The sequence below is a fragment of the Molothrus aeneus genome, chromosome 16, assembly GCF_037042795.1.
Source record: "Molothrus aeneus isolate 106 chromosome 16, BPBGC_Maene_1.0, whole genome shotgun sequence".
In the NCBI taxonomy this organism is placed as follows: Eukaryota; Metazoa; Chordata; class Aves; order Passeriformes; family Icteridae; genus Molothrus; species Molothrus aeneus.
In genome coordinates, this window is record NC_089661.1 from 2157608 (window position 1) to 2292015 (window position 134408).

Genomic DNA, 134408 nt, shown 5'->3' on the forward strand with positions numbered 1-134408 from the left:
GCTGGTTCAGAGAGGTGCTCCTGGCTTAGACAATGCAGGATCCAAGTCCAGGCAGTAGCAGATGCTGGAGTTGCTCCAGGTGTGAGCAGGTTTGTGTCCATGGGATGTCTGCACTGCTCCCACTGAGGGAGGAGCAGCATCCTGCACCCCTCCTGGGAGCATTCTCTCCATGGCATTTTGAACTGTCCTATTCCATCAGCTCTCCTTATCTGACATCTTGATTCTCTTTTCTATTCAGAATCTCTCTCAGTTTTGTCTTCTTTTAGCAGCTCCCTGCAGCTTTCTCCTTTTTGAGGTAGCAATTCCCAATTTTACACTTTTTGTTGAGCCTTCTACAGAGTAAAATTGCAGATAAACTCAAGAGTCATTTGTAGGCTGGGCAAAAATGGGGTTCTGTTGTCACCTAAGGATGTCAGGTGTAATCAACCCCAATTTTCTATCATTTAGTGTTGCATGAATTAGAGCAAAAGTCTCCAAAGCCTGAAGACAGATCTATCCAGAAATCTTTTCATTCCATCTCCACTTCCTGTGTTACCAGCAACTGCTGCATAGAGGCCACTGGTTTTTATATAAAGACATAAAATCCTTTTAGTGATTTGCCTTGATACAACAGGGGGGTTTTGGTGAGGTGTGGATGAGTTAGGCAGCATTTTCCTACCACTAACTCAGCTCAAACTGTGTGGGACAACAGGGACCTGTCATCTTTTGTGCTTTGGGAAGTAGAAAAAAAGAGGTTTGCCAGGGTATATTTTAAAGCTGCCTTGTTTTCATGCTAAAAACAGCACAGATTGGATTGTTCTGGATTGGAACAATCCATATTTGGCATGGAGGAAGCTGGTGATGTCAGGAAATGAACAATTGGTGAGATGGGATGGACACAGCAGGGCTGGAAATAGAATCCAGTGTTGAGGGGGTTCTGTGGCTGCAGCAGCAGGGCTGAGTCACCCAGGCAGCCCCAGGAGCTTCTCCCTGCTCCCAGCTCTGCTCTCCCCATTCCCAAGCCTTCCCTCCCAGCAAAGGACCCCTGCCAGCATTTCCCATGGCCTCTGGGGAGCTAAAAGCAGCCAAGCAGGCACAGTGTGTGCTCCTCTCTCTGTGAGCTCCCTGCAGAGCCCCACCTCCCTCTCCAGCCTCATCAAACTCCCATCAGGAAATTCTTGAGGTTTGCCTGGGTTTCCTGTGAGATTCAGTCCATCCTGGAATATCAGAAAGGGTCTGAGCTCTCTAAAGGAAAAAGGGTTCATTCAGCACATGGAAAAACAGGCTTTTGTTCTCTGTGTACCAAAGCAGAGGAAGAAATGTGTCAGTTCATGGATTTTTTTGGGTTGGAAGGGCCTCTCAAGATGATCTAGAGCAGCCTCTCTGCTCTAACAGGAGGTTTGAGCTGCTTATCCAGGACCACATCCAGTTTGGGTTTGAGTATCTCCATGGATGGAGACTCCTAAACTCCTCTTAGCAGCCTTGTTCCAGGGTTTGACTGCCCCCACATAATAAAAGGTTTCTTGGTTAGATAGAATTTCCTGATTCTTAATGTGTCCCTTGCCTCTTGTCCTGCCAGAACCATCCTGCTGGAATGAGGTAGCTGTGGAAATAGCAGAAATAGTCCCTGACTGGAACTAGAATCACAGAATCATTCATGTTGGAGAAAAACTCCAAGATCATTGAGTCCAGTGTTAATTACTGTCAGCTTTACCCCTCTTACCCTCTCCTGGTGATGCATGGATTGGATCTCATCTTCTCCTGAGGGATGAACCCTGAGCTTTACCCTTCCTCCTCCCTCCCTGTACTTCCAGCCAGGTTTAATGGGGATTCTCTTTGCTCCTGTGACTCCAGCCAGGTTTGATGGGGTTCTCTTTGCTCCTGTGACTCCAGCCAGGTTTGATGGGATTCTCTTTGCTCCTGTGACTCCAGCCAGGTTTGATGGGGTTCTCTTTGCTCCTGTGACTCCAGCCAGGTTTGATGGGATTCTCTTTGCTCCTGTGACTCCAGCCAGGTTTGAGGGGATTCTCTTTGCTCCTGTGACCATGAGCCAGGTTTGAGGGGGTTCTCTTTGCTCCTGTGACTCCAGCCAGGTTTGAGGGGGTTCTCTTTGCTCCTGTGACCATGAGCCAGGTTTGAGGGGATTCTCTTTGCTCCTGTGACTCCAGCCAGGTTTGAGGGGGTTCTCTTTGCTCCTGTGACTCCAGCCAGGTTTGAGGGGGTTCTCTTTGCTCCTGTGACTCCAGCCAGGTTTGAGGGGGTTCTCTTTGCTCCTGTGACTCCAGCCAGGTTTGATGGGATTCTCTTTGCTCCTGTGACCATGAGCCAGGTTTGAGGGGATTCTCTTTGCTCCTGTGACTCCAGCCAGGTTTGATGGGATTCTCTTTGCTCCTGCAGGAAGAGTTGGCACACGGATCGTGGGATCAATGCAAGGTGGAGACACGGAGGAGGATGTGAGTAACCATCTCATGTGTCTGCAGAGCTTCTCTGACAGGGCTTTAGATGCCAGCCCTCTCCTCAGCTGGAGAGACACCTTTCTACCTGCTGAATCCTCACACCCCAGGCCTGCTTTTCCCCTCCTTTCCAATGGCTCACTCCTCTCCTTGGCATAGACTCATATTTCCTTATTTTTCCTTTGTTCTTGGAGTCTGTGTGCTCCATGTGCTTTCACCCCATCCTGCAGTGCAGAACTAGTGGCACACAGGCTGCAGGAATGCTCTTGTGAGCTGTGGGGCAGATTTCTGGGAAGAGGGACCAGTACAGTGCAGCTGGAGTTAAGACATGGACCTAAATCCCCTTCATTGCTCTCAAGTCACTCCTTGGAGCCCTGTTCTGGCAGCATCAGTGCCCTGGAGGATGGGCAGGGATGAGAGCAGGACTGTGAGCTGTGCCCTTGGGATTCCTGCTGCCCCAGGGCTCCTGGCCTTGCCCTTGGGTGTGGTTTCCATGTGAGTGGGCAGTGTAAAAGGCACACACAGCTTTGCACAGGAGGCACTTGCTCTGTGTCTGTGCCCAGCCTTTGGCACCCATGGGCAGCCTGTCTGTGCCTCTGGGCACACCTGAGTGGCCACATCTGCAGCAGGAAGCTGAAGCCAGCTGCTGGGATGTGGTTGGCATTTGCAGTTAGCTCTCCCACCATCCCAAAGCTGCTGCCCTGCCAGGAGCAGTGGGGCTGTTCTCTCCAGGTGATGCTGGAACACTGTTTTGGGGAGGGTGAGGAACTAGCACAGCTGTGGTGACTGTGGGATTGTGTTTGAGCCTGTGCTGCTGTTAATTCCCAGTGTGGGTGGAACCTTTCTGTCTCAATCCAGCAGAAACCCCTCAAGGAGAGGAGTTCAAACATTTCTGGGAATCCCAGAACAGTTTGAGGTGGAAGGGACCTTAAAACCCATCTTGTTCCACCCAGAGACCAATTCCACTAGACCAGGTTGCTCCAAGCCCCATCCAGCCTGACTTAAAACAATTCAGGGATAGGGCAGCCACAGCTTTTGGGTCTTGGAGAGAACTTGCAGCCCTTGCTCTGCTCTTTGCTCCTGACAGAGTGGGCTGTTGCCTCCTGCACATCCAGCCCCATTTCTGGGAAGGGCAGAGTGCTGTGCTGTGGGTGAAGATGTTGTCACTTTAGTCCCAGTGCTGCCTGATTGTCCTTGGCCACGTTAGTGACAGATGGGGATGGTCACCCTCTGTGATTTCTGTTCCTTTAGCCTCCCTGCTGGCAGCTCTCTCCCTGCTGGCACAGCCCCAGCACATCCAGGGCTGGAAAGCCAAGGCCTTCAGTCTGTGACTTCCCTCAGCTGCAGCCTCTGCAGTTGTCTCATGGCTCTGCCCTCTGCCTGCAGCTTCTCAGGGATCTTTGCAGGCCTCTGCTGCTGTGTCCCAGCTCAGGGATTGAAGCCAGTGAGGCTGCTTTGAGCCCCTCCAGGAACTCATGGAATCAGGAAGAGCCAGTGCTGTGTGCCCAGCCTGGTGTGATACCTGAGCTGTGCCTGCCTTTGCTGCCTTCTCCCCTGCTCCAGCCTGGGTACTTTCTGTTTTATGTTCTTGTACTTTGTTTTTCCCTGCTCTGCCTCTGGTGTTCCTCCACTCTGGCTCTCCAGGGGACCCCAGCCCCGGCACGGCCAGGCCGGCGCAAGGCTCAGGTGGGTTCCTCTCCTGGGCTTCATTCTCTTCCACTTCCCTCCACTCTGCGGGCTCACAGCAGCTGTCACCTCAATGTTAAACAGCCCAGAGCCTGCAGAAGTCAAGGAATTTGTGTTCCTCAGCCCCGTGGGTGGGGAAGGAGGTTTGCAATCCATTGGGAGTGCAGGGGAAGCCAGCACTGCCATCCCTCATGTGGGGCTGGCAGAGAGGCCAGGGCAGAGCTGAGCTGGTCATGGACTCCTGTTCCCTGTCCTGCAGGATGACTCAGGGGATAGTGAGATTGACCTGGATGAAGATGAAGATGAGGAGGAGGAGGATGATCTGGAAGATGACAGCATGGAAATCTCCCCAGGCAAATCCAGTCTCCGAGCCAGGAAGCCAGAGCCACTGGAGCAAAGTGATAATGACTTCTGACCCTTCAGGAGCAGGAGGCCTCTTGAAGCACAGATTTGGGAGAGGCCAGGAGCTAATACCCTGCTGTCTGAAAAGTGTGTGTCAGTGTGAACTCAGGAGTTGGTAAATAATGTTCATTAAACCTGAAAATTAAACTTGGATTGCCAGGTTTGTGAATCTCAAAGCATGAGCAGTTTATCCATAATGAGAATCACAGTAATGTGCACTTATTTCCATAATTGCACTAAACTGGCTCTTGTGCACTGCAGTGCCAGAAGCCTCACTCCAGTGAGCATCATGTGCCTGATTTCCCTGCATTTTATTATGTCCAAATAGATTTCTTTGGCTTAATAAAACTGGATGAAAAGCTGCTCTGGGAATGCATCTCAATTGGTTTTAAATCTGGCTTAAATCCATTTATCCTAAACATGTCCTTTACTTGATCAAGGGCTTGTCTGCACAAAGAGCAGCACCAGGGAGACTGAAGAAGTGGAGTTAAAACTGGAGAAGTCTCCAGGGAGACCTTCCAGGCCTAAAGGGGCTCCAGGAGAGCTGGAGAGGGACTGGGGACAAGGGATAGAGGGACAGGACACAGGGAATGGCTCCCACTGCCAGAGGGCAGGGCTGGATGGGATATTGGGAATTAGGAATTGTTCCCTGTGAGGTTGGGCAGGCCCTGGCACAGGGTGCCCAGAGCAGCTGTGGCTGCCCCTGGATCCCTGGCAGTGCCCAAGGCCAGGCTGGGCAGGGTTAGGAGGAATAGTGGAAGGTGTCCCTGCCATGCCATGGCTGGGAATTGATGAACTTTGAGATTCCTTCCAACCCAAACCATTCTGTGATGATCTGACCCCTGAGAGCAGGGCTGCAGTTTGAGTCACAGTTTTCTATTTCCTGCACTGTAGGCCCAGATGGAAAAGTGACTCCACACCTGGTGTGCACAGAGCCAGAGCCTCTCTCCCCAGGCAGCAGTGCCACCTAGCCCCCAGCACAGCCAGCAGGCAGGTGGCAGAGCCCTGCTGGTATTGCAGCTGCTGGGGCCAGGCAGCAGCAGCAGCAGCCCCTGTGCCAGAGAACTGAGCTCTCAGCCCAGGGCAGGGGAGCACAGCCCATCCCACATGTCCTGCAGTGCAGGAGCAAGGCTGCACGAGGCATCTTCTCATCCAGGAATGAATTTATTCCCAAGCATTTACATCTCCAGGGCTCAGCCCAGTGTCTGTGGGATCAGCCCCCAGGGACCCAGCCACTGGCTGCCTTGAGTGTGGCAGAGTGTCCTGGGCTGGGGACAGGGGACAGTGGCTTCAGGGGCCTCTGAGGGTTCACAGTTTGGCTGCTGGGTCACCTGCAAACCTGGCACCTCTGGGGAGTCCCTGGGTCCCTGCCACACACACAAAGGCACCACCTCTGCTCTCCTGGTCAAAAGGTGACCTGCAAGGGACAGACCCTGCAGCTGGGACATTGGAAGGACGTATCCCAAGGTCACAGACATTGGAAGGACGTATCCCAAGGTCACAGAACACCGTGAGAGCAGCAGGAGATCCAAGAGCTCCAGCCTGAAGCTGAGAGGCAGCAGTTGGAGCTGAGGCAGTCCTGTTGTAGCACCAAGAGGTACTGGAGACATCCCACCCTCAGGCAGTGCAGTTCTTCTTACATTCCCCTTCTTACTCCTCCATTTTCCTGAGGACTCTTTATTTTCCAAGATCTTTCTAGATGGTTCCACTCCTGTGCCTTGGGTTACCTTTCTCTTGTTAAGAGAACAGCTCTGCCAAACAGAGCTGGTGGTGTTTCCTGGCTGGTCTCTCTGGCCAGCACCAGCCAAGACCTGCTGGAAGTGCCAGGTCCACAGCATCACTCCCATCTGAGCAAGGCAGCAGCAAATCTCTGTGTCCAGCTGGGATTTCAGGGGACCCTGCTGGACTGGGCTGTTTCTAGCCAGGGGTGACAAAGCACAGGAGGAGTTGCTGCCACCAGCAGATAAATCCCCCACTAAAACAAGGTCTGGCATGTGGCATCTGCCCCTCCTCACTCCTTTTTGCATTTCCCCCATTCCCTGAAGCTCCCCCAGGGCCTGGATGAACACAGACATGGGCACACACATCCCTCAGCTTTCAACGCGAGTCTTGACCCTCCTGCGCTCCTGCTCCAACACCCTCAGTCCTCCTGGGCCGTGCCAGCAGCTCAGGAGCTGTCCTTGCCCCATTTCTCATCCCTGAGATGGGCACTCTGCAGCCACCCAGGGCAGGGGGACCCCAGTCCCCCCTCTGCAGCCAGGGTCCCTCACACGTCCACGACGCAGTCGGGCGCGTGGGTCCGGATGGTGTCCGCGATCATCCTGGCTCCCGAGTGCCCGATGAGGTTCCCCTGCAGGCTGGGGGGAGAGAGAGAGCTCAGCCTGGGGCACGAGGCACAGCAGGATCCTTGGGGGAGACAGCAGGTGCTGCCCAGCTTTGCACCAGCATCTGCTGTCACCCTGAGTTTTTAAGTTTTTCTAAGCCTTCTGATGTTTATGTTCTTGTAATGAACTTTCTCACACATTTTCTGTAAATAACTTATTGGTTTGCATTCTTTTATGGAGGAGGAGAAAATTTGATGGATTGTTGGTTTGTCCAGTGTCATTGGAGAGGTGGCACTGTCACCCTCCAATCCACTGTCACTTTTGGAAATCTATAAATGTTGGAGTCAGAAAAGAAACTTCCCTTGTTCACCTTGAGAACAGCAGTGTGTGCACGTTGTGTTGTTTCATGTCCTCTGGTGACAATCTGGCATCACCTGTGCCCACCCCACTCTGTGCAGGACCCTGCTCAAGGGCACTGTGGGTATGAGAGCCCTGAGGCAGCTAAGGGAGGAGCCGGACACAGCCCTGGGCAGCTGGAGGGGCTGAGCCACTTCTCCCCTGGTTTTGGAGAGGATTTCTCTTTTGAGGTGGTTCTTTGGCCCAGAGGCATCCCTGGAGGGGAGCTGAGGGTCTGGAGCTGTGTGGGCGGTGGTTTCACACTGGCAGGAGCACGGGATGCCCCTGCCCTGTGGGGCAGCCAGGAGTGGGCAGGGCTGGCAGTGAGAAGGTCCCTGCATGGTTCCCATGGTCTCCCCCATCCCTGCCTTTCCCACCCCCTGCTGCCGCCCTTACTTGACATAGGTGAGGCCGTGGTTGCCCTTGAGGGCCGTGGCGATGCAGATGGCTCCGTCCATGCCCAGGGAGTTTTCCTGCAGGCTGCGGGAGGCAGGAGGGTCAGACAGCACCAGCACGTGTGGCCACCGGGAGGGAATGCATGCCCTGGGCCACCTGCTCAGGGTTTGCCCTTCGGAGAGCGCTGCCTTGGCCATCCCCGCGCTGTTCCCGAGGGAATGTCGGGCCGGGCTCTTCTGGGGGTGCGATACTCACTTGAGCCAGCGGAGGCTGCGGTTCACCTTGAGCGCGTTGGCCACGGCCTTGGCCCCCGCCGGGCCCAGGGAGTTCCCCCGCAGGCTGCAAAGAAAGGAGCGGTCAGGAAGGACAGCCCCAGGCTGCAAACAAGGGAGCAGTGAGGAAAGGACAGCCCCAGGCTGCGAACAAGGGAGCAGTGAGAAAGGACAGCCCCAGGCTGCAAACAAGGGAAAGGTGTGGAAAGGACAGCCCCAGGCTGCGAACAAGGGAAAGGTGAGGAAGGACAGCCCCAGGCTGCAAACAAGGGAGCAGTGAGGAAAGGACAGCCCCAGGCTGCAAAGAAAGGAGAGGTGAGGAAGGACAGCCCGACAGCCCGGGGGGACAGACGGGAGGAGAGGGAGAAGTGACCGCACCCAGGGACAGCTCTGGGAGATCACGGAGGGCAGGAGCAGAGCTGAGCCAGGGGCCAGGCTCTCAGACACCCTAGGGACCCGTGGCACAGCCCTGGGCACCACAGAGCCAGCACTTACTCCAGGATCTGCAGGCTCTTGTTGACCATCAAGGCTTCTGCCAGGGCTTGGGCACCGGCCGCGCCAACTGAAGCCACCTGCAGGCTGCAAGGGAACAGGGACCCTTCAGCACCTGTCCTGAGGTGGCCATGGTGTGGTAATGAGGGTAACTGGGCTGTGACACCAGGGCCCTGCTGCAGCCTGGGTACTCACTGGAGATCGGCCAGGGTGGTGTTGACCTTCAGTGCAGCGGAGAGCGCGGCCATCCCCTCGTCTCCGATGGCGTTCTCCTGCAGGCTGTGACAGAGGGGCTGGGTGTGCCCGTGGCCTGGGAACCAGGGCAGGGACAGGGACAGGGCCAGCACAGGGCCCAGCATCCCCAAATGGCTTGGGAGAGCTCCTGGAGCACAAGGCATTGAGAGCATCCCCAGCCAGGGAACACAGCAGATTTACAGGGCCTAAAGGGACTCCAGGAGAGCTGGAGATGGACTTGGGACAAGGGTTTGCAGAGATTCATTCCAAGATGTGGCTGAATGAATATTGTCCCAAAGGGAGAAAGATAAAGACACAGAGAAGCTCCTCACAGCTGGAGGGGGGACCAAAGCTGCTTTCAGCATCTCAGAGCACTTGTGGAAACAACCAGGCACAAGGACAGGGGTTTGCAGCACAAGAGGGAATGGCATCCCACTGCCAGAGGGCAGGGTTAGATGGGATAGTGGGAAGAAAGGTGGGGAGGCTCTGGCACAGGGTGGAGAGCAGCTGTGGCTGCCCCTGGATCCCTGGCAGTGCCCCAGGCCAGGCTGGGCAAGGCTTGGAGCAGCCTGGGACAGTGGAAGGTGTCCCTGCCCATGGCAGGGGTGGCACTGGATGAGCTATCAATGGGACCCAGGACCCATCCACCCGTGTCCCCGCTTACTCGAGGCTGACCAGGCTGCTGTTGGACTGTAGTGCTTGTGCCAGGGCCGTGGCTGTTCTGGCCTGGATGAAGTTCCATTGCAAGCTGCAAACAGGAGAAAACGAGAGGTGAAGCCTTGGGCTGTGAGCGTGCCCTGATCCAGCCAGGCTCCACAGCCATCCAGGGATGTGCAGAACCCCGTGGGCCCATCCAGGATGTCCCAGCAAACTTCCCAGGGGTGCCATGCCCCAGCCTGGAGGGGCTGAGGGCCAGGAGCAGTGTCCCTGGCCATGTGCATGCCAGGGTTTGAGGGCCCAGGGACACTCACTGGAGGGAGGTGAGAGCCTGGTTCTCTCTGATGGCCCAGGCGATGGCCTGGCCCCCGTCGTCGTGCAGCAGGTTGGCCGCCAGGCTGCAGGGACACAGGACTCAGGTCACACAGGAGAAGTTGAGGACAGCTCCAGGGACAGCACGGGGTGGTCTGGGTGCCCTCCTGGGGCCCCCATGGGACTTACTCCAGCTTCCTGAGGGTGCTGTTGCTGCACAGGGCACGGGCGATGGCAGGGCCCCCCTCCCTGCTGATGGAGTTCTCCCTGAGGCTGGGGAGAGACACAGGGCTGGGGAGGGGCAGCCAAGGCAGGGCTGGGGCTGCTGCTCCCCCAGAGCCCCTTCCCCTCCTGCTCTGGGGCTGAGGCCATGGACTGAGCAGAGCAGTTGGTCTGAGACCACCCCCATCAGCTCCTGCAGCTCCATTCCCTGTGTTCCCTGTGGGCACTGGTGGCCCATCAGGGTTTTTGCCAGCCTCCCATCCCTGCTGCCATCCTGTCATTCCAAGATGTGGCTGAATGAATATTGTCCCAAAGGGAGAAAGATGAAGATAGAGAGAAGTTCCTCACAGGTGGAGGAGGGACCAAAGCTGCTTTCAGCACCTCAGAGCTGGAGACAACCAGGCACAAGCCCAGGCTGCTGAGAAGCTCCCAGGTCTCAGCACAGCCTTTGGCCAGGGTGGCTGCAGGGACTGTCACTCACTTGAGGCTGAGGAGTCCCTTGTTGGAGCAGAGAGCTGCTGTCAGCGCCGTCACCCCTGCACTGCTGATGGAGTTGCTCTGGAGACTGAGACAAACAGGGGAGGTGTGAGGATGGGCCAGTCCTGGCATCACAGCTGGGCTGCAGGGCCATGTCTGGAGTGGACAGTGCCCATTTCACCAAGAAAAGGGCATCTCCCAGCCACAGGGAATGGGGCGGCCAAGGCAGAAGGAGCAGCCCTGGGAGCATCCAGGGTGGGATCAGCCATTCCTGCTGGCCAAAGCAGCACCAGCCCCAGCAAGCAGAGGCAACAGGGCTTGCAGCACTTTGGGGCACCCTTGTCCCCACCTGTCTGTCACTGTGGCTGCTGGCTCAGCCAGGCATGAGGCTCCCATGGGTTTGGGATCCTGGTCACAGGGACAGCACCAGGCCACAGCCACTCATCAGCAGGAGCCATCAGCCCTCCTGTCCAGGGGCTGTTCCCATGGGGAGTGAAGGTGGCACCATTCCAGCCTGACTCTGCCAGGCCCCAGCCAATCCTGTCACTTTTGAGAGAGAGGACACCCAAAGCTACTGATTTCCTCCAGGCCAGAATAAAAAGTCATCACTGGGTTTTAGGATTGATTCTGTCAGTGCCCCTTGGTGCAGGCAGGGCCAGCCTGGCTGCTACTGGAGCTGCCACATCGTGTCCAGCCTGCACATCCAGGGAATGTGCAGTGGGACAGACATGGGGAGGGCCTGAGGGCTTCAGGGGCGGCAGATTTTGCTGGAAGGAGGAGGCTGGGCTCTGTTGTCAAGGAGTCCAGGCATGGAGGGGGAACTTACTCCAGGCTTTGCAGGCTGTGGTTCACCCTCAGAGCTTCAGCCAGGGCAATGGAGCCGTTGTCTCCCACCGAGTTGCTTGAGAGTCTGAGACAGAAGAGAGAGCTTGGAGCTGCCAGCCAGGAATTCACCTCCCCCAGGCCCTTCCTGCTGCAGCAACCAGCATGAACTCGCTGCCACCTCATTCCCCACCTACACACACCTCTGTTCTCGGGGCTGGTTTGAGCTGGAATAGCTTTTAACATTTTCTCAGGGCCTGCAGCCCTGCTGCTTCCCTCTGCCAGAGGGGACACAGCTTCTCCTTCCTTCATGTGGCTCCTGCATGCCTGGAGGTGCAGAGAGCATCCCCACAGGGCCGCTCCCAGGGCCCTGCTCTCTTTATCCACAGCAGCCCCGCTGGGCAGAGCCAGCAGTGTCCCTCCTGCCTGGCACATGGGCCTGCCCCTTTCCTGCCCTTCCTGCCCACAGCTCCCAGGGGATGTGGCCCTGGCAGTGCCATCCCTGCCCCTCATGCCCTGCTCACATCAGCTCCCTCAGGCTGCGGTTCTGCTTCAGCGCCTCGGCCACGTTCCGGGCGCCCTGGGCTCCCAGGGCGTTCTTCTGCAGGCTGCAAAGGCAGGGAGGCACCTGAGAATGGCACAGCCACATCCCCATGGGTGGCAGCCACCCTGCTGGGGGGCTGGAGGGGGGGACACCCCGTCTGGGTCACTCACTGCAGGGTCAGCAGCCGCTGGTTGGTCAGCAGAGCCTCGGCCAGGAAGGCGGCGCCGTCCTCCTTGATGGAGTTGTGCTGGAGGCTGTGGGACACAGCAGTGAGGCCAGGCATGGGTGCTCCCACAGCAGAGCCAGGTGCTGTGGCCACCTGCTCTGGGGTTTGCTTGCCCTTGTCCCTGGCTTGAGAAAGGGGTCTGGCCCCCGAGCATTCCTGACCAGGAGTCTCCTTCCCTCCTCTCCCATGGGATTTTCCTTCTTCCACCAAACAGCACCTGGGAGCTCCCATGCACAGAAAGGACCTCGACCTGGACTGCAGCCCCAACCCCTCCCTTCACTGCCCCAAGAGGCAGGAGAATCCCAAATTTCTGGCCCAGGGCTGCCCCAGTCCCTGAGGCTGTGCCAGCTGCACTCGTGTTTGCCCAGGCTGTCCCCATGTGCTGCCCTTGGAGCTTGGGAAAACCCCAGGGGGACAGAAGAGGCCTGGAAGGGGGCCTGCCCTGGGGATCTGCTCAGGAGATGCTCCACAGGTTGAGACTTACTTCAGGGAGAGCAGGATTTGGTTTTTTTTCAGGGCATCAGCCAAGGCTTTGGCTCCGCTGGGGCCGATGGAGTTGCTCCGCAGGCTGGGGCGGGACAGCAGAAAAGCCAAGGTTAGCAAAGCTAGACTGGCACAGGTTCAGTTTAAGCCAGATGCCTCCACATGGCACTGCTGGGGTGGCACATCAAGCCAGCAGCTCGTGGTGGTGGCTTTAGGGGCTGGAGACCCTCCCCAGCTCAGTGAGGCTGGGTGGGATCCAGCCCAGCCATGGGCAGGGAATGGTTCCCACTGGGAATGGGGCACCACAGGAGCTGGGCAGGGGGACACTTACTCCAGCACCATCAGGCTCCTGTTCACCAGCAGTGACCTGGCCAGAGCTTTGGCTCCCTTGTTGCTGATCTGATTTTCTGCCAAGCTGCCCAGAAAAAGGAAAATTGGGTGTTTTTCCAGAGGAGAAAGAGACTGGCACAGAGCCTGGCATGTCCCAGCCTGCAGCTGGGATGGGTGAGCAGGGAAGAGCCATGGGGAGCATTTGGTACAACCAAAGTGATGGATGTTCTCCAGGGGTGGACACCAGGCAGGGACTGCAAGGACACCATTTCTGGACATAAAATTCATTTGTGTCCCGTGAAGGAGCATGGGGGACTCTGTGCAGCCTTGAGGAAGAGGAGGAGGTGGGGAAAGTGGGAGCCCATCTGTCTGGGATGAGGCACCTCCCTGCACAGGGGTCAGGAGCCTGTCCCCTCCCTGCAGCAGGTGCTCCATGCAGAGCCTCGAGTGTCCAGGGATCTGCTGTGACCTTGGGAAGTGGTTTGTTAGGATAACCCACGGATTTACTGGCTTTTTAGGAACAGTGAGGAGGCAGCAGTTCCAGGAAGACTGGGCAGGACAGCCTTGGGGTAAGGTCACTGTGCCTGGGTTCAGGGGATCACGTGGGGCTGTCCTTGTCATTGGGCACCCTGGGGATCCAGGGGCAGACACATTCCTGGGGGACCCTCACCCTGGTTTTGCGGTGCCCCCAGCTCCACGCTGCATCCCCAGGACATCCCAGGATGTCCTGGCCAGGTCCTACCTGAGCCTCTGGATCTGGCAGTCCTTCCCACTCAGCACACTGCCCAGCAGCTCCATCACATCGTCCTTAAACTGGTTATTGTCCAGCCTGCAGGACACACAAGGAAAGAGCCAGAGCAAGGGTTTGGAGAACAAAGAGAAGAAAGGATGATCCTCCCATGACATCTGCCTGTCCCAGGTGGAGAAGCTCAAGGACAGAAGCGGAATTGACCCAGTGCCACCCCCAGGGCAGCTCTCTGCAGGTGGACAACATTTGGTGGACCCAAGTCTCCAATGAAACCTGGGATTGTGAGTCACAGGGCATAGAGAACTCATTGCAGCCTCCAATACTTAGAGGAGACTTACAACAGGGAACAGGTTTAAACTAAAAGAGGAGAGATTTGGATTAGAATTTAGGATTAAATTGTTCCCTGTGAAGGTGGGGAGGCCCTGGCACAGGGCCCCTGGATCCCTGGAAGTGTCCAGGGTCCCTGTCCAAGGCCAGGCTGGACAGGGCTTGGAGCAGCCTGGGACAGTGGAAGGTGTCCCTGCCCATGGAACTGACGGGCTTTAAGTTCCCTTCCAACCCAACCCAATCCGTGACTCCACAGTCACAGCCTGGCGTCTCTCCTCACTCTGCTCCTCCCAGTGCAATCCCAGCAGGACTCACCTGAGGCTGTGGCAGAAGAGGAGCTGGGAGAGCAGCCTCTTACACACATTGTAGGTGAGGCAGTTGGAGAGGTTCGTCTCCTCCAGGCAGACGTCAGACACCTGCAGGAGATAAGCCAGGGCAGAGCAGTTGGTGGGGGTGAGCATGCCGGCCAAGGTGCCGCTCCTCATGGCCTCCTCCACGGCCTGGGCGGTGTCGGTGTGCTGCAGCTCGTGCAGGCAGCGCATGGCGTTGACGGCGCGCCAGGACACGGCGTGCTCGGCCTGCAGGCAGCCCTGCAGAGCATCCACGGCCTGGCTGTGCCACCCGCCGTGCTCGTCCTTCAGCAGCAGCCACCCCGAGAGCAGCCGGTTCACCGGCGGGGACAGCAGCCCCGAGAGGAAGCGCATGAAGATGTCCAGCTGTCCGTCCTCGGCCTGCAGCGCCCTCTGCACGGCGCTCCTGAAGTGGCTGAGGAAGCCCAGCTTGGGCCAGGACACGCCGCTCTCCACAAAGAGGTCGAAGATGGCCCGCTTGGCCGCCGTGTAGTAATAGAGAGCTGCCAGGAACTCCTGGATGGTCAAGTGGGAGAAGTAGTAGGCTGTGGAGGCCGGCATGTCCTCCTTGAGCAGGAGGCGGGTGGAGAGGCAGCTGTGCAGCAGGGAGAGGTCGATGCCGTAGGCCTTCATGTCCTGCTCGTAGAACACGTGCTTCCTCCGCAGCAGCCCGTAGAAGGCCAGCCTGCCCAGGCTGCCCACCAGCTTCTTGCTGGTGTTCACAGCCTGCTCGATCTTGAGGGCTTCTCTCGGCTTTTCCAGCCAGTCACCACTCAGAGCCATTTTAAAATAATAGGAGTAGATTTCTGACAGGGTCCTGGGGACCACGGTCGCTTCTTGGGATTGATCGTTGCTGTGTTTGAGGAAATAAGCGATTGAGGAGGCAGAAATCTTGCAAAAACCAGGAATGGTGCACAGGACTTGGAGTGACCTGTTAGCCCTGATGTGCTGCAGGACTTGGCTGGACAGATCTCTGTTGTCCAGGAACATCTGCTCCAAGAAGTCCTTCATCTCTGCAGCCCCAAGCCCTCGGATTTCCGTCATGCGGTCCACCAGCCCGCTGGGGATCTGCCCGGCCGCCGCCGGCCGCGACGTGACCCACACGGAGGCCTCCTGCAGCAGGTTCCCCCTTATGATGTTGGTGATCAGGTTGTCCACTTGGATCTCCTTCTTGGGATCGGTGCAAACCACTGCGTTGGAAAAATCCAAGGGGGTCTTGAACTCATCCAGGCCGTCGAGGATGAGCAGGGTGCGGGCGGCCCCGGCCGGGACAGAGCCGGGCGCAGTGGTGTGGGGGCAGGCCAAGCACAGCAGGCACTCAGCAGAGAGCTTCTCGTGCGTGTTGAGCTCCTTAAAGGTGAGGGGCAGCACGAGCAGGATGTCCCTGCTGATCTCCCCCTTTGCCCAGCTGCACACAAACAGCTTCACCAGAGTGCTCTTGCCAATCCCGGCCACGCCGACGGTGACGGAGATCCGAGGGGGGATGCTGACCTTGGAGAGAGGCAGGAACAGCTTCTCCAGGGGGATGCTCTTGGATGTGCTTGGCAGGCCCTTGGTGGTCTCCACCTGCAGGATGTCGTGCTCCTTCTGCTGGAGGTCGGTCAGGCCTTCCACCAGCAGCAAGTTGGTGAGGCGCTGCAGGGCTCCTGTCTCCAGGCCATTCCCACAGGAGCTCTGGAGGCTCTCCAGGTGCTTCTGCACCATGGGTTCTGCACAGAGGAATGAAACAGGGGTGAGGAGGAAGAGGAGGAAGCATAAAGGCAAATGACAGAAGCTGCTTCATTTTCTGCCATGCCCATGCAGAGGGAAACCTCACGGAGCCCTGACATGCTGGTGGGAAGGATGGCAGAGCTCAGAGGGCACCAACAGGCCTAAAGAGCCCTGGTCAGCCTCACAGTCAGTCCAGGAGCCCATTTAAGCTCAGCCCTGGCCTTCAGCCTCAGCTAACACTGTGTTGTAGGAGCTAGATCTTGGACCTCATTGCTTGCCCTTGCCTGGTGGCCCCTGGGCTGTGTCTGAACCTGGCTGCCCTTGCTGGGCCTGATCCTGACCTCTCGATTGAGTTCCCACCTTGACTTCATCCCTGCCTCGTTGCCATGGACTCTCTGATGAACTGGACTCTTGGAGGAACCTGGTGGCCACCTCTGGCCCTGTCCTGCTCACCTGGCTCAGATATCACAGTGAAATTAAACCCCCCAGTAAAGGCTGGACAGGCAGGGGATGATGCTGTGAGAGATTCAGGGCTGAGGTTGGAGCCTTCCAGCCAGGAGGGAAACCAGGGAACGCTCTCCTGGCAAGGGCTGCAGAGAGAGCCCAAAGCTGGGGCAGCCACCAGTGCATGGGGTCAGGGTCAGCCATCCTTTCCTGTTCCCAGCCTGGAGCTGGGACTGGCTGGTGTGACCTGGACATTGAGGACATGAAAAACTCCTCAGAGGTGTGCAGAGGGCAGTGAGGGGCCCGCAGGAAGGTCCCTCAGACCTGGCAGAGAGCCCTTGTCACCCCTGGCTGTGTCCTTGCCCAGCAGAGCCCCCGGGATGGCACCATCACTGTCACAGGGGGTGCCAGAGCTGCCAGCACCCCCAGCTCTGTGCACCCCCAGCTCTGTGCACCCCCAGGGAGCTGCTGCCAGCACCAGGCCACGGGTGCAGCCCCCCCGGCTGGGGTGCCCACCATGGACAGCGATGAGCGGGTGGAGCTGCGGGTCCCCATGGGGCTCTGCGGGCACTGCGAGGTGTGGCTGTCCCTGCCAGCCAGGACAGCCCCCACAGCCCTCACCTGCTCGGGCAGGTGCTCCTGGGCAGCCTCCTGGACCCTCAGCAGCTCCAGCCTGAGCAGGTGGGGGACGATGTCCTGCAGGAACCGTGGGGAGATGCAGCTCACCAGCTGCCTGCTGTACTGCTTGATCCAGGCCCCTGTGGGACAGGACAGAGGGACAGGTGGGTGCTGGGGCAGCCCTGGGAATGTGGGTGACAGGAAAGGCAGCAGGGCAGAATTGCCTCTGACTCTGCAAGGACACAGCCAGGGGTGACAAGGGCTCTCTGCCAGGTCTGAGGGACCTTCCTGCGGGCCCCTCACTGCCCTCTGCACACCTCTGAGGAGTTTTTCATGTCCTCAAGGTCCAGGTCACACCAGCCAGTCCCATCTCCAGGCTGGGAACAGGAAAAGATGGCTGACCCTGACCCCATGCACTGGTGGCTGCCCCAGCTTTGGGCTCTCTCTGCAGCCCTTGCCAGGAGAGCGTTCCCTGGTTTCCCTCCTGGCTGGAAGGCTCCAACCTCAGCCCTGAATCTCTCACAGCATCATCCCCTGCCTGTCCAGCCTTTACTGGGGGGTTTAATTTCACTGTGATATCTGAGCCAGGTGAGCAGGACAGGGCCAGAGGTGGCCACCAGGTTCCTCCAAGAGTCCAGTTCATCAGAGAGTCCATGGCAACGAGGCAGGGATGAAGTCAAGGTGGGAACTCAATCGAGAGGTCAGGATCAGGCCCAGCTGGAGCCCCCCAGAGTGCCCTGCCCAACCCCTCCTTGTGATGATGCCATCCCAAAGCCCTGGCAGGAGGCTTTGTTAGGAGCTGCTGGGTGAGGGCAGCAGCTCCTGAAACTGGAGCCAAAGAGCCTGAAGAGCATAATCATGAAGTGGTGTTTCCTCCTGGGATCCAAACCCATGCACAGAAAAACGTCTGAGCAAGATCATTTCTCTCCAACACAGCTGTTCCTCAGTGCCAGTGCAGCACTGCCTTGGATCTGCCCACACCCTGGTGCCCCCCTCAGCCATTTCTGAGCCCAGCACTCCCCCAGGGTGACAGATCTGCCCAAGCACCACTCACCTTCCATCAGAGGCCTCCTGTGACATGGGTGTTCCCTGGGCGAGGAGCGCTGTGGTGGCAGCAGTGTCCCATGGGCCACCCCGTGTGCCCCTGGCAGCTCACAGCCCCACCCAGGGCTCCTCAGCCCCTGTCCATGGCCCTGGCGGAGGAAGAGGAGAAGATCAGGAGCAGTGTGGGAGGGAGCCTGCTCTGAGCTGGCTGTGGGTGAGCCAGGGGTTCCCTCATCAGCTTTTGGCTGGCACTGGGTCCCCTTCAGTGGCAGGGGCACAGCTGGGCCCAGACCTCCAGTGCCACACACGTGGTGCCTTCACCACCAGCACTTACAGCACCACCTTCTTCAAGCACAGAGGGGCAGGAACTGCCCTGGCAGTGCCCCTGTGCCCTCTGTGGGTCACCTGAGTGTCACCACTGCCACCAGGGCTGGGAGCTGCTTGCACCTTCTCCTCTGTCTTGTGAAGGAAGTTGTGGGGCAGTGATGAAGGGCCTGCTTTGGTTTCAAACCCACCTTGGCCCCATCCAGAGCCTCTGTCAGGGTTTGCTGAGCGGGGCCAGCACCACATCCTGTGCAGAGCTCTGAGGATGCTCTGAATCATCAGCAGAGAAGGAGCAGCTACTGCTCCCTCCCCCTCAGCTGCTGCCACTCCACGCTCAGGGGTTGGTAGTTATTTTTAAGAGGTGTATCTGCTCAGAGCCCTGTTGCTCTTCAAGCAGAGGCAGAGAAGGACAATCTCCATGCCTGAGATGCTCCCAGCTCCAGCTGTGCTGGAGGCACTGTGCTGTGGCCTCACCTCCAGGCTCCGGCCATGGCCAGGTGGGAGCTCCTGAGCCCCAGGGGATGTCTGATCACAGGAGCAATGCACACACAGTGTCTCAAGGCCTGAGTCTGGCATCTTTCCTCCCCTCCATGTGCCCTGCAGGGTGTTCTGGATCCATGTGAACACCTCCCTGCTGGTCAGAGGCTCTGCAATGGGGTCTCTCCCCACAGACAGCCTTGCCTTTGCCAAGCCCACCCCTGAGGGGGACGTGGGCACTGCGGGGGCTCTGATGCAGCCACACCAACAGGTAACACTCCTACCTTGGTCAAAACTCTCGGGACAAAGCACAGATGCAGCTGGACCAGCCAAACCTGGCAGGGTTTCTGGTCCATGGTGCAAGGCCAAGGTGCTTGGAACTTCTCCTGTTCCTGCTCCCTCCCAGGGGTCCGTGTGGGGTTTGTGTCTCCCACCAGAAGCACAAGACTGCAGGAGGGACCTGGCAGTGTCCCCAGGGCTGGGTCCCTCACACACCTGGGTCTTCCCCAGAGACAAGGGGCATGTCCCACAGAGAGGGGGAAGTGGCAGAAGGTGACAAAGCACCAGCCCCGTCCCACCTGCCCAGGTGGCTCCTGAGGAGCCCCTGCAGGGCTGGGAGGTGCTGCTGGAGCAGGGGCTGAGCCCACTGCCCTTCCCTTCAGGATGGAAGCCTGGCTGAGCCCCTGTGCCAGTGGTGCCAGAGCTCCAGGAGCCCGGGCAGGGGTGGTGATCCCACAGATCCCAAAGCCCTTTCCTCCACACTGGGAGCTGCAGCAGCTCTTACTCATCACCCCCAGGCAGTGGCCTGGTCAATGAAGCCGCCATCAATTAAAGGAGCTCAGTGAGCAATTCACAGCTAAATGTTCACCCTTTGATGTGCTCTCATCTCTAACTGGCCTGGAAGGTTCAATTGAGCCTTTGCAGTCCCAGGGTGTGTCTCTGGTCCTTGCTGCACTGCCAGGATGGAAGGGGCTCCTGCTGCAGGTGCTCCCTGCGGGGATGGAAGGGGTTTTGCTGCAGGTGCTCCCTGCGGGGATGGAAGGGGTTTTGCTGCAGGTGATCCCTGCAGGGATGGAAGGGGTTTTGCTGTAGGTGTTCCCTGCAGGGATGGAAGGGGCTCCTGCTGCAGGTGCTCCCTGCGGGGATGGAAGGGGTTTTGCTGTAGGTGTTCCCTGCAGACCTGCCTCTGAAACGGGGCCCTTTGGTGGGGGAAACCGGCTCCAACACCAGAGAGGGTTTGATTGTCCTCTGCTGCTCCTTCACAAAGCAGCAGCTCGTGCAGAGGCACCTCAGCAGGAGAATAAAGCAGCAGAAGGATAATGCAGGGAGGGCTGTGAGTTTTTTTCTGGTTCCAGGAGCTCCAGGGGCAGCTCTAGGAGTCCAGGGGGCTGCTGGAGGCTGTCCTGGGGCTGGGGAGTTCCCAGCTCTCACAGGAGCTGTCTGAAGGGTAAGAGCTGGCCAAAGCCAAGCTCCATGACCCCTACAGACACCCAGGTGTGTCCAGGATGGGACCCAGCTCATTCCAGGGCTGCCATGAGCCCTGCCTGAGGTGTCCATCCTGCACATCCCAGCTTTGCCCAGCCAGGATCCAGCAGGGACAATGTCCCACTGGCAGCCAGAGGAGCAGGGAGGCAGCTTTGCCAGTGTCCTCAGGGAAATGGGAATAAGGGGCAGGAGGGTGGGAGGCTGCCCAGCCAAACTGTGAATGGCACCTGCAAGCCCCAGGGAGGGAAAAGGGGATTTTCTTGGCAAAAATTTGGCGTTAACACTTTGGATTTTTGCTTAGTGCGGTCCAAAGGTCCAGCCCAGGAGAAAATCCTTTCCTCTAAGGATGTTCAGACAACACTGAGGTGTTCATCCAGCTGGAAGCAGCATCCCCACATCCCACCTGAATGTCCCTGCCAAAACCCATCGGTGCTGGGAGCCACAAGGGCTGTGCTGGCAGGTCCCCACCATCACAGCTGCTGTGCTTTCACTGTGTCTGTTCCAGGATTCCTGACTCCAAGCCCACAGAACACAGGCCTGGATGTAGCTCCTGCTCATCTCTGCCTCTAATTATGTGCAGCCTCTAATTATGCACGTGCAGTGTCACCCCTGGCAGTCCAACACCACCAGAGCAGTGTCCAGAGAATCTGGGATGGAGGGACAGCCCTGAGGTAGCCACAGCAGGGAGCATTTACTGCCTCCAGACCTTCCTGCTGCCCCAGACAGACCCACCCACCCCGCTGTGCCTCAGGAACCTGCTGAGCCCCAGGCCAGGAGCTGTCCCAGCAGCACCAGGACTGCATCAGGGCACGCCCAGCAGCTGGAATCTGTGTGTGTCCCCTGCAGGGCTCCTGGGCAGATTCAGCAGCGTGGAGGGAGGGACGGAGGGGGTGGCTGGCACCTCCAGTGGGATTTCCCAGGTCCCAGCAGAGCCCTGGGGACCCGACCTGCTGCCAGGGCTGGGCTGAGGTTACACAGGCACCAAAGGGCTGGGCAAGAGCTCCTGCATGGCTGCAGGCACTCACAGATGGAAAACATGGAAAAATGATCTACAGCATTTAGATAAGGTGAAAAGCTTCTTACATGACCTTTGCATGGTCCCACAGCACCTGCAGGAGATGGGAGGTGCCAGCCCAGCTCACTCCATGCCCCAAACACACCAAAACCTCAGCCTGGCCATCTCCATGTCCGTGTGCCACCATGGGAATGAAAACATTTCCCAGGCCAGCAGCTCCAGCTGTTCCCTGAGCTGAGCAAATCCCGAAGCCAGGATGCAGGCTGCCACCTTTTGGCAGAATGGAAGAGACTTAACATCGTTAATTTCTGCTAATTAAACGAGGCAATAAAATACCTTCTGCATTATTACTCAGTTATTAGGCTTGCAGACTGGCAAGTAACTCAGTTATCTAAGTTTACATATGACTTAAAATTTTTGGTCTGCGTTTAATACCAGCAAAATTGATTGCCAAATTAAATGTGTTTTATGTCAAATTTAATCTCTTCCAGGTTTGAGTTTTGGTTTTTTGTTTCCTTGAGCCCCAACCCCTATAACAGGTCCCAGACACAGAAGGGGTTAAATACAAGGTGAGGGAACATGAGGGCCCCTGGGCTGGATGCCAGCAGTGCCAATCCCAAATCTCACCAGAAAAAAAGGAAAAATCGATCTAGGGGTGATTCCAAACAGCTAAAACTGAAGCTAATTTTGGAGAGGAGGTCCCTTGCAGGGCACTGCTGCACCTCACAAGCTGCAGAGTGAAGGCTGATGCATTTCCTCAGCTGGCCATGGCCTGAGGATGCTTCACCACAGCTGAGCAAGCAGCTGATTGAACAGCAGATGCTCCCAGCAAGCAGCTCCTGCCCTTCCCACCAACGGGATCTCAGGATATCAGCAGGAAAACTGGGCAGGGGCTGCTGCCAGCCCGTCCCTGTGCCACCCACAGCCCCAGGGATGCTGACAGATGTGGTACCCACCCAGCCTTCCTGGGCTTGCAGAGCACCCCAAAGAGCAGCTGCAAGTTCTCCAGGAAGAATTTTTTGTGCAACATGAACCCCGCGGGTGGGAGGCATCCCCTGGCTCCCAATGGGGCCTGTCTAGCTTTGGATAACTCTTCCATGTGGTGGCCAAACCCTGAGTGAGGGTGACAGCAGCCAGCCTGTCCCCAGCAGTCCCACATTTATGGCTACACAGTGCCCATAAGTGCCTAAATAACCCCAGGATGGAGCCTGATGCCCTGAGGCAGCCCAGGGTGCTCGGTGCCCACCTGGGTGCAGGGCTGAGCTCCAGCCCCCACCCTGCTCCTGGGACACCCCAGGGCCCTGCCCCACTCTCTGGTGCAGTTTTGCAGCGTGCCACAGGTGAGTGTGTCACTAATCTCTTCCTTTTCTATTGGAGGTACATCTTGGGGTTTATTTTGGATTATTTTGAGGTGAATTAGTTCAGCAGATGACATTAAGGGGGGAAAGCTGCTGCACAAGGCTCTGGGCAGGCAGGACAGCCTGGCTGAGGCTCCTTTGTGCCCAGAGCAGGCAAGGGGACAGGATTTGTGACATGTGCCAGGCGCCCTGTGGGGTGCCACGCTCATCTCCATCACTCTGGGCTCCACCCCCTCCTGCCAGCCTGATGGCCGTGCTGTGCCGTGCCATGCTGTGCCATGCTGTGCCATGCTGTGCCATACCGTGCCATGCTGTGCCATACTGTGCCATGCTGTGCCATGCTGTGCCATGCCGTGCCATGCCGTGCCATGCTGTGCCATACCGTGCCAGGGACCTCTGCCTGTCAGCTCCCAGCCCTGCCTTGTGTCACTGCCTTGGTCCAGTGACTCCATTTCACGTGGCCATCACAGCACGAGCTCTGCAGCAGTTTGTCCCCACTCGGGAGAGCCAAGGGACACCTCCCCTTCTCCCCTTCTCCCCTTCTCCCCTTCTCCCCTTCTCCCCTTCTCCCCTTTTCCCCTTCTCCCCTTCTCCCCACACCCCTCCAAGCCCCCTCAAGCCCCTACCTTGGCCTCGGGCCCCTTGCCCAGGTCGCTGTGTCAGCAGGGCAGTGGTGAGAGCATCCTCATGGCCCGGGCGGATGCAGCCCCTCCGAGTCCCGCTCAGCTCCGTATCCCCAGGGCTTTCTCCTCCTGGGCGCTGCTCCAGTTGGAGGCAGAAGCCACCCCTGCCGCTGGTGTCCCCTGATGCCACCTGGGGCAGGGCGATGCTCGGGCAGCACCTGGGCAAGGTGGGTCCGCCTTCCCCCCGCCGCTTCCAGCGCGGTGGTTTCTGTCTCTTTCCGTTCTCTCCGCGCCCCTTCCTGCCCTGGGTCTCGCAGATCTTCCTTCCTGTCAGCGTGGGGTTCTGGCTATGCAAATCGGGCTGAGGGATCCGCCAAAAACCCGCCCGAGCCCCGCAGCGACAGCCGGGGCTGCCCCGCTGGGATGCTCCGTGCAGGGACGCTTCCCCCACCGCGGGCTCTTTCTCCCAAAAGCCACAAACCCGTCCCCAACAGCGCCCAGAGTGCTGCGAATTCACTTGGAGCACAACCATGAGCTCACCCCGGCCTGGGAGAGCCGAAGGTTTTGCTGCACACCCCCAGCCCTGCCAGGAGAGCTGGGAATATCCCATGGGAGAGGCTGGACTGGCAACAGCTCTGCCCTTCGAAATAATTCCAGGAGTAAATGAATGTTGTGTTTGGAAAGAGTGGGATAAAAGGGTAGGAAGAGCCTCCCTTTCCTCCAAAGCCATTCTCCTGCCCTTGCCAAATGCTTCCTGAATTAGGATTTGTCTCCAAAGAGCTGGATCCCATCCCAGCCAGGAGCCAGAGCTACCAGAGCAGCAGCACCGGTGGGATCTCCCTTCCCCATTCTCCACTCCCCATCTTCCAGGTTGGCTTGGTCATTATTTTCCAGTTTTGTTTGACAAAACCCTCCATTTGTAAATCCTACAAAAATTTCACCAGCATTCAGGCCAGTGGTGGTTGATGGAGCTGGTGGGGTCGGTGGGCTCGTGGCCATTGACTGTGTTTGGGGAGGAGAGGTGGGGACAAGCAGGAGTTGGGAGCTCCAGCCACCACTTTGGACCATGTCTCCCCCAGCCTCGCTCTCTACCCACCCCAGGCTGTGCCCAGTACGGGGTTAAAACCTTTTCTCTGGTCTGTTGGTAATTTCCCCGTCTGGAGGAGGGTTTCAAGAGGAGCTGGCACCTGGGAATTCCCAGCAGCCAATCTGTAGCTGAAATCCCTCACATCCAAAATGACTGTGCAGAAACCCCGGTCAGAGCTGTACCTCCTCCTGCTTTCACAATTCATCTTTGATCTGAATTAACACATCTGAAATATTTCTTTGCCACTGTGTATTACACATGCTTCACGGATTTTCTGGGTCATTTACCAGACTCAACCCCAAATTTCTCAATGTATTTATTTACTAAACCCAACCTACAGAGTTCCTGGCAGTGTGGGTTTGCCCGCAGCCCCTCCAGAGCTGGCAGGAGAGGAGAGAAAAGGTCCAGGGTGACTCTGTTTGTTGTCTCGAGTGGTTGCTTGGCAGGAGGGTGCTCGGGGACAGCTCCTCAGCTCACACCTGCACAGTCACCTGCCTGGGGACAGCGAAACTGGGGATAACGAACGGCCCCAGCTCCAGAGGGAGCAGCAGGACCAGCCTGGGGAACAGCCTGGCTTCCACACCAAGGAAACCTTACCAGTCTGGGATGTTGGGGGGTCCCCGGGGAGGAAGGGGCACAACACCCCGCCACCTCACAGAAGGTTACGTGGTGGCTTTTGGGTTTTAAACAGCTTTTCTGAGCAAGGAGCAGGCAGCTGGGCCAAGGGATGGGATGGGATTGGGGATGGGATGGGCCAAGGGATGGGATTGGAGAAGGGATTTAGAATGGGACATGATTGGGGATGGGATATGATTGGGGATGGGATGGCGTTGGGGATAGGATTGGGGATGGGATGGGGGCGGAGCCTTATGCCGGCTGTGGGCGTGGCCTAGTGCTGGTGGGTGGGGCCTGACATGGATGGACATCTGAGCCCCTCCCGGATGGGCGTGGCCGAGCGCAGTCGGGTGAAGCCGAACACAATCGGGTCACGCCGAACAGACGAACGCACGCAGCTCCAGCTCAGCCGAACCGAGCCGAACGGAGCCGGGAGGAGCCGACTGGACCCGAACCGAGCCGGGCACAGCCGATTGGAGCCGATTGGAGCCGATTGGAGTCGATTGGAGCCGAGGTGAGGAGCCGTGTGAGGGAAGATGCGCCCGGTGGCCCGGGACTCGCGATGGCCCCGCAGCCGCTCCGCTCCCTCCCCGCCCGCTGCCCCCCGGGACCCGCGATGGCCCCGCAGCCGCCCCGCTCCCTGCCCTCCTCCCTCCCGGGACCCGTGCGACCTCGCTGCTTCTCGCCCTGCCAGAGCCCCGGGACCGCCCGCGCTGCTGCATGGCCGGGAAGAAGCTGATCGTGGTGTTCGGGGCCACCGGTGAGTGCGCGGGGAGAGACCCGGGCTGTGCCTGCGGCCGGCGAGGGGCGGAGGCCTCGGTGATGCCCGAGCGGCCGGGGGGTGAGGAGGGTGAGCGGTGCGGGCAGCGAGCGGGGCTCGGCGCTTGTGGCGGTCGGGCCGCTCCGTCCCGCGGCCCCAGCGCGTCCCGGGGCCCCGGGGCCCGTCCTGACCGGCTGCTCCCGCAGGGGCCCAGGGCGGCGCCGTGGCCCGGGCGCTGCTGGACGATGGGAGCTTCAAGGTGCGCGCCGTGACCCGGAGCCCCAGGAAGAAGGAGGCGGAGGAGCTGAGGCGCAGGGGAGCCGAGCTGGTGAAGGCAGATCAGGACGATGAGGCATCGCTGGAGCAGGCCTTGGCCGGTGCCTACGGAGCCTTTATTGTCACCAACTTCTGGGAACACTGCAGCAAGGAGAAGGAAATCGAGCAGGTACCTGTCCTGACATTAACTGGGACCATGTGCGGAATGATCTGGCAGCAGGGACAAAGTGGGGACAGCTCTTGGAGCATCTGTGGCAGCCTTGATGGTTTGAGTAGCTAGTCCAGAAGACCCCAAGGCCTCACAAACACCAGGTCCCAGTTCTTGCAAAGCCAGGACTTGTTCTCTGTTCCCTCATAGTGGCATGGCTCCAGGGTCTGATGCCTTCAGGAATTGATAAATTTGTTACAGAGAGCCCTTCCCAGGAGCTGGAGTAGCAGGAGTGGAAACACTTGGCTCCTCAGAGCCTTCCCAGGGCAGAGCTGAGACAGTCACTACCTGCAGACCTGTAGCTCTCTGTGCTTGCAACTTTGGGGCCAAAACCCTGCAGTATCAGAGATTCCAAGGGTGGTGCTCACGCCAGTACAGATACTGCAAGGTGGCAGTTGCCACGCCTGGATGGCAACAAACAAAAAAGATAGTTCAGGGCAGGTATGTTAGCCAGGCAGGTTTTTTGCATGTTTGGTGGAGCAGCAAGCTCCAAAGCTGGAGGGTGTGTGGTCTTTCTGAAGTAGGACGGAGTAAGGAGAGAATTCAGCTCCACCTGGACAACTCACTGTGCTCCCAGCTGAGGGCTGGTGGGGGTTGGATCCTCCCCAGAGGGAAGGGGGTTGTGGGGATGATGGGGGTGTCCCATTCTCCTCTTCATGGCTGGTTTCCCCCTTGGCTCAGGGACGGCGCCTGGCTGATCTGTCCAAGCGCCAGGGCCTGCACCATGTGGTGTTCAGCGGCCTGGAGAACGTGCAGCAGCTGACAGGGGGGCAGCTGGAGGTGCTGCACTTCGATGGCAAAGGCGTGGTGGAGGAGCACTTGCAGAAAATCAGGGTTCCCACCACCATCATCCGCCTGCCCTTCTACTTTGAGAACTTCCTCTCCATCTTCAAGCCGCAGAAGGCCCTGCAGGGAGACGCCTTTGTGCTGGGTAAGGAGGAGCTCTGCTCTGTGGGTCACTCTGCTGTGACTGTCCCACTGTGCCTGGGACAGACTGCCAGGGCTCTGGGCTGGTAGTGTGAAGAGGCCTCTCCCAGCTTGACCACAGCAAGCTGCATGATGGTCTTCAGGCCTGTTTGGTGGCCTGCAGGAAATCCCCAGGATGCTGGGCCTGTTTGTGGTGCTGAGGGCTGTTCTGCAGATCCTAGAGCAGCTCTGGACACCCCAAGTGCCTGCATTTGGGATGGTGGAGCTCTGGACACCCCAAGTCCCTGCATTTGGGATGGTGGAGGTTGTGGGGCTACAGGTGACTCACAGTGTTGCTCTGCTGTCAAGGTCTCTCAGCTCAGCCCTTGCTCTCCTGCCTTGCCATGCTGATGGGTGCTCTCATCCCTCTCTCACCTCATGTCCAGAGACTGAAAACTCTGCTGTACCTGTTTAGAGCTGGGCTGCACTGCAGCTGGGATCAATCTCTCCATACAGAGCTGCCCATGGGGGACACCCCCATGGATGGGATGGCTGTGGAGGACCTTGGGCCTGTTGTACTTTCCCTGCTGAAGTCCCCAGGGGAGTACATTGGCCAGGTGATAGGACTCAGCACGGGCAAGCTCACCGAGGCAGAGTACGCTGCCATCCTCTCCCAGCAGACGGGCAAGACTGTGACAGCCAGCAAGGTAGGAAGTGTCCCTTGGTGTAGGTGATGCTCCTGAGGGACTCACAGCTCTTTTTGGTACAGCCCAGCAGCGACACTGCCCTGTTGGTATTGTCACTGAGCTCGTGCCTGTGGAGCACACAGCTGTACCTGGGCAGGTCTGGGCCTGGCTCTGAGGGATAACTGAGCTGGGAGGTCTCCAGCAGAGCCAGGGATGGGCACCTACCCAACAGGTTTCCGCTGGGTGCCCTTGCCTTCAGCAGGGCTTCCCCCAGGGCTTTGCTGTGTCACCATTACAACAGACCTGGCCTCTGTGCAGTGTCACTGTTAACAACACCCCTGAGCACTCCCTGCTCTTTGTGACTTCTTTTTAATCTTTGTTTGCAGTTCACTTGTGCCTCAGGCAGCCAGTCCAATGGATGAGGGGTATGGTAAAGTGCATTTCATTAGAAACAACGCCCCTGGGTTGCTCTCTGCAGGTTCTGCCCTCTCAGAAGTGCAGTGAACCAAACCCTTTGATTCAGGCAGGGATGTTTTGGGGTGCCTCCTGGACCACCCAGTTTCTAGACCCCCTCAGCCATAGCTCTGGTGTGAGGAAGGGCTCCCTCATAGCTGCTCCAGCCCCTGGCCAGCTGTGCCAGAGCTGGGGGTGGCCCTAGGCTGGCTGGGCTGTTCCTTTGCCCAACCCCAGAAGTGCCCTGCAGAGCCCTCCGCACCAGTGGCCATGCTGTGACAGGCTGCTCTACCAGAGCCCTCATCCCATCCCCTCAGAGGCTGAGGGGGAAGCCCAGCAGGCTCTGAAAGAGTTTTCCCCCAATTCTGTTGGCAGATGTCCCCTGAGGAGTACGAGAAGCGGGACTTCCCTGGGGCCCAGGAGTTGGCTGCCATGTTCCGTTTCTACGCCCTGAAGCCAGACCGCAACGTGGCCCTGACCATGAAGCTGAACCCCAAGGCCCGCACCTTCCAGCAGTGGGTGGGGGACAACAAGCATGCCTTCTGAGCCTCCCCTCCCTCCTCTGCCTCCCTGCTTTCTGCAGCAGGTAGGGGCACCTGGCTGAGGAGGTGAGGAGCCCTGGGCCGTTCTGCCTTCCCAGCAGTGCCTCAGGGAGAGGCTGATCTGCCCCAGCTGGGGAGAGCTCAGCCCACTTGCTGGTCCATGTGTGTGCTCCTGCAGCGTGGTTGGGACTATTTAGGCAGCTAGAACAAGAGGAAGGGCTGGACAGTACAGGCAGAGGGGTGGCAGAAGTGCTGCCTTTGCACTCTGTCCTAAGGGAGGTGTTGCTTTAGTCACTGTGGGTGTTTTAGGGTGGTGGGGCCTTGTTTTCCCGGGATCATTTCCTTTCCCAGGCAGCTCTGAGCATATGGCAGCACGTGGGAGGCTGAAGGTGTGTACTCCAAAGGCAGTGCCTCTGGGGCAGGTATCCATGGCCAGGGCTGCCACAGGCTCCTAAGCAAACACAACACAGGGATTTCTCCATGGATCTGGTTTGGGCCCTGCAGGTGAGCCACTGGAGAGATGGAGGCTTTGTGTCACCCCAGTAAGCAGGGACTGCAGTGACTTCCTGTGAGTCTAACACAAAAGCTGAGCCTGATTCCTCATCATACAGCTCTGGCCCTGGTCCTTGGGCTCCTGGGCTAATTTCAGTCACTGTCCCAAGGAGCTGAGATAAAACTCAACTTCTTCTAGACTGTCCAAGGTTCAGTGGAAAAGCCCCTTCCCCCTCATGTGCCTAAAGTACTGCTCAGATAGGGCAGCTTTGTGTTTAAAGTCAATCCCAGCCCCTAGCAATGCTTGAGCCATCCAAACCTGTCCCCTCCTTGTCCCAGAGACCTTCATCATTCCTGTTAGGAGGGGAGGGAAAGGGGCTGACAGAGCAGGTGGAAGAGTAGACAAGGCAGCAAGGCACAGCACGTGTTAAATATCTTTATGAAGTCCATCTTATTTACATGGGTACAGAATCACTTTACAGAAGTTTAATCAGGAGGCAACGCGTGCTTTATTTCAGCAAATTAAGAAGGGCAAGACTACAGCACGTCCCTGTTGAACTGGTGTTGAACTGATTAGTATGGGGGCTGATGGTACCTGCACAGTATCACAAACACAGCAGGCTACAGTAACCATGGAATACTCACTGCAAGAGCTCAGCTCCATCTGGAAGGAGTGATCCACCTCACTTGCACTCTCACACAAGTAAAACAACGATGCTCTGACCAATCCTTTACGCTACGGGTGTTGCACTAAAGTAATAAAAGATTTTTGTCCCCAACTGGCAAAGGGCTCAGTGATCGACTTGTACCAGTCCAGAAGCAACAGCAGTTGTGTGGTAACTTTAGTTATTTGGGGGATAAACTTGAGGCAAAGTGCAGATTCCATCACTGCTCTGTGCAGGCAATCAGCAGGATAGAGAAAGCCCAGGGCTGTGAGGGAGCCAGGCCAGCTGGGCTCAGACAACACCCAGCCACAGGGAGATTCCACTTGGAGCTGTGCAGGGCAGCAGGGCTGTCATGAAGACAAGGTTAGACCTTCCTAATCCACCAAGTCTCCTGGAGAGTTCACCAAGCACACCTGGCATTCCAAAGGGCACCTGAGTGAGCAGCTGGTGGGCTTGGCCTCCATACAGCAAACTGCTGCTCTGTGCTGGGCTATTTATTTCACATTTCCTCTGGTTTGGATTCTAAATAATACTTCAACTTTAGCTTTTACCAAATAAGCTTCCAGCAGCAGTAGGGTTGTGGAGCAGCCTCCAGAGAGCCACACTTCTGCTAAGCTGTTTTTTTCCTTCACTGCCATTTATTAGGACAGTGGGTGGGGTTGGTGTTGGTGCCTCGGTGGTCCTTGGCCTCTCCAGCTGGGATTCTTGCTGTGCTGCTGACTGACATCCTGTGTTCTCCAGAGCCTGGCTGCCAGAAAGATTCACCCCCAACTGCACGGATGACCTGCTGCTGCTGGCTCCTAGTTCCCAGTAGAACGCTTTCCTGCAGTTGGAGTGAGAGGAAGGTTACAATTTCCTGGCTGTATCAGCAGCACACAGCACACAGCTCACTTTGGGAGCACCTCCCCTCCTGACCTGCTGTCACACTGTCACCCCTACAGCACAGCCAGATTTGAAGCCTACAAAGATGCAAAGCTGAGCCCCTGGAATCCCAGACTCTGTGTCTGCTACAGATGATTCCAAATCTTGGTGCTCCCTCATGACAGGTCAGCACCAGCTGAAGCACCTGGGTTGCACTGCAGTGATGCATGGTGGGCTTTGCTGTGCTCTGTGACAAAGGCTGGCTCCTCCCTGGTGCTGTAAGCCCATGGCAGGGGTGAATCCAGCCCGAGAGTGCCAGCACCAGTGGCTCTGCAGCCCAGGATTTGTGTGGCAGAACCCGGTCCCAGTGGGACCAGCTGATGGGAACACGCTCAGTGCTTGGAACTGGGCACGGCTCCAGCAGCAGAGCTGCAGGGGAGGCCAGCCACCTCCCCAAGGGAGCACCCAGCATCTGTGCTGCTCTTTGCTGCAGCAACAATGCACTTTAATCCCTGGTTTGTTGCTCCAGGTCCCAGGGGACAGCTAGGGCTGGAAGGCCTGAGGCTAAGTGAGAAGCAACGCTGTGCTATTGTGCTTCCACCTCCCAAGAAGTGCTCAGTGTGGGGGAAAGACAACAGTGAAACACAAGAGACCTCCTACCTCGGATGGGGTGTCAGGAGGTAAACATTTTCTTAAGTTTGGAAAGGAATCCCTCCTTGTTCTCCTGAGCCTCAGGCCTATCCCCGCCTGCGTCAGCGCTAGCCGTGGCCCTGCCACCTGGACACAAACAGCAAAGGGCTGCAGTCAGACACATCTCCCACCAGGACCAGAGGGCTGCTTGGGACAGGGAATGGCCAGGAGAAAGCAGCTGGTTGTGCTGCTCCCTCGTGTCCAGGGCTGCACCTGGCAGCGAGCCACAGGACTGGACCCCTTGCAGTGGAAGCACTGGAGAGCCTGGATCCCAGGAGTGGAAAAGCCAACCATGAGCTCAGGTGCTGAGCTGTTCCCTTCCCCTCTCCCCAGCCCTCCAACTGGCAAGGGAATTCTTGTGCTGCACAATTGAGTCAGGCACCCCACAGGCTTTGGAAACAAGTACTTGGAACTGAGAGTCTGCCATTAAAAACAAATGGTGAACTCAATCACAGCCAGCCAGGACTTTTACAGGGTTAAAAGGTCTATGCTGGTGGTCTCTGAAACAGGTTCTGCCTGTTTCAAGGTTGTGTCCTTGCAAAGCAGTGCAAAACCACACCAGGAGCCTGATTTGTGTCACTGCAAGCAATGCTCTCACAGTATCACGCAGAAAATTAACTCATGTAGAATGAAAAAGGCTGCAAGTATTTCAGACTGACTGTCTAGATAAGGAATGTTAAAATTGCCCTGTATTAACAGGTCCTGAGAATTTGTTTGTCCCTCTGAAGTGGCTATTACAAGAACAAAGGAGACCTGTTTGCTAATCTGCTTTTTTCTACAGTAAAACCATCAACAACAAGATGCCAAATGCCCCCTTGAGCTTTCTTTGTGCACAGAGAACTCGGAGTCTGGTGCTCCCCAGCCTCCCCGGGCTGAGTCTGGGCTCGGACTGATGCAATGGGATGAAATCCCGAGGCAGGACACGCCTCCCTCAGCACAGCCTGTCTCTACACTGCAACCTACTGGCCTTGTTTTAACTCACCTTGCTGCTTCATCATGGTAAAAACTGGCAGGTTTGCTTTTTAAAAAAATTCGTTTGAAGAGGTTATTTTTCCTCTTTGGCACACAAATGCCTTTAAAAAAGCTGGAATGCAAATTCAGTGCTCAGAGCTCTGCCCTTCCCCCAAGGCTGACTGTAATATAGGAAAGACATATTTTCTGTATGTATAATTACTATAAAACAGAACACTGGGAAGTATTTGGCAGATCCTGCACTTAAGCCTATACTCCTCACAGGAGAGCAGATCCTGGGATCATTCAACAGCTCCAAAAGGCTCTCACCTTTGCCTAGTCACAAATGCCCTGTTTGGTTTCAAACCAAAACCAAAATCCAATGGGCTTTAAGAAGTTCATTGTTTCAATTAAGCAAAGAAAAAACTACTTTCCAGTAGTGAGACACAGAGCTCCTTCCTTACTATGTTACCACGTTGTGCCTTTAGCTGCTGCCTCTTCAAGCACCTCATCCCTGAAACTTAGGACACAATTGCTGAATCTCAATTTTCCATCTGGAGCTGGAGAGCAGCTCCACAAAGCTCCCAGCTGCCTTCACTCCTCCACCATGCTGGACACTGTCCACTGACCAGAGCTGTCACTGCCACCAGTGGACACTCCTAGCCCAGGTTTCCCCACTCACCCAGAACTCAGCCCCAGCAGAAACCCCTGTCAGCATTCCAGGAGGAGCAGCCCTGCTGTGCTCAGAAGCACACTGGACTGGGATCCAGCACACAGGAAATTGGCCTGAAGCACATCTGCTTTCCTGCCTCAAGGCAAGTCCTGGCACAGGGGAAGCAGGGAGCAGGAGGCATTCATCAGCACAGCTTGTCTGCACCCTGGAGTACTCAGAGCCTGCTCTCTGTTCACACATTTGCCCAGTAAGTACAGCAATAGAGCTTCCTGGGAAGAGGCTGCCTCCCTGCTGAGTGCTACAGCCTGTTAATACCACAGCAGAACTACTTCTGTTAACCAGGCTGTGCTGCCACAGACCTGACGGTGCCCCTGGCTCACCCTGCTCCCCAGGAGTGCTCAGGGAACACTCTGCACTCCCACAGCAGCTGCCCAGGGAAGGGGCAGCAGTGTCCCTGCTCACCTGAGGCTGTGTTGGTGACCCCGTTCACGGTGCCCTCCACGTCGGTCTCGTCCTCGGCGTAGCTCATCATTAAGGCTCGCTGGCGATCCGTCAGCCTCCTGTGGCACCAGGACACGGGCTCAGGGGTGGCCTGGGCTCCCACAGCCTCCCAAACCTCCCCCAGCAGCACCGACAGTACATTGTGTAGGAATACACCAGGAATCCATGTGCTCTTTAAATGAGCCATCTATGAGGAACGATCTCCAGTGGAAGAGGGGACATAGGACTCACTGCATTTCACCTCATAGAATTTTCACAACTTTTAAACAACATTTTTTGTGAAAAGTTCTTAAGATTTCACAGGAACTTGTTTTAGCTCTACTTACTGAGGAACTTTTATCTTTATGTGGATGTAGTGGTCTCCGTAGCCATAGCTGTTGACCTTGGGAATGCCTTTCCCACTCATTCGAATTCTCTGGTCTGGCTGAATACCAGGGGGTATCTATAAACACAAAGGTGTCACATTTATTACTCTAATTAAACATTTAGATAATAATTACACAGCTATAAAAATTATCTGCTTCTCTAACAAGCTCTAAAATAGGATGGGAGAGCTCTTGTATGCTCATGCATTGGACACATCCCAAAGCTAAGCCAGTAAGGATGGAAAAGCTTTTGAAGGAATCAGTAAAGAACCTGACACAGCCTGTAGCCCTGTAGTTTGGGGTTTGTCTAGCAATCCCTTTCTTTCCCTGTCCCTACACAGCAACAGGAAAGAAGCTGTGACCAGGCAGGTCACAAACTACCCAAGGCTCAATCCTGAAGGAGTCTGAAACGGAATACTGGCAGACTTGGGAGATTTTGCCCACCTTTGCAGCTAAGGAGAAGCCTTTGCTGTGCCCCAGTGATTCATGCCCAGAACAGTGGCACTCACCGTGATGTTGATTGTCTCATACAAGCCTTGACAGCGGGCAGTGCCTCCCAGCACAGCCTGAGCTATGGAGATGGGGAGATCCGAGTGGATATCGGCTCCGTTTCGTCGGAACACAGAGCTCTTCTGAACCTGCAGGGCAGCAAAGTGCCAGAGAGCAGTGAGCACACCATGTTCTCCTGCTACACTGCTCCCAAGGGTCTCAGGAAAAAATATACCATCCCCAAACTGCATGGCTAAGAACTGTGAGTTAATATTTGGTGTCCCAGTGAAACACAGATATCAACATAACTGAATTAGCTAAAGGATTGGAAGGATCCCTGCTTCCTGCCTCAGGAATTCCCTCCCCTATTCCTGCTGTTAGTTCATCCATGTCACTCTGGTTCTGCAGAGACAGCAGAGCCTTGTCCAGCACTCTGAACAGGGGCAAGCCAAAAGTGAGAAGGAAATAAAGCACCTTTGCAGTGGCCTCACAAGCTGGAACAAAATTAAACCCTCCTGCACCATGAAAGAGATGCTGAAAAAAATTTTCTCCTTGACAGGGATGTGTGTGGCAGGAGAAGACACCCAGCAACAGCACAGGTGCACAGCAGCCCTGAAGGTGGATCTGCAGAAGGACACTTCACCAGGCAGCCTCCTGCAGCACCTCCCACAGCTCTCCTCAGCTCTGCCACCCCTGCCAGCAGGAAGCTTCCTCACATTTCCAAGTCAAAAATTGGAGGCATGAAAAGCCTATTCTGCATTTTGATTCACGCTAGCCTAAGGGCCTGGTCCTGGAACAAGCAGGGATTCTTCATGAACAGATTCAAAGTTACCCTCCTTGCTACAATGCAGATCTCCTGCTGTCTCACAAAGTTCACAGGGATCATGTTACCTCAGCTGTTCCAAAGGATCACTGGCTCTTCCTCCTCTGCCCATTCTGCAGTCCTTTCCCAGGCAGTTGAGAAGGGAACAACCAACTTACATCATAAACCAGCTTGGGATACATACCCTGAACGTAATGAAAATTTCTTTCTTCCCCACAGGCATCCGAACTGTCTGCCCGTCCTCAACACCTGCAATCAGAACAGGAGGGAAGGTGACCTTGGGTTAGAACCCACGTGTGACATGGATGCCAACAACTCTTACCAATCCCAAGAGCTGGCCACCACAGCCCAAAGGAGGAGGGGTCAGCACATGTTTATACCTCTGAATTGATCCCTATGCCCCCAACACGTTTTTTACTTCAATATCTACAGAATTTTTTACAGAAATGCATTGGATTAAGGAACACTGCAGCCTCCACAAGCTGCAGGAAAATTACAGGCTGCTCACCCAGGGTGGTCTCAAAGAAGCAAGTCTTACTCCCACCACTGAATTCTCCCCTCTGGTGAGGAAGGCAATCAGCACACCCCTCTGAGCCAAGCCAAGGCTTTCAGGATTCCCACTCCCTCCCCAGGAGGGAGGACAAATGAAAGACCCATGGCAAATGTCAAGGGTCTTGAAAGAAGGGGGTCTGAAAGGGTCTGAAAGACCTTGACGAATGTCAAGAACAAATGAAAGACCTAAGGCAACAAAACTTTTGGAGATTCACTCTTCAGAACCTGCCTAGGATTACCCAGGCAAGAACCAAAGCTCAGGAAGGGCAGAGCAAACATATCCATGGCCAGAGGACAGACATATCCTGTTCCATTGCCAAACTCTCAATCTGCTTTGTTTTAAAGACCATTTCTCTGCAGCAAAACGTCTTACACTGCTCCCCCATTTGCACCTAATAGTGGCAGTAAATAACTACAGCTCTTTAAGAGAGAGCAGCAGATAGATACAGCACTGACCAGCTGGCACAGGAACCATCACTGTCTTCTTCTGTTTGGTCTGCCCCGTGCCCCGGCACATGACACAGGGCGTGGTGATGATGGAGCCGCGGCCGCCGCAGCGCCGGCACGTGGAGCGCATCACGAACGGGCCCGTGTTCATCGTCTCCTGGAGGGAACAAACACACCTTGGGAAATGATGAGTACTCACATGGGGCTTCTCACACAGCACCTTGGAGCTCTGATCACACACACACACCCTGTCAGGACACAGATTCCCTTCAGACACTGGCTCTGAAATCCACTCGCCATCCCATGCCGATTGCCACTGAACACCACCAGTACTACAAGTGTCAGGTGGTGAGGGCAAGGCAAACACACCACCCTCAAAGTCTAGGCTTTAATGTACAAGGAGGAACAAAGCTCCTTACAGTGCTACAAATGCCTATGTTCTGATGAATCCAAGGACAATCCATTTACATGGATTACTGCCAGTGTCCAAGGAAACCTTATGGTGACTAAGCCCTGGACTGAACCACTGAAGCACATAAGGAATCCAATGCATGGAAACCCAAAGCCTGCAGCTCCATCATCACCTGCATCTTCTTATTTTATGATTACCCTTGGGTTTTCACCACCTTCCTCCACCCCCCAAGTCAAAAATACCCATTTATTGCCCGAGGAATTTCAGAGCTATGTTAAATTCATTCATTCATATACATTACATTCAGAGTACATACATATACATTACATTCAGAGTTACATTATATTCATATGGTTTGTGGGATGTGCAGCAGCAGAGGATCCAGCCTGAAGGCTCATGCTTTCAGCTGGGCACAGCACTTTAACACAAAGAAAATCTTCCTAGTGCTTATTAGCATCAAGCTGACATTAACTCAGCTTTGCCTGAGATAAGCTGATGAGTGTGGTGAGAATTTTTCACCATGGAATGAAGTGATTCTCCCCAGGAAGGGGAAGCACAGACCTGATGTCCTGCTCAGCACTTACCATGCCCGTGCCATTGCAGTAGTGACAGCGCTGAGCTTTGGTGCCAGGTTCGTGTCCTTTGCCATCACAGCGCACACAGGAGTCCTGGATGTTCACCACAATCTCCTTGTTGACACCTTTTGCAGCTTGGGTGAATGTCAAATCCATGATATACTGCACAGGAAACATGGGTATAGAGCCATGACTGAGGTGTGGCAGGGTCTTAAGCAGACTGAGAACAGTCCAGGCTAAACATCAAACATTTAAATGCTTAAAACAGAAATTCTCAGTAAAGATGACTGATCAAAAGAGGAATTTCTCCTTATATGAAAAGTGTAATTTTTAGTAAAACCAGGAGTACCAAACACCAAACATTTCTGAAGACAACACATGAACCATCAACATTTAAAGGAGCATTTAGCTGCAGCACAAAGAACAGATTTTATTATGGGCCTCACTGCAACATGAAGCTAATTAAGTTGCAAAATTAAGCCAATTAAGCAGCCAAACATATTGCTGGAAGGCCTGGTTTATAGTTACAAGGTGTTTTGTGGGTTTTAGCATTACAGATCAAAGCAGGCATAGGTAAATCAAGCTGCAGCAGAAACTGTACCTCTCTAGCAACGGAACTGCTCGGCAGTACTGGGTGGTGTCAGCAAACACCAGAGAAGTAGCTCAAGCCCAGACAAAATATCCTGTCTGGAAGTGTGGGGTGTGTTCCTGCACAGCTGAGCAGAACTATGAGACTCTGCCCATGCCATGGGACACTCACACACTGCCATCCCCAGAAGTAACTCCTTGCTGCAGCTCCCACAGCGCTCTGTGACAGAAGCTGGGGAGAGACACTGCTTTGACTTTCTCATTCCTAAATAAAGGCACCTCTTACCTCCTGTGGCTGGTCAAAAACACTCTGAAAATCGCCGAAAGAGGATCCTGAGAACTCCCCAAAGATCTTCCTGAAGAGCTCCTCGGGGTCGATGGAGGGGCCGCTGCTCCAGTACTGCCGCCCTGCACCAGCCCCGGCCCCGGCTGCGCCGGCCTCGAAGCTCGCCGTGCCGTAGGCATCGTACTGCTTCCTCTTCACCTCGTCACTCAGCACCTGGGGGCAAGAACGGGCACTGCAGGAGCCAGGAGAATCCCTGGCTCTGGGCTCACACCTTCCATCAAGGTCTCACCCAGCTCTCAGCACCACAGGAGTTAGGGACAAGCTGCTGCTTCCCTGGTGATTCTTGGCTCATCACCCGAAAAATGACAAGATATTGCTAATTTATAAAAAGCAGATATAACTTATATTAAACAGCTGATCATTGTTATATCAGCTGGAATCAAAAAACAGGGCTGGGGGAGCACAGTGAAAGTCCCTCTGCCTCAAAAACCTGCTGACAGGTTTTTTGTTTGATTATTTAAACTGACAATAATTCCATGGGACTGATATCCATGCCAGTCACTGCTAAGGAAGGGGAAAACTGAAAAAGCCCAAAGCAGCTTAATCAGATACTTGGACCAAGGAATTTCTTGGGACAGATGTGCCCCAGATTGAAGTGCATCAAAAACCAGCCATGGTTTTACAGGAAATGTTTGCCCTCATCTACCTTCTAGTCTTTCCTCCTTCTCATCACAACAAAATCCTGCTATTACCTCGTAGGCTTCTGCCAGCTGAGAGAACTTCTCCTTCGCTTTGGGGTCGTCCTTGTTTGTGTCAGGGTGGTATTTCTTTGCCAACTAAAAAAACAAAAACCAACTCTTAGGGACAGGCAGGAGTTATTTACTTAAGCATATCTCACATGCCAGGAAAAACACATCAGGCAGAGCCTGACATTCACTAGATGCATTCCCGGGAACTAAAACCCTTAATTTCCTTTATCAACCCAAAATCAGGAACTACAGGAGCTGCTGCTGATTTTCTCATCAATCCCAGATCCTTCTGGAAGGAGACGAGCGATGACAGCACAGGCAGACCATGCTTTGGAAGCGATCCCCAAGGCCATGTGCTGAGCTTCCCCACTGCCTCCTCCCCTTGTCTGCAGCGGTTCCGAACACGGGGATGGATTTGTTCCCTGCCCCAGCGGAGGGGCAGCGCTGGGGCCCGGCGGGTCCCGCCGCACCTGGTAATAGGCCTTCTTGATCTCCTTCTGCGTGGCGGTGCGGGGCACCCCCAGCACCTGGTAATAATCCTCCTTGGAGCGGGCCGCGCTGCTGTGGAAGGCGGCGGAGGCAACGGCGGCAGCGTGTTTCGTCCCTGCGGGAGAGGAGGAAAAGGAGCCGCCGTGAGGGCCGGGCCGGGCCGGGCCGGCTGGAGGAAGGGACACGGCCGGGGAAACAGACTCGCGCCCCACCGTCCCGTCCCGGCCCGCCCGGCCCCGGCACGCTCACCGGCGGCGCAGAGCCCGGCACGGAGCAGCAGGAGGCGGCGCGGGGCGCGGGCGGGCGGGGCGCGGAGCCCGCGGAGCAGCAGCAGCAGCGGCGGCCGCGCGTTCCCCGCCCCGCGCCCCGCGGCCGCCCCGACCCAGCGCGACGCGCTCCCGGCCGCCATCTTGGCCCGCGCGCGGCGCTGCGCCTGCGCACCCTTCGGCGGGGACGGGCCGCGCATGCGCACGGCGCCGCGGCCGTGGCTGCGCGATGGTTACGCATGCGCGGTGCTCGGCAGGGTCGCGGGGATGGCGGCGGGCGGGGGGAGCTGAGCGGTGGCGGGGCCCGGGCAGGGAGTGCGCGAGGATACGGCTGGGACAACCGGGCACTGCCCCCGTGACAGCCTCGTGCGGCAAGGTGCGAGCCCTGCCCTCTGCTCAGCCCTTCAGGGCCGCTCTTCCTCTCCCCTAGCGGGTAACATATCTCCCAGGATGGAATAAAGGCTCTGAAAGCGCAGCGGGTGCAGTGCCAAACGCCCACACTCCCACGGCACAGCAGCCTGGCACGGCACCCACGGCCAGGCAGCACAGCAGCTTTCCTCTGCAGAGGGGGAGGACGATTCGTGCCAAACTTGTCTCTCTCCCGCCCTCGGCACCGGGGCTGGCGCCTCCGAGCGCTCCTCAGGCAGGCTCGGGCCCGCGGCGCGGGGGTGGCTCCGCCGGGCTGAGCGGGGACGGGGCCGTGCCGCTCCCGCTGCGCACAGGCCGCTGTCCCAGCCCGGGTGAAAGCAGGGCAGGAGGCCTGGCCTCCAGCGGCGTGGGTGACAGCCGGGCTCCACCGCGTCCAGAGGGCTCAGATCCAGCGCGCCCTCCTCCTCCTCCCTCCCCGCAGCAGTGAGCACACGAAGGTCTCTGTTCACCGCCGGCTGCCGGCCGAGGAGGAGGCGATCACGCCGAGCCCACTGCACTGCAAACCTCCCGCTGGCCCCGTCCTCCTGGCCAGAGCCCGACGGAACCGCTGCCCTTGCGCGGGAGGAGAGCTGGGTGCCAGCCGGGGGCACAGCGCGGGGTGACCACGAGCCTCGGGGGAAGGGGCCGGGATCCCCGGGACCGCCGGTCAGTCACCCCACGGCTGGCTCCGGTGCCGGGGCTGGAGGCTCTGTCGGGGGTCCGAGGAGCCGGGGCTGGGGTTCTGTGCCCCGCTCGCGGTGACAGCGGGGACGCGGAACACACGGGACACACGTGAGGGGGTCCGGCGGGGCCGGGCCAGGGCCGGGGCGGGGCTCGGGGTGGGCGGAGCGGCCGGGCCGGGCCGGGCCGGGCAGGGCTGGGCACGGCTCGGAGCGGTACAGCCGGAGCACCATGAACCGCTTCAAGGCGTCCAAGTTCCGGCACACCGAGGCCCGGCTGCCCCGCAGGGAGGTGAGCGCTGCGGGACCGGCCGGTACCGGGGGATCGCGGGGGCGGCGGGGCCGGGGCTGCCGGCGGGCAGGGACAGGGACGGGCACGGGTACAGGGCAGGGCCGGCCCCGCCCCGCGGCACCGGCAGGGCGCGGCTCCGGGCCCCGCGGCATCGCCGGTGCGGCGGGGCCGTGCCCGGGTCTCCCGGCCGTGGTGCGGGTGCGTTGCCCGGGCGGCCCCTCCTTGGCACCCGGTGCTGCTCATCCCGGTGTCGGCGGAGGATCCCGGCCCCGGGGCGCTCCGCAGGTGGGGCTGCGAGGGAACCCCAGCCCTCTCTGGCCGGTGCAGCCCCCCTGGCAGGCATGGGGTACCCGTCCCGCGGTGCCTGCTCCCCTCCTGCCTCTGGGCACGGCTGGCACACGCCGTGCATCCCCGGTCCTTGCTGCTCGCTGCCGTTCGGTATCTCGCCGTCCTGGTCTGTGCCAGCCAGGGCACCACGCACTGAGTGTGAAAGGCTGGGCCTTGCTCCTGCCACCCTGCTCTGCCACCCCGCTTCCGCAGGCACGGGGGAAGGGCTGGGCCCCACGGGTGCTCCCGAGCCCCACCACCCTGGCCATGAGCTGTGGAGCTCGGCACCGCTGCGGCCAGGCAGCTCTGGGAGTCTCGTGGGCAGTACAGAGCCATGTGGTGCCCTCTCTGGCCTCTGCTCCATGAATAACCAGCCCCAGTCATGCCAAGTGTCACAATCCATCCTGGCACGGTGCTGGCAGTGGGTAGCCCTGCCCCGCTGTGCCCCAAACCACAGAGCTGGGCCAGGGCAATCTCCCAGGTCCCTGTCCCTACAGATTTGGCAGGGCAGGGGCAGAGATGCAGGGGCAGGACTGAGTGAGTCACATGGGGGGTGTTACCAGGACACACAGCCCTTTTGGGGGCTCCCCGAGCTGGGTACCCTGCACCCAGCACCTCCTCAGCACCGTGGCCATGAGTGAGGCTGCTGCTGCTCCCAGCCCTTGGGTGTGCACACACTCCTTCTCTGTAACTTCCCAGCCAAGCTGTCCTTGCACGCACCCATGGCCTGTGCTCACACGCCTCTGCAAATCCAGCAAGCACCCAAAACATCCTCTGAGCTTCAGCTGTGGGACAGGACACGGTGCCCCCGTGCCCATGGCGTGCCAGCCTCAGTGTGGCTCAGGTCACCGAAATCTCTGTGGGATGAATGTTTGGCTGTGAATCCCAGGGTCCAGATCAGTCACTGGCAGTGGGGAGTGTGGGTGCTGGGACACCTGGCTGTGCAGGACATGGCATCCTACAGGCAGGGACATCCCATCACTACTGTCCTGGTGCTGGTTCCATGGTGGGGGAGCTCTGAGGGGCAGCATGCCCTTGCTGTGTGCAGGATCTGCTGTGCAAGGCCCTTCCAAAAGGCTTTTCCCATTCAGGCATGAAACATATCCTTGGAAGTGAGGCCACGCACTCCCCATAGGGCAGCAGGTGGAGAAGGAAGTCTTGTCACCAAGCCCATCTCAGGTGTCACAGCAGGAAGCTCTGCTGTGTCCCCAGCTGAGCAGCTGTTTATGGAGGCACAAGCAGACACCCGACCTGGCTGGATCGGGAAGCGCAGTGTAAACATCAGGGATCACATCTGATGATGCTCTTCAGGCAGCATCTGCAGGGCTCTGCTGCCAGATGGCCCTTGAGAGCTCACAGTTTGTCCTAGGGATGTAGCCAGGATGGCTGCATGTGCTTTCCTGGCCATGCTGCCACGCTGCAGGGAGGATCACTGCCTTGAGGGCTGCTGCCTGTGTCTGGGGAAACTGTGGGGTCAGGATGGACCAGCTCTGTGAAACCTCACTGCAGGGATCCTGCTGGCACCCCTGGCTGCTGGGGGCTGGATGTGGCTGGTGTCACATCTGGGGACCCAGTGCAGGGTGATGGGATGCAGATAGTGGGGCTCTTATTCCAGGGTCCTGCCCATGCTCCTGGCCTGTTCCCCATGCCCAGTGCAGCCCCCTGCCCGCGTGCTGGGTGTGGGGACAGAAACCTGCCTTTGGCAGGAGAAGGGTTAACAGCTCTGCACAGCTGTGAAGGGAGGAAGTGCTGCAGGAACCCGTGCTCCCTGTCAGGCCTCAAACGGAAGTTGTGCAAGGAGAGAAAACCTGGGGCTCTGGGTTTCCCTTCCCTACCCAGGTATCTGCTCAGTTTGTGGGGTATCCACTGCTCCTGACACCCACTGCAGCTCTGGGCTGCTGTGGGCACACAGACCTGGTGCCAGCCATAAAACACCTGCCATTGCCACTGTCAAGGGTTGGACTTGGCCCTGGGAGTGCCAGGGAGCTTGTGGCCCTGGTGGCCCCTTGAGGTGGGGTGTCTGTGTCGCCTGGAGTGGGGCTGGCTGATGGACACTGTCCCAGGGCCCCACAAGTGCAGTGCTCAGCCCTGGGAAACACTGCAGAGTGGGAGTTTGGTTATGGGGCTGCAATGCAGCTCCTTGGCTGTATGTCCATGTGGGAAGTGTGCTGCTGGAGGTGTTTATTGGCCTCAGTCAGCCACAGCTTGACCCTGTGGTGCTTCACAGCCCAAGAACTTTTGTCACATCCAGATTCTCTGGCACCAGTTTATTGCAAAGACCTCTGAGCGCTTCCCACGGTGAGACAGCCAGAGATGGCACAGTCTGGGAGCTGGGATGCTCCTGTGTCCCACCCTCCAGCCCCTGTGAGGGGCTGTGCTTTGTGGCAGGAGCAGGAGCAGCCACATGGCCCCGGGACACCCCAGAGGTCGGGATAATCCCTCTGGCATCACCAGTCTCCAGCTCTCCATGGGCATGGCAGCTCCTCTGGGGCTGGGGCCTCTGGCCATGCTGTGCCAATGGTCCTGCAGCCCTGCCATAACAAGACAGCCCCTGATAAGTTTTTTCCCTCTGTTTCCCAGGCCTGGATCAGTGGTATCCGAGCAGGCTCTGTCCCCTCCTGTGGCAGCCATGTCAAGGCCAGCTGCTGCTGGATCGCCTTCAGCGCCGAGGCCACCGGTGAGGCACAGCTTGGGGGGTGGGATGGGTTTGTCCCAGGGGTCCCTGTGGGGCTGGGTGGTGGGTGAATCCCCCCAGCCCCAGGGGCACCAGGGTGAGTGGAGGAGGCTTTCCCTGAGATCCCCCAAAGTGCTGGCAGTCCCACACCTCTTGGCTTGCATTGCAAAGCTGGGTGCCCCTCGTGTGTCCCAGGCTGGGGGGATTCCTGACCTGCTCCTGTGCCCTTTCCTGCAGGTGTGCTGGGCATTGTGCCCCTGGAGTGTGAGGATGGGGGCAAGAGGACCATATCCCAGCTCTGCTGCCACTCAGGTGGGTGTCAGGTGCCACCTCCCACCTCTACAGGACATGTTTGGCCCCAGGGGCTGAGTCCAAGCCTGGCAGGCTGTGGTGGGCTGTCTGCCAGGCAAGGGATGTGGGGACCTGCCAGGGACCGTCACCTGAGGGCAGGGTGACACCAGGAGGGGCTCTGCCAGGCTGGAATCAATCCATGCTCCTTCATCTCTCAGGCTGCAGGTAGCTCTTCCTCTCACCCTTCCAGCACAGCCTTTCCACATTACTCATAGCATGCCCTGAAATTCCCAGTACACCCAGTGCCAGGCTGGAGCTGGCATCACTGAGGCATCACTGCCTTCAGTGGCAGGAGGAACAGGCTGGACCAGCAGCTCTGATGTGGGCAGTGAGTGTGGCAGGGAAGAGGCAGTGGCAGCATCACTGTGGCAGAGAAGCAGGGCTCTGCCCTGCCCAGGCACAAGGAGGGGTGGTGCCCACCTCAGGGTGCCCCTCTCCTGGTGTTGGTGCAGCAGTGGCAGCCTGAGGGGCACTGAGCACCCATTTCCCCAAAATTACACCAGAGCAGCAAGATGGGGGCTGGTTCCAGAGCTGCCTCCCTGCGTGTGTGCCCTGGCAGGGCTGCGCAGGGTGCCCAGCCTGTGCCACCTCAGCCCCTGGCACCAGGAGCTTCCTCGGGTTGGAAAAGCAGGCAGGGAGTTCTTCTGCTCCCTGGGGAGCGCCAGAGGGGTGCACAGGAGCCAGCGCCATCCCACGGCTCCCTAATGGGATCAGCAGGAGTCCTTTGAAGCCGGCTGTGGCGGAGCAACGCCTCCGTGGCAGGAATGGATTTTCCCTCCTCCCGGGTGGATGCAGCCGAGCGAGCTGCCTGCTCTTCGTGCCTCCGGGGCCTGTCTCCTGGAAGCAGAAAAGTACACAGTGACCTACTTTTCTGAGCGTGCCAAATGCATCCGAGGGGCTGCTGCTGCTGGTGCCAGCCTTCCTCCCGCCGGGCCCTGCCGCCGGGAGCATCCCTGCCGCTGGCATGCCAGCCCGGGGGTTACAAAGGAGCCTTGTCACCAGCGTGGCTCCAGCAGGACACGGCACAGACACCCTGGGGCTGTCCCTGCTGTTCCCTGTGCCCTGTGGGGGTGTCGGTGCATGGATCAGACAGGGGGATGCCCCTCCAGGGTTCCTACCCCTGCCAAAGGGGTGCAAGTTCCTGAGGGACAGAGTGGAGGGGCTCAGGCACTCACAGCAAAGCTGAGCTGCTCCAAAACACCTTGATGGGGCTGAAACTGCCCCCCACTGCTGAGTGGGTAGGGAAGGAATTGGGCTGGGAAGAGCAAGGGGAAGACACACTGTCTGCAGGGGAAGGTGGGGACAAACTTCTGCCCTTCTCCTTCCAGATGTGGTCACAGACTTTGACTTCTCCCCCTTTGATCAGCTCCTGCTGGCCACAGGCTCTGCTGATGAGACGGTGAGTGCTCAGTGACAGGGGTCCCCCCCAAGGGGACACCTCGTGACCCCCAGGGCGTCTCTGGGAGTCCCTGCAGGGCTGGAGTGATGGGAGTGAGAGGAGCATGGGGTGGAGGGTGCCAGCTTTGGGAGAGCAGAGTGGGACATCCCCAAGGGGACAGAGCACATGGTCAGGGATCAGCCTCCTCCCATGTGGGACCTGATCCCACCGAGCTGCAGTGAGGGATCACCTGGGAATGCTCAGGGACCAAACCCTGGGAAAGCAGCGAGCCCAGGTGGGGCACTGCCAGCACCCAGCAGGGTCCTACTCACCTGCCCTGGCACTGACCCCCCTCTCTCCTGGGGCTGCAGGTGAAGGTGTGGCGCCTCCCCGAGGGTGGCCAGGACATTCCTGGTGGCTCAGGGCTGACCCTGGGGCCCGGGGGGGCCCCGGTGGACACTCTGCAGTTCCACCCCACGGCAGACGCTGTCCTGGCCAGTGGGGCAGGGAAGAGAGTCACTGTGTGGGACCTGGGCCAGCAGCACCCCCTGACAGGTAAGCAGAGCTGTGGCTGCCCATGACACGTGTTCTCCTGTGTGTCTCTCCATGTGTCCTCCCCATGTGTCTGTTCCATGTGTCCTCACTGTGCCAGTGCCTGGGCTCAAGGCCTGACCTCAGTGTCACCAAACAGGCAGCTCAGGTGGCTTTTTTTGGGCAGGGCACCACAGCCCCTTGTGCCTGTGCTGCCCTGCACTCTGATGCAATGGTGTGAAACACCCTGGTACTGCCCTGGGTGTCTGCAGGAGCTCAGCTGGGGATCCCCTGGGTGACAGGTCCCTCTCTCTGCATGCCCAGGGCATGGGTGGATGTGGGTGCTTCCTGACCAGCCTTGCCCAGGCTTCAGCCACCCTGAGGGGGAGAGGAGATGGGTGGCAGCATGGGTCTGTGGCTTTCCCAGGGCTCCTGATCTTTGTATCCAGCTGCCAGCAGCACAGGAACGCTCCCTGCACAGACACAGCAGTGTCCCAGTGCATCCTGCTGCCCCCAGCCCTTTGGAAAGGCCAGGTCATTTCTCCTGGGAAATATTCTGGGTGAGAGAGTGATGGTTCCTGCCCTGTCTGCAGGAGGGACCCTGCTTGATCCTGGCCCTGACTGTGCTTTATCCCCACAGTCCTGGATTCCCACGGGGACCAGCTGCAGAGTCTGACCTGGAAGCGAGATGGGCACCTCCTGGGCACCTCCTGCAAGGTGAGCAGTGCCAGGGGGCACCTCGGGGTGGCACGGCAGGGATGGGCTGGATGCATCCTGATCCTGGGGGGCACCCGTTTCACAGAATCCCAGAATGGTTTGGGTTGGGAGGGACCTTAGAGCTCGTCTCGTTCCACCCTCTGCCATGGGCAGGGACACCTTACCTTAGCCCGGGGTGCTCAGAGCTCCATCCAGTCTGGCCTGGAACACTTCCAGGCATGGGGAGCGTGGAGGGACGGGAAGTTTTGGGGTGGAGAAGGGCAGGAGCGGGGTCAGCGAGCCCGCGGGGAGGCGGGACGGGAGCAGCGCTAGATGGCGCCGGCCGCTCGCTGCGGGACGCGCCGGGAACGCGCGGGGGCCGCGCCCCACGGCGGGGCGAGCGTGCAAAGGAGCGTGCGAGGGGAGTGTGCAAGGGAGTGTGCGAGGGGAGCGTGCAAAGGAGCGTGCAAAGGAGCGTGCAAGGGAGTGTGCGAGGGGAGCGTGCGAGGGGAGCGTGCAAAGGAGTGTGCGAGGGAAGTGTGCAAGGGAGTGTGCGAGGGGAGCGTGCAAAGGAGCGTGCAAAGGGAGTGTGCAAGGGGAGCGTGCAAGGGAGTGTGCGAGGGGAGTGTGCAAGGGGAGCGTGCAAAGGAGCGTGCAAGGGAGTGTGCGAGGGGAGCGTGCGAGGGGAGCGTGCGAGGGGAGCGTGCAAAGGAGCATGCAAGGGGAGCGTGCAAGCCACGAGCCCCCCAGGCCGTGCCGGAGGCCCGGCAGGCAGCTCTGAGCGCACAGCCCCAGCCCCAGGGAGAGCGAAGGGTTCGCGGGGGAGCCCTGGGGGGAGCCCGGAGCCCGGCCCGGCGTGCAGGGATGAGGCAGAGTCCCAGCGCATGGATGGAGCCCCGTGCCCAGCGTGCGAGCCGGGCTCGGGGGTACGAGCCCAAGCCATGCTGGTTGGGGTGTGGATCTGCCCCTGTGCCCTGTGGCTCTGGCTGGGGTGTGGATCTGCCCCCGTGCCCTGTGGCTCTGGCTGGGGTGTGGATCTGCCCCCGTGCCCTGTGGCTCTGGCTGGCACAATGCATGCTCCCCAAACAGCACCCTGGCAGCAGGGCTGGCACCCGGGCACCCCCTTGCTGCCTCTGTGCCCTGCCAGCCATGCCCCCTTTGGCGGAGGGGTGCCAGGCAGGAAGGGGCTCATTCTGCAGCACTGTCAGGATGGCATCTGAGGGTCAGGCTCCAGTCCTGGCCCTACTTGGGAGCCTCCCTCCTTTTCTGGGAGCAGATTTGAATGTGTCAGGGTCCTGGTGGGGTGCTGAGGGTGCCCCCTGCCCACAATGTGGGAGGACACAGTGCAAGCCATCCATAGGGATAGGCATTGCAGGCAGGACAGTCATGGGCAGGAAGGGGAGGGCTGCTCACTCCAGCCTTCTGCCTTTTGCATCCTGACATCCCACTGGCCCCAAGGTCCTTAACCCTCCTCTGTTTTCTTTTATCTCACCAGGACAAGAAACTGCGGATCTTTGACCCCCGAGCAGGCCCAGCTGCCTCCCAGGTATGTCCCCTCTTAGATGTGCTGCAGGCAGCCCTGCCCAGGCTGCAGGGGGGTGAGCTTTGGTCCCCCAAACCATCCCAGCCCTGGCTGGGAGATGCCAGGAGCTGAGGGCAGGGGGAATAGGGCTGTCCTCTTAACCCTGGTGGGGTTCAGCAGGGAACCCTGCCCTCCCACCAGGCCAGGGAGCTCCCCCAGTGCAGTGGCACATGCCAGGAGAGCCCTGTGCGTGTGAGGGCTCTGGGCTCCTGGCTCTGCCCTGCCCTGTGGGAGCTGGACCAAAGGCTCTTGGGCATGAGGACCCAGCAAGGGCAAGGGCTGGGCAGCTGGATCTGCACAACTCAGCAAATAACAGTGATTAGGAAATAAGGAGAGAATTTAAGCCCTGACGTCAAGTTCAAACAGCCTCTTATTAGAGGTTTCCTGTGGCTTGGGGGCTCTGGCTGCAGAAGGGGCTGGAAGCCCTTGGGAAGGGAGGGATGCAGTGGAGAGCAGGGTGAGAGGGCTGCAGTGGACTCTGTCATTCCTGCTGGTGCATCTCCTGCTGCCTGTGAAGCCAATGGCCTCTGGTGACAGTGCCCAGGCACAGTGATGGAAGGGAGCCAGAGCTCCAGGCCTGCACCAGGACTTTCCACCTGCTCCTGCACATAACCCAGGTGCTGAGCTCCCCAAAGGCCCCTGGGTGCTTCCTGCAGTACAAATGATGCCCTGACCCTTCAGGCAGCCTTATAAACACCCCACCACAAAAAATAAACACAAACCCAGCGGTGACACGTGCGGACGAGCCGGGGCAGAGTGCTCCCAGCACTCCAGCGGCCGCCACAATCCTGTCCCGCTCCAGTTGCCTCAGCATGGCTGGAAGATCCCATTCTCTACTCCAAAATTTATCCACTGCTGGCCTCAGTGTTCCCCTCCCCTCCTGGCCCCCCTCCTCCCCCTGCCAGACCTGTCGGCTTGTCTGATGGCGGAGCTGTGAGTGCGATGGGCTCGAGCCAAGTCTCCTGGGGAGGGTGGACTCTGTCTCGCTGAGCTATTAAAAATAACGTGTGAATGATGGTGGCTGTTCAAAGCAGGCAGTTCACTTCCCTCCACTGCTGTCTGATCCAGCCTGGGGCCAGCACTCTGTGTTTGCCAAGAGAAATATGCACCTTCACTGCCGCGGCCCTGCCCGGCCAGCTCGCAGTGCATGGAGATGTTTAGTCTTGGAGAAGTGCTCTGCTGAAGGGGAAAACTTTAAAATGCCATAAATCCTCTGGAAGTTTGCGCAGGGCTTGCTTAGCCAAGAAGAATAACACTCCTGGGTTTTGTTCTTTTCTTTTTTCCCCATTGCTGGAGGGCTGGGTTGGTTGGAAAGTCTCCTTCTCCCCCTGGTTACAGACCCGGGTGATGCTGGGGCCGCCGTGCGATGCCAGCACCTCGCAGGCTCCTGGCTTTGAAGTTGCCTGTTTTTTTTGCAGAGGTGAGCTGCAGGATGGGTTTCCCAGCTGTGCTGGCCCCTGCAGCAGCGTGGGCTGGGTTTCCTCACAGCCAGCACAGGGTCCTGCTCCCGGCTCACCCTGGGCCCTGTGGGGAGCCGAGAGCCAGCCTCAGGCTGCTCCTCCGGCTGGATTTCTTAATTTGCCAAGCCTGCCTCATTAAACATTCCTTTGTTTAGAGCAGGGGAAAAGAATGAGAAGGAGCTAAAATAAGAAGCTCAGGGAGGAGTGGTTGCTCCTCCTCATACCTGATGCTCTCTCAGGTACCATGTGGCACACCCGCTGAGGGTGGGTGACAAGGAGGGTGACTGGCAGGCTGCCCACACCCTGTGGCCGTATCCCCGCCAGGTCCTGACCCCCCAATCCCGGCCACGCCCATAGCAGCTATTTTGAGCATATCCCAGCAGCGGGCAGACGAGTGTGACGCAGCATGGCCGGGGTCTGGCTGACCCCGTGGGGTGCCTGGTATGTACCCGGGGCCATGATTTCCCTTGGGAGAGCATGGCCTCATCCTGCTGGATCCCCATCCCTTTGCTGCAGCCCCTCTGTGAGCATCAGGGCTGTGCTCACACCCTATGGCTGCTCTCAGTGCCCTAAACTGGCAGTGGATAGGCCTGGGCTGCCCTGGGTCCTGCCTTGCCACCCCGTGGGGCCACGCTACTGCTGCTGACTGAGTCCAGGTCCAAGCACCACTGTCCTTCCAGAGAGTTCTGTGAGTTCTGTGCTCTGCCTTATCCCCTCCCAAGGCCACGCTGCCCTGTCCTCCCCTCCCACAGGGCGGTGGTCGCCCTCCTCGCCTGACCCTCCCCCGGAAGCGAGTCATGTCCTCTCCCTTGGCTGTGGCCCTGCCGGGGCTCAGTGTCGCTGGTCCTGCCCTCACCCTCCTGCAATCCCCGTGCAAATCCCTCCAAAGGTCCCTCCCGTGTCCCCCCGGGTCCTGCCCGTGGTGGCACAGGGGACACAAGGCTGGGCAGGGAAGCTCCATACCCATACCTACCCATACCTACCCATACTCATGCCTCAGTGGGTCTCCAGCAGTGTAGGGCAATGATTCAGATATGCCCTGGGCTACTAAGGCAGCATCTCCGTTTGCCCACACCCTCCCCTGGGTACAGAGCCCATGGGCCACGTCCTGCTGCCCCCAGGCTGCTGCGAGGGGCTGTGTGTGCATCTGGCCAGCACCTGGGACAGGCCTGGGACAGGCGCCGTCCGTGTGGAGCTGCGGGGCAGCCGCTGAGTGGGATGAGAGGAGCCGGCTCCGTTCTCACGAGAAACTTCCTCCGCCGGCGTTTGGGCAGGGCCGGGGGCGAGGGAACGGCCCCGCTGCGCACCGGGCCAGCGCCGCCCCGCTCGCCTCGGAATGAGCTGCGCTAATGAGCGGGGCCAGGGCTGAGGGCGCCCGGGGACAGCTGGGACAGTGTCCCTGGGGGCTGGCCCCGCCGGGGGTTTGTCCCCCCGGCTCGCAGACTGTGCCGGGGGCTGAGTTCAGTGATGGGCAGCAGCTCAATCACAGCCCAAGCACAGCCGGGGATGTCCCAGCCCTGCTCAAGGTTCCGGGGGCAAGAGGGACTCCAGCCCCTGTCCCAGACCATGGCCACCATCCCATGGAGTGCATCAGCTGTGCCCCAGTGGGAGATAACGCCATGGAGAGGGTTCCTGGGGGCAGCGTGGCCGTGGTGGCAGGGTGATGCTGTGGCGGGGTGGAGATCCAGGTTTGGGGTGATCTGGCCCACAGCCAGAACTCTAAGAACATGTCACCTCTGCCCAGGATCCAGCTGTCAGCCCAGGGCTGGCTGGGGACCCCTTGTCATCATCAGGGAGGTGTATCAGGACGTAGAGAGACTCCAGCCTTCCTCCCACTGCCCCATCATCACAGCATCCCACGCTGGGGTCACCCCGGGGGTACCTGACTCCCAGCCTCGGCAGCAGCTTCCTCCGGGCTGGGGGAAGGTCCACAGCATCCCACATTCCCAAGGAGACCGTGGGAAGCTATGAAAAAGTTGGCCTGACTCTGGGCAGCCTATTTATAGCAGCGCACGCTCGGCGCTCTCATGCTTCTGTTCCCCAGCGTGGCTGCACGGGACTGTTTATATTTCCTCTGCTCCACTTCCCCCTCGGCCGTCCTTCCCAGGAATGCTGCTTGGTATGGCAGACATGGGGAAGTTGAGGAGGATCTGGAACGAGCCAGAAGCATCTCAGGGGATGTGGGTGTGTGGTGGCACTGGCTCGCCCTGGCCTTGGTGCCCATCCCTCCCACTGGGAATGGCAGCTGAGGCCCACACAGGTTGGCATCTCCATTACTGGGGCTCCTCAAGGTATTTCAGACCTGGGACTCCTGGCTGAGGCTGCTCTCCAGAGGGCAGAGGTGTTTTGGGATTTGATGGCGTCATAGCAGGGCTTGTGGGGCTGGTCGCTGCAGGAAGAGGGGAGAGGCAGCAGAAGAGGGCTGGCTGCTGGCTGCTGGCTGCTGGCTGCTGCAGCCTGCCCACCCCCTGGCCAGCGAGTTCCCCTCTCCTGCCTGGGGAGGGAGGTCCTGCTCCCATCCCAGCCTCGTGGGGTCTGTGCTCACTGGGAGCCCACCCACCTTCCTGCCCTTGCTGGGCCCACAGCATCCTCTGGGACATGGCCTTGGCCTCACCAAGGATGGAGCTGGTGGTGGGGGGAGAGGCAGAGCCTGGTGGTGCCCAGTTCCCCAGGGCACAGGGGCCTCGCGGCAATGCTGCCCTGGCCAGTGGGATTGGGCAGCAGGGGACTTGTCCTGGTCCCTGCCCAGTGTGACACATACAGCACACACCTGGCAGAGAGCAGGCCCAGTGCTGGCAGTGTGATGGCTGCTGGAGCAACCCCACAGCTCTGTGGGATCCCTGCACTCCCCTGGGGCAGGTGACAGCTCCTGGTCTCCTTGAGCTCCGGGCAGGGACCAGGAGTGGGGCTGGCCTGGGAGAGGCTGCTCTGTTCTCCTGGTTACCTCTGGAGTAACTGGGATTTGGCAAGGGAAGGAGATCACTCACATTCTTGTTCGGAGAGGAGGATTCGGTGCGTGGTTAACCCTTTCAGCTCCCGGGAAGCCATTCCTCCTGCTGCCCACAGCCTCGTGGGTGTGCAAGGAGCAGCAGCTTCCCCAAGTGCATGGACCTGGGTGTCTGTCCCCAGAGTCCCCCACAGCGCCCTGGCCAGGGGAGACCCCTCCTGCCCTGGCACCCCCGGGCAAAGGGGCAGCTCAGCCTGGCACTGGTGCCTCCTGTGCCCACGCAGATCCCAGATCCCGCTGCTGGGGTTGCTTCCCACGGGGATCAGATGTCCAAGCTCATGGGCTGTTAGCCACGGGCAGGGCTGAGCTGTCCCAGCCCTGCCAGCCACGGGGGCTCTGCCAAGAGCAGAGCTTTGACCCCCCCCCGGCCACCTCCCGCCCGTCCAGCCCCAAGGCTCTGCCCCAGGCTCCCATCTCCGGCTCTCCCTGCCCTGCATCCGGCTCAGGGTGACGGCTCCCGGGGAAACAGGGATCGCCTGGGAGCCGGAGCAGCCTTGGCTTTGTGTGGGGCTCTCCCAGGCAGCCGCGGAGCCGGAGCGGCCGCTCCCTGCGGGCAGCTGTTCCCAGCTCCCCGACCCCGCGCATCGCTGCCAACAGCTGCGTCCGACACGCCGGCCCTGGGCCCCCGCAGCCCGGGGCTGCACCGGGGGAAGAGCTGGGGACCCCCACGGAAACCAGCACCTCACCCCAGCCTGCCTAGGAGGGATCGGTTGAGACTGGGAGAGGGACGGTGCTGGAAACTCTCCCCATGCAGCCGATCTGGCTCCGAGGAGGGGGCACAGGCTCCCCCCAGCCTGGGCTGCCCAAAACCGGCAGGGCTGGATCCGTGCAATGAGCGGGAGGAGTCTGGGCACTGGCAGGGAGCTGGGAGGCTTCCTTGGATCCCCGCTGGCCCAGAGCTGGTGGGCTCCTTGCAGCCTCCCAGGGGGACAAGGCACAGGAGGGACACCCGTCCCTTGGGCTGTGGCTGTTCCCTGCTCCAGGGGCTCCAGCATCACTCCGGGAACGGTGCCAGGGTCTCTGCCCAGCTCTGCCAGCCCCAGGGGTCCACAGCAGCCCCACGGGTGCCCCAGGGCTGAGCCACAGCAGCGTCCACTCTCAGTGCCAGGTCACACCGCCCCGTCCCTGCCAAGACCCTCTGCACCGGGGGAGCTGCTGTCCGCACACTCACCTCTGGCAACATCTGCACAGGCTGAGCACGGAGCAGCCCAGCCTCCCGCATACTTGCTGCCATACGTACAGCTCAGCCGGGATGGAACTAATGCAGAAAACATGGCCCTGCAGCCGGGGGGCTGGGAGCACCCTGCCCTCCCCGGCCCTGCCTCCGCCAGAGGCTGCCACCACCGCCAGGGGCTCCGGGGCACCCGCGGGACCCGCGGAGCCGGCGACGTCAGTCGGTTATGGGATCTGCAGATGTTGAGCCGCACGGCTCAGGTGCAGAAGTGCTCTCCTGGCTGACGCGCGGGCTGGCCCCAGCTCCTGGAGTTTCCATCCCTCTTGGCAGCGATCCTGGGACACGTTCCCTTCTCCAGGTCCTTTCCCTGCTGGGTCCATTGCCAGCGTGCTGGCGCTGGGGGCCAGGCCCCTCCTGCCCCACATCCTGGCCCTGCGGCTGGGAGCTCCGGGCTGGGCTCGGCCAGCGCTGCCTCTTCCAAGGGAGCCGTGTTTGTGCTGGCAGGGCAGCTGCCGTGATGGAGCCAGGGCACGACGGGCTTGGCACCGTGTGCGTGCTCCCATCCTGGCTCTCTCCAGAGAGTGGCATCTCTGTGGGGCTGGAGGCTGCTCCAGCAGAGCTTCTCCAGTGAGGTGTGACCCCTCCATGGCCCCTCTCTGGCTGCTGCGGTGGCAGAGCCTCGCTGCTGGTCACAGTGTGGTCGTGGCCAGTGGTCACAGTGCTCACACCAAGGGGGACACAGCTCATGGCTCCTCCCCACCCCTCCTGCCCCCACGCCTGGTGCCCGTGCCCTGTGCAGAGGTCCCGGAAGCGCTGTGCCAGGTTTGGCTCTGGCAGAGCCCTGCACTTTCCCTGCCAGCTCCAAACTCGTTAGCAGCCAGTTCTTGGCGCTGCTCAATGAGAGCGAGGGGCTGTGAGTGCTGCCTGTGCTGCGGGCCAGGGCTGCCTGCAGCTCCCACTGGGGTGCCTGAACCACAGGGCCCATCTGGGCACCACATGGGAGCTGGGAAACACCCACTGACAGCCCCTCCCATCCTCAGCAGGACCAGGATGGGGACAGGATGGGGACAGGATGTGGGCTGGGGGTCCCACCCCCACAGGGAGCCAGGGGAGAGGTGAATCAGGGTGCAGGGGATCAGAGCAGTGTGGTGAATGTGGCCAGGCTCAGTTTGCCATATTTCAGTAGCATCCGGGCACACACGGGGCACCCAGCTCCAGGAGCCAGGATTCAGCATGGATAAAGAGCCCGGGGATGCAGCCAGGGAAGTAAGTCCCTCTGTCATCATCGCCATGGCAGAGCCTCCTCTTGTGTCTGTGGCACGGAGCAGCTTCCTCGCAGCACTCTGTCCCCCTCACCCAGCTGACCTGGTGTGGGGAGAGCCCTGGGGACACCGGAGCCATCATCACACTCACCTTACCTGCTCCCACCCTCCACTCCTGGCTGGGAGCTGGGCCAGCTGCTCCACAAGGCAACCACGCTGGCATGGGGGGCAGTCAGGGCTGTCACTGCTTGCAGGCTGTCCCCACTGCACTGTCCCCAGGGCAGCTCTCAGCAGAGCCAGCACTCGCTCCACGTGCTCAGCCCCAGGGCAGTTCACAAGCACGGCTGGTGAAGCACACGTCCCCTCGGCGTGTCCAGCAAGGCTGGCAGCAGTTCTGACAGCCCTGTCTCCTGTGCCTTGCAGAGTGTCCTGGGACACGACAACAACAAGGACTCCCGGCTGCTCTGGATGGGCTCCAGCGATTGCCTCATCTCCGTGGGGTTCAGCCAGGTACAGTCCCTGCCAGGAAGGTGGCCCTGGCACCTCTGGGATGCTCCAGCCCTACTCCCTGTGGCTGCTGTGCCAAAGCACCCCAGGTGCTTTTTGGGTGGCCTGTCCCCTGTGAGAGCAGGAGGTCCCCTCGCCAGGTGCCCTGGCCCTCGCTGGGATGGTGGAAGGTGGCTGGGGAAGGTGGTGGCTCCATGGAGCCATCCAGGCAGCCCCAGCGCCCACTGATGCTGTGTCTGTGTCCCTGCAGATACGGGAGCGGGAGGTGAAGCTGTGGGACACGCGGAGGCTCAGCGGGGCGACGCTCACCATGGCACTGGACACCTCACCTGGGTAGGGATGGGGACTCAGCATGGGCTGGGAGGGTGAGCAGTGCAAATGTCCTGGTCAGGGACTCATTAGGAGTGTGGTGGTGGAGCAGGAGCTGCCAGAGAGCTCTTGGAACCAGCAGCACTCAGCCACACAAGGCTGGGGACAAAGCCGGTGACCGTGCAGCTGCATTCTCATCACCATTTGGGGGAGATGAGAGGCAGAGGCAGGGCTGGCGAGGGCACAGAGGTGTTCTGTAGTGCCGTGGTGGGTGGTGGCGCTGCTGGGGACAGTGTCTGAGGTGGCTGCTGGCCGGGTGGGCTTGTGCTCTGGGGCAGCACCACAAGATGCTGCAGACGAGTGCATCCCTTTGGCGCTGCTGGAGCGGCTCAGCCCTGGCCTCCCGCTCCTGCCGTGCTTTGTGCCGCGGTGCCTGCCCAGCCGTGGCCAGCCCCGCTCACCGGGCAGCCCCGGGAAGTGGAGAAGGAGCCTTGGCTGTGTAAGGGGTCAGCGCCCCCTGTCACGGGGAGCTGCCAAGGATGGGAAGCCTCCAGCTAGAGCCGGCCTGGCCTCTCCCACGCTGCCCAGTGAGCTGGCCTGGCGTCACCATGGGGCAAGGAAATGGGAGGAGGAGGAGGCTGTGCCTTCAGGGTGATGGGGCTGGCGGCACAGTTGTTGGGGTGCACTGGAGGCCACCAGCTCTTCCCAGGGCTGCAGGCAAAGCCCTGGGACCCTCTCTGTGTGCCCAGCTGGCTCCATGACGGGCGGGATGCTGGGGCAGGCTGGGGGGTCAGGGCCAATCCAGGGCCTCTGTGAGGGGCTGAGTGTGCTGTGACAGCCCCTTGGCTGCCCTGCCAGCATTCCCACAGCGCTGTCAGCTCCAGGGCACTGCTGGGGGCAGCCAGGACAGACAGGAGGGGAGAGGAGAGGACCTGCCCTGGGCACGGTGGGGTGAGGTTGGTGTGGAGAGGCTGCCTGAGCATCCCTCAGCCTCCTGCCAGCTGCTGGGGGAGCAGCTCCCAGCTCTCCTGCTCAGCAGCTCTGCCAGTTCAGTGAGCAAAGGCCATCATCATCATCATCATCAGTGTCCAGTGAACGCTCTCAGGGGAGGCTGGGGCTGCTGCAGGGGGACGCCTTGGGGTCCATTATTGCTCTTGGCGGAGAATCCAGTGGGAATTACCCCGAATCCTCGCCGGGCCGGGGCGAGCCAGCCGGGTAAATGGGATGCAGGCGCTGCTGTGCTCGGCCCCCTCAGCACAGGCTGCAGTTATTTTGGCTGCCGGGTTTATCGGCTCAGGAATGCGGCTGGCGGGCGCTGCCTGCGCGTCACGCCGGGGCCCTCCGGCCCGCGGCTGCGTGCGGGGCCAGCCGAGAGGGGCTGGGGGCGGCGGGGGCGAGCGGAGACCCCCCCTTGGTGCTGGGGAGGTGCTGCTTTTAGGCAGCCGCGCCGGGGCCACCGCGCTTCCAGCCCCAAGCGCTGCCGCCTGTAAATCTGGCGGGGATGACAAATGGCGGAGGGGGATTTGGGCTGGCTCCCGGCGGAGGTGCCGAGCGGGGGCCGTGCTCCCCCTCCGGCAGAGCCATCCCGAGCACGGCCGCGACACTGCGGAGCCGCGGCAGGGGCACGGGGTGGATGCTCTTGGGGTCACCAGATCACCAGATGTGCTTGGGGCAGAATTGGAACTGGGGGGCAGGGACTGAGCCCCGGGGATGGCGGAGCAGCAGCGGGGCTGGCTGTTGTGATATGTGTTAGATCATTTATAACACTGTGGATCTCCGTGGTGCCCAGTGCGGGGCACGGACACTGCTGGGCAGTGCAGCGGTGCCGGCCGGGCCGGGAGCGGGGCGTGGGGAGCTGCAGCAGCAGCAGCAGCAGCTCGTTGAAGCTCTTTGAGGAAGCAATCAGTGGGCGGGCAGGAAACTCATACCACTCATTACTGACGCCAGGCCGGCAGGAAGGGGAGTCCGCATCCCCACCGCATCCCCACCGCGCCCGCCGAGCCGGCACCGCGCGTCCCCATGGCACCCCAAAGCAGGGCCACGGCGTGCCCCACGGTGGGGGACACCCCCAGTGTGCTCATGCCAACACCCCCGGTGTGCCCACAACAACACCAAACCCTTCAGGCTGATTGTGGCCTATCCAGCATCCCTGAAAGAGGGCAGAGAGTGGGAGGCACCGGCCCCATGGACGTCCACATCAGCATGTGCCTTTTGGGGGTTCTCTTTCCCAAATCCTGAGCAGGTGAGATATTTCTGACCACACAAATATCATTTTCAAAGCATGTCAGGGCCATGCTTAAGAGCTGACCCCACCAATTCCCAGACCCTGAGGGAACAGGAGGTGAGAAGTGTGGGTGGCCATGGCCCCTCTCCACATCCTGGTCCTCAATGTGCCACCCTTGGGTACCTGCTGTTCCTTCAGCTCGGGTTTTGTCCCTGCCTGGCCCCCTTTAATTAGATCAAGGAGCAGCAGGGCAGGAGCCAGGAAGGGGCCTCTCAATAGGTTATTGTTGCCCTAAATTGTAACCAGCACCAGCGGGGTTGGGTTACCAGCTCCAACTTGGGGTCACCGACCAGACCCTGCTGCCGCACGCCTGGCAGGCAGCACAGCACTGCCTGGGGATGGTGCTGTCACCACCATGGTGACAGGAGAACAGCGCCTTCCTCGCATCACTGCTTCTTTCAATGTCCTGAAAACATCTCCAGGGAGGCTGGGGTGCCACGGCCGGCTCAGGGCTAGGGCTGGATCAGTAGGGATGAGATCTGGGGTCAGCAGAGGTCCCCGTGGTGTGTTCCAGCAGTGGGCATGTCCCTGCAGGGCAGGATGGTGGTGGGGCTGAGGGATGGGGACAGCTGGATCCCCACCACACTTCATGGTGCAAAGTCTGACAGAGCTGGGAGGTGCCGGAGCCGGGACCTGTCTGCAGCAGGCAGTTGGCACAGCAGGATGTTTGTGGAGGGATTTGGGGCTGTTTGGCTCCCCAGGGCTGGAGCAGGACATGGAGGGGCCCAGGTGGTTCCCTGAGGGCACTGTCCAGGGGGAGCTCAGTCCCTAACACCCACTCTCTGCCAAAGCCTGTGGCTGAGCCAGCTCCTGGGGCTAGGCTTGCAGCCCTGGCATCTCCCAGCACCAGGGCACCCAACCCCACCGAGGCACATGTTTCCACTGTCACCCTGCCACCTCTCCCCAGATACCAGCTGGAATGGGACCTGCTCTTGTCCTGCCTGGCACCCTCCGCACTGCTCTTTCCTGGGGCTTAGAAGCCATTTTGGGTCATGGTAGGTGAAAAAACCCACCCCAGCAGGAAGAACCCTGAGCAGGACAGGTCCATTGCTGTCCCCATCCCCCTGCAGATCCCAGAGATGCCTGGGTTGACACGTGCTTGCCATCAGTGGGAAAGGAGTTTGTCCTGCCCTAGCTTGGCTGCCACCCTCAGACACAAGGAAGGGGAGAGGCCACCCCACCCCATCAGGTGTCACCCCAGTGGGACCCATCCCCACGGGCAGCCACATGAAGGGGTTAAGGCAGGGCAACCACCCAGCCCATGTGGCCTGTCCCGTAATTCCACTGGGTAAAAATAGCCCAGCGCTGGGGCGGGATGGCAGCGCCCAAATCACTCCCAGATGAGCCACAGCCTCAGTGGCCACACGGTGCTCCTGGCCTCCCCAGCTCTGCAGGAGGATGATGAGCTCCAAAGCTCTCCCTGGCAGCACTGGGCTCTGTGTGATGGGCACACGCCTGTCCTCCCCCCAGAGATTGGGCATCCAGACCCCTGGCACTGAGCCATGACCCCTTGGGGCTCTGCTCCAGACCTGGGGACCTCGGGGACCCAGGGGACCTCTCTTTGGTATCCGTGGGGCCATGCCTGGGACTAGGGGTGATTTTTGGGAGACCAGAGCCCTCCAGCCCTGCCACGTCAGGGTGCAGGCAGGATCTGCCCCGGTGAAGCTGGCGGCTCCTCCCGTTGTGGCTCCCTGCCGAGCCCCCATCCTGCCGGTGGCTCTGGCCGGGGCTGTTGCTCACCGGCCCCGCCGGATCGCACAGAGAGAGAGATTTTTTTTGGGTCCATTTCAGGGGGTTTTGCAATCCTTGTCGGCGCTGATTCAGCTCGCAGGAATTAGCAGCACCGCACGATGTGCCGCTCTTGGAGCGGCTCTTGGCGCGCGACGGGGCTGGCAGTGGCCAGGGGAATTTTGTGCTGGGATTCAGGAAGCCACAGGGGCTGGACAGCCCCACTTTGGGCACTGCTGCTCTCCCGCAGGGCTGCCCGGGTGCAGACGTGGGTGTGGGCCAAGCCCCATCCTGGCTGCAGTGTCCCCATCACCTCCGAGCCCTGCTGTCCCCCTTGTGCAGCTGGCACCCCAAAATCTTAGTCTCAGGGTGTCCGAGGGGTGCTGCACCTGCCAAAGCTGAACCCTAACTTTGCTTCTGCCCCCCTGGCATCTCCACTGGAGCTCCCTCACTCTGGAGGTGCTGGAAACCCCTCCAGAGCAATGGGATCAGCTGAGGAGCCAAGGGGTCCCCAGCACACGCTTGGTATTGGGGGGGCTCCCCTGCAAACCTTTGGCTACTAGGTTTGCTACTAGCTACTTGCAAGTGGGGAAATCGGCTTCGTTAGGGGAAGGGCACATCATGGAGGCAAAGGAGGGGGGAAGTGAGGGGCCAGGAGGGGTGGAGGGCTCCCGAGGCCGGGGACACGCCAGGGGCTGTGGCGGCGGCCGGCCAGGGGCACCCGGCGCGAGGCCGCGGCTCCGCCAGGGACTTTTCTTCTCTCCTCCTCGCGAGGCTGGAAAATATACAAAGCTCGCAGTGAAAATATTTACACAGCAGCAATTTTGGGAGGAATTTGGGATGTTAATTTGAAAAATCTGTGGGGAGAGGACCACAATGGGCCCTTTGAGCGGGCGAGCGTGGCCATCGCAGCGAGCCGCCCGCGCCGGCGAGGGGCCCCTCCTGCCGCTGCGCCGGCCCTAATGGGAGCCAGCCCTGCCGGAAGCCCACCTGGGAGCCGGGGGGCTGCGCCAGACGGCCCCGCCGACGCCCCGCGCCCCTAATTGCATCCAGAGCCGCTCCCTGCCCCGGGCGAGCGGCACCGAGGGGCGGGGGGTCAGGGCCGTGCCCTGCGGCGGAGCGGCCGGCCCGGAGCGCACGGCGGTGACCCTCGGCTGCAGCCCCGCGCTGTGCTCATTCTCTCCAAATCAAACATACCTCGGCGGGCAGGGCCCCAACCTGGAAAATTCCAGCCCGAAAGATAAAGGATTGGAAAACGATTAAAACCAGAGGGTTGGAGCAGAAACCACTTGGCAGCGGGAACCTGCCGAGCGTCGGCTCCCAGCCCACCCCGTGCACAAAACCGGCTGTTCTGGGGCCGGGCAGCGGGGGCTCTGGCGGCGGCCCCCGGCCTGGGGGGCCACGCAGGCTGACACTTGTCACGGGCGATTTGGGGGTCCCGGTGCCGCCGCGGTTGACGTCAGGAGGTTGGGCTGGGCTGTTTGTCCCGCAGCTGGCCCCGCAGCCATCTGGCAGGCGGGGAGGGATGAAGTAAGGCTGGATGATGCGCAGGGCAGGGGCTGATTTGAACCCCGTGGCCTCTGTTTTGGGAACACCTCCTCAGCGCCCGAGGTGGGGGGCAGCACCCTAGGGGTAAAAACGCCCAGAGTCGGGAAAACTCCCCCCTCCCTTGCCCTGACTCATCCCGGTGCTCGCCAACAACAACGGGAGGACACGGCTGACCTTCCCGCTCCTCTGCAGGGGACACGCCACACTGCCCACACCCCTGCCTGTGACGGGCAGTGCCTGCCGAGCTACTCAGGGCTGCACAGAACTTTTCGTTGTTGTTATTTTAATTTGGGGTTGTATTTTTTTACAAAAAGACACCCTTCTGATCTGCCTTACAAAAGAGATGTACACAAAGCTGTACTAAAAAAAGTTTTCCCAGAAGAAATGGGAAATAACGATGTATAAATATTCTCTCTGAGTTCTTAAAGCTTCAATTCCCGGTTTGCCTGCTCGGCACTTCCTTTGGCCCGGGGGGTCCCGAGGGTCCCAGCACCTCGGCCGGGCCGTATTGCTCACATCAGCTTCCAGGGAGTTGAGTCACGGGCCATGCTCCACTGAAGGACCCTTGTTACCAGCACGTGGGCATCCCTCAGCCCAGTCACAGCAGCTTTCTCTTTAGCAGGAGCTCAAAAAAGCCCCCCAACCCCCAAATTAACCCCCCCTTCTCTTCCGCTGCGCACATTCTAGGTAGAGTCACAGAAATCAAGGCACAGAGCAGTAAAATTCATGTCTCCTCCCGAAGCATGGCAGCCTCTCGGAAATTGCACGTTGTGGGATGGGGGGGTTTCTGCCTCAGTTCAGTCAGCTCCTTGGCAATCTGTATCCCAGAGGAACATGGCCAGGTGCTGCCTCTGGAGCTCAGCCCTCCTGTGTCCAAGGCTCTGGAAGCCCTGTGGGTTCAGAAGTAGGAGGGTTTGAGCCCCGGGGTGTTGTTGTTGCTGGGGTAGTGGGACTGCATGAGCGGCACCTCGCACTCAGAGCCGCCAGAAAGCATGGCTGCCTCTGGCACCTTGCAGCCGTGGCTGCTCAAATCCCCGTTTTCCAGGCAGGCTTTCACCCCTTCCAGCTCCAGTGGGCCGGTGTCCACCCCAGCGCCGGCGGGTGCCTTGGCGCGGCGGTGCCGGCAGTAGTACATGGCGGCCGTGACCACCACCAGCAGCAGCAGCATGGCAGCCAGCGCAGGGACCAGGATCAGGGCGAGGTTGGGGTCCTGGCTCTGGGTGACAGGGGAGTGCTGCTGCAGGCTGAGGGGCAGGGTGTGTGCCTCGGCACAGTGCTCCTCCTTGGGGGCCTCCCCCAGCGCCCCAATGCAGACACGGTAGGTGCAGTTGGGTTTCAGCGCCCGCACCGTGTACTCGGAGAGCGAGGCCGGCAGGCGCAGCATCACCGCCCGCTTGTCCGGCCCCGACAGGTTCCGGTAGCTCAGGCGGATTCCCTTCAGCTGCGCCTTGGACTGGATGTAGCTGTGCAGGTCCACTTTGAGGGAGGTGCTGCCCACCTGGGCGATGCTGACCCGCTGTGCAGGTGGCAGGGCCGGCGTGCCCGGGGCTGCCGTCGTTCCCCTCACCTCCACCTCGCAGTACACGCCAGCGAAGCCTGCGGGGCACAGGCACTCCAGGAGGTTCTGGGCACCCAGGTGGCAGGTGCCGCCGTTCAGACATGTGCGGGGGGGACAGATGGGCGCTGGGGGGCTGGTGGGGGCCGGGGCGCCGTGGAAGGGCACCAGGGTGGAGCTGCCCTGGGGCTCTCTGGGCCTCGGGGTGGGTGCAGCGGTGCTGGGGGGCGGCGGCGGGCGGTGGGTGCTGGGCGGCGGCGTGGGCGGTGGCAGCGTGGTGGTGCGGGCCGTGGTGGGCGTGGGGGTGGTGGTGGGGCAGCCAAAGTCGGTGTACTGCAGGTGGTGGAGGAGCTTGCCAGAGTTCTTGGGGGGGAAGTGGCAGCGCGTCTCCTCGGGGCGCCGCAGGACCACGCCACTGGTGTTCACCCACTGCACCAGCCAGCTCATCTGGCAGATACAGTTGAAGGGGTTGCCGGCAGCCGTCACGGCCCGCAGCCTGGGGAAGAAGCTGGAGAAATCCCGGGGGATGGTGTTGATATTGAGGTTGCTGATGTCCAGCTCCTGGAGGTTGTGGAGGCTCTGGAAATCCTCAGCTGGCAGCTGGGAGATGCGGGCATTGCCGGCCAGGCTGAGCCTGGTGAGGCTGCCCAGGCGCCGCAGCACGGCCGGGACACGCTCCAGCAGGTTGTCAGAGATGTCCAGCTCGTGGAGGTTGTTTTGGACCTGGAAGAGCTCCTCGTTTAAGCTCGTCAGGCCCAGCCCTGCGATCTTCAGGGACTCAATGCTGACGGCATGGAAAGCCCCTGGTGCAATGGCAGAGATCTTGTTCCAGCTGATGTCCAGCAGCAGGAGGTTGGGCAGGTCGAGGGGGGGCACAGCCCTGAGCTGGTTGTTCTGCAGCTTTAGCTCCAGCAGATTCTCCAGCGTGTCAAAGGCAGCAGCGTGGATGTGCTGGATCCTGTTCCTCTGCAGGTAGAGCCGTTCCAGCAGCCGCAGCCCATGGAAGGTCTCATTGGTGATCTCCTGCAGCTGGTTGGAGGACAGGTCCAAGTTGACGAGCTCCATCAGGGGCTGGAAGATGTTTCTCTGGATGCTGGTGATCTTGTTTTGCGAGAGGTCCAGGAGCTGGAGGGCAGGCAGCCCTGCAAAGCTGTCCTCACTGAGCGTTGTGATGCCGTTCTCAAAGACATAGAGGGAGAGGGTGCTGGGGGGCAGCCCCTGGGGCACCGTCTGGCCCCGCCTGGCTGCACACAGGATGGTCTTGGGGTCATGGCACTGGCAGCCTGCAGGACATGCCCTGGCCAGCTCCCCACGGGCCAAGAGGAGCAGGGTGCAAAGGATCAGCTGCTTCATGGTGTCAGCTCTGCGGAGAGACAAGCGCAGCCAGGGTGAGGGGATGGGCCCTGCTGGGGGGTACCCAGGGCTGGCAGGGGCACCTCTGAACCCTGCTCAGCCTCCAGGGCTGCCCACCCCAGCTCCATGCTCCCCCCCTCCCAGACCCCCAGGATCTGGGGATGTGGTACCTTTGCACACCCCAGGCTCTACCACGAGACACGTCCCACTGGTATTGGGGCTGTCTTCGGTGGAGCACTGAGACCTTTCCCAGTACTCACGAGGGCCCCAACCTCCCCAGCTGCTCAGCAGGGTGCAAATCAAACACAGGGGATGTGGAGAATCAGAGCACCGGGAAGGGGTGGGAGCCTGGCCGGCCTCCCCTGCGTAGAGCTCAGCTTAACCCTTTGCTTGTGCTGCCATCACAGCAGCTGCACCCTCAGGGGCCGCTCCTGCCCGGATCACCAGCAACAGCAGCCCCTCTTGGGGACAGGGGCACACAGTGTGGGGCTGGAGGAGCCATTTGTGTCCCCACAGAGTCCAGGGGCTCATTCAGCCCCACCCAGCCCCTGTCCCCACAGGTCACCTTGCTGTTCCCCTCTCTGTTAAACTCCAGGGACTCAGCACCGTGGGCTGTGTCCCTGTCCCTTGAGGGCTGGGTCAGCAGGGATGGAGGGAGGAGGCTCTGGAGTGACCAAGGCTGTAACCTCCCCAACCCCAGCTCCCCATGGATGCCATGGCCAATGTCATAGCCGCTGCCTGTGTCACACAGGGCTCCTCCCTCAGCCCCATCTTTCAGCCCCTTTAATGACACTGGGCTGGGCCAGAGACTCACAGTCTCCTGCCACTCCATTTCAGGGTCGGGGGGAGGTGGCAGAGTAGGATCCCTGGGCAAGGAAGAGGTGAACTCTTCCCCAGCCCCATCTGTTGCCACCTCCCCCGTGCTCAGAGCTGTCGGAGCTCCAGGCAAACACCCTCCCCGTGGCTCGCAAGGGGCCCCCGCTGTGTGTGGGGGGCTGCAGGTCACAGAGCAGCACGTGCCGCCTGCCCCAGCCCCGTCAGCAGTGCAGGGACAACACATCCTGAGCCAGGAGGGTCTGGAGCCGTGCTGTGTCCTCTTGTCGCCCTGCCGGGGGGTTGGACAGGGTTAACACGCAGCCAGCTCTGTCCTCGCCTCTTCCCGAGCCGCCCCCCCTAGGGTGGGGTGAGCCCACTGCTGGGCAGGGTCACCAGAAGCGCCTGAGTCACTTGGCCTGGCCGGCCCTGCCCTGACATGACCTGTGCCGTCAGCCCCTGACACTGGGGAGGAGCTGTGCCACATCCCAGAGGTCACTGTCACCCAGGGGTCACCATCACTGCATCCCCTCCCCAGCAAGCCCAGCTCAGCCCCCAGCCCGCTCACCAGTGTCGGCTGCCCCTGCACCCCACATCACAGTCAGGCTGCCAGCAGAGTTAAAAGCACAACATGGAGACCCTTTGAAGAGCTGTTTGGGGCAGACCCAGCGCACCTCGAGGTGGCTCCAGCATCCAGAGCGTGCTGGCTGGTGGGAGAAGCCTGGGTGCAGGGTGCTGGCGTGCCAGCGGTGCCACGGCCGTGCCAGCCCGCCCGGGTGGGCAGCGCCGGAGCGGGGCCAGGCCTGCGGGATGCTGGCGAGGCCGGGGCTGGTTTTGCAATGCCAGGGTCGGGTTTCGCTGACGTGTCCCGTGCTGCAACCAGCTGCTGACTCCAAGTCTCTCTCGTCCCTTTAATTACGCTGGCATTTCCTCCCCGTCTGCCAGGCTCCCCGCTCCGGGCAGGTTCGGCCAGCCCGGCCACGGCCGCGCATCCGCGCCTGGCCACGAGCGCCGGGCAGGCGGGCAGGGCCCCGCAGCCTCCGCCACCGCCCCTCGGCATCGCCCGCTCCGCCGGCACACGCCGACATCCCGTCCGCGCCCCGCCTCCCGGCACGATGCTGCTCCGAGGCAGAGAGGAGTTCCCGCAGCCCGGCACAGCCCCAGGAACGGGGGGCAGGGGAACAGCCTCCCCAGGTCCTGGCAGGGTCCCCAAGGGCGGAGAGGGGGCCCCGTTTCTGCTGGAGGTGTTGGGGCCGCCCTGCCAGCGGCCTGCTGCTGCCTTGGCTGGGCTCCCCCGCGCCTGCACCGCAGATATTTGCCGAATTATTCATATTTTCCGGCTGCGGGGAGGATCTGGGCTCAGATTCCCCCAGTCCCGGCTCAGCCTTTCCCTGCCAGCCTGCTGGGGTGGGAGTGCCGTGTCACCCCCGTTCCCCGCCTGCAGCCCCCCGGGCTGGGCCACCGCGCTGCCCGCCCAGGGCTGGCACTCGGCAGGGATGCCCTGCTTTGCACCCGCCTCCTGTTTTTAAGGACGAGGCCACGTCCTTGTGCTGCAGGGTGACACCTGTGCAGGACAGGCTGGAGGAGCTGCAGAGTTCTGCCATTCCCCTCTGCTTGGGGACCTCAGGGAAGCAGGCACAGCCGGGATGTTCCTTCCCGCACCGGCAAGCGCAGACAAAGCCAGCGTTGTTGCCGGCCCGTGGGCTGCCACCTTTGACGGTGGCACCGGAGCAGGAAGGACGGGGGCCCTGCAATGTGCGGTGACAGGGAGGTGACACGGTGCCTCTGCCAGGCGGGATGCAGACGCCGCTGCCCTGCCTTACACCCCTCAAAACAAGGCGATGTCAGCACGTGCCCCCTCCCCGAGCCAGCCGGGGGATGTGCAGGATTAAACCCTTAATCCTCCTCCCCTTCAACCGACCGTGCGCCGCCGCAGCTCCCACCTCCTCCCGCTCCCCTCCCTATTTAATTAAAGTTTCCGCAGCAGCCCCGCAGGAATGCAGGCCTGGTTATTGCATTCCCCGAGCGCTCGCCAGCCCCTCCATCCCGCTCCTGCCCCTTTGACCCGGCCGCGCTCCCCATCTCAGGTGCCGGCAAGGAGAAAAACCAGCAGAGCCGCTTTGCCGTCAGCCAAAGCGCCTCGGGAGGAGCCGGAACGCCGGCGGAGGGTGGGAGGAGGCCGGGGATGGTGCCACGCGTGGCCCGGGCGGCACGGGCAGATTCCTCCGCAGTGACTGGGGCGGCCGCGGCTGTCCCCGAGCGCTTCCTCGTGCCGCGTCCCGCCGGCAGAGCCAGCCGGGCAGGCAGCGCTTGCGTCAGGGCCACCCGGCCGGGCTCGGCGTGGCGCGGGGGAAAACAGTAATTAGTGTCATCCCTGATGGCGGCACTGCCCAGGCCGTGTGGGCAGCCGCACAGCTGGGTCAGGGCAGTCCGGCCGCACCAGCCCCAGCAGGGTGAGACCCGTGGGCGTGGGGCACGCTGGCAAGGGGAGCTGTACGGGGGGACGTTACTGGGGGTTTGGCTGGGAAGAGTCTCAGAACTGGAGCATCTCTGCTGGCAAGTGTTGGCTCCTGTGGCCATTGCCAGGCTGGGAGGGAGCCAGGCATGGAAAGGGACATTTACCGCACGGTGGCCCAAAGAGGTGACACCCAAAGACAAAGAGGTGACACCCAAAAAGGGTGACAGGCGCCAGCACCCTCCGAACTCACACCAGGTGGCAATGAAGTGCGTGGGGAGCTGGCAGCAGGAGAAGCAGTGGGGTATCCCTGCCTCCCGGTGCCAGGCTGGCCAGTGGCCCTGCTGGCACCCATCCCTCTGTGCCAGCCAGAGGAAAACCCTTGTCAGCACTGCATGGGGACCCGCAGCAGGTCAGTGACCCAGGACAGCGGCCCCTGAGGACAAGCAGAACGAGGGCAGCCAAACCCCACCCCAGCCAAGCCCTCCACTGAGGAGGGTGGTGGTGGACACTGCTGCCAGCAGCTCCCACCTCTGCCTGATCCCGGCAGGAGAGCCCAGCCGTCACATCTGCTGGGACAGAGCAAGCATGGGATGGGCCCAAGACCATGCCGGTCTTGTGTGGATCTGGAGCGCTTCACTGCCACTCGGCCATGCCGGATGGAGCCGTGCTCTGTGTCAGCCCCAAATACATCCCTCCCCTTGCCTGCGATGGATGCAGCACCAGACCAGGATCCCAGGGCCAGACCCCAGCACATCCCGTGACAAAACAGGCACAGGCAGGGACAGGGAAGCGAGAGCCCTCCATGAACCCCTGTCCCAGCCCTCTGCAGTGCCACCGCCCCAGCCCAGCCGAGGCCCTACCATCAGCCGGGGAAGGGGCCAGCCAGATGCCCCTGGCTCAGCTGAGGCCTCGCAGGGAGCAGGGTATGCCGACCCTCGGCCGAGCCCCAGTGACACCCTGTCACTCTGGGTGCCCAGGCCACAACAGGCGTCCCACGGCCTGGCCCGGGCCCACCAGGGCCCCCCGGCCCCCACCGCCCCCTGAGCCCGCGGATGCCCGGCAGAGCCCCCTCCCGCCCGTGGGCTGCCGCCCCACAGAGCCCCGGTGGCCGTGGGGAGGGCTCGGGCGGTGCGGCGGCCGCGGGACTCACCGTGGCGGGCGGTGCGGGGCCGTGCGGGGCGGGCGGTCAGTCCATGGCGGCAGCGCAGCGGCGGCCGGGCGAGCGCTTCCCTCTCTGGCGGCGCCGGGCGCGGGGGGGCGGCATTTAAACCAAGGGGTGGGGCCTGTCCTCCCGCCGGGCGCCCATTGGCTGAGAGCACGGAGGGGGTGGGGCGGGGCACGGCCTCCACGGAGGCTCCGCCCCCGCTCACCTGGGGCCCGACGGGGGCGGCACCGCGGGGACCCCCGGGAGCCCCGAGCCGCGGGGACATCCAGGACCGCGGGGACCCCCGGGACATCCAGCACCTCTGGGACCTTACAGCCATGGGGACCGCGGGGACATCCAGCACCTCTGGGACCCTCGAGTCACAGGGATCGTCGGGACCCCAGAGGCACAATGTCCCCAGGACATTCAGGACCTCTGAGTCACAGGGACCCCCTGGACCCCCAGGACCTCTCGGACCTTAGAGTCACAGGGACCCTGGGGATATCCAGGATCTCTGATTCACAGGGACCCCTGGGATACCCAGGACATCTGGGACCTCAGAGTGACAGGGACCATGGGGGTACCCAGGACCTTTGAGTCACAGCAGCCCCCAGCATCTCCAGGACTTCTGGGACATGGGAGTCACAAGGATCCCAGAGGCCTCCACAGGGACCTCCAGACCGCCTGACCTCACAGGGACATTGAGATTTCAGGAGCCTCCAGAGTCACAAGGACCTCTGGGACCCCTTGGGAACTCCATGTGACCTCAGGGCTTCCCAGAGTCACAAGGATCCCCAGGACCCACAGGACCTTTGGAAGCTCCCAGACCTTCCAAACCCCCCAGGGCCCCCCAGTACCTTCAGCATCCCTGGGGCTGGGGTCCCTGGGACCCCAGCACCCCTGGTGTGTGCACACACAGGTATAGGGCTAGATGCAGGTACAGGATCTCCCTCATATCCCCAGCACCCATGGGACTCCTGGCAACCCTGGTAACAAAAAAGGCTGTGTTGGGTGTCCTTGGCATCCCCAGGGACCCCCATACCCAGTGTGCCCAGGGTAACCAGGGACTCTGGCACCAATGAGCCCCAATACCCTGGGGTCCCAATCCCTCCATGCCCCTGGTGTCCACAGAGCTCCTGCCACCATGTGCCAGGGGACAGGGGGAGAGTGGGTGGCCCTTGCAGGGCTGTCCCATGCCCCTGTGACAGCAGAGCAATGCTCCCTGTTTGGCATGGTGAGGGTGGCATGGGTTGGGCTGGGACAACCAGGCACTCAGGGTGCCCTTGTCCCAGACCTGCACCACTGTGGTGGTGGCAGTGCTGGTGACTGTGGTGACAGCAGGGCAGGGGACCCTGGTGCCTGCCCCAGGCATCCTGGCAGTGTTTGCCTAGGTTATGCCAACAGTCCTGGGGCAGGAGCATGCCATACCAGCTATCCTTCATGGCATGGGATGGCATGGAGCAGCTCCCTCCCCTTGGCACAGCCACAGAAACGTCAACCGAAAGTGATCGATTGTCCCTTTGGTCTCTGCCCACGGCGCTCCCTCCTCCACCCCTGCCAGGGAGGGCACAGAGCGCTCCTGTCACCGCTGTCCTCTCCTGCCACCGAGTATTCCCTGTGGTCCCCTCCTGCCACCGAGCATCCCCCTCCGGCCATGGAGCACCCCGGCTGCGGTGTGGGACAGGGGGCAGGACAGGGAGCAGGGACACACTCCAGCTGGCACAGCCGGCCCGCAGGGCACTGCCGGGGCTGCCGGTGCCGGGCGAGGCTGGCGGTGAGCCGGGAGTGCCACACGCCCGCCCCGAACTGGCCCAGCCGGCCCGGCCGCCCTCGGGGCCAGCCCGCAGGTGCCAGAGGCTTCTCCGGGTGCCGTGGCCGGGCACGGGGAGCAGGGCAGGGAGCGGGATGCCCCACGGCTGTGCAGCTGGGGCTGGAAGCAGGTGGCAGTGACATCCTGCTGCCAAGCTGTCAGCACAGGCTGGGACAGTGAGGGTTGTACCCCCTGGCACGGCGCTGCTCTGCCATCACAGCACAGCCTTATCCTGCCCCACGCTGCCCCTGGATGGGGTTTGGGGTGTGCACCAGTGGGGGAACAGGATCCAGCCCCACATCCATGGAGGAGCTGTGCCCATGGGGGTGCTGTGCCCATGGGGGCCCCTGGCTCAGCACCCCCCTTCCCTTGCAGGGTGACCATCCCGCTCTACGACGCCGACACGGGGCTGCTGGTGCTGGCAGGGAAGGTGAGGTGCCATAACTGGAGGGTGCAGGGAGGCACTGGGGGGACAGGAGGATGCAGGGGGGTGTAGTGAGGTGCAGTTTGGTACATGTGGGTGCACCAGTGGAGTACAGGAGGTTGCATGTGGTGCAGCAGGGTGTTTCCTACAGCCCTGTTCAGTCCCTGTCCCCACCACCTCTCTTCCAGGGAGAAAACCTCCTCTACTGCTTCGAGGTGGCCCCCACGCAGCCAGCACTCACCCAGGGTAAGCAGGTCCCCTCCCACCCATATCTCCCCCAGAGGGGGACTCACTGCTGCTCGGCCACCCAGCCCAGGGCCACCCTGCCTGTCCCACAGTGACCCAGTGCAGGACAGAGGGCAGCACGCGGGGCCTGGGGGCCGTGCCACGCCTGGCCCTGGATGTCATGACCTGCGAGGTGCTCCGTGTCCTGCAGCTCACTGACACCGCCCTCGTCCCCATCAGCTACCTGGTACCACGCAAGGTAAGGGGGCCCTGGGGGTGGCACTGCCTCATGGGTGCCTGGTGACACCTCCCCAGCACTGGGTGACAAAAAGGACCTGGCTGCAGGGAGACCCCAGTACCCAGCCTGGGGAGAGCAGGAGAGGAGGTCAAACTTGGATGCTGGTGGTGGGTTGCGGAGTCTGGGTGCTGGATTTGGGGATTTGGGTGCTGCATGCAGGATTGGGGTGCTGGAGAGTGGCTGCTGACAGCTGGGTGCCACCTGCTGGGTGCTGTTGGGCAGTGGGTGCTGGGCACTTCAAGCAGCTGAAGTTTGGGTGCTGGAAGTGTCTGGGGGTGCCCAGGGGTGCCCCAGCTGCAGCAGGACAGAGGCTGTGGGATTTTGGGAACACCCATCTCACCCCATCCCCTCTCCCCCAGTCTGTCCAGGAGTTCCACGAGGATCTGTTCCCTGACTGCACAGGGATGCTGCCAGCCACCGATGCCCAAGGCTGGTGGGCAGGGGACAGCCAGCAGGTCAGTGTCATCCAGAGGGGTGTCCTTGCTGGTGGCATTGCCACTGCCCCATGCTCACCATTGTGCTCGGTGCAGGTGGGGAGGGTGAGCCTGCACCCTGCACGGAGGCCCACGGAGACCTTCACATCCCCCATCATTGCTGGCACTGTCCCCACCAACGCCGGCCACACAGACACCGACACCGGCCACACCGACACCGGCCACATTGACACCGGCCACTCTGACGCTGACCAGAGTGTGAGCATGGGGTGCTGGAAAAGTGCACTGAGTGCTGAAGGGGTGGGGTCCCTGCTGCCCTCATCCCACAAGACAAACCAGCACCCCCTGCCTGGGCTCTCTCTCCCATAGGAAGCCAGTGGCTACTCCTCACCATCCTCACTGGCCTCCCCAGGCAGCGCGGCCACCTCGCTCTCAGCCAGCACCGGCCCCTCCAGTGGCTTTGCCAGCAGCCCCAGCCAGAAGTCCCTGCAGAGCATTTTGGGTGAGCGGGCAGTGGGGTGGGCTCGGGGTGCCCCTCTGGGGGGATTCGGGGCGCTCACCCAGCCCTCGCCCGCTGCAGGGCCCAGCTCCCGCTTCCGGCACGCGCAGGGCCGGGTGCTGCACCGGGACCTGCACCTGACCAACCTGCGGGGGCTCAGCCTCACCACACCGGGCGAGAGCGACGGCTTCTGCGCCAACCTGCAGCGCGTGGCCCTGCCCCTGCTCTCTGCCGGCGGCCAGATCGCCGTGCTCGAGGTACCTGGGGAGGTGTGGAGGCCGGCACAGTGCGTGTGTGCTGTGCTCGAGGTACCCGGGGAGGTGTGGAGCCCGGCAGAGTGCCGTGTGTGCTGTGCTTGGGGTGCCCAGGGAGGTGTGGAGGCCGGCACGGCGCCGTGTGTCCCGTGTGTGCTGTGTGTGCCCTGTGTGCCCTGTGTGTGCCCTGTGTGCCCTGTGTCCCGTGTGTGCCCTGTGTGTGCCCTGTGTGCTGTGCTGCTGACCCCAGCTCTCGCCCGCAGCTCTCCAAGCCCGGCCGCCTCCCCGACGTGGCCGTCCCCACCATCCAGAACGGCGCGGCCGTGGCCGACCTCACCTGGGACCCCTTCGACCCGTGTCACCTTGCTGTGGGTACGTGTGTGCCAGCCCTGCCCAGAGAGTCCCCCAGAGCTCCAGGCATTCCAGATCACCCCAGTAACCACTGCCCATCCCTTCTGGCACAGCGGGTGAAGACGCCAAGATCCGGCTGTGGCGCATCCCTGAGGGAGGGCTGCAGGAGACCCTGCAGGAGCCTGAAGCTGTTCTCCGAGGTGAGGGGACTACTGAGCACCCCACAATGGGGACAAACCAGCCCAGTGGCACCCACATTTGGGGACAGCCACACACTGCTGAACCTCACCAGGTCACACGGAAAAGATTTACTCCATCCGCTTCCATCCCACGGCATCCGATCTCCTGGTCTCCTCCTCCTACGACATGACCGTGCGGATCTGGGAGCTGAGCACTTGCCGGGAAGTCTTGTGCCTGCAGGGACACACAGACCAGGTAAGGGATGACAAATCCAGGGACACCCAAGAGGCAACTTTGGGACATTTGCACAACATCTGTCTCTCCAGATTTTCAGCATGGCTTGGAGCCCGGATGGGAAGAAGCTGGCAACGGTGAGCAAAGACGGACGGATACGGCTCTACGAGCCACGGCGCAGCTCTCAGCCTCAACAGGTACAATCCCAGCACTGGGGACGGGCTGGAGAGCTGGGGCTGTGGGCAGTAAACCCTCCCCATGGGCACATGACTGCGCCCCCAGCTCTCTCAGAGCAGGCAGGGTGACCTTCACCCCACGCAGGAGGGCCCAGGTCCCGAGGGGGGACGCGGAGCGCGCCTGGTTTGGGTTTGTGGTGGTGACTACCTCCTGGTCTCCGGCTTTGACAGGTAAGGAGGGGGACACATAGCAGGGCAGGGGTCCCTGAGGACACTGCTTGCTCTCACTGTCACCTCCTCACAGCCGCAGCGAGAGGAGGATCCTCCTGTACCGGGCACAGGCCCTGTCTGAAGGACCCTTGTCTGTCCTTGGTCTGGACGTGGCCCCTTCCACCCTCTTGCCCTTTTATGATGAGGACACCAGCGTCGTCTTCCTCACTGGCAAGGTGAGGGCTTGCCCTCCAAAAAGCTGTGGAGCTCCCTGCCTACAGCACCCCACAGTGTCCATGTCCCCTGACAGTCCCTGTCTCACTCCATCCCCAGGGTGACACCAGAGTCTTCCTCTATGAAGTGACCCCTGAGCCCCCCTATTTCCTCGAGTGCAACAGCTTCACCTCCAATGAACCCCACAAGGTGAAGGGGGGGTATGCTGCCTGTCCCTGACCCCCTACCTGTGCTGCCAGACCCCACTCACACCCCCACCCCACCAGGGCTTTGTCTTCCTGCCCAAAACGGCGTGCAAGGTGCGGGAGGTGGAGTTTGCGCGGGCGCTGCGCCTGGGGCAGAGCAGCCTGGAGCCCGTGGCTTTCCACGTGCCACGCGTCAAGGTAGGTGGCAGGGGGGGCTGGCCGTGTTTGGGGATGGGACAGGAGGGACAACACCCCCTGAGCGCCCCTTGCCCCCGCAGAAGGAGTACTTCCAGGACGATCTGTACCCGCCGACCCGCGTGTGGTGGGAGCCGGCGCTGGGTGCGGGTGCGTGGCTGGACGGGCAGGACGGGCAGCAGCGCCGCGCCAGCCTGCGCCCCGCAGACATGGTGCCAGGTGGGTACGGGGCTGGGCGAGGAGCCCCGGCCCTCAGGGGGGCTTTGGTCAATGGGGTAGAGCCCTCCCGCCCCACGGTGACACCGCTCTCGCAGTGAGTGAGGCCCCCAAAGAGGCTCCGGCTCGGAAGTTCGTCCCTGCGTCCGTGTACCTGGAGGAGAAGACTGATGAGCAGAAGAAGGAGGAGGTGGGTTCTGGGCTGAGCACCCTGCGCCGGGCCCGGGGTGATGCCCCGCGCCCCACGGCTCTGCCCGCCTCTCCCCACAGCTCCTCAGTGCCATGGTGGCCCGGCTGGGCAACAGGGACGACCCGCTGCCGCAGGACTCCTTCGAGGGCGTGGACGAGGACGAGTGGGTGAGTGCGGGACGGGACGCACGAACCCGGCTGGGTCCGCCCGGCCCCGCCGCGCCCTCACCCCCGGCCTCCCGCAGGACTAGGCTGGACCCGGGACAGAGCAGCCGGGACCCCGCACCCGCCGGGCCCGGCGGGGCCACCACGAGGAGGAGGAGGAGGAGGAGGAGGAGGAGGAGGAAGAAGAAGAGGTGGAGGAGGCGCAGGGCCCGCCGCGGGCAGGACCCGCTATTAAAGCCGCTGCACCAGCACCGTGTCCTGCCGTGATCCTGGGACACCGGGGGGGACACGGGACTGGGAATGGGGGAGACACAGGGAACGAGGGGGCATGTGGACCGGGGGCAACACAGGGACAGGCTCCAGGGGGATACAGGCATCGGGGTGACACAGGGACCGACAGCGGGGAACACGGTAACCGAGCGGGACATGAAGAGTGGGGCGGGGGGTACACAAGGACACAGGGACCGTCACCGGAGAACACGGAAATCAGGGATAACACAGGGACTAAGGGAGAGCCAGGGACCGCGGGGGGGGGGGAATACGGGGACCAGGGAGACACGGGGACCGGGGCGACACAGGGACAACACAGGGACCGGGGATGGGGGGCACAGGGACCGGGGGCACACGGGGACCGGGGATGGGGGGCACACGGGGACCGGGGATGGGGGGGGCACAGAGGGAGCGCGGCCGGGGAAGTCGCGCCTCACCCGCCGCGGGCCTCCGGCCCGGGGACACCGCCAGAGGGCGCTGTGGCTGCAGAGGGGACGCTCCGCCCGCGCCGCCGCCGTCTCGGTGTCCGCCGTGACCCTCAGCCCCGGCCACGTGACCGGCGGGGCGGAAGCGGCGGCGGGGACATGGTGAGAGGGGACGGGGGGACGCGGCGGGGGCACAGCGGGACCGAGGGGCAGAGCTGGGGCCGGACAGGGCCCGGGCAGGGGCAGCGGGATCGGGAGTGTGCGAAGCAGCTGGTTCCGGGAGGGCCAGGGCCACTGGAGAGGGGACAGGGACAGGGGAAGGGGTCACAGGACCAGAGAAGGGGGAAGAAGTCGTGGGAAGGGGGGACAGGGACAGAGGAGGGGAGAGCAGGGACAGGGAGGGGGTGACAGGACCAGCGGAGAGGGGACAAGGCATGGGGACAAGGGACAGAGACAGGGGAGAGGGGAGGGGGCCTGGGGAAGGTATCACAGGGCCTGGGTGGGGGACAGGGCCAGAGAAAGGGGGACAGGGCCAGGTACGGCCATGCCAGAAGGCAGATGGGGTCAGGGCAGACCCCCGGGGGATGGGGAGAGGTGACAGGGCAAAGGAGCCGTGGTGGCTCTGACAGCAGGCTGTCCCCGCAGGCCAAGTACCTGGCACAGATCATTCTGGTGGGGGCCCAGGTGGTGGGACGGGCCTTCATGCGGGCGCTGCGCCAGGAGTTTGCAGGTAGGAGCTGGGATGCTGCTCCACGAGCTCCGTGTGCCCACGCTGCCCTGCTGGGCACTGCTCCACATCCCCACCCTTCCCTGGGCACCCCAGTGCCCCCCATCCCCGGGCTGGGCCTGCAGGGGACACTGCCAGGTCGTCACAGGGTTCCATCCTGGCCCTGGCACTGCTGCCAGGCTCCTAGAGATCCTGGCACCCCAAAGGGCAGAGTGGGATAATCCCTGGGGTGTGATCTTGCCTTGCCTGTTCCCTGCCACCTCCCTGGCACTGGGAAGGCATCCAGATGGCCCCGGGGTGGCTGGGTGGGGACAGAGTGGGACACTGGGCTCTGAGCACCTGGAAGTGCTCAGGCTTTGCTGCCTGAGGGCCAGGTGCCCGGGGTGGCAGGGGACTGAGGCCGGGTGTCCCCAGCGAGCCAGGCCGCGGCCGATGCGCGGGGCCGTGCCGAGAGGCCCCAGTCTGCTGCTGCCTCCAGGATCATCGGCATCAGCCTCCAGGAAGCCCAGCAGATCCTCAACGTCTCCAGCCTCAACCCTGAGGAGATCCAGAAGGTAGAGGCTTCCTTGGAGCCAGGGAGGGGTGGTGCTGGCAGGGCCTGGCCTCTCCAAGGGTGCTGCTGTGCATGGGGGTGGCAGCTGGTCCCTCATGCTGTCTTGGGTTCAATTAATCACAGTTTGAGGATTTGGAGGATTCCCTGCCCCAGCTGGAGCAGCTCTCCAGGCTTGGCCTCTGCATCTGCCCAGCAGGGCTGCTCAGGGAAGGGGTGTGGGAGCTCTGGAGGTGCCCTACTGCGAACATGGGGGCTCCCAAGGGGTGTCAGGCAGAGCCAGCCGTGTCCCCAGGATCACTCTTCAGCAATGCTCTGGGGAGTGGGAGCTGCCAGGGTTTGGGAGTGAGAATGGCAAGGCTGGAGGTGCCTCTGACCCAGAGCTTCTCTCGGCAGAACTACGACCACTTGTTCAAGGTGAACGACAAATCAGTGGGAGGCTCCTTCTACCTGCAGTCCAAGGTGAGCGCCAGGAGGAGCCGGGCAGGGGCTGCACCTTCCTTCCCCTGCCTGGCTTTTGGGACAGGCAGGGCCTGGATATAGCCAGGGATGAGGCAGGGAGGGGAGGGGGGCACCCTATCCCTGGGTGTCCCCCCATCCCTGGGTGTCCCCCTATCCCTGGGTGTCCTCCCACCCCTGGGTGTCCTCCCATCCCTGGGTGTCCTCCCATCCCTGGGTGTCCCCCCATCCCTGAGTGGCCCCCTATCCCTGGGTGTTACCCTATCCCTGGGTGTCCCCCTATCCATGGGTGTCCTCCCATCCCTGGGTGTCCTCCATCCCTGGGTGTCCCCCATCCCTGGGTGTCCCCTATCCCTGAGTGTCCCCTGTCCCACAGGTGGTGCGAGCCAAGGAGCGGCTGGACGAGGAGCTGCGCATCCAGGCCAAGGGTGACAAGGAGAAGGGGCGGAAAGCTGAGACGTGACTGCTGCCACCCCTGCCCCTCGTGCCCCTCACCCTTAACTTATAGGTAGCCAATAAACACCGTGTCCTCCAGCACCTGGCCTGGCTGCTCCACACCCGGGGAGGGAGTGGGACCTGCCTGCCCAGCGCTGCCCTGCAGGGATCGGCCCCTGTGAGGGGCTGTGCTTGCCCGGGGGAGGAGGAGGAGGCAGCTGGGGAAGAAGGGGTGTCCGCAGGGCATTGAGGCTGCCAGGGCTCAAATGGCACTGGGGGAGGCTGCAGGAGCTATTTTTGGTGGGGAGGTTGGATGCTCTTGGATGGAGTGCACCTCTGGCTCCATACCCTGGGAGTGCTTTGCCGTTACCTCCTCCCAGCATGGATGGCTGCTGGCTCCGGGTGAGGGGCTGTGAGGGGACACCCCGTGGCTGTCCCCACCTGCAGCTCACCCCCCAGATGCTGGCAGGGTGTCACTGGTGCCAAGGCTGCCTGAGCAGGAGCGTGGGGACACGGCTGGGGGTCAGGCAGGGCCGGCCGTGCCCCCAAGGTCACACCCGTCCCCCCCCTGCACCCCTCTGTCCCCAGCGCGGGCTCCTTGCCGTTGGCACCACGGACTGAAACAGGAACTTACTTCAACTTCACTTTATTGTTTTCTTAATAAACTTCCTCTCCCCTGGACGAATATAGTGTTACAGTCGTTAGCTTATCTCGTACTTGTGCAGTCCTTACACGCTACACTAACAGCGATGGAGCCCAACAGGAGGAAAATAAAAACAACCCAGAAACTACGATAGAAAGGCACTTCGAGACCGTTAAAATACTGATGTCCTGGAATGTGCAACAACAAACCGATGAGGAGCGAGGAGACGTTTCACCGGCCGGGGCGGCCTGGTCGAGGGCCCGCAGCCATGCTGGGCTGGGGCAGCGCCGGGCGGCCGCGGTGAGGGCAGGGAGACCGGCTCCCTGCGGGGCACCCCCGGCACGGGGGCGGGACTGCGGGCACCCCCATGGCTCGGAGCCAGCGGGACGCGGCTGTGACCCCGGGGGGAGCTCCGAGCTGCGCCCGCGCTCAGGCTGGGCACGCTGCCCCACGGCCGGGGCTCGCCCGGGAGCATCCAGCCCCAGGAGCGGTGCCCGGCAGCCGCTGCCGGCCGTGCCCGCGCTGCCCGCATGCGCTCGCGGTGCGTGGTTAGGTATGAACGTAGCTAGAGGGGGGCAGTGCCCCGGCGAGCGGCACACCGGCCGTGTGCCTTGTCACGGGAGGGCCGGGGAGGCGGCGGGGACGGAGCGGGGAGGAGGCGGGCGGGCGCCGGGCCGGCGAGTGCCCAGCCAGCTGGGCCCGGCACGGGCTGCCGGGGCTGGGATGGCACGGCCGGGCACGGCTCGGGGCTGCGGAGCGGCCGGGCCCCCGGCTGTCACCCCGCTGTCCGTGCGGCAGAACCTGGGGGCTGCGGCCCCCCACAGCAGCACCGAGGGCTCGGGCAGGGAGACGCCGAGTCAGCGGAAGCAGGAGAGCCCAAGCGGGACCCTGTCGGAGCAGGGGGCTGGTCGAGAAATAAATAGCGGCGTATCCGGCTGCCCAGGGCCGGGGGAGGGGAGAGGGGGCAGGGGGACCCCCCTGTGCCCCACCTGCCCCCAGCACGGGGTCGCAGCCGGCTCCGGCCGCCGAGGGATTATTGCTTTTCTCAGAAGAGTCCGTTCTTCTTTCGTGACGGGTAAAAGCACGAGCGAGGCCCCGCCGGGGCGGCAGAGGGAGAGGGGGCCATGCCCCCCGTCCCCAGACGGGAACGGGATCTGCCCACGGGGCCGGCGGCTGACCCCGGGCATCGTCGGGCCCCTCAGTTGACGGCGGCGGGTTTGAGCAGCAGGGAGCCGGGAGGGATGAGCACCCAGCCTGGAGGCAGCGCCTCGGGGCTGCCCCCCGAGCTGACACCGGCCGAGAGGTCGAGCACGGCCCCCGGCAGCAGCGCCAGGCTCTCGGGGGGCACCCGCGGCCGCCCCGGCTCCGTCCTTTCGCCCCTCTCCTTGCGGCTCTCCAGCCCCTTGCCCGCCTTGGGCGGCCGCCCCTCAGCCCCGCCGCCCTTCTCCCCCTCGGCCTTGGCCCCGCCGGCCAGCAGCGACATGACGGGCAGCCCCAGCCCCGCCGCGAAGGGCGAGGGCAGCAGCGGGCTCTTGGCCAAGTTCAAGGGGCCGCCGTTGAGGGGCAGGACGGGGCCGGGCAGAGCGGGCAGCGCGCCCGCAGCCCCGCAGCCCAGGGCGCTCAGGTCGAGCGGCGCCGGCGCCAAGGGGATGGGCAGCGCCGGCAGCCCCGGCGGAGCGAAGAGGGCGGCGGGGTTGGGGATGACGAGCTGCGCCCCGTTAACGTAGGGCACCTCCGCCGAGCCCAGGGGCGTTTTGGGAGGCGGGTGGACCTTGAGCATCTCCGGGTGCTCGGGGGACACAAAATGGCCGTGGGCTTTGATGTGCTTGCGGAGGGAGCTGGGGTCGGTGTAGCGCTTGTGGCAGCCCGGCATCTTGCAGGAGTAGGGCTTCTCCACGTAGTGCGTGCGGGTGTGCTTGAAGCGGTCGCTGGAGTTGGAGTAACGCTTGTTGCAGCCTTCGTAGGGGCAGATGTAGGGCTTCTCACCTGCGGGACAGCAGCACTGCGTCTGCCGGGGGGCAGCAGCCCCGCCGTGTCCCCCGCGCCCCCCCGGGCCCCCCGCCGCCCCAGCAGCTCAGCGTGGGGGCTGCTGTGCTCACCTGTGTGCGAGCGGTTGTGGATTTTCAGGTTCTCCAGGCGGGAGAAGCTCTTGTTGCAGGTGGGGCAGCGATGCGGCTTCTCGTTGGTGTGCGTCCGGATGTGGATCAGCATCTTGTACCTGCGGGATTGGGGCAATCACAGAATCATGGAATGGGCTGGGTTGGGAAGACCTTAAATCTTGTATAATTCAAACCCCTGCTGCCATGGGCAGGGACACTTTCCACTATCCCAGGCCCTGTCCAGCCTGGCCTTGGACAATTCCAGCTTCTCTGGGCACCCTGTGCCAGGGCCTGCCCACCCTCACAGGGAACAATTTCCTTCTAATATTCTGTCTAAATTTCTCCTCTTTTAGTTTAAAACTGTTCATCCTTGTCCTATCACCATCTGCTTGTGGAAGCATCAGGGAGGGAACGTTAGGGAGGGAGTCAGCCCTGCCTTCCAGGGCAAGTCCTTGTCCCCGTGCCTTGGCTATGGGGTGGGAGAACAGGGACATCCAGGCCAGCAGAGTCACCCAGCCCCCCCAGGACCTCACACCCTGCACGAGAGGGAGAGACAGATGGAAACTTCCCCTGCACATCCCTAGTGCTGGGCTCCTGCCTCCCCTCAGCAGCCCCCCAGAGCCCCCCATGCCCACCTGGCATTGAAGCCCCTGCCATGGCGGGCACAGCCCTCCCAGTGGCAGCAGTACCCCGCGTCCTTCTCGGGTTTGACGTGGAAGTCATTGACGTGGTCCACCAGGTCTTGCAGGAGGTCAAAGAACTGGTTGCACTGTGGGCAGGAGGCTGGGGGTGAGGGAGCCCAGCCCAGGGTGGGCACAGGGGGGCCAGTCCCCCCATCACAGCCAGAACCTGCCCCCCACCCCATCCCAGCTCCCACCTGTGGGCAGCAGCAGCAGCAGCATTTGGGGAAATGGAAAAGGCTCTTTGCATGACCCCCAGCCCTGCATCACGCCCCAGCATCTCTGCACAGCACCCACCTCGCCATCACCACCTTCCCAGCCTTTAAACTTATCCTTCCCAGCCCTACTGTTGGCCTCCCAGCCCCAAAACTTGCCCACAGCCCCAAAGAGCTCTGCCATGGCCTTCCAGCCCCGTGTCCTCTCCCCAGCCCCAAAATTCCCTGCGTGCCCCCCATCCTTGCAAGGCCCATCACCACCTGCACCCCCTCAAAGCTCCCACACACCCCCACCATAGCCCCCCATGGCCCCCAGCCCTCCTTGCTGACCTTGGACCAGCGGCAGACGAGCTGCTTGGGCAGGGGCAGCTCGGGGGGGAGCCGTTTCTCCTTGCTGGGGGGCAGGAAGGCAGCGGGGGGCAGGTGCAGGGCCCCCCCGGCCCCCAGAGGCAGGAAGAACTGGAAGGAGCTGGGGAGGCCATCGATGTAGCGCAGGGACTGGAAATCCTGGAGCAGAGTCCAGATGGAGGAGCAGTGGGGGACAGGGCCAAGCCGGATGGAGACCCCCAGAGACGCCCCCCGAGCCCTTCAAGAGATTCTTCCCAGCCCCCCAGAAACCCCAGAACCTCACAGAGACCCTCCCAGAGATCCCCCCTCGCTCCCCAGAAATGCCCTAGATCTGCCATCCCCCCCTCAGGGACCCCAAAACCCCACAGAGACCCCCAGAGAAGCCCCAAAGAGACCTCCCAGGGGCCGCCCCGGGGATACCTCTGGGGTCGGGGGGGCCAGGCGGGCCATTGACCCCGGGCTGTGTGCGTACAGCAGCAGCACCGGGCACGCTGCCGAGCTTGGGAGCAGTGGCCGGGCACAGTCCCCACAGCTGGGGACACCTCAGGGGGGGGAACGGCCGTACTTACGTGTGGGGTGAGGGGGCCGGGCAGGTCGCCGCTGCCCTGGCGCTCAGGGGACAGCGAGGCGCTGCCAGCCGGAGACTCCCCCCCGGAGCGGGGCGAGAGGCTGAGATCCACCACGGGCACCGGGAAGCGCCCGTCCCGCGGCTCCACCAGCCTGGAGTGTCCCAGGAGCCCGGGCGACGGCGAGGCTGGCACGGCCCGGCGCCCCCCCCGGCTGCCGCCTCGGCCATCCCCGGCCGGCGGGGTGTCCGGGCGCTGGGCAGCGCGGGCTCGGGGGCCGGAGGGGCCCCTCTTCTCGCGGGCAGCTCGCAGCTTGGAGATGCTCAGCTTGAGGTCCAGGGGCTCCTCCAGGGAATGCATGGTGCTGGGGTGGGCTCTGCGGGGGACACCCAGGGGTCACCCGGTGCCACCCAGAGCATCGCCCCAGCCCGGCCCCATGGCAATGCCCGCTCTGCTCCGGCCCGGAGGACACGGTGCTGGCACGGAGACCGTGCCGTCCCTTCCGGCCGCCCTGCCGCGGCCCCCTCCCGCAGCGGGCAAAGGGCAGGGCATGGCACCGGCCCCCCACCCCCCACCCCGGCCCTTCGGTGTCCCCAGTGTGTCCTCTCCGTGTCGCCGGCACAGCCCCTTGGCCCGTGACCAAACCTTGCCGGGGATTGCCAAATCCCTTGGGCACCCGCGGAGCTACAGCCGTGGTGTCCCCATTCCACACCCCCCCCAAATCCGTTCATCCATCCATCCGTCCGTCCCTCCGTCCGTCAGTCCCCACGGGCCTGCCCCAGCGCGGCCTTTCCCAGCGGCAGAGGAGGGCGGTGGCGGCCACCAGCCCGGCGGTGACCCGGGCGGCCGAGCCCGCTGGCCCCAGCCCCGGAGGCGGCAGAGCTTCCTCCCCCGCCGGGGCCCCTTCCCCGCCGGCCAACGCCGCCGCTGCCGGGGCCGAGCAGGGGCTGCCGGCCGCACGGCGTGGCCCGGAACGGCACGGAACGGTACGGAATGGCACACAACACAATGCCACCCTCGCGGCTCGGCCGCCGCACATCTGGCGGGCAGGGCAGCTGAGAACGGGCAGCTCGGTGCAGCAGTGAGCGCCCGAGCCGGAGGCGATGCCGTCCCCCGGCTGTGCCCCCGCGGCCACCCGCATCGCCCGGGGCAGGCTGGGGGCGGCCGAGGGGCCGTGTCGGGGGGCACGGCGCACCCAGCACACGTGGCAGCGGGGGGGCCCCTCCATCCCCACCCCGCCCCGGGGGGCCCGGCCCCCGCCCTGCCCCGCCGGAGGGGCCCCCCGCGCTGGCGGGGGTCCAGCCCGGCTCAGACGCTGAGGAATGCGGAGGAGCCGCGGGGGGCATGGGGCCCGGGCGGCGGGGCGGGGACCCCCCGCCTGCACCCCCGAGCTGGCCGAGGGGCCGGCCCCAGGGGGGGTTCCTGTCCCAGGCTCCCGCGGTGGGAGGAGCCGCCCCACAGCATCGCATCCCCCTGAGCCTCCCGCGGCCGGGGGTCAGCCCCATAGGCGGGTCCCTCCTCTTCAGTGGGGGGGTCCTCGCCCGAGCATCCACCTCCTCCCGCCGCTCCGGAGGCGGCCCCATCTCCCGGGACAGGGACTCTCGCTGAGCTCTCCCGGCCTGCCCGCAGTGGGGCCCTTCCCCTCTGGGGGGGGGGGGACTCGCCCTGCGCCCCACTGCGGGGTGTGCCCATGGGCTGTCCCCAGCCTGAGCCCCACCACGCTCCTCGGGCTCCAGCACCCCCGTGTACCCCACAGCCTGGTGGCACAGCTCGGCACAGACAGACACAGGGGCAGGACCCCACAGCTGGGGTGGCACAGCAGGACCCCCAGCCCAGGGAGTGGGACAGGGGCTGGCATCGCCCCGGCCACGGCGGTCCCGCAGTGGGGCCAGGCAAGGCGTCACTGCTGGTCCCACCACGACGGTCCCGTCCTCACGTCCTCGGGGTTGGGAGGTTGGGGGGGGTCCCGGTGCGGGCGGTGCTGGGTGGGGACCGCAGCCATCCCCGGGCGGGACGGGTGGGAAAGGGGCCTCCAGCCGCTGACGCCAGGGCTCCCAGCGCGGCCGCGGGCGGGCGAGCAGGAGGCTGCCAAACCACGCGGCCTCGGGAAACGGGGCGCCGCGGGGGCCCCGCGGGGATGGGGACGGGGACAAGCCCTGCGGTGGCTTGGCCGGACGCCCCAGCACCTGCGGCCCCCGCGCGAGGCCCCTGCCCGCTGCTGCCTGCCCCTGCCTGCTCTCCCCCCATGGCCTCTCCTGCCCGCGCCAGGCGCTGCCAGCCCAGCCCCAGCCCAGCTTCCCCCCCGCCACACCAGTTCAAACCAGTCCGTCGCGGGGCTGCGCCCAGGGGCTTCCCAGTCCGGGTGGGGGCCGCTGGGATGGAGCCCGGGCGCGGGGGGAGCCCCCCCATCTCCATCCCCTGGGCCCCCCGCGCTGCCTGGCCGGCGGCACGGCCGGGGGACCCGGGGTGACCCCGGAGCGGCCGGCGGGGTGCCAGCTCTCCAGGCTGCTGGCATTGCCGGGGTGTCGTGTGTCCCCCCTCCAGCCCCAAACCCGCCAGGAATAGCACGGAGGGAGCGCGGGCAGCGGCTCCCGCGGCGCGGTGGGCTCGGGGATGGCGGCGGGGCGGGATGTCACTGCCATCGCCGGGGGACGGTGACCCCGGGGCCCGGGGAGTGGGAGCGGTGCCAGCGCTGCAGGCAGGGCTCGGTCTCCGCCGCCGTGGCAATTGGCAGCGGCAGGCTGGCACCGCCGCGACGGGGGGCACTCCCCGGAGCCCCCCGTGCCAGGGCAGCGTGGGTGGGTTGGCAGGATGCGGGTCATTGTCCCCACGGCTGCTGGCAGGACACGGGCGCCCGTGGGACCCGCCATCGCTGCTTGTCCCACTGCAGATGGTGCTGGCACTGCCACAGCCGCTCCTGACGGGAGCCCACCGGTGCCTGACGGGTTTGGGGGAGGGGAGGGGGGGGTCACATCCTGCTGGTTGCTCCATCTTGTCACTGTGGCCCTCCAGCACCCGTCACCCCGCGCCAGCCGGGCTGACGGCAGCTGCCAAAGGTGTCCCCAGGAATGGACACGGCTGTGGTCCCCGAGCTGAGGCCGGTGCCGTGGTTCCCCCTTGCCGGGCATGTGGAAGCCGTGGGGATCCTGGCAGAGGGCTGACAGCAGCCCCCTGGCACCCCGGGAGCAGCCCCAGGGCAGCGCCGCCAGCGCCAGGGCCCCCGCCAGCCCTGCCCGGGGACACAGCTGGAGCAGGCGGGGACAGCAGCGGGGTGGTCCCCGGCACCCAGCGGAGCAGCGCCCTGGGTGCGGCAGCATCGTGGGGATGGGGGCACACGGGGACCCGGGCTGGGGGAGGCGGTGACAGCAGGGTGACAAAGGCATGGGGAAGGGGAGGTGTCCACCGGCTGCAGGGTTTCTCCATGCTGGGCAGGGAACGAGCGCCTGCAGCAGTGCCTAGGGACACCGGGGACAATTCGTGGTCCCCGCTGCTGGCACCTCAGGGAGGGGGTCACACCGTCCTAGTCCCCAAAACACCCCACAATGGCACAGCCCGGGCTTGGCCACCCCACGCCTCAGCCCCACGAGGCCGTGGGATTGTCACTCCCCACGGTGGGGACTGTCACCTCTCACGATGGGGATCGGGAGGGCCCCGCCAAGGGGACCGGGGTGACGGGCGGCTGCGGGCGGTGGCACCGCCGGCGTGAGACCGGGATGGGGACGCCCTGCACCCCCCACCCAATGCCGCCCTTTCTCCCCTCTCGCACCATGGGGACACTGGTATGTCCCCAGAGGTGGCCGCAACCGGGCAGAGCCACCCAGCACGTCCCCGCCGCAGCCCCCGCCCCACGGCCAAGGTCAGGACACCCGCCCGGGGTGCGGGGGGACGGCGGATGACGGCCACCCCCCCCCGGCACCCACCGGGCAGCGGGGAAGCCCCCTCTCCTCATTTCCCTCGGGGGTGCGGCGGGGCCCCCCCCCGACCCCGCTCCCTCGGCGGGGGGGGGCTGCAGGTGCCAAGGGACCCCCGCACCCCCGAGGGTGGCTCGGAAGGGGCTGCCCGGAGGGTCCCCCCTCCCCCCCGGCGGTGGCAGCATCCTCCTCATCGTCCTCCTCCCCTCCGCGGAGCCCGGAGCGCGACCGTACCTGCGGCGGGGGCTCAGCGCCGGGCGGGAAGCGGGGCGGGGTGCGGGGCTCGGCGGAGCGGGGCCCCCCGGGGCCGGTGCCGGGGCCGGTGCGGGGCGGCCGGGCCGCTCCGCCACATCCGCAGGGGCTGGGGGCGGGGGTGGCGGCGGCGGGGCTGGGCCCCCCCTGCCCGGTCCCGGGGGCGGCGGCGGGGCGGGGGCTCTGCCCGCCGTGATTTATGGCCGCCCCGCACCGAGCGGCCCGGCCCCGGCTGCGGGCGGCGCTGGGCGGGGGCGGGGGCGGCCCCTCCCCGCCCCCGCGGGGGGCACCGGGGGGCACCGAGCCCCGCCCCGGGGGGGGAACCCGCCGCCCCCCCGCGCAAGGTCACCCCGGCGCTGCGGCAGAGCCGCCCCCCTCCCCCGCGTGTCCGTGTCCCCTCCGCGTGTCCCTGTCTCCCCCCCCGGGGACGTGGCGGGGCTGGGGGCGGCGCCCACCGGAGCCCCCACCCCGTACCGGGGCGGCTCGGGGGGAAGGGGGGGGAGGCGTGGGGGTCACCCCGGGGAAATGGGGGCTGGGGGGGATCCCCCTCCCCGCAGGAGCGGCGCCGCCCGCCCGTCGCGTGACGTCACAGAGCGGGGCTGGCGTCACGCCTGGCGGGGGCCCCCGCATGACGTCACCGGCGGGGGGGTTGTCCCGGGGCCGCGGCTCCTTCCGGCGGCAGGATGTGGCGGGGCCGGCCCGGATGCTGCAGCCTCGCCTCGCCGGGGGGGTCCCTCCCTCCCCCGGGGCCCACGCGGGTGGCTGCGCACACCCCACCCGAGATTTTATTTGGGGGCGGAATGCAGCTGCGGTGTCCCCAACGGCCCCCCCGACACGGAGGGCAGCGAGGGGGGACACGACACTGCCCCACGCGTTTTTTGTTTGGTTGGGTTTTGTGGTTTTTTTTGCGGGGAAAGCTGCAGTGTCCCCAACAGCGCCGCTGTGAAAGGGAGGACACACGCGTGGGGGACAGCACTGTCCAAGGCGGGTGGCTGAAGTCACACCCCACCAAAACACCCGTGGATGTTTTGTTTCCGTTTGTTTTTTGTTTTGGTTTGGTTTTTTTTGCAGGGGGAGATGCGGTGTCCTCCCTACGAAAGGGAGGGACACACGGCAGGAAGCTGTGTTCCATGCGGACTTTTGGGTGGAGAGGGAGCTGCCGTGTCCCCACGAGCCCCACACAAGGTGGGACGGAGTGAGGGGCACAATTCTCACGCGGGCAGCTGAAACCACATCCCAGCCGCGGTTTGGGGTTTTCTCTTGCGGGGACAGAGCTGCTGTGTCCCCAACAGCCGCGCAGCAGAGCGGGGACACGGATGGAGGCACAGTTCTGACCCACACGGGCGGCCGAAGCCACATCCTACCCGCGGTTTGGGTGTTTTTGTGGGGGAGCCGCCGCGTCCCCAACATCCCCGCCACAAGCAGGGGAGACACGGGAGGGCAGCACCGTCCCACGCGGGTGACCGAGGGATTCCTGCGGGAGGGGCAGAAGCCGCGGTGTCCCCACAGTGTGTCCCCAGTGTGCCAGGCAGGGGGGACGCGGCGCTCCCCGTGCCGAGGGGCCCCTGCGGGGGCCGGGCAGGGGGCCCAGGGGACACCCGGCAGAACCTGTCCTGCAGCTCCCAGCGGGGCCGGGCCGTGCGAGGGGGAGGGCTGAGCCCACCCTGCTCTGCAGAGCTCCTGCCCCTCCGGGGTGACACCCACCCCCAGCACCCCCTGGCGTTCCCGCTCCCGTGGCCCTGGACCCCCGCAGGCAGTGCTGGGGGGGCTCTGGGGGGAGGTCACCTGCCACAGGTAGGTCCCTCAGGTTCCACACGGCTCCTGCCAGCCCCAAGCCTCCCTACCAACTCCCCATGGCCCCTGCCAGCCCTGTGCTCCCCTGCCAGTCCCCCAGACTCCCCTCCCAGCTCTGTGCCCCCCTGTGACCCCCACAGAGCCCCTGCCAGCCCCCCATGGCTCCTGCCAGCCCTGTGACCCCTGCCACCTCCTACACCTTCCTGCCACCTCCACAGCCCCCCAAAGCCTCTCTCATCCCCCAAAGTCTCCCCATCCCCCTGCCAGCCCCCCAGAAGCCCCCCCTAAAAGCCCCCTGCCCACATGAACCCATCGTCCCCAAACCCTGAACTCCACCTGGAGCTCTCCATGCCTCCTGTGAGCTCCATGCCCCTGCCAGCCCCCAAGCCCCCTGCTAGGCCCCACAGCCCCTTGCCAGCTCCCAGCCCCCCCAGTCAGCTCCCCAAGCTCCTCACCAGCTCCCAGAACCCCCCATCAGCTCTCAGGATGGCTCTGGCAGCCCCCAGAGCCTCCTCCCCAAAGCCCCTTGCCAGCCATGGGATCCCTGTCACCCCCAGGGATGTCACCCCCAGCTCCCCAGGGCTGCTCTGATCCCCCCTCCTCCCCAGCCACTGGCAGCCCCCTGAGCCCCCCAAAAGCCAGACCCTGCTGGAAAGAGGGATGGGATGGGAATGGGATCAAATTGAATAGAAGAGGATGGGACAGGACTAGGATAGGCCAGGGTAGGATAGGATGGAGAGGGGATTAGGTGAGATTGGGATGGGGATAGAGTAGAATGGGATGGGACAAGGTGGTTGTAGGAGAGGATTGGATGGGGACAGAATAAAATGGAATAGGGACAAGACAGGTCAGGATAAGGTAGTATAGGGTAGGATAAGGTAGGGCAGATGAGGTGGGATGGGGATAAAGCAGGATAGAATGGGAACAGGACAGGATGGAATAGGATTAGATGGGACTGGAACAAGACAGGTTAGGATACCATGAGATAGGATAGGATGGGATGGGATGGGATGGAGATGAGGCAGGTCAGAATGGGCTGAGATAGGATGGGATAGGATGGGATGAGGACAGGGTGTGATGGGGATGGGATGGGGACATGTCAGGATGGCATAGGACTAGGGCAGGATGGGATGAGGATAGGATGGGATTAGGATAGGATGGGATGGATGGGGACAAGGCTGGATGGGGTGGAGACAGGTCAAGAAGGGATAGGATAGAGCAGGAGAGGACAGAATTCTGGCAAGATGGGATGGGGACAGGTCACATTGAGATAGGATGAGATAGAGACACAACAGGCCAGGGTGGGATGGGATAGCATATGATAGGGTAGGATGGGATGGAGCTAGGGCAGGATGGAATGATGTGGGGTGGAATGGACACAGGTAAGGATGGGGTAGGATAAGGCAGGATAAGATAGAGAAGGATGGGATGGAGCTAGGGCAGGATGGAATGAGGTGGCGTGGGAGGGGGACAGGTCAGGGTGGGATAGGGTAGGGTTTGGTATGAAATGATAGGATGAGTATGGAGTGGCATGGGGACAGCTCAGGCTGGTATGAGGTGGGATGCGTTGGGGACAGGGCGGGATGAGGGTAGGATGGGACAGAGCGGGACAGGATAGAGTAGCATAGGATAGAGTAGAATAGGATGGAGCCAGGTCAGGACGCGACGCGGTGTGACGGGCCGGTGCCAGCACGGGTCGGTACCGTCCCGGCCGCTCCAGTCGCCCCCCGCCCCGCCGTGTTCCGCCGCCGTGTCCCGGTGCCGCTCCGGCCGCGCTGCGGCCCCTCCCGCCGCCTTTGTTTACGCGGGGCCGGTGCGGGGCGGGGGCGGCGCCGGGCGGGCGGGGGCGGGCGGGGGAGCGGCGGCGGCGGCGGGCGGGAGCCGCGCTCGCTCCAGCTGTTTCCCGCCTTGGGCCGCGGGCAGAGGCCGGAGCCGGGCCGGGAGGGGCTGAACCGGGCCGGGACGAGCCGGGCTGGGCTGAACCGGGCCCCCCGCCCCCGTTATGGAGTACTTCATGGTGCCGGCCCCCAAGGTGCCGGCCCTGCAGCACTTCAGGAAATCCGAGAAGGAGGTCATCGGTGGGCTCTGCAGGTGGGGGAGCGCCGGCAGATCCCGGGCTCGGGGGTCTCGGGAGGACCGCGGGGGGATGGCGGGGAAGGGGGGAGCGGAGAACTGGGGGAGCGGCGCGGCGGCCGCGGCCCCACCGCCCGCACGTGGTCCCGGCCGCGCACATGGGACCGGCGGCCGCGCGTGGCCCGGGCGGGGAGCGCCGCGCCCCCAGCCCCGGCCGGGCCCCGCGGGTGCGGCGGGGCGCGCTCGGGGCGGGGGGCGCGGGGCGCGGGGGTCCGGGGGGCGCGGGGGTGTGTGTTTACCGCCGGGCCTGGCCGTGACTCTGCAGCCGCCCGGAGGAGGCGGGTCGCGGCCGGGGCTGCCGGGACATGTAGTGCGGGAGCGGCGGCACAAAGCCCGCGGACACGCGGGGAGCCCCGGCGGGCGGGGGGGCGGCCGGGGACCGGGGCTGCGGCCGCGGGGGGCGGCGGGCGGGGGGGGGCGCGGGCCCCGGGGCCACGCGGGGCGGCCCTGAGCCCCCCCGAGCTCCCCGGGCCTGCAGCTCCCGCCCCCGGGCGCGCTCAGCCCCCCGGGCCCGGGGCCGCCGCGGGGCCGCACGAACGGCCGGGGCTGAGGGGCTGAGGGGCGGCCCGGGCCCAGGGCACGTGTTGGGGGCCCGGCCCCTCGGGGTGCTGCCCCACGGCCTGGGGGGCTCGTCCCGGCCATCCCGGGGAGCGGCCGCACCTGAGCCCCCCCGGAGGTGCAGCGACCCAGGGCGGGGGGCGGCGGCTCCTCTGGGGTCCCTGGCGGTGGTCGCTGCGGGCCCGCGGGCTGGGGGTGGCTGCATGGGCAGGGTCGCGGCCGTCCTGCCCGGGCACTGGGGGCTGCACGGCCCCACACTGACCCCACACGGGGAGCAGCCTTCCCGCTGCCCCCAGCTCCGGGAGACCCTGCATGAGCTCAGGCCGCTGGGTGACACCCTGCGTGCAGCTCGGGGTGCCGGGGCTGCCCTGCTTGTGACCTCCGGGAGCTCAGGGACACCCTGCCTGCAAGCTCGGGGTGCTGGGGGACAGCCTGCCTGTGAACTGGGGCTGTATCCTGCTTGTACACTCAGGTGTACCCTGACCCTGTAAGCTTAGAAGTGCCCTTCATGGAAGCATGGAGATACCCTGCCTGTGAACTTGGGGATGCCCTGCCTAGAGGTTGGAGAACACCGTACCTGTGACCTCAAGGAGCCTGGGGACACCCTGCCCCCATGGCTGTGCCTCCCTTGCCCTCCAGCACAACCCACAGCACAAGGTGTGATCGATGTTGGACATGAGTGGACAGTGGGGCATCTGCCTTGTGCCTGGCTCAAACACCCACATGGGTTTGTTTCCCTCAAGGTCCAGGCCAGAGAAATATCTTCTCCAGAGTGGGAAGGACCAAATTCTGCTTGCCTGGCACAAACCCCACAGCACCAGTACCAGGCTGGAGACACCCCAGGGGCTCCAGTGGATGCCACCTGCTCCCCCTGCCCCATCCCTGGCCATGCTGGGTGTCTGAATCTATGGGTTTTTGCCCTTTCCATATTTCGCTGTCACTTCTCAGGTCTCTTCCCAGGAAGAGCAGCTGGGGCAGGTTGCGGGAGGTCTCCCGGTGAGGAAGCAGCTTCTTCCTCCTTTCCCAGTATTTAAGAAAGCACTTCCGTGCTGCCCAGTCCTGGGCCTCTCCATCCCATTCCCCTTAAGTGTCTGATGGTCCCACATCCTGGAGCAGTGCTCCAGCCACCTCCTTACCCCAAGAGGGACTATGACTCCAGGACCTGCATGGTCTGGTGTGTTCTGGGGACAAGTTTGGGGCTGGTTTCAGCAGGAGCAGGGAGGTGGGTGACAGCCACCACCAGATGGGAGCCCTGTGCCACAATCCTGCTGTGAGCAGCTCTTGGTCCATGCGGCAGAGGCTGCTCCCAGGGAGAGGGGCAGACCCCTGGACACCCATCCCAGTTCCACACCCCCGGGATTGCATGTGAGGGAACCAGTGCAGTGTGTGCTTGGCACCCAGCATCAGCCTGTGCTGGGACACTGTCCCAGAGGCTGGGGACAAATATCTTCCTGGCCTCCATGGGCTGAGCTGGGGTCCTTCCTTATCCCCTTGCCATGCACTGGGATCCTTTCCTATACCTCTAGAGTAATCTGGGATCCTTCCCTATCTGCTTGGGATGAGCTGTGATTCTTCTCTGTCTTGCTGGGCACAGCTGGGATCCTTCCCCATACCCTTGGACAGACCTGGAATCCATCCCCTTCTTAGGCTGAGTGAGGATCCTTTGCCATCCCTCTGGTGTGAGCTGGATCTTTCCCCGTCCCCATGGATGAGTTGTGGTGCATTCCCCAGTTGCAGCAGGCAGTGATGAGTGGCCTGAGAGTCTCTGGTCACCGCCTGGGCACACGGTGGTGCTGCTGATATCCCTTAGATCCCTGTGCTCCCAAGCCTCCGTGCTTCCTCCCTGGCCTTACCAGGAGGGCAATGAGGGCAGGATGCTGGGTTTTGCTTCCCAGCCTGGCTTTGGCAAGCCTCTGGGTGGAATGTTCCCACCTCCCCGTCCTGGAGCCGCCGGGCACCTGGACGGGCGGCTGGAGCCCGTCTTATCTCACCCATGCTGGCGGCCGGCTCCTGTGTTTAGTCTTTGGTGCCTCGCAGCATCCCCGGCGCCAGTGGGTGCCTGCACTCTGGGGAGACTTGGCATAGTGTGAGCCAAAACCTCTGCCCTGCTTCCCTCGGGGAAGAAGTGGGGTGTGGGTGAAGCTGGACCCCACAGCAGTGAGCTTTGCTCGGCTCTGGTGCTCTGGACCCGTGGGTGTTGGCTGCCCGGAGCCCTCGCCCTCCATGCTGGCATTTCCCGGCCCATCTGCAGGGCAGGGGCGTGGGGGACGAGGAGGCAGCGGCAGGAAGCAGGCAGGAGCTGCGGCTTGGGGTGGGACGGGGGCTTCTCTGCTGGGAGCTGTCATCTGGAAGCCATCAGCGGGGCGGGAGGGAGGGAGGGAGCCGCCTTCCCGGGGCCACACACGCCGGCCGGCCCGCGGGGACACAGCCAGCCAGCCCGCAGCCTCCCTCGCCCACCTGGGCGTCCCCTGGCCCAGGCTGGGCACTGGGCAGTGTGGCTGAGCCCAGTGGAACCAGGGGGCTGCACCAGTGCCGTTGTTTGGCCAGTGCATCCCCCAAAATTTGGACACAGGGCTGGAGAAACCCACCCACCCGCTTTGGTGATTCCAGCACCGCAGCCATTGTCCCCTCCGTGTCACCCGTCCCTTTGGTGGCTCAGAACCATCACAGCAAAGCAAGGGGGGATGCAGTGAGCTGGCAGCAGGGGTGCAGCCCCTCTTCCCTAACCCTGGGTCTCTCTCACAGCTTGGCCAACATCCCACTGACTCCAGAGACCCAGCGGGACCAGGAGCGGCGGATACGCAGGGAAATCGCCAACAGCAACGAGAGGCGGCGGATGCAGAGCATCAATGCTGGCTTCCAGTCCCTGAAAACCCTCATCCCACACACGGATGGGGAGAAGCTCAGCAAGGTGAGCAGCATGCACATGTTGGTCCTGCACGTGGAGGGGCTGAAAGTGGAGTTGGGGGCATTTGGGTGTTAACTCGGTGATGGAGCTCTCTCCTGGGGAGGTTTCCCAGCAGGAGTGGCTGTGCATCCCCAGCCCGGTGTCCTGGAGTGGGCTGGGAGTGTGTGACAGCCCCCAGTGCCCCAGGAGCAGGGTGACACATTCCTGGGTGAGGAGGGGAACTGTGCAGAGGGGAGGGGGGTGAGGAGGCAGCTGCTGAGTTCCCAAGGTGGGTGAATTGGAGGGTTTCAGCGGGGGGAACCTGGGGTGAAGCAGACTCTGGGAGGACACACCAGGGACAGGCAAGGAGCAGTGCTGCTTGCAGAGCTCATCGGGAGGAGGCCTGGGGGACACCAGGGTCTCCTGCCTCAGCCTGCCCCTCCTGGCTCCCCCACAGGCAGCCATCCTCCAGCAGACAGCAGAGTACATCTTCTCCCTGGAGCAGGAAAAGACTCGGCTACTGCAGCAGAACACCCAGCTCAAGCGGTTCATCCAGGTAGTGCCCCAGGGATGGCACAGGAGGGGCTGGGACAGTCCTGGCTGGCTGGTGGGGGATGTCATTGCCGTTCCTTGGGCTCAGGGTGGGAACCTCTACACTGCTCAGCCAGAGAGTGGAGGTGTTTCCATTCCCCTGGCAGGGCAGGGAGCCCCATTCAACCTGGCATCTCTTGCCTGGCAGGGGGAGAAGGGTTGGGGTCCCATTTTCTATTATTTGCACCCATTCAGGGTATTGGAGATGGCCTGGTGGCAGTTCTGGTGCTGGGGTGTCCTGGTTGAACTGCCCTGGGTGTCAGTGTGAGAATCAGATTGGTTTTGTGGATGAGGACCAGGATGGGGGACACAGGCAGGAGCCTGTCTGTCCCCAAGCATCAAACCCAACCCCAGGGAGACTCTTTCCTGCACGGAGCTCTGGTGGGGAGTGGCATCACCCAGAAGTCTGAATGGCAGGGAGAGAGCATCCCCCTTTCCCTGACACCACATTCCCACGGCAGGAATTCAGTGGCTCCTCCCCGAAACGGCGACGGGCAGAGGACAAGGACGAGGGGATTGGCTCGCCCGACATCTGGGAGGATGAGAAGGCCGAGGATCTGCGCCGGGAGATGATTGAGCTCCGGCAGCAGCTGGACAAGGAGCGCTCGGTCCGCATGATGCTGGAGGAGCAGGTGAGGCCAGGTTGATGCTGGAGGAGCAGGTGAGGCCAGGTGCCCTCTTGCAGCCTCTGCCATGTGCCCAGGGAACCCCAGGGACGCCAGCAGTGCTGTGGGGTCACCGAATACCTGCTTTGGGCATCGCTTCTCCGTGCTTGTCTGTGGCTTCCTGGGTCCCACTGAGGGGACAGCTGGGGTTCAGTGGGGCCGTGCCAGACTCCCCACTGATGCTGGGGCTCCCTGACCCGCAGGTTCGCTCCCTGGAGGCCCACATGTACCCCGAGAAGCTGAAGGTGATTGCTCAGCAGGTGCAGCTCCAGCAGCAGCAGGAGCAGGTGAGGTTGCTGCACCAGGAGAAGCTCGAGCGTGAGCAGCAGATCCGAACCCAGGTGAGTGCACCCCAGGCACCCCCAGGTACTGGAACACGGGGGGTGAGTTCAGTGATGGACTTGGCACCTCCTGTGGACACTGATGTCCCAGCAAAGCTCTCACATGTAGTGATCTGGGAAAGGGGTGGCCCAAAGCCCCCACAGTGCTTGGGGCTGTGCTTGTGGGCACCCTGAGTTTCAGGGAGGGACTGTGGATTGGAGCACCCGTGATGGCTTCCAGGGCTCTGTTCCCTGACACAGAGTGGTTTGTACAGGGAAGGTCACTCTGGCAGAGAGGGTTTCATCTCAGGGGCTTCACCTTTCTCTGGATGACTCCCACTGAACTTCAGGGATCCCCAAACCACTCCCTGCCACCCAGCAGGCTGGGAAAGGGGAGTATCAAGCTGGCAGGCAGAGAGGATGGGAGCCTTCAGCCTTTCCCCTGGGACTGCTGGGTTTGCCAGTGGTGCAGGCAGGAGGCGAGCGCTGTGCCAGCACCAGTTCCTGTGCACTGCCAGCCTCAAGCCCAGCCTGGGGCCGCGCCACCCTGGGAGCTTCAAAGGGAGCAACAGCAGCTTCTTCCCTGCTCCTGGGGCTCCTGCAGAGCCGTGTCCCTGCAGGGTCCCCACCAGCCACCTCCCAGGGAAGTTCAGCCTATTTTTAGGTGAACTCTCCATAGCCTCCTGCTAGGGTGGATCTTCCCATCCGCTGCTCCAACGAGGATCTCCGAGGGGTGTGGGGAATTCCTGGCCACTCAGGGGCTGGCACTTGCCTCTGCTGGCTTTAAAGCCCAAATCATTGCCCTTTGGGACATGGGGAATCCTTCATGTTCCGCTCTGCAAAGCTGAGCTGACAGCAGCTTTCAGCTGGCATCCTCCTGCATCCGCTGGGATGGAGAACTGGAGCAGCCGAGTGCTGCTTCAGCTTTTATGGAGCCTGGGCTCCGTGAAGAAGCGCGATGCTCTCCCCACACCGCTGTGCCGTGCCCTGCTCACCGGGGCTTTCCCTTCTGTCCCCAGCTCCTGCCATCACACGCTCCCCCAGCGCCCACCCACCACCCCACCGTGATCGTTCCAGCGCCGCCTCCCTCCCATCATGTCACCGTGGTCACCATGGGCCCGTCCTCGGTCATCAACACGGTCTCCACGTCCCGGCAAAACCTGGACACCATCGTTCAGGTCAGCTGGGGGGCAGCGGGGGGTTTGGCAGAGGGGGGCTCAGGGGGGTCCCTACCCCCAGGCTGGGTCAGAGGTGCCCTGACAGCCGGTGTGTGCCCTGGGCAGGCGATCCAGCACATCGAGGGCACGCAGGAGAAGCAGCTGCAGGAAGAGGAGCAGAGACGCGCTGTCATCGTAACGCCCGCGCGCGCCTGCCCCGAGCCCTCCGCCTCCGACACCGCCTCCGACACCGAGGGCAACGACAGTGACTCCATGGACCAGAGCAAAGAGGAGCCCTCGGGGGACGGGGAGCTGCCCTGACACCCCCCGGCCAGCAGCTGGGGAGGGAAGCCGGGGCAGGGGGGGGAAACGTCAGAGAATATGCTGAAATTTTTAAAAAATACAACGTGATTTGGGTCTCTTTTATGACCTTTTTCCAATACTGTAAAGCAGAGCGTTAGAGGCAGGCAAAGGTCACCCTTCAGCTCCCAGGGGGGCGGGAGCTCAGGGGTGGCCACAGTGGGGCACGGGGAGCTCGGGGCATGGTGGGGGGCGATGGGGATGGGGGAACAGGCCCCCACCCTGGTTTGTCACCCCTCACCTGCCAACCCACAGGGAATCCTGGCAAGCTGGCAGCAGCCCCACTGTTCCTGATGGTGTTCCCTTGGGACAGGGCCTTTGGTTGGGATCTTAATTTGCTTTTTTCCTTCTCTGTTTTTTTTTTTTTCTTTTAATTAAATGTTTGTTTTTAAGCAGGGGGGGAGATGCCAAGTGACATGGCAGCAAGGGCAGGACAGGGATCCCTGACTTCAGGGTACCACCATGGCTCCTGCACCCCACATGGGGCAGGGAAAACCCCCTTGGAGAGTAAAATAATCCTGGGATGATGCCATTGGAGCACAGTGGGAGGGCTGGCATATGCCATCCCTCCCTGGCATTTCCAACACCCACCTCCTTGGCACAGGGATGGCAGGTTGGGGGCTGATTTTTACACCCCGTCCCTGTCCCTGTGCCCATTCCTGTCCCCCCACCCCATTCCCATCCCTCCTTTAAGCACTTAACCTGGTTTGTGGGGTCTGTCAGCTCCGAAGAGCTTTTCTATTTTGTGATTGTGTCGCTTGGGTCTGTCGTGGCGGGTGGGGGGTCCCTGTTTTGTGCGTCCCCCCCTCGCCCCACTGCCCCCCACCCGGCTGTAGGGTTTTAGGCCAGTCGTGTGTAGAGCCTCGGTGGTATTCAGTAGGTTCCCCCCAGCTGCAGCTGTTTCTCGGTTCCTTTCCCCTTTTGTTTTTTTTTTTGGTTGTTTTTTTGGTTTTTTTTTTTGTATTTTTTTTACAATTTTCAGGTCTTTGTGTTGATTGAGAAGCTATTCTATTTTGTTAAGAAAGTTGAAAAAAAAAAAAGAGGCTCGTGCCTTTGTAAAGAAACAAAATAAAGTTTGTACTTGGTTTTTTAGAAGCTCCGTCCTGGCGTTGACATTTGTGGGGACAGGGATGGATCCCACCCCGATGGACACTGGTCCCTCTGGGGCTCCTGGGGAGGGCAGGGAGTGCTGCCTGCACTGGGAATCACGGCAGGAGGCAAAGGCAGAGGGTGCTGGCCCTGGTGCTGGCCCTGCTGTGGTTCCTGCTCAGCCGCCAGGCTGTGTTTAAAGGCTCAGCCCTGCCAGTGCTGCCCACACATGATGGGCACACCGGGGTTCAGCTTGGTGCAGGTGGGGGACATCTGGGCTGCTTTTAATGAGGCCATTAAAAGGGGAACTGGGGTCAGACTTTGTGTCCCCCTTCCCCAGGGATGGGGTATCCATCTCTCCATGGAGCTGACTCATGACTCGGTGTAGGGGCACTCCTCTCTCTCCATGTTTTTTTGGGGGGAGGCACCCCTCTTTCCCTATGGAGCACCCACCTCCCAGCATCCTCCCGTGGCTGTGGGTTCCTCCCACTGCCCCTCCACTCCATGGCCAGCTGTGGTGTCCAGCCAAGGGCTGGCTCCTGCCTGCTCTGAGCCATCACCCCCTGCTCCACACCACTGCCCCCTTCCCACCCCCATCTCAGGTTCAGGGGCTCCCCCTGCTCCCACTCTTGGGGAACTGTTGTTTGCCACCTTCCCTGAGAAAAGCTGGGTCACAGCCCCCCCAGAATGGCTCCTGCACTGAGGGAGCCCAAGGGTCACTGTGCCATGGCCAGGCTTTGGGGACAGCGCTGAGAGGCTGCTCTGTATGAGCAAGGGTGCCAGGTGCTGGTGACATCGTGCCCTGTGCCACACTGCCAGTGCAGTGACAGTGGGGACACCATCAGGGTGGCAGGAACGTGACCTGTTTCCTTTGGGGTCTATGGCATTGCCTGGAGCTGGTGACCTGTGGTGGCTAAAGGGGACATCAGCCCAGGACGAGGTGCCTGGGGACAGCCACCTTTGGGGACAGAGGAGGACACTGCAGATGAGGACACTGTGGACAGCTCTCCCTGTCCACAAACCCCTGCTCCAGCCCAGAAGGAGCTGAGGCAGCCCAAGGAGCCCTGTACCCCACACGAGCAGGATTTGGATGGGGACAGTCCAGAGGAGCCCTGCAGGAATTTATTCAGATAAAGGGGAGAGGCGCCCATTTCTGCTCTCGCTGGGACGGGGCTGTGACCCTGCACGAGCAGTGCCACCCCCACGCCCGGAGGTGCCCCGTGCCCTCGCATCCCGGGCAGGAGCCATTGCCAGCGCTGTGTCCCCTCTGTGTCCCCATGGCCAGGGCCCCTGGGAGCGGAAGAGCGGCGGCGGCAGCAGCATCTGTGCGGGCAGCTGCCGGCCCTGCCCCGCGCCGCCCGTATAAATAGAGGCAGCGAGCGGCAGGGAGCTCCTGGCAGCCACCATGAAGGGCCTCAACCTGCTCTGCTGCTGCGTGGCCTCGCTGCTGCTCCTCGGCACCGCAGGTACGGCCACACACCGGGCTGGGGGCACCCCGGGGGCTGGGGGTGCCCGAGGCTGGGGGGGCTGGCAGGGCTATGGGGTCCCCGTGGGGCTGTGGGTGCCCTTGGGGCTGTGGGGACTCTGTGGGGCTGTGGGTGCCTCTGGGTGCCCGGGCTTATGGGGTCTCCATGGGGCTGTGGGTGCCCTCGGGACTGTGGCAACCCCACGGAGCTGGCAGGTCCCCATGGGGCTGGGGGTCCCCACAGAGCTGGGTGTCCCCATGGGGCTGCAGGCTCTTGGGGGCTGTGGGTTCCTAAAGGGCTGTGGGAACCCCAAGGGGCTGTGGGGTCCCTGTAGGGCTGCAGGTGCCCATGGGGCCGTGGGTGTCCGGGGGCAGTAGGTGCCTATGGGGCTGTGGGTACCTACAGGGGGTGCCTGTGGGGCCATGGGTGCCTGTTGGCTGGGGCTGCCTGTGGGGCTGTGAGCACCTCTGGGACTCTGGGTGCCTGTAGGGCTACAGGTACCTGTGGGTCTGTGGGGGTCTGTGGGGGTCCTGTAGGGTTGCAGACAGAATTGTGGGTGCCTGTGGGACTGAGAGAGGCCCTGGGGCGCCCAGTGAGCCCAGCCCTGGAGCAGGACAGGGTGGCAGGGGCACAGCAGTCCGGGCTCCCCAGCAGCTTTTCCAAGGCTGCAGAGCCACCCCAAAGTGCGCAGGGAAACGTGTTGGGGGGCTGTGGACAGGAGGGGAGGGCGGGAGGTGCAGATTGGGGTCCCTCTTACAGAGTCACGCTGGGCACAGGGGCCGCGCTGCCGCTGACATGCCTTGAGGCAGTGTCACCTGTGGCTGCCGTGGTGCCTTGATTTGGGACTGCGAGGGGGGGGTGCCAGGGCGCTGGGGATCTCTGAGGACCCCGGATCCCCTTCCCCGGGCTGTGCCATCCCCGCTCCTCACCGCGCTGCCCGGCCGGGTGTCCCCGGGGCGGCGCGGCATCGCTGGTACCCTTGCTTGCCCTTGAGTTAATTTGGGCTGGTTCTCTGCCTGGCCGGGCTCCGGCGGCCGCGCAGCCGGGAGCGGGGCTGCTAAGAATGGAAACAGCCGTGTAAGGGGACACTGAGCCCCGGCACCCCCCCGGCCACCGTCGCGGCCCCGCGCGGGCACCGCAGCTGCCGCCTCCCAGCGCCCGGCACCCCCGGCCCCGCCGAGTTTTGGCCTTTTAAGGGCATCTTGGGCCATTCTCGGCAATGAATGGGGTTTGGGGCCAGCGACACACCCTGACAGAGGTGGGGTGACCTCCATGGGGCTGCGGGTGCAGTCTGTGGAGAGGGGTTTGGAAGGTGTTCTGCAGGCATGGATGGTGGCTGGTGCCGCTCCAAGCGGGGCTGGGGGCTTTGTGGGACATCAGGAGCTTGTCTGAGACCACCAGCCCATGTCTTGGTTTGGCTGAACTGGCACAGCACAGCACTGGGATCCCCCATCCCACAGGAGGCTCTGGGGCCAGGAGGCACATGGGGGTCTGGCAGCCCCAGGACCATCTCTGAGGGGTCCCCCAAGTTTATTGAGGGTTTATTGAGGGTCACCTGTTTATTGAGGGTCACGTATTTCACCCCAGTACTGAGAGTTTCCATAAAAGCTCTAAGCAGTGGCATGTCACCTGCCCATGCTTCTGCTCCTCAGATACCAGTGGGATTTGCAAGGATGAGTTTTGCTTTTCCTTTGGTGCCAAGCTGAACTCTCAGACCTGGCTCCTTTGGGGTGCAGGAAGTGGCTTGGAGGGGATGATTTTTCCATTTTTGGGACAACTTTTCCCATTCAATCCCTGTTGGTGCCTGTGGGGCTGTGGGGATCCCATGGGGCTGTGGGGCTGCAGGTGCCCATGGGAAGAGAAGGGGTGAAAGTCCAGTGGACAACCAGGGGCTTCATTGAACATCACAGCAAGGTGTGGTTCCTTGGGTTTAGTGGCACCTGGGGCCGCCAGGACCCTGCCACCATTCTCAGAGGCTGGGGCTGGGAGTTGCCCTGTGCCTGTGCTCTTACAGCCCCCTCTGAGACAGCTCATTGCACTCGTGGCTGGGGCTGGCAAAGCTCCCCGGGGTTGCCAGGAGCCTGGCAGGGAGCAGTGGGGCTGGGCAGTGGCTCATGGTGAGGGCACTCACCCAGTCTCCATCTGCTCCTGCCCAGGGGAGCACACTCACACCTCAGGCAGAGCCCAGCCGTCCCTTCCAGGCTGGGTGGCCCCTGTGGCCACCAGCAATGGGCTACAGGGCAGTGCCCAGGCACTTTGCCCTGGGCATCCCTTGGCTCTGCAGCCATCATGGGTTTGAGTGGGAGGGCAATTCCAGGCTGTGCCATCACCGCCTCTGAGCTGAGAGAGGACTTGGGGAAAGCCCTGGCACAGTGGTGACCTCCTGCAAGGCACTGCAGGGCTGGCACAGACCCCTCCTGGTGACAGCAGAGGGGTCTGTGCCAGCCTCAGCTTCTGGGAGTCCCTGTCCTGCCTTTCTGGAAGGTGTCACCTCAGGATGAGCTCCATCACCACGTTCTCATGGCATCCTGGGGTGTTCTCCACCACCTTGGAATGTGTCACTTTAGGGTGAGCTCCACCTCCCAGGCCAGAACATCTTGGGAGCAGGACTGTGACACCTTGTGTGGGCTCAGGGCCCTGGGCACAGCAGCCATGGGGACACCCACCCTGACCATCCCAGGCCAATGGCCCCACAGTAGCCAACCTGCCCAGAGGTGGGGACTCTGTGTCCCAGGGACACCTCTCTGGACTTGTTCGACGCTCCAGCACCAGCACAGCCATGGGCAGCACTGCCACTGGGTGTGTGTGAGAAAGGGGCTTGGGGTGCCTCGGGTGTGCTGGGTGCTTGTGCCACCTACATCCCTGCCACACCGCTGGGGCCTCACCCCAAGGAGAACCTGGTCCCTCTGGGTGCCCCATCTTACTCCCGAGGTGTTGGCTGAGCAAAGCAAGGCAGATGCCAGCCAGGTTGGCTCTGCTGTGACGCCCTCTCCATCTGCCATCCTTATCTCAGTGTGTAGGTGACATCCAGCAGGACAGGAAGGCCAGGAGACCTTGGTTGTGCATGGCCCTGGTGGCACAGAGGTACCAGCAGGTCTCTGTGGGCTGGCACCAGGCTGGGAGGGCTGTGCCATGCCCAAGGACAACACTCTTGCCACGTTCCCCTGTGTCCCACTCGCCGAGCTGGTGAAATCCCAGCCTGGCCACTGGGTCAGGGCGACCAGATTGCTTCTGGAATTGCCTGTTCCCTGGGCTCTGCAGGAATAGCAGCAGCCCGGGGCTGTGCAGGGCTCCACTGAGCTATTTCCAGCTCATGGGGACATTTCCCTTGTTAGTGCCTGCTGGAGGGAGCCCTGAGCTCCTGTGCTGGTGGGGGCTGCAGGGGGGCAGGGGAGGCTTGGACAGGCACCCCGAGCCAGGAGGGCGTGCTGGCAGTGGCAGCATGGCCCTGGTGCCAGCTGGGCACCCTTGGGGTCACACAGCCCTGGGTACACTGCAGAAAAGGGCTCAGAGCTGTGTGGCCCTGTCCATGTGCTGGTGTCACCAGTGCTGGTGTCACCAGTGCTGCCACTCCCAGGGCTGGGCCCCCCCTGCTCAGCATGGCCAGGCAGGGTCTGCCCCCACATTCCCATGGGCTTGAGGATCTTGTGGGACATCAGGCATTAGAATCCAGGCTGGCAAGTCCAAGGGGTGACCAGGAATGCTTGGGATGACCCAAGGAGGGATGGGGAGCCAGAGGTCTGGCCTTGAATGGACAGAGGGTGTCCCTCAGGGGACATCCCTGGGGTGGGTTGGTGAAGCCTCCCATGGCTGGAGGCCAGGAACAGTGAAAGCTCTTGGATGCCCTTCCTCTGGAAGAAGGAGCTCTTCCAGCCCCAGCCATGCCACAGCAGGTCCCCTGGGTCCCCCAGCACTCCCCCAAGCTGCAAGGGACACCAGAGGTGGATGTTCCTCGATGTACAGAGTGACATCTGCCTGTGCCAAAATACCTGACGTTTCCTGGCCCTCTGCTCACTGATGGACCCAGATCTCCTCAGCCAGGAAGCAGCAGGTGCTTCATCTCCCACCTTCCTCATCTTTGTGTCTTCTGCAAGTCAGGGTTCAGGGTCCCTTACAGACCTTGAGAGTGGGGAGACAGTGGAAGAAACACCCTGCAGCAGTGATTCCCTATTTTAATCTCTATTCAGAAAGCTCCAAGCCTGGTTTTAACCCATTTGGTAGCTCCTGGTGATGTTTCTTTACCATGTATTAATAAAAATATTGTATGGTTCTATGCAACCATTTACAGAAATCTAATCACTACATAACTTTTTTAAACTAATCCTAAAATTTTCTGTACAAATGAGGTCAAGTTAGTTTGACAAAACTGTTTCCCAGACCTCCCTCTGCATTGAAAACCAGGAATATATTTGCTTTATGCTGGATTTTTGGGATCACGAAGCTTCTGGGATGATGTGTCTGATGATGTGTCTGGGCATCCTGGGTTTTGGGGTGCACAAAGGTCTGGAGAGCCAACCCCATCTTCAGCGCCATCCTTGTGCTTGTGTCCTCTGGGCTGCTTGAACCCTCGTGGGTCACTTCCCTCTGAAGGTGTTGGCCCCAAGTGGAGCTGGAGCCGGGCTCCCCCTGCTCTGAGTGCTGGGCTGGAGGAGCCTGGGGGGATGGCCCTGAGCGAGGGCCATGGGAGGGAAGGGACATCACCCTCAAAAGGGGTCTCACAGGAAAGGTGGGGTCAGCATCAGGGCCAGCTGGAAAATCCCAGGAACTCCCTGACAGCTCCTGTGTGTCCAGTCAGTTTCCATGAGGTTTTAAAGGACTTTGCCAGAACAAAGGCAGGGTTGGGTATTTGGGATACAAGATCCCACCAAGACCCCCCCGGGAGGACACAGGGAGCACAGGACTTGCAGGAGCCAGTGGATAAAACCTCCAGGGAATCAGGGCTGGGGATCTGGGCAGGGAAGGGGGCGTGTGAAAAGCCATCCCCGCAGCCCTGCCATCGCCGGCCCCACGCTCACGGCTCCGGTTTCTGCTGGAGGGGGAGAGTGTCCCTCCAGGGCCACCTGTGCCCATCTGTCCCTTCTCACCGTCCTCCTGGAGGACCCGTTTTGCCGTCAGGTCGCTGCTGTTCTGTTCGATCCCGTGCAGGGATGGAGGGGACACCGCGATGTTCAGCCCTGCCCCTCCTTCCCGCACAGGCTGTTCTGGGTGCAAACCTGCCACGGCATCCTGTGGCACCCAGCACCGCGCCCTGGCGTCTCCATGCCCGCTGTCACCTCCTGAAAAAGCGTCCCCTGGCAGCTCATAAAACTCCCAGCACCAGAAAGGGGTGGCAGGGGCAATTCAAGCCAGGAACTCGCAGGGAGGTCAAGTCCCCGAGGGGAAAAGGGCGAGGTCTCCTCTCCGACGCCACCCATCTGCTTGGCACAATGCAAGGTGTGAACACGGGGAGCCCCGGTGTCATTTTACACCCACGGGGGCCCCCAGGTGGGGACGTCACCCTGGGCTGGGCTGCGGGGCTGCTCCTCCCGCTGCCCCGTACAGTTGCCGTGCTGTATTTTTAGCCTCCGGAGGGTGTTAAGCCCGTAACCTTCGGCCCATTTTGCACTCATCGGCCCGCCTTGTGCAGGTCAGCACAATTCACCGTGGATCGGGCGACCATGTAGGGGAAACAGGGAGAAGGAGGTGGAGAGGGGACAGGGACTTTCTGTCAGACCTTGAAGGTCATAGGAAATGAAGCCCGTGAGCAGCACGGGGCAGGGACATCCCCATCTGAGTGCCGGGGGGATATTTCCCCTTTTCCTCGAGGGATGGCTCGTGGTGGGCACTGGCATTGCTGTTGTGCCAGGCCATGGTGGGTGATGGGTCAGAGGGGGCACACAGACCCCAGACAAAGCCCTGAGGACTCTCAGGGTCTCCTCTGCCTGGTCCTGCCCTCCTCCTCTGCTTTGACCATCACTCCTCTCCCAGCTTTCCAGGTCACCAGCTATTCTGGGGCCAAACTGAGAATGTCCCTGCTCCCATCAGCTGAGGGAACCCTCTAATGACTCAGGCTGGTTCCCAGGCCACCGGGCCAGGCAGGGCCATGTTAGCCCCAGCCACTCAGGGCTTTGCAGGTCAAATATAAATATTTCCATTCAAGAGGCTCCTGCAGGGTCCCAGGGGTCTTCAGGAAGGTGACCTGAAGGACCAGGGTGGAAGGGAGGGGTGTGGGAGTTGCCCACAGCCATCTGCCTCCATTTGGGAGCTGAGCTGGGCGCCTGGAGGCACCTGTGAGCTGCTGCCAGCAGAGGACAGGGAGGTCAGCGAGGCCAGAGCAAGCGTGACCTGTGCATCCCATTTGGGCAGGGTGAGGGGCTGTGGCAGCGGCTGCAGCTCTGCTCTGCCCGGGAACCAAGAGCCACTGGCAATGAGGGCAGGCTGGGGGCAGCCTGTCCTCCCCAATGCCTGCTGCTGGCATGGCATGAGCCTCCCAATGCGACCTGATCCCAGCCCACAGCTCCAGCAGCCCCAGTGCCATGGAGGTAAAACCACCCCCTGGCATCCCCAGGGCAAACTGGGCTGAGGGGTCTGGGGCTGGCCCCACACTGACCCCAGCCCAGCTCCTCCTGTGCTCGGCCACCACAGGCCCTGTGGCCAAACCCAGTGAGCTCCAATTTTGGCAAAGTCCTGCAGGACACAGTCCTGTGGCTCCTGCATGGACATGGAGCAGGAGCCAGAGCACAGGGCTGGCCATGCCCCTCTCCTCCTGCAGCCTGGATAGAGGTGGCCTTTTTTCCTGCTTGGCTTCTGCCTGCCAGCTGGAGTACAAAGGAATTATTTTCCTCTGAAACGCTCCCCTGGCATGAGATGTTTGGGGGGATTATTTAGACTAGCAGCAACTGTTTGTAACGGAGACAGTATAGCCGTGATCTTTTATTTTTGGCACCCGCTGACTGATGTTAAATTGCAGTTGGAGCCTATGGAAAATACGGACGGATTCTCCTGGGCCACAGAACACATTCATTGTGTCCCCAGCAGCAGCACGGCGTGGCACATGCTTTCCTAGTGAAGGGACACTTACAATAAATAGCTCCCAAGCCCCATGGCCAGAGTTAGGCAGGATCCCATGCTGGGCAGCCCCTCATGCCAGGAAGCCCCTTCCTCCTCCTCCTCCCCCTCACTTCACCGCCCACCTTGGCTGGTGTGATGCTCTCTCGAGTCAGGGCTGGGGAAGGACCCTTTTAACCTGCCAAGTGCCCACAGCCCCTCAAAATTTGCCATTTTTACTCCTTTCCCCATCTTTAGGACAGCTTTGCCACCTTCCTGCAGTGCTTTGGGGTGGGCAGCAGCCCCAGTGCCAGGCAGCCAGGGCTGGTGGAGCTATAGAGCCCCTGCCAGCTCCGCTTTCCCCCCACAAACATCTTTGCACCCAACTTCTTGCGACAGGGACAGAAAATGGAGCTGGAGCTGGAGAAGGCTTAGGGAAGAGTTTAAACCTCTTGGTAGAGCCACAGCTCGCCCCTCAGGGCCCTGGCAGGTGTGGGACTGACTGAGCTGTTCTCATCGTTTAGAGCCGCGCGCCCCCAGCACGGGCCATGGGCACGGTGCTGCCCAGAGCCCCCCGCCTGGCACGGAGCCCCCGCTGCAGGAGAAGGCACATGATGGCAGCCCCGAGGAGGAGCAAGGCACTGCCAGTGCCTCCGTGCCTGGTGTCACCGAGGAGGGACACGGAGAGGGGGAGAAAGAGCCGGTGGGCAGCCTGAGGAGGGGCCTGGGGCCAGGGGACAGCCAGACAGAGGAGAGCAGCAAGGAGCAGGGCCAGGAAGAACAGAGCTCAGGGGAGGAATCCATGGCAGCTCATCGTGGAGGGAACCATGGGCCTGGCACACAAGATGACATCCATGCCCAGGAGGATGAGGAGCCTGGCACAGAGCAAGGAGGCTCTGAGGAGGAAGGGCAGCCAGGGGAAGAGCAAACAGAGGAGCCAAGAGCAGCATCTGCTCCTGAGGGAGAGGAGGAAAGGGATGAGCAGAGCTCAGAGGAAGATGATGAGCAAGGAGAGTCTGAGGAAGGTGAACATGGGGAGTCTGAGGTAGATGGAGGCAAGGAAGAGTCTGAAGAGGGAGAGTCTGAGGAGGAGAAAGACTCTGATGAAGATGGTGACAGGCCAGAGAATGAATCTGGAGAGAATGATAAGGAAGCAGCTGGCACTTCCAACACAAAGAACCACAGCAAAGCAGCAGCTGCTGGCACAGGAGAAGCCAGGGATGGCCCTGCCAGCTGCCATCACCCACCCTGTGGGGATGCAGCAGAAGACCCACCAGCAGCAGTGGAAGACCCACCACCAGCAGAAGACCTGCCAGCAGCAGTGGAAAACCCACCAATGGTGGAAGATCCACCAGCAAAAGAAGACCCACCAGTAACAGAAGACCCACCAACAGCAGAGGAAGACCCTCCAGCAGCAGCAGACCCCCCTGCAGGGGCAGAAAACCCCCCAGCAGCAGCAGCAGCAGACCCCCCTGCAGACAAGACCCCACTGGCAGGAACAGAGGTCCCCAGCACCACCGAGACCCAGCACAGCCAGATAGGTTGGAGTCTTTTCTTGTGGGTGTGCTGTAGCAGCAGGAGTGACCTCCCATCAACCCAGCGGAGCTGAGCTTGGCACATTAAACCTGACCTAGTGCATGGCCCTCTCCTAACGCTTCTGCTTCTCTGCCCGCCCTAACAGCGCCCGGCGTGGGCAGCGAGGCTGCAGCAGGATGCCCAACACGCGGGCACTCATCGCAGTGGTGCCAACACTGACTGATGTTCCCCTCTCTCCACTCCAAGTCCATGATTTCTCCTCAGGGATGTGGACATGGATAAAATGTTTAACCTCCAGGCCCCTTTCAGCACTCGCAGATCTCTTAAAGACTCTTTATCCACCACCCGCAGAGTCCTCCGGGCCCTCGGCTTGTGCAGGGGCAGGATGCTCCTGGGATTGTGGGGCTCCCAGGATTGTGGGGCTCCTCTCCACCAGTTCTTGGCTCGTAGGGAAGGTGTGAAGAACTAATCCAGGCCAATGAGCTGCTGAGGCACCAGCCCCGCTCAATCAGTGAAAGGCTAACTAGGGGAAAGGGGACACCCCCCACCACGATTTCCTAGAATTATTTGTAGACTTTGGCCCACAGGTTGGGCAGCGACCTTTGGACCCAGATTAGTATTTTTGTTGTTTTCATCTGTAATATCCCAGCTCAAAGAGCCTCCCATTTTACCCAAAAGACAAACCCAGTTTGGTCTCTGTGTCTTCACTTGGCAAGTCAAAAGGTCTTCCTCAGCCCAACACTCAGTAGATGCTCAACACAGTCTCAGGGCTTAGTGGTGCCCTGCTTGATCCTGCTGTCCCCAGGCCCCCGCTAAAGTCCAACCCAGCTTCCCATATCAAAAAGCTCTTGGAAGCTCCTGGTGTGCCAGCACCTCCATGGCAAGGACACCCCTGTCTCCCTGTTTTGGGGACAGTGGGGCACCTTCCCCAGTGGAGGCAGCTGCCTCATGCTCCTCATGCCTGGCATGGAGCCATGAGGGACAGGGTGCTGTGCAGAGGGCAGGGGAACATGGGGACAGAGGTGGGAGAACTGGGAGGGAACAACCCCACTGGCAAAGGTGGGGCAGGCTGGCCTGTCCCCCAAGAGCCAGAGGCAGCCCCAGCCTGGGACCCCACGTCTCCAGCTGACCCTGCAGGTTTCTGGGGGAGCGGGCAGCCAGAGAGACAGTAGCACCCAGCCTGCAGCCGAGGCCGAGCCCGCGGAGCCGCAGCTGCCGGGGGAAGCACCAGGGCCCCACTGGGCAGCAGCTGCCGTGTGCTCGTGCTACATCCCAACCCCGGGAGCCGCTTCCAGGCACATCCTTTGCATTCCCCACGAGCAGCCAGCCCCTCCTCGGAGCCAAGCAGTTGCCCATGACGCTTCCCCCAGCAGCCACAGCCCTGGCAGCCTCCAGGAGCCTGTGCTAAAGGGAAAGCACGTGGCACGCGAAGGGTGACAGCGGCTGCCGTGGGCATGGCGTGCCGCAGGCTCGGGGTGTGTGTGCTCCCCGTGCCCTCTCCCTGGCAGTCGCTTGTGTGAGCTCTTGGGTGGGTTCCCCCCTCCAGCAGTAACAGGTCTCCTTGTTTTCTCCTCCAGAAGAGGTTGAAGATGCCAGCGAGCCGACCAAGCGCGACCGGTCCCACTTGGAGAGCACCCTGAAGCTCAATGAGGAGAAACCTGCCGATGACGTCTCAGGTGAGGAGGCCACGCATGCCCTGCACTAAGACCATGGACAGGATTTTCCTTCTCTTGTGTTTTGATTTTAACCTTGCTTCTTGCATGTCTAGTAATGCCAGATCTTCAGTAAGAGCCCTTTGGTTGGTCTTGGGTTAATGTAGTTTAGGTATTTTAAGGACATCACCAAGGGCATACAAGAATTAGGAGGGTATAGAGGCTGGAAGATGCAGACAGTGAATCAGGCACATCCTTGCTCAAAGAAACCTGGAGCAACTTGTGACAAAGGGTTGGGATTTTTATTCCAATTACATATTTGGTTTTGCTACTCTAAGGTTTGTTTCTGCTGGCCCTGCTGGCAGTTTGGGCTGGAAAGGCAGTGATAAGAGATACTGTGGAAAAAGCTCCTCCTTTCTTCTAGCAAGCAGCTCAGGGGCCATGCCAGGGGCCCTGGCACCAGGGTGGAGGGCTTTTTGGGATCGTGGGTGTTGAGTGCTAAACAGCACTTAGGAAAGGTGCTCCTCCCATCAGCTGCTGGGAGCAGATGGGGACAGTGCTCAGCTGGAAACACTAGCAGGGGAGAAGCATCAAAATCCTAGAACAGTTTGGACTGGGAGAGACGGTGAAGACCATCTCATCCCACCCCTCTGCCATGAGCAGGACATTTTCCATAGACCAGGTTGCTCCAAGCCCTGTCCAACCTGGCCTTGGACACTTCCAGGGATTCAGGGGCAGCCACAACTCCTCTGGGCAAAATGTGGCTGGGATCAGTTTGGCCGATATTTCAGCTGTAAACCAAGTCCCTTGATCCATGACTGGGCCACCTTTGGGACCTGCATGGCCCCAGGAGGGTCTCACCCAGCCTGGTGGGGCTTGCCTCTCACCTGCCCCCATGCTTTGCCCCCCAGGAGTATTGCAGCGGCTGAGGAAGATCTACCACTCCTCCATCAAGCCCCTGGAACACTCCTACAGATACAACGAGCTGAGGCAGCACGAGATCACAGGTAATGCCACAGGCACTGGGGTCTCCAGCACCAGCAGGTCCTTGGGATGCAGATAACAGCACAGAGAGCAGATCATGGGCAGCCTTGGACTGTGTGTCCTCCTTTAGTGCTTCCCAGGGAGTCCATGAACATGCTGGGCTTAGAGGCCATGCCCTAGTGAACCCAGCAGCAGGAATTCCTGCCTCTGCCTCAGCCCATCTGCTGTCAGGGCCATCTGTGTGGGCTGAGCACTGAGCCCTGCCTGCCTCGGGTCTCCCACCTGCTCAGCATCAATGCCCTGTACCCCTGCCAAGCACAGATCATGGCCCAATGAAACAGGCTTGGCAAGGAAGCTCAGGACCTCTCAAGGCTGGGGATGAGCTTCCTGGGGGTGGCAGGAGCTGGCATCCTTCCTGCTGGGTACAGGACACAGCCATGTGGGCAGGGTATTCCTCAAGCTCCACAGCCTTCACTCATCCTGAGAGTTGGAGTTTCCAGCCCTTGGCAATCTCAGACACAATGGATGGGGTGAGCGGGTCCCTGTGGCCCCTGGCATGGTGTGGGCTGAGCCAGGTCACACATGTGTCCCTCCAGAAGAGGAAAGTGCAGCACTGTCCCAAGATGCTCACAAGACACAGGAAGTTCTTGTGACCCAAGAAACACAAGCAGCCTCATTTTCCAAGCACAGATGGCTCAAACCCATGTCTGACTTCCTTGTTCACTGCAGTAATTCTCCTCTGAGTATCTATTCAAGCACAGGAGCCAGGGCCAGATGTCTCCTGAGTATCCAGGTGCTGCTGGAGTCCCTGCTGCCAGTGTCCCAGGACTTTGTGCCCATGTCACCCTTCTGCCAAGGTTCTGAAGTTGTCCTCCTTGTCCTGCAGCTCTGCCTGCCTCCCCAGGTGTCCAGGCCCACCCTCCTGGAGCCATGCCCTCCCTTCTATTGAGGCAGGACTGGGATGCACCCTGGGGTGAGGGTATATCTGTGGGATATACCCTCCCCACAGATCTTCCTTTTACAGCTGGCCTTACTCCACCAGCACACAGGGCCCACACTCAGCTGGGGCACATCCCTGTAGAGCAGAACTCTGGCTTTCCAGGCATCCCTCCTGCAGCTCCTAAGTCTGAGTCAGACATTCTCTAAGCAGGCTTGGACATCTCCCTACCCTGCCAGGCCATCTCCAGTGTAGAGCCAGTGTGGAGCACAGGGAAGTTACCCTGTGGGAGGGTAATTGAGGTTTACAACATGTCCTAATTGTCACCCCACGCCTCCTGGCCTGTCCCCTGGCAGCACCCCAACTTCCTCTCCAAGCTGCTCTGGTGTTTGATGTTTTCTGTCAGTTCAACCTGGGCCACAGTTCAGGAGGATGTTTGGGGTTACAGGGCAGCTGGTGGGCTCTAACCCCCCTTTGCTGTTCACAGCCAGAGCATGTAGTCCCCAGCTACAGTTTCCAGCCCTTAGGATGTCCTGCCCTACCCTTAATCCATCCCATGCCCAAGCAGCCACCTCCCTGCTCCCTTTTTGGGAGGAAACAAATGTTTGTGTTCCCCAGGCTCCTGTTGGCTTTCTCAGCTCCTGAGGTTCACCATTCACCCTGGTGTTTTCCCAGCCTCTTTCAAACCCAGCTCCTGAGCAAGACTCACCTCAGACAGCAGGTCCTGGTGTTCCTCCTGGCCTCACCTCAACACTCTATGGTCTGTTCCACCTCACTGTGAGGAACAGCCACCCCTCTGGCTAACAGTCCCCAGGTCAGCTCCCAGCACACCCTGCTGTGTCCTACAGGGCACCCTCACAGTGCTGTGACCCTGGATCTGGCAACCCACTGGCCCCCAGGGAAGGGCACAGGGATGCTGCACTGCCTCCAGTCCTTGTCTCAGCTGTGAGACACCCTGGCCATGCTCCCCTCCAAAAAATTTAGACACCAAACTTCTTGAATGATCTCTGACAGCCCAGCCATACCCTGGCATGCACAGCCCTGTCTGGAAACCTACAGCTCAGCAGTTTGCCTTTCATACCCACAGATCCAGCTTTCCCCAGCCCTCATTAGCAGTGTAATCAGAGAAACCTGCACATTAGTTCCAGGGTTGGCCCAGGGAACTCTCTTGACCTTGGAGGGCAGGTGAGGACATGGTGGAGCTCAGGAAGCCTTCTCAACACTTCCCCTGCACAGTGCCCGTGTCCCAGGCGGGTTCATTCCATCAGTGCTGTCCCTGCAGGCTGGGAGGTGCTCCCAGCTCCCCCCTGTGCCCCCTCTCCGTGGTGGGGGGAGGCTGGAGGGTACAGAGCTGCCGGCTCAGCTGGCTGGGAGCAGCAGGACAGCTGGGGGAGCTTTGGGGCAGGCCTGTCATGGAATATGTGTGACCTTTGGAGGTGTAAACCAATATAGAGGGGTGCCGTGGCAAGCACCCTGGCCCCTCCATTATGTGGCAGCCTTCCATTTTGTCTCTCTTCCCATCAGCTCCTCTCACTGCAGTGTAATCCAAAGAGCTCCTCTGCTCCCCGCAACATGTGAAAACTCCCATGGAGTCCTGTGGGAGCTGTGGCTGTCACCATCAATTCTGACTTGTCAGGGTGCATCTCAGAAAGCTCCCACACACCCTCTGCTTCAGCCTGGCAGATGCCATTTCCTTCTCCCTGCCTGCCACCCTCCTGCCTCTCTGCTCTGCCATCCCACGTGGATGCAGTCATGCTCTGGCTGGGTCCAACTCTGTGCTTGGAGGGGCTATCTCTAGCTGAGGGTGAGAGATTCTCCCAGTCCAGCCATGGAAAGCTTGCTGTGAGGTCACACCAGGTTGTGGTGCATGCTGGTGACCCTAATTACTGATGTATGCTAATTAGCAAGTGTCCCTGTATAGGGAATGACCTCCCAGATGCCATCACCAGCCACAGGGGCTGGGTCCAGGTGACCCTGTCACCGGGGTTGTCAGGACACTTGCTGGGTTGGTGGCTGTCTAACCCTGGCTTGTTGGGCTCCGCGTGCTCTGTGGGTGATGCCAGGGAAGGCAACAACCCCACAGAGCAGGAGCTGGGATGCAGAGCACCCCGAGCCACATCCCCGCCCTGCAGGGCAGACAGGGGTTCAGTGCTTGTCCTGGGAGCTGCAAGCTGCTCCCAGGCTGTAACTCCTCGTCTCCTGCTGGGAATGTGGCCATCGGTTCCCTCCTTGTCGTGGACCACTCCCGGGCTGTCGCATCCCTCCTCGGACTCACGGTTCCTTTTCTCTCTCCCCGTGTCCCTCGCTAACAGCTTACCCCGGACGCACCCTGGGCTCCTCGGCCACAGGTTGGTATCGCCGCCTGCTCCCTGCATGCTGCCGGCACTGCCTGCGCTCTGCGCTGCCCCGCGGCTTCCCCGGGCTCCCGGGGAATGCGGCCGCACTGCCCAGGCACCGAGCAGGGCTGTACCCGCCATCCCCGCCGGGACAGTGTCCCCAGCCCCTCCAGAGCCCGCACTTGTCCCAGCCTGACTCTGTGTGTCCCGACAGCGCCCTTCCCTCCAATCCTCACCTTGCACAGGCTCTGACACCTTTCCCTCTTGGTTTAAGACTGAGAGGCAGAATATTCCTCTGGCCAGGGTTCAAAGGTGCTTCTGGTAGTCCTGTGAGAGGGAGATGGGGGCTCAGTCTGGAGAAAGGGAGGCTCGGGGGACCTTCTCACTCTCAACTCCCTGACAGGAGGGTGGAGCCAGGTAGGGACCGTCCCAGGGAACAAGGGACACGACAAGAAGAAATGGCCTCAAGTTTTGCCTGAGGAAGCCTGAATATATTGGGAAAATTTCTTCAGAGAAAGGGCTGTCAGGCCCCTGCCATAGCTGCCCAGGGCAGTGGTGGAGTCCCTAATCCCAGGGGGATTTAAAAACCCTCTGGATATGGCACTTGGGGACGTGAGTTAATGGTGGCCTTGGCAGTGCTGCAGGAACATTTAGAATTGGTCATCTTAGAAGGCTTTTCCAACCTAAAGTATTCCATGATTGTATGTGTTGGACCTTTAGGTTGATCTCTCACCCATGGCATGAACTGGAGGAGCCCAGATGATAGCTCATCCTATAGAGGGGATCTCTTCCCACCCTTCACCCTCCTACGTGAGAAACTTTCCTGAATGTCCACCCCTGATCCCACAGCAGCTGTCCCAGTAACACGGGCTGGCCCCTGCCCAGCTGAAGCCCGAGCTGGCTCCTCTCCCTGCCTATCCTGCTCAGGGTGTGCTGCCAGGTCCCCCAGGAGGATCAGGAGATGGGAGACAGTCCAAGAAATGCCAGCCAACACCCAGCCCTTCCCCTGGGCCTGGTGCTCAGCCACAGGAACAATGTTCCCGCAGGGAAATCCCATCTTGTGTCCCTGCTGTCCTGCCCCACGGCCACGCTGCCACACCCTGCCAAGCCAGGCTCCCTTGGGCACGGCCACACCGAGCCCTGCTGGTGCCAGGAGAGCCTCTGGCTCCCTGCAGTGCCAGTGTGGCAGCAGTGCAGAGGGCTGGGGCTATTTATAGCATATTCCGATAGCTGCCTTATCTCATCTCGGGCTCAGGCGCTCGCACACGTGCTGCCAGGGTGGGCACAGGCTGGGGGGCACACGGGGGAGGCACAGGCTGGCTCAGCCACGTGGGCTGGTCTCTCCATCTGTGGGCACGTGTGTTGTCAGGGTACTCATGGATTTGGAAGCTTTGGGAGCAAGGGGTGCCCCCTCCAAGGGGTTGCTGGATCCGTGCCGTGGGCACGTGGCCGCTGGTGTTTGTGGCACGGGGGGGGACAGAAGTGTGGGTGATGCTGGGAGTGTCCCCAGGTGTTCCAGCCTTCCTGGGTGGCTTGAGGACAAAGAAAAGCTTGGTGCCCATGGCTCAGTAGGAACCAGGAGAGGAAGGAGGTTTTGCTAGGTCCTCTGCTTTGCTCAGCATCCTCAGGACAGACTTGCACTTGGGGGAGAGGCCACACCAGGCACATCTGCTGGGCTTGAGGACAAGGGGACAAGGCCTTGCCCAGGATTAATCATAGAACTATGGAATGATTTGGGTTGCAAAGGACCTTAAAGCCCACCCACTTCCACCCTCTGCCATGAACAGGAACACCTTTCCCTAATCCCAGGCTGCTCCAAGACCCATCCAACTTGGCCTTGGACAATTCAATGGATCCAGGGGCAGCCACAGTTTCTCTGGGCAACCTGAGCCATGGCCTCTGCACCCTCACAGGGAAGAATTTCCACAGCTTCTCTGGGCAACCTGAGCCAAGGCCTCCCCACCATCACAAGGAAGAATTTCTTCCTAAATCCCATCTAACCCTGCCCTTTCTCAGTGTGAGGCCATTTCCCTGTGCCTTGTCACTCCAGACCCTCATCCAAAGTCCCTCTCCAGCTCTCTTGGATCTTCTTTAGTCACTGAAAGGGGCTCTAAGTTCTCCCCAGAGCTGCCTCTTCTCCACCCCAGAGCAGCAGTGCTTCCAACCGAGGGCAGCCTGGCACTGCCACATGGCAAAACCTCACAGAACGCCACTGCTCTAGGAAACAAAACTACTTGGACAGCAGAACTGCTCCTATGCCCAGAGCTGAGTAGCCCAAGCAGACCCAGGCTCTGCGGAGGGATGAGCTTGAGGCTCGTCTGAGCTTGAGCTGAGAGCGAGCAGCCACAGGGTGGCTGGAGAGAGCCGCTGTGATGGAGCTGCCGCCATCCCCGCCCGGCCGGCAGCGAGCCCCGGCTCCTTCCCGCTGTCCGGGCCGTCAGGCTGAGCCGAACTGCTGCTGACAGACATGGCACGGGGACGTGGCACGGACAGATGCCAGGCCAGCACCCTCCCGGGGGGGAGATGCTCCCCCTCTCCCACCCTCTGGGCAAGCAGCAGGGAAATCCATACCCGGCCTCACATCCTTGCTGCTCCTGCGCTTCCTGCAGAGTTGCAGTGCCTGGCACTGCCCACACAGCCCGTGGGGAGCACAGAGGTGCTCGAGGGGCTGTGAGTGACCAGCCAGGGGGGCTGCCCACGTCGCTGCCCACCTTGGCTCCGTGCAGCAAAGCCAGAGCTCACAGGTGCCCACATTCGCACAGTCACACCTGGCCAGGGATGTGTTACGAAAGAGCACATGGGGACCCACCCCAAACCTCTGGCACAACATCACAGGGATAATGGTAATAATAACAACCATCCTAACCTAATTAAAGCTGGCAAGAGAGCAGAGCAGCGGCGACAGAGCGGCAGAGGAATGATTAATAATGAGAGGCCAAGGTTTCAACACTTGTTTTGGTCCCATGTGAGAAGACAAGGCTGGATTCCTGCAGCTGCCAGGCAGGGAGTAGGGTACAGGAAGAGCCATGCATCCCCTGCTTCAGAAGTGCTGCCCTGCTTTGTGAAGGAGGGCTGAGCTGTATGGATGCAGCAGTGCCTCATGGAGAGATGTCCCAGCCCATTCCCTTCCCCAGAGGTGACACAGTGAGCCTGTGAAGGGCAGGTACAGCAGGAGCAGGTTGGAATGCTCTCCCCAGTGCCTGCTCCCACAGCCAGATGGGTTCAGTGTGAAGCTGCCATGCAGTGCCCTCCAGCACCCTCGGGGCAGGAGCTCAGCACTATGGGGGCTTTGTGGTTTTCCTCACCTTGGAGATGGATCCCTGGCCTGCTGGAATGCTGCTGGCTCCTGCATGGGTGGCAGCCATGGAGCATCAGGGGCTCTCAGCTACCTCATGGAAAATAGTTCTGCCTTAGGCATGGGGATGAAGAGAAGGTGCTGGGGGCAGCACAGCTTGCTCAGGGCATCTCCTTGCCTTGGGCCATGGGGGAAGGCTCTGCTCCAGCTGAGATAACAGCTCCCAGCTCTTCTGGTGTCATCCATCCCCTGGCTGAACTCCTGCTAGCAACAACAGGATGGACTCTCTCCCACCCTGAGCATAGGATGGGGTTGGTTTTCACCAATGGGAACTCACCCAGTTTTACTTCCATTCTTGTCCTGTTTATTCTTGTCCTGCTTCAGACTCACAGGCTCCCATGTGTCCCGGGCACAGCTTGAGGGCTGGCACAGGCCCTGGGCTCCTCTGGCTCCACTGGCTGCCTACCTGGGCTCCTGGGGGCTGGGGGGTCGAGCAGTGTGGGCACAAGCTGATTGCATGAGTCCTGTTTGACCTGGGATTGCTCCTGGGGGCGCTGGCTGCGTGTGTCCAGGGACCTCTGTCCTCCTGGACTGATGGCATGGCACGGGGACAGGTCACCATCCTCGTGGAGAGAACTGTGTGACTTGAAAAACACAGGATGGGGACTATAGTTCACTCTCCTTTTGCTTTTCCCCAAGCCCAAAGTGGGGTTGTTTGACCTCCCCAAATCCAGCTTGAGCCTCACACCCAGCTCACACACAATCAATGACCTCCTGCTCTGCCGGAGGATCAGGAGGCACGGCCCGGGGGTAGGTCCCTGCGAGGGCATGGTGGAAAGGCTTGCAGGCAGCTGGCTCGAGGCTCGCACCGCGCTTTTCATGCCCTGCGCCGCTGCTCCCGAACCCACGGCAGCTCCCTGTGCACGGGGCCCGGCATGGCCCCTCCTCGGCATGGCCCGTGCTTTGCGGCGGCTGCCTTCAAACAACACCCCCAGCCCGCAGCCAGCCCCAGACTCACCCGCCTAAATCAGAAACAAACCGAGACAAGGCTTAAAAGACCTTCCAGTCCTCCGTAGTCTAAGAAGGGCTAAAGCTCGGAGGTGGCGAGGCAGCGAGGTGGGCTCTGCCGCAGAGCACGGGGCCGTCCCGCTCCCGCAGCCGGCGGCGCTGCCTTGGCTGGCGAATGGCTGGTGGCCCCAGGGCGGCTGATTCCCCGGCAGCAGCACCGCGCCGCTCACATGGGATGCTCGTTACAGCCGCGAGTTAATCGCACGGCGGCGACGGCTATTGTTCCTTCACTTCCTCTTGTTATTTCCCCTCTCCGCAGATGGGGAGATCACTTCCAAGCCTATGGTGCTATTCCTGGGACCGTGGAGCGTCGGCAAATCTTCCATGATAAACTACCTCCTGGGGCTGGACAACACTCCCTACCAGCTCTACACAGGTACCACACTCACTGCTTTGCCAAGGGGGTGCCAACACCTGCATTTCCACATCCCTGCAGTCAGCAATTCCCAGCCGTGTGTCTTCAATCCCTCCTTACAGCCAGGAGGTTGGATCTGTCCATGACACCTGGCTGTGGTGCCACGGAGGGAGAGTTCCCCATCACAGCCTGTCCACCCTTCCAAGGGTGGAGGAGAGCATCTCTCCCACAAAATCCTCATCCTGCAGCACAGGGCTCACAGCTCCCAGTGCCAAACCCGTGAGCAGCAGTCATGTCAAAAGGGCAGCTCACCTTTCTCTTCTCCCCATCCCTCCTCACATGCAGCCAGCTCATTCAACCTTCCAGGAGAAATGCCATTCCCTTTCCTTCCTCCCTGCTCCCACAGACGTCATCTCACAGCTAAGGGCAAATGTCCATGGCCAGATCAGTGCTGTGGTAATGAGGGCTCCCAGGAGATGGTTCTCCATGACACCTTGTACAGTCAGGCCATTTCCAGAGAAACCAGTCCCCACAGAAAACAACCCCATGACATCTTCCCAAGAGAAGTCAGGGCAGGAATTTCATGCTGTTCATCTTGTCCCTGCATCTCTTGAGAAGCACGCAATGCTCTCAATGCTCCCAGGCTCAGGCCAGCCCTGTTGTGTCCATAGCCTGCCATGGATTTCATGCCTCTGCTGCTCCTCTCATTGCTGCACAGGGGCAGAACCCACCACCTCTGAGTTCACTGTCATCATGCACGGGCCCAAGCTGAAGACCATCGAGGGCATCGTGATGGCTGCTGACAGTGCCCGCTCCTTCTCGCCCCTGGAGAAGTTTGGGCAGAACTTCTTGGAGAAGCTGATAGGCATTGAGGTCCCCCACAAACTGCTGGAGAGAGTCACCTTCGTGGACACGCCGGGCATTATCGAAAACCGCAAGCAGCAAGAAAGAGGTAGGGGTTCACTGGGTTCATCTAAGGGACCCCAGAAAAGATGCTATGGTGATCTGAGGTGACAAAGGTGGCTGAAGCACAATTGAGTCCTGACACAGCACAGGCTGCCCAGGACAGTGGTGGAGTCACCATACCTTGGTAGGATTTAAAAGATGTGTGGATGTGGCACTTAGGGACATGGTTTACTGGTGGCCATGGCAGTGCTGGGGGAATGGTTGCACTCAACGGTCTTAGAGGACTTTCCCAACCATAATGACTCTCTGATCCTGTGATTCAGTATCTGCTCACAGGAACATCAGGAACCTGTGGTCAGGAGCAGGGAGGAGGAGGGTCTGGAGATAAGGGTGAGAGAGACAGGCAGTCACAGGCCCAGACACCCATGGATGGGTTTTTGTGCCAAGAAGCTCCAAAGTGTTTTTAACAAGTGAGAAAGATATTCTAGGCGACAGGGGAAGTTCGCTGTGCCTCACAACCCATGCAACCAAATGGGGACTGAGGCACAGCAGGCTCACAATTTATCAATCCCCTTGGTGAAGGGACTCATCCTGCATTGGATTTCCCTGTTTCCTCTCCTCAAGGTTACCCATTCAACGACGTGTGCCAGTGGTTCATTGACAGAGCCGATCTCATCTTTGTTGTCTTTGACCCCACGAAGCTGGATGTGGGCTTGGAGCTGGAGATGCTGTTTCGTCAGCTGAAGGGCCGCGAGTCTCAGATCCGAATCATCCTGAACAAAGCTGACAGCCTGGCTACCCAGGAGCTGATGAGAGTCTATGGCGCCTTGTTCTGGAGCTTGGCTCCTCTCATCAACGTCACAGAGCCACCCAGGGTGTACGTTAGCTCCTTCTGGCCCCATGACTACAATCCAGAAACCCACAGAGACCTGTTCCTCAAAGAAGAGATATCGCTCCTGGAAGATCTCAACCAGGTGATTGAGAACAGGATGGAAAACAAGATTGCCTTCATCCGCCAGCACGCCATCCGGGTGCGCATCCACGCCCTGCTGGTCGATCGCTATCTACAGACCTACAAGGACAAAATGACCTTCTTTAGCGATGGAGAACTGGTGTTCAGGGACATTGTGGAAGATCCTGACAGGTTCTATATCTTTAAATCCATTCTGGCAAAGACCAATGTCAGCAAATTTGACCTCCCCAACCGTGAGGCTTACAAGGACTTCTTTGGCATCAATCCCATCACCAGTTTTAAGCTGCTATCTCAGCAGTGTTCCTACATGGGAGGGTGTTTCCTAGAGAAGATCGAGAAGGCCATCACCCGTGAGCTTCCCGATCTCTTGGGAAGCATCGGCTTGGGGAAGAAGCCCAATGTCCTCTCCTGCGACGTCACTGGCTGTGGCGAAACCCCAAAGAATCGCTACAGGAAACCCTAAGGTGATCCAAAACCCAACTGTCCACGTGTTCCTACTGGTGAATGAGCTTATGTCTTATCTGTCCAAGAAGCCGTGGTTTGTTAACCCTTTGAGTGCCGCGCTGGCAAAGGCTACCGTACGATGAGGACTTTGAGTCATTGACATCGATGGCAGGGGAAGATGGGTGGGCATAAGGAAGAGAATAAAAACTGTGAATTCCTGACATTTTATCTTTGTTCTTTTGAGTAGAAGGCAATGTTTAAGCTGTAAGTATGAGCAATGCATGGGCAGGACTGCAGCTGCTTTTCCACTGGTGCCGAGAGTGCATGAAGAGGAATTTCAACCTCTGCATCCCTGAAGCCATGAGGGAATGAGAACAAGGGCACAGCTTGAGAACACAGGGGAAAGCAGTGACACACTAACCCAGGCATCACCGGGAGCACTGGTCAAGGAAAGAGAGGCCACGTCCTGGAGTTTTCAGGCACAAACCTGCTACAAATCTCAGTAAATATTGATCTTGTTTTTATTCCCAAGACCGCTAGGGCACCTGGTGAGTTCTGTTTTCACTTGACAGCTCAGTTGATTTTCTGCAGCCTTCATGTGGGTGTTTGACTTACGAAGGAGCATTTGCAGGGACGTTTGTAGCTCCAGACAGGCAGCCGTGAGGGGATTTGCAAGTCCATGGCACAGGAAGAAATGGGGTGGAAAGGAGCAGCTATCACTGGCTGAGCTGTGCTGGAGAAGGAGGGCCAGCACCCCAAACCAGATGGTCCCACAAGGAGATGTGAGCAGGGTTTCCTTCCCTGGACCAGCACAGAAGAAGGCACTTCATGCCTATGTGTGTCCTTAACCTCAAAACCCATGCTAGCAAGTCTTGTCTTTGGACCAGCAGCGCTCCGAGGGTGAGGGTTTGGCAGTTTGGCTTTGTTCAAGTCCATGTTGCTCTTTTCTCAGTCAGCCCTCCGTGGTTTTGCGCTCTGTGGAGGGAGGCAGGAAGGGGGGTCATTAGCTGTGAAGTTAAAAAGGTCACATCCCTTTTGCCTACCTGCTGATCTGTCCTCCCCAGGACAGTCCAGGCAGGTTTCTGGGGCTTGCTTTCCAAACTCCTCCCTTTTTAGCCATTTGTTGGCTCGTCTCTGAGCATCGGTGCTCAGTCCTGAAGGAGTATTGCTTTGGAAGCACCCGAGCAGGGTGAAGTTCCCCATGGACAGCTGACCTTGAAACTTGGCCCTCATGGACAGCATCGCTGTCTGCCAAGCTGAGCCCAAACCAACCAGGTGATAGTTTCGTCCTGGATGGCAAATCGGCACCTTCAAGCCCACCAAGAACCTGCTGAAAGTCCTCCCTCCTGCCAAACACCCACAGCAAGCACTGCTCTCCAGGAAACCTCTGGAGAAAAAGGACAGAAGCAAGAGGACATGGAGATGCTGGCTAAAGCAAGAAAAAGGCAAAAGGAATGAAAGAGGGAAAGAGAAAGCTGGGAATGGAAGGCTGTGTTGTGATGGGGAGGGTGTAAAGGGCATCTCCACACGTGCAACAGGAAGTGAGCTATGGCAGGAGGCCTGGGAGAGCTCCATGTCCCCCAGGCACTGCGATGAAGAGGTCCCCTTGAGTCCAGGTGAGTTTGAGGGGATGCTGCTGCAGGGACTTGAATGTTCCTGGCCTCTGCTTCAAGGTAGGACTTGATATTTGAACTAATGAAGCTGAGACCGAAATCTACGTCCAAGCACAGGGCAGGGCGTGGTTCAGGAAGAGGGATTTTGCCTGCAGTGCAGAGGGAGCAGAGGTGCAAGGGAAGGCCAGCAGTGTCAGAGAGAGCAGCAGCCAGAGCAGTGTGGAGAGAAGGGACGTGCTTGTGAGGTCTCAAACCTGCCCCAGTGCTGCTGCCCCTCCGCTGTCGTTCCTTCTTTCTTGTCCATGATCCTGTTGCTCATCAGTTTTCCTCTCCATCTGTTGTTCACTCTCCTCTGTCGGACTGGTCTGCATGGTTTTTTAAGAGCTAATGGAATAGAATCACCAACAGAAACTGGCTGATGTTGTCACTGTTCCTGCTATCACACTGTGTGTCATTGTCACAGAAAGCAAAGGCCTTCAAACATTTCTGTTTGCAAGCACTGTATTGCACCATCTCTTTCCTAGTTCCTCTGTCACCCTAAGCCCATGGGGTACCCAGGGAAAGGCCCCCTGCCCCACAAGAAGTATTGACCTTGAAGGCACTGAAGTGCTCTCAGGCCACTCCCATTGTTGTCCCCACCCTTTCTCTGGTTTACTTTTTTCTTGCTTTGTTTTCCAGCCCTCATCACCTCCTCTCCTCCCTTCCTCTTCCCTGCAGCACCTGCATGCCCTGTGCAAAGCCTTGGTGCCTGTGTGCTGGATGGGGCTCCCCCACGACAACCAAAACCCTTTTCCCCCCCAATATGGCTCTTTTGGGTTCTCTTTCCAAAGCCATGGCATTGGTGGTCTGTTCCCTGTGACACACCCTGACCCAGCTCCGTGCTGCCTCAGGGAGATGCCATCGCTGAGATGCCTCCTCTCCCATGGATCCAGGTGGCTGTCAGTCCCAAGAGGATTGCAGTTCCCAGCCCAGTTCTCACTGAGCTTTCTCAGGAGACCCCTGGGAATCTGGGAGTGGAAAAATGGGGAGCAGGGAGACATTTTCATTCTGCTGAGAAACCCAAAACCCCTCAGAATTTGGGGGAGTTGAACATCTTGCCTAAGAGCTTCATGGGCGGGAGGGAGCTGGGACACAGGCCCTGTAGATGCCCGTGATCATGTGCATTGGGATAAAACTGTCAGCTTGAACATCAGCCTGTCTAATAAAACCTGATATTTTCCAAACACACTCCCTGGAGATGCTTGTTTTGTTTCTCCTCCTGGTGTGGGAGAGAGCACTGGCACTGGGGTGGATGAAGGGGTGCAGCTGCAGGGAGCAAGGCAGGAACTCCCATCTTCTTCCCTGCACCCCATCTTTGGCCTCTGTCCCTCGCACAGGACCTGCCAGCCATGCCTGAGTCATTTGGCTGCTTTTACAACCTGTCTCCTTGTGCCATGCAGGCAAAGCAAACCTCAACCCCTTTGCTTTGTGCCTCAGGGCAGTGTGATCCTCCCTGGTGAGACAGATCCCACCTGCCTCAGCACATGCTGTTAGGGCACCATGACAGAAGGCAGGGGTCAGGGACCATGGAGGAGAACTCAGGACTGGGGATCACAGCAGAGGGTAGGGTTGGGGATCATGGAGGGAGGCAGGGATTTGAGGAGCATGGAGGAGGAGCATGGAGAAGGACAGGGGGGTTGGGATCCCTGCAGAGGGCAGGGGGTCAGGTACCATGGAGGAAAGAGGGGGGTTTGTCCCCTCCATGGATGTCTCCCTGCTCCCCTTTTTTCCTCCATGGAGGAGGACAAAGTGGTCGGGGACCACAGAGAAGGGCAGGAGTGCAGTACCATAGAGGAGGGCAGGGGCTGGGGACCATGGGGGAGGGCAGGGATTTGGGGACCATGGGGGAGGGCAGGGATTTGGGGACCATGGAGGAGGGCAGGAGGGCAGTACCATAGAGGAGGACAGGGGCTGGGGACCATGGGGGAGAACAAAGGGTGTGGGACTAAAATGTACAGCCGGGGCTCTCAGCAGCCACCCAGCAAGGGGCAGATGGAGATACCTTCCCACCGGCGACTGGGGCTCATGCAAACTCCTCATTATAACCCTCTTCCCAGCCTGTCTGTCTGTCTTTCTTTCCAACTATCTGTCTCACTTACTAATCAAAGAAGATTGTTCCAAGAAAGCTGGAAAAAGAGAAGGAATGTCTCATTTGGCTGTGGCTTCCTTTGGAAAGTCTGGAAAAACTGTGGCATCTCGACGTACATGAAGGTCTGCCTGGCGAGAAGCACATTTTCTTTCCAAAGCTGCTGTAAAGATGTGAATCATGAGCCGGTAACGCTCCTGGCAGTGCAAACCCCAATTCCACTGAGACATGGTGCTGGCAGTGGCTCTGCTGTATCTCTTGGACGGAAAAGACAAACATTTATCATAGTGACATTGCTGGGGAAGAGCTGCCGGTGCTGCCGAGAGCCCGGCGGCGGCTGGATCCTGCCAGCGCCCAGGGTGCTCCCACCAAGTTTTCCAGAGGTCTCCCCAAGCTCCTCAAACACCAGCCAAGGGGTTTACAGTCCCTTTTGGTTGTCCTCCACCACCTCAGCCCCTCGGTGGCATCTCTTGCAGCCATGAAAATATCCCGCATCCAATCATCAGAAAAAGAATAAAAGCTTTTGGAAAGGTCTGCTGGGAGCTGGGGGGAGCCCTGGTGCTCTGCCTGCTGCACAGTGGAGGTCCCCACCCAGTCTGTTTTCTGCTGTTCCCATACATCCAATGCTGGGGCCAAACTCCATCCAAACCTTGTCCCCCAAAACTCCCTGTGCTGCAATTGTAAGTGGCTGTGACATGTTTATGAAGCCACTCACTCTCTGTCCAGGTGGACATCACAGAGCTGGGGCTGTCACTCTCCCTGCTGGCAGCAGATGCCTGACTGGTTCAAGCTGCCATTTACAGCTCCTGGAGCAAACAAAACACCTCTTCCATGTAAGTAAGTCCCTCCTTTTTGGGTCTGTGGAACTTCATGCAGCCCCAAAAGCACCCTGGCTTGCACAGACCCCAGCCCTCTGGCATCCCTTCCCAGGACATGGTCTAGCTCAGGCTTGGAGCTGGAAGAGTTTCAACATTAAGTTCAGGACATGTCAGACAGATACCTCCTGCCTCAAAGCAGAGCACCAAGGTCAGTTTGTGTCTGTGAGAAACACAAAATCAACACATTTTGCCCAAAATGTGCAGGACATTGAACCAGGAAGGCAAGTAAAGCCCTGTCCTGAAGAGTGTGCAGGGGCTTTGGCAGCACTTCCCCCAGCTGACACCAATGGAATCACAGGTTGGAGAAGCCATCTAAGATCATCAAATCCCAAACTGCCAAGGCCACCACCAAACCATGTCCTCAAGGCCACCACCAAACCATGTCCCCAAGTGCCACATCCACGTCTCCACGGGAGAAGGATTTTCAGACTGCAAAGGGATTCAGACCCAGAACCGGGGTTTGCACGTGACGTTGGTGTTTCCTGGAGGACACTGGGTGAAGGAAGGGGAGCAAGGCTGCTTCTGGAGCTGTCTTGGGAAAAGGAATGTCCAAAAGGAATGTCCAAAAGGACTGTCTGCTTAAGGGAGATGGGAAAAGCCTGGATATTGGCCCCAAGGGATCACCACTTGCTTTAGTGCTCCTATATCATATTCAGGGCAAGCATCAGAGAAGCCAGGGCCGCCTGGAGCCCTGGGATGGGAATTTTCACTCCATGAGGTGTCCAGCAAATGTTACCCCTGAAAAATAGGGGGGTGGTGGGTGGTGGGCCAGGGCTTGGGGGTACCTTTAAGCAGAGCAGAGGCAGAGGGATGACAGGGGGCTCACACACTGCTGTCCCTCACCAGGAGCTGCTGCAGCCTAGGCACCAACTTGGTGAATTCCCAGCAGTTATTCTATGGATGGGCAGCATGGAATGGAGCATTTGGCTCCTCCTTCTCTAACACGTTAATTAGTGGTCATTTAATTACAGGATGCAAAGATGAGCTGTTCCAAAATACTCATGTACCTGTGCAAAACTTGCAATGAGCAATTAGTGCTGCTAATGAGAGAGCGAGTCACTGTATCAACAACAGGAGAAATCCATCAGCATCCTGGCAAACCTGCAATCCACCCTAACCCACATGGACTGCTCTGATCTGGAATTATCCCAGTAGCCTTTTGGGGCAGAGTGAGGGAAAATGTGGGTGAGATGGTGGCAAGTGGCAAATTCCTACCCGTGGGAGAGACAAGAGGTATCCAAAACCACCTGCGTTCTGTTGGTGGGAATGGGAAGAGCATGCTGGTGCCACCACCACTTCAGCTCCAGATCAAAATCCAGCAGCACAGGGAATGCCCTTGCTTCCTTGTGACTTTCCAGTGCCATTGGCCTGGGGATGGAGGTTGGTGGGGCTGAGCATGCAAACCGAGCACTCCTAGGCAGGGAATGTTGCCAGCTAATTCCCGGTGATTAATTGTTGTTAATATTAAATTCAGCACTTTTATGCAGGACACAGAAATGCTTAGGCAGAAGCCCAGCTCCCATCCTACCTGTCATTAAAAAACATTGCAATTAAGCTCTTCTGGAAGGAAATACAAGTAAATGCATCCTCTGTAAGTGGCTTCAGCTTTCCACAGACATCTGTGTCCCCTGTTTCCTCTTCGGCTGGCCGAGCTGCTGCTGTTTTCCCTCTTCCCATGACCCATACATTGCTTTTTCTCCTTAATCCTGCCCACAGCTCCCAAAGGCGAGGGCTGGAGAGGGAAGGAAAGGAGCCCCAGCTGCCTCTGACCCATTGCCACTGGTAGAAAGTTCATGTCAGCTGCAGCTGCAGCTCCAGCCCCAGCCAAAATCAAGGCTGTGCTCTGGGTATCTGCTCACCTAGTTGGATCCTGATGCTCTCTTTGGTCCTCTCCATGGGCAGAAATCCAAATGCTTCAGCAAGAGGAAGGGGTGCTACTGCCCCAGAATAAAGCATTTAACAAATTATTTCCACTTTGCAGCAGATCTGGATGGGATTTTCAGCAGCTGAGACCTGCTCCTGTTTAGGTAAATGGTGACAGACTCAGCCAAATGCTCCAGGAGAGCCAGCCCAGCCTCCAGCCCTGCAAGGCCCGGCACAGCCCAAGCTCTGTGGCAGAGCTGTGCCCACAAACACAATCATGGCAAAACTGAACAGGCTGTGGGGGTTATTGCATCCCAGGACAGGGTTTTCCCATGGCATTGTCCCCATTTTACTCCAGCTGTGGTTCTTCACCTGGAAAAGAATGAAGCAGGATGTCAGAGGTGGGATGTGGGGCAGGTGGTGATGGGTCAGCCTGAGCCAGAGAACACCTAAAGGAACTGTGGTAGCAGGGCCTGAAGGGACAACCTCTTCTGCCTCTCCCCAGTGACCAACAGGACTGTGATGCAGCCAGAAATTGTGGTTAAAGCTTAGGGAATGCCAGGAGAGGCAGGTGGGAGTGACAGCCACATACAGCCAAGTCTGCCAGGTCATTGTGTGACCAGAGTCCTCATCAGGTCCTTAAAGCCTGGGAAAAGGCAAAAAACAAGATAAGACTTAGGGCAACAGAGCTGGAGATAAAAAGGGCCAGGGAGATAAAAATAAACCCGGTGTCAAGGACAATACCAGTGCCAGGAATAATACCTTGAAAATATTGGACCTGGGGGGATAAAGATCATGTGAAAGGTGTCCTGAGTGCCAAAGCTGGCTCTCCAGAGCCACAAAGGATGCTGGCAGAATCACAGAGGGTGAGGATGGATAGGCAGGGCAAAGGCACACCAGGTGTGCCTAAATTTGGGCAGATCTGGGGCTCCTGCAGCCACAGGGCCTGGCCAGCTGCAGGTCTGGGATGCAACATGAGGATTGTGGTGCTGAGTGGCAAAGAGTGGTGACAACAGTGCCCACAGCAGCCTGTGGCTCTGGCCACATCCCTGGGCTCTGCTGATGCACATGAGGAGGGAAGGTTTTGCTGGGATCATGGTGCTGATGAACACAGGGTTTTTCCCCTGTTGCTTGCAAACATCGTCATCACGTACATAAAGTCAAAATGCCAAAATGTGAGTCAGCCCAATGGCAGCTTGGCTCCTGCACCAACAGCCTGATAAATGGTGGAACCAGAGCTTGCAGAGGGGATTTATTCCTGTTTCGGGGATTTCAAAAAGTTCTTTCACGTCAGGTACAATATACTGCTGAGATAGAAAAGAAAAAAATCAAAATTAAAAAAAAAAATTATAAACCAGGTTTTTTTCCCAATTAGTTGCTCTCTATTGATGAGGGGAAACCTTTAAGTCTCAGGTAGTGGTCAAACATACTTTTTTAGAGAGGAAAGAAATGCAGACAGTATTTGCATGTGAGCCATAGATTCAAATTTTATGAAGGTGGGGTTTTTTTCAATATTTGCTGAATAAGTTTTGTGGCCCAGTGCTGTGATCCAGCATAACAAAAGGTCCTATTCACACAAGGGAGCAGATCTGAGACCACCTCATGAATCTTAATTCCTGAATTTCTCAGGGTTTTTTGTTTTGTTTTTCAAACATAAAGGATCCCAATGAGCCGATTATGCAGACCTTGATTATAATGTCTTTTTTTTTTATTAAAATGCTATAGTTTAAACTCGCTCTGTAAACAGTCTGGCCTTCACTTCTATCTCCAGGTGTCAATAATCCCATGAGGGTCAGCAAAACCAACCACAGATATAAAGTTGAGTGTGTGTGAAAAGTGTCTGCAGGATTGAGGCCAGCGATTGCAAAACAGTTTAAACTATAATCCTCCATTTTCATTAGTTTCTTGAAAAACTTCTGCTGTGGGCTTGAAATCCTTCCTGTTTTGTTGAGCCAAAGGTGATTTTTCTCCCCAGCAGTCTGAGCACAAACCTTCCCGCTGGTTTTATGCTGTCAGGCTTCAAAACTCACATTTCCCACTAAGGACATTCTGCCCTTTTCACTGAGAGCTTGACATTGACATCTATCATGTAAACAAAGCTAATTAAAGACAGTTATTACTTGCTAGACATAAAAGTCTTCCAAGCCCACAGTCCTGTAGATTTGGCTGCTTTTGGTAAGTGAAGCTCTGTGCTCTCCCTATTCTGCAGAAACACTGAATACATTTCCAGCCTAAGAGGTTTCTTCAGCCCTGTATCTCTTTATTTTCTGTAAGATTTGAGGCCTATAAAAGGGACTTCTTTCAGTCCACAGTGTTTGCCACATCTTTGCCTTGAGATGCAGGAGGAGGATGGAGCAGCCCAGACCATCTTTGCTGTCAGCTCCACGCTGCTGCAGCACCCACAGGCACTGGGAGCATCCTTCATTCCCGTGTGTTCATTTTTCAGCCTAATATATAATTTAAATACGACCTCAGCACAAAAATTCTACATCTGCATCCTCTCCTAGGACACTGAGCAGTGCAGAGGTGGTGGGGTCCAGGCAGTGGCCACTTTAAACTTGAAGCTCTGTTCTGTTGGAGAAAGAAATAGTCTGCCACTAAACTGTCACTGCTGTGTGTTGCCTTTTTGGGGAAAAATGAAGGCAGCAATCCTGTGTTGCTGAAGTTTCCATGGTTAGAGAAGCACAACTGCTCATCTAGGGACAGAGGTGGGCTGTGGGCTGCTTTGCACTCAGGCTGAGGTTGGAAGATGATAATCTCTCCCAGAGCTCTGCCCACATTTCTGGCTTGGAAGAAGGAGTTTGAGGCTGTAGCAAAGTGATGGACTTGGTGCCTCCTGGTCTGAGCAGTGCAGCTGGAGGGGTAAGACAGGGCAGGAGGGAAAATCAGGTAAAAATCCAAACACCTCCAGTCAAAGTGTGTCTAAAGCAGTCCATGGGACTTGACTGTGAACTGAACTCAATGAAAAAAGGAAGCAAGAGATGCAGATGAGGGGCAAATTCTTCATTAAGAGCTTAAATGGTCCAAATAAAGAATCAAACACGGCAATAGTTATTTGAGTTATGATGGAATGAGACTTAATGAATATGTTACAACTGTGAAAGGGGAATAGAATATTTTCTCTGCTCTTCAACAGAGATCAAGCTGAGGAAGGAATGGAAACAAGGATGGTAAAAGAGGATAAATGAACAGACAGGAAAAAGCCACTGAGAACAAGCAATCTGCTTCTCAGTCCCCACTTCCCTGGTGCATGGCTGGAGCCTTTTCTCCTCTGGCCACATGGCTCTGCCTCCCAAAATCACTGCAGAATTGTGAAAAATCTTTCAGCTGAAGATGGTGGGATACCTTACTTTAATATTTTCAGCCAGGCTTCAGCTTTGCAACTTATTCAAGAACAGGTTCTCCAGGTACCCAGGAATTGAACATTAATAACAGATGTTTTGACTGACTATGTAAGACACACAATGAGCTTGTTTATTTGGTTTTTTGTTTGGACTCAAGAAATACTGAGAGGCAATTTCAACTCCTGGTTTTGCTTTCCAAGTGTTCTAGAAATTATTTTCCCAAATAAATAGACAAGATGTGGGACAGTTCTAGGCATGAGATCACACAAAGTAGCACCATCATTACCAAGTTCCCTTTGGTGAATAGCTCATCTCACTAAATCTACCAAGCAACCTCTGAGCAGTTCTCACAGGTAAAAATCATTCAGAGCTTCTGGAAGCTGCAGTGTGGAGGAAACCTTTGGTGGGAAATTGCTGGAGAGGGATTTTCCCTGACTGTTCCACTGAGAGTTTAATGTGTGCCACAAAGCACAGGGCTGTGATTTTTGCTTATTGATGGTGGCTGTTGGTTGTCCCATTCACCAATCAAGGAGATTCCTGGTTTACAAAAGGATCAGGGCCCATTCCTAAATCCCGGTACCATTAGGCAATAAATGCTGGATTGTAGCATTTCTCCCTCTGTGACCTTTCACTGGCTCTATGTGCCACCTTGTCCTGCTCCCCAGCTCCCCCTTTTAACAGACATTTGCTGTGTTTTCAGTTCTCAGAACCACTATTCCCCTTCCCCTGTGGAAGCAAGCCTTCCCTCCTACCTCTGTCAAAAGGTATTCATGTCCTTGCCTTATCTACAACCAGCAGGACCCTGTCCTGAGTGACTTCACACTTTATTTCCACAATACAACACATCTCTCAGGGCAGCACCACAGGTAGAAATGCCTGGAGGATGTGATAACCACCTCTGCCATGTTTTAGTGTTCTCAGCAACATTTTCTTCTTTTGTTTCCTTTGGAAACAGAACAAGGCACATGGCACAAACATGCATTCATGCTCAGTTTTGAACATGAGTTTTTGGAAGGTGTTTGCTTTCACATTCAGCCTGGTCTAGTGGAAGGTGTCCCTGCCACAGCAGGGGGTTGGAAAGAGATGATCTTTAAAGTCCCTTCCAAGCCAAACCATTCCATGATTGTTTGATTCTATAAATTGCCCTGTGTGAATCTTTCTTGTTTCATCTAAGTCTCAATCCTACCACCACAACAAAAAATTGAACAACTGGTTGCTGTGTTTGTAGACAAAACTGAACTTTTCCCAAGCCTGAGAACACAAAAGTATGCAGAAATTGTCTTAAATACAAACTAAAAATCGATTTAATGGTTTCTCAGTGCCTTCCACTTCATACTTGTCACAACATTGCTAAGTTGCTGAGATCTATCTGCTCCACTGAAGGAGTAAAGGTCATGTATCTTTCTGGATGTCACCAGAGCTGCAGGCACACAGGTGAAATCCTAGGTATAGGTGAAAAGAACATTCACTTCAACCCTTTTGGGGAAAAAAAGTGCACCAGAAATCCAATATTACTGAGTTTGGTAATGTTTTAAAAAAATGTTGGCACCCACAGGGCAGAATAAGAGATTTGTGGCTAAAATAGAGCCAGGGAAAGAGCAAGTGAATCTATTCAGGGATACAGTTGGGAACACTGTGCTTGGATCAGACAGCAATGGCTCTCACCAGATCCATTCCCAGCTCAGCCTGGGGTCACCTTTCCAGCGCGGATCAACCAAGACGAGGGATCAGGTCACAGAAATGCCCCAGCAATTCTCTTCTTCCTAGAAATCTAAATTTAAAAAGGGCCTAGTGCACACATAGCAAATGTTTCACAAAGTTTTATGGTGTGTAATTGCTTGTGGCACATGCAATTCCTCAGCTGGGGTTTTCTGTGGATTTGCAGTAGGTCTTCCCCCCAAAGCTGCAGTGTGTGCATGAGGTGACTGCACAATCCTGTAATTACACCTGTAAATCCTCATCCCCACCTCTTTCAAGTGAATAATCCAAAACACTAAATATAAAACATGTTTCAATTTGCAACTGCATTGTTGCAAAAATCCCAAAATGGTAAAATTGTGTGTTGCAACCTTCAATCTGTTGTGAAGGTGAAGTCATCTGAAATGACAAATTTTTCAAATATCTACAGTTTCCTCCACAGTACTGCAGGAAAATCCTGTGCCAAGGATCACATCTTGTCTGCCCATGGTTTGAAAGTGGTTACTGATTTTTGTCTGCCCACTGGAATGGCCTTTCTTTGTGGAAAATAGAGCCAATTCAGACACATTTCATGGAAGCACCAGTTTGCTTGGACCAGGAAGAACACAACATCATCCTGCAGCATGCAGGAAAGGAAAACCAGGAACACCCATGGGAAGGGGGCACCCCAGTGCTGCTGGACAAGGGGGGTCCTTTTGTAGGATGCCAAATACCACAGATACTCATTTGCAAGAGAAAAAACTGCAGAGCTTGAGAAGGGCAGATCGAAGGAATTCACATTTTCCTCATTCTTCTACTTCTTGTCCTGACTTGGAGCCATAGAAAATCCTCCCTCATTTGTATCACATAAGACTATTTTTATGTGCCTTTTCACCGCCTTCCACCTACTCATGAAGTCCTGTGATGACTTTAGTGTCACTTCCCACTATTTGACTGCAGCTCTTGGTCATTTCCCCAGGTTTTTTGCTGTGCTATAAAGTGGAGTTACCTCATGGCAGCAGGACTGACTCAGCTCTACCTTGGGAACGCTGGTAGCTGATCTCCAGTCAGTGTTCTAGAGCTTCCACCATGTTTTCTTGCCATTATTTCCTAATGGCTTAAGACTTTGCTTCAGTTTGGTTATAGCCTGTTTGTTGTCTGCCTAATTCCTGAGTATGTCTTGAGAAACTGCAAGCAGGTGGAGTGGGAGCTTGAGGCTGGGCTAGGTGATATCAATGACTGCCACTTGTAAAGTCCTTCTCTTGCTCTTTATTCCTTGGGACTCCCACATCCCCACAGTCCCACTCATAGCAACCCTGACACTCCTATTTTGAATAAGAAAGTGCCTTTTACTTCCTT

At 60.3% G+C, this 134408-nt stretch overlaps 9 protein-coding genes across 15 annotated transcripts in view; 5 read left to right on the top strand and 4 right to left on the bottom strand.

Annotated features, from left to right (window-relative positions):
- CLUAP1 (clusterin associated protein 1) overlaps positions 1-4882 on the top strand; it is a 63193-nt gene extending 58311 nt beyond the window's left edge. For 2 of the 4 annotated variants that reach the window (XM_066560806.1, XM_066560804.1), the window contains 3 exons: positions 2377-2432; positions 4077-4118; positions 4378-4882. In XM_066560806.1, the coding sequence (XP_066416903.1) occupies positions 2377-2432; positions 4077-4118; positions 4378-4533 (254 nt within the window). In that variant the 3' untranslated portion in view covers positions 4534-4882. The remainder of the gene's footprint in view (positions 1-2376; positions 2433-4076; positions 4119-4377) is intronic. The other 2 variants (XM_066560807.1, XM_066560805.1) reach the window with 1 other exon arrangement.
- Positions 4883-5665: 783 nt separating this feature from the next.
- On the bottom strand, positions 5666-17984 carry NLRC3 (NLR family CARD domain containing 3). The gene is made up of 18 exons (XM_066560898.1): positions 17959-17984; positions 16908-17044; positions 14098-15841; positions 13450-13536; positions 12709-12792; positions 12379-12462; positions 11839-11922; positions 11649-11732; positions 11129-11212; positions 10307-10390; positions 9793-9876; positions 9606-9689; positions 9299-9382; positions 8596-8679; positions 8404-8487; positions 7892-7975; positions 7637-7720; positions 5666-6877 (listed from the first exon to the last, which is right to left on the bottom strand). The coding sequence occupies exons 1-18, from the start codon at positions 17982-17984 to the stop codon at positions 6787-6789; spliced, it is 3177 nt and encodes a 1058-aa protein (XP_066416995.1). The 3' UTR covers positions 5666-6786.
- Positions 17985-25293: 7309 nt separating this feature from the next.
- On the top strand, positions 25294-30034 carry NMRAL1 (NmrA like redox sensor 1). Of its 2 annotated transcripts, XM_066560675.1 has the most exons (6): positions 25294-25446; positions 25627-25692; positions 25899-26137; positions 26858-27107; positions 27599-27789; positions 28597-30034. In XM_066560675.1, the coding sequence occupies exons 2-6, from the start codon at positions 25653-25655 to the stop codon at positions 28765-28767; spliced, it is 891 nt and encodes a 296-aa protein (XP_066416772.1). In that variant the 5' UTR covers positions 25294-25446; positions 25627-25652; the 3' UTR covers positions 28768-30034. The 2 variants fall into 2 exon arrangements, with proteins under 2 accessions (XP_066416772.1, XP_066416771.1); XM_066560674.1 differs by lacking the exon at positions 27599-27789 and having other exon boundaries at positions 25343-25446; positions 28597-28713.
- On the bottom strand, positions 29678-39780 carry DNAJA3 (DnaJ heat shock protein family (Hsp40) member A3). Its single transcript, XM_066560673.1, has 11 exons — positions 39621-39780; positions 39353-39486; positions 38886-38969; positions 38134-38346; positions 37269-37421; positions 36282-36429; positions 35458-35522; positions 34471-34599; positions 33923-34038; positions 33558-33655; positions 29678-30743 (listed from the first exon to the last, which is right to left on the bottom strand). Exons 1-11 carry the CDS (start codon positions 39778-39780, stop codon positions 30721-30723), a joined length of 1323 nt encoding a protein of 440 aa, XP_066416770.1. The 3' UTR covers positions 29678-30720.
- A 1132-nt stretch (positions 39781-40912) lies between these two features.
- Positions 40913-78988, top strand: LOC136563259 (mitochondrial import inner membrane translocase subunit TIM16-like). Of its 3 annotated transcripts, XM_066560513.1 has the most exons (31): positions 40913-41017; positions 43925-44021; positions 44256-44330; positions 45698-45768; positions 46119-46302; positions 46919-46995; positions 48470-48520; positions 55883-55969; positions 56217-56299; positions 71344-71398; positions 71581-71638; positions 71731-71876; positions 72275-72370; positions 72446-72607; positions 72719-72851; positions 72930-73105; positions 73366-73474; positions 73567-73653; positions 73746-73888; positions 73960-74064; positions 74189-74274; positions 74348-74489; positions 74587-74676; positions 74754-74870; positions 74951-75086; positions 75182-75273; positions 75354-75440; positions 76778-76862; positions 77274-77413; positions 77806-77871; positions 78245-78988. In XM_066560513.1, the coding sequence occupies exons 1-31, from the start codon at positions 40958-40960 to the stop codon at positions 78329-78331; spliced, it is 3183 nt and encodes a 1060-aa protein (XP_066416610.1). In that variant the 5' UTR covers positions 40913-40957; the 3' UTR covers positions 78332-78988. The 3 variants fall into 3 exon arrangements, with proteins under 3 accessions (XP_066416610.1, XP_066416608.1, XP_066416609.1); XM_066560511.1 differs by lacking the exons at positions 76778-76862; positions 77274-77413; positions 77806-77871; positions 78245-78988 and adding an exon at positions 75518-75688; XM_066560512.1 differs by lacking the exons at positions 40913-41017; positions 43925-44021; positions 44256-44330; ... (22 more) ...; positions 75182-75273; positions 75354-75440 and adding an exon at positions 76202-76294.
- On the bottom strand, positions 62102-69218 carry VASN (vasorin). The gene is made up of 2 exons (XM_066560514.1): positions 69165-69218; positions 62102-64753 (listed from the first exon to the last, which is right to left on the bottom strand). The coding sequence occupies exon 2, from the start codon at positions 64741-64743 to the stop codon at positions 62734-62736; it is 2010 nt and encodes a 669-aa protein (XP_066416611.1). The 5' UTR covers positions 64744-64753; positions 69165-69218; the 3' UTR covers positions 62102-62733.
- Positions 78934-83230, bottom strand: GLIS2 (GLIS family zinc finger 2). The gene is made up of 5 exons (XM_066560515.1): positions 82858-83230; positions 82271-82447; positions 81681-81814; positions 81046-81164; positions 78934-80932 (listed from the first exon to the last, which is right to left on the bottom strand). Exons 1-5 carry the CDS (start codon positions 83212-83214, stop codon positions 80145-80147), a joined length of 1575 nt encoding a protein of 524 aa, XP_066416612.1. The 5' UTR covers positions 83215-83230; the 3' UTR covers positions 78934-80144.
- A 7494-nt stretch (positions 83231-90724) lies between these two features.
- Positions 90725-97611, top strand: TFAP4 (transcription factor AP-4). The gene is made up of 7 exons (XM_066560996.1): positions 90725-90902; positions 94248-94413; positions 94847-94945; positions 95442-95612; positions 95849-95986; positions 96985-97143; positions 97249-97611. Exons 1-7 carry the CDS (start codon positions 90814-90816, stop codon positions 97441-97443), a joined length of 1017 nt encoding a protein of 338 aa, XP_066417093.1. The 5' UTR covers positions 90725-90813; the 3' UTR covers positions 97444-97611.
- A 2365-nt stretch (positions 97612-99976) lies between these two features.
- On the top strand, positions 99977-121568 carry SRL (sarcalumenin). The gene is made up of 8 exons (XM_066561093.1): positions 99977-100037; positions 107588-108604; positions 110177-110275; positions 111163-111258; positions 114485-114520; positions 119131-119247; positions 119945-120178; positions 120757-121568. The coding sequence occupies exons 1-8, from the start codon at positions 99977-99979 to the stop codon at positions 121566-121568; spliced, it is 2472 nt and encodes an 823-aa protein (XP_066417190.1).
- The last annotated feature ends 12840 nt before the right edge of the window (positions 121569-134408 follow it).

Excerpts from the sequence above, each read along its gene's own strand:
- NLRC3 (XM_066560898.1), bottom strand. The coding sequence starts at position 17,984 with ATGTCACAGGAGGCCTCTGATGGAAG. Across the intron at positions 12,793-13,449 it reads TGCCAGATCCAGAGGCTCAG|CTTGGCAGAAAATCAGATCA; the intron begins GTAGGACCTGGC and ends TTTTCTGGGCAG. Across the intron at positions 9,383-9,605 it reads CAGGCTCTCACCTCCCTCCA|CTTGCAATGGAACTTCATCC; the intron begins GTGAGTGTCCCT and ends TCCTGTTTGCAG.
- NMRAL1 (XM_066560675.1), top strand. The coding sequence starts at position 25,653 with ATGGCCGGGAAGAAGCTGATCGTGGTGTTCGGGGCCACCG. Across the intron at positions 25,693-25,898 it reads CGTGGTGTTCGGGGCCACCG|GGGCCCAGGGCGGCGCCGTG; the intron begins GTGAGTGCGCGG and ends CTGCTCCCGCAG. Across the intron at positions 27,790-28,596 it reads AGACTGTGACAGCCAGCAAG|ATGTCCCCTGAGGAGTACGA; the intron begins GTAGGAAGTGTC and ends TTCTGTTGGCAG.
- DNAJA3 (XM_066560673.1), bottom strand. The coding sequence starts at position 39,780 with ATGGCGGCCGGGAGCGCGTCGCGCTGGGTCGGGGCGGCCGCGGGGCGC. Across the intron at positions 34,039-34,470 it reads ATGAGACAATCAACATCACG|ATACCCCCTGGTATTCAGCC; the intron begins GTGAGTGCCACT and ends TTGTGTTTATAG. Across the intron at positions 33,656-33,922 it reads ATAAAGATAAAAGTTCCTCA|GAGGCTGACGGATCGCCAGC; the intron begins GTAAGTAGAGCT and ends CTGGTGCCACAG.
- LOC136563259 (XM_066560513.1), top strand. The coding sequence starts at position 40,958 with ATGAACCGCTTCAAGGCGTCCAAGTTCCGGCACACCGAGGCCCGGCTG. Across the intron at positions 46,996-48,469 it reads TCCTGGGCACCTCCTGCAAG|GACAAGAAACTGCGGATCTT; the intron begins GTGAGCAGTGCC and ends TTATCTCACCAG. Across the intron at positions 71,639-71,730 it reads GCAGCCAGCACTCACCCAGG|TGACCCAGTGCAGGACAGAG; the intron begins GTAAGCAGGTCC and ends CCTGTCCCACAG.
- VASN (XM_066560514.1), bottom strand. The coding sequence starts at position 64,743 with ATGAAGCAGCTGATCCTTTGCACCCTGCTCCTCTTGGCCCGTGGGGAG.
- GLIS2 (XM_066560515.1), bottom strand. The coding sequence starts at position 83,214 with ATGCATTCCCTGGAGGAGCCCCTGGACCTCAAGCTGAGCATCTCCAAG. Across the intron at positions 81,165-81,680 it reads GGCAGGGGCTTCAATGCCAG|GTACAAGATGCTGATCCACA; the intron begins GTGGGCATGGGG and ends CCAATCCCGCAG. Across the intron at positions 80,933-81,045 it reads CCACAACCGCTCGCACACAG|GTGAGAAGCCCTACATCTGC; the intron begins GTGAGCACAGCA and ends GCTGTCCCGCAG.
- TFAP4 (XM_066560996.1), top strand. The coding sequence starts at position 90,814 with ATGGAGTACTTCATGGTGCCGGCCCCCAAGGTGCCGGCCCTGCAGCAC. Across the intron at positions 94,946-95,441 it reads AGCTCAAGCGGTTCATCCAG|GAATTCAGTGGCTCCTCCCC; the intron begins GTAGTGCCCCAG and ends TTCCCACGGCAG. Across the intron at positions 95,987-96,984 it reads AGCAGCAGATCCGAACCCAG|CTCCTGCCATCACACGCTCC; the intron begins GTGAGTGCACCC and ends TTCTGTCCCCAG.
- SRL (XM_066561093.1), top strand. The coding sequence starts at position 99,977 with ATGAAGGGCCTCAACCTGCTCTGCTGCTGCGTGGCCTCGCTGCTGCTC. Across the intron at positions 114,521-119,130 it reads CCTGGGCTCCTCGGCCACAG|ATGGGGAGATCACTTCCAAG; the intron begins GTTGGTATCGCC and ends CCCTCTCCGCAG. Across the intron at positions 120,179-120,756 it reads CCGCAAGCAGCAAGAAAGAG|GTTACCCATTCAACGACGTG; the intron begins GTAGGGGTTCAC and ends CCTCTCCTCAAG.